We start from the raw sequence: 144,179 nt of genomic DNA, 5'->3' as shown, positions 1-144,179 counted from the left end.
AGATCTCAGAGTGCCTCTCCAGCCTGTGAGGTCTCCTTATATACAAGTGCTCCCAAGCGATTGTGGGATAAGCCCCCTGGTGGTTAGACATGGTAATTACAGGTTTACATACATAACAACACTGTTCCCCAAAGTCAATAGTGTAACTATTTACAATGTGAGTCAATCTAGGGCCTTCCTTTCCCTGGTTGATCAATTCGGTGCAAATGCTGGTGCTGGTGAGTCATTTGTTGGGCCTTCGCTGGGCTGCTGCGCAGCTGGCCTTGCTGGATTACTGGGGGTGATGGGCTCTGCTTCGTGGTCAACCACGGGGTTGGTTGCCACTTGTGTGTGTGTTGGAGGGTCAAAAAAGGTAGAGTCTATTGTGGGTTGTTGTGGATAGTCCGTAAATCTGAGTTTGGTTTGGTCCAAGTGTTTTCTGCAGGTGAGTCATTTGCGAGTTTGACCACAAACACCCTACTCCCCTCTTTGGCCAAAACAGCAGCAGCAGCCAAGTTCATGGCACCGTGGGTGGCTCTGCTGCACAGGAGGGCAGGAAAAAGAATGGGAGAGCTATAGTGATAGGAGATTCGATTGCAAGGGGAATAGATAGGCGTTTCTGCGGCTGCAACCGAGACTCCAGGATGGTATGTTGCCTCCCTGGTGCAAGGGTCAAGGATGTCTCGGAGCGAGTGCAGGACATTCTGAAAAGGGAGGGTGAACAGCCAGTTATCTTGGGCATATAGGTACCAAAGATATAGATAAAAAATGGGATGAGGTCCTACATGACAAATTTAAGGAGCTAGGAGCTAAATTAAAACGTAGGACCTCAAAAGTAGTAATCTCGGGATTGCTACCAGTGCCACGTGCTAGTCAGAGTAGGAATCGCAGGATAGCTCAGATGAATATGTGGCTTGAGGAGTGGTGCAAAAGGGAGGGATTCAAATTCCTGGGACATTGGAACCGGTTCTGGGGGAGGTGGGACCAGTACAAACCGGACGGTCTGCACCTGGGCAGGACCAGAACCAATGTCCTAGGGGGAGTGTTTGCTAGTGCTGTTGGGGAGGAGTTAAACAAACATGGCAGGGGGATGGGAACCTATGCAGGGAGACAGAGGGAAATAAAATGGAGGCAGAAGCAAAAGATAGAAAGGAGAATAGTAAAAGTGGAGGGCAGAGAAACCCAAGGCAAAAAACAAAAAGGGTCACAAAACAGCAAAATTCTAAAGGGGCAAAGTGTGTTAAAAAGACAAGCCTGAAGGCTCTGTGCCTCAATGCGAGGAGTATTCGGAATAAGGTGAACGAATTAACTGCGCAGACAGCAGTTAACGGATATGATGTAATTGGCATCATGGAGACATGGCTCTAGGGTGACCAAGGCTGGGAACTCAACATCCAGGGGTAGTCAACATTTAGGAAGGTTAGGCAGAGAAGAAAAGGAGACAAGATGGCATTGCTGGTTAAAGAGGAAATTAATGCAATAGTAAGGAGGGACATTAGCCTGGATGATGTGGAATCGGTATGGGTGGAGCTGTGGAATACCAAAGGGCAGAAAACGTCAGTGGGAGTTATGTACAGACCACCAAACAGTAGTAGTGAGGTTGGGGACAGCATCAAACAAGAAATAAGGGATCCATGTAATAAAGGTACAGCAGTTATCATGGGCGACTTTAATCTACATATTGATTGGGCTAACCAAACTGGTTAGGATTTCCTGGAGTGTGTTAGGGTTGGTTTTCTAGACCAACTAGAGAGCTGGCCATCCTAGACTGGGTGATGTGTAATGAGAAGGGACCAATTAGCAATCTTGTTGTGCGAGGCCCCTTGGGGAAGAGTGACCATAATATGGTAGAATTCTTTATTAAGATAGAGAGTGACACTTTTAATTCGGAAACTAGGGTCCTGAACATAAGGAAAGGTAACTTCGACGGTATGAGGGGTGAATTGGCTAGAATAGACTGGCAAAGGATACTTAAAGGGTTGACGGTGGATAAGCAATGGCAAACATTTAAAGATCACATGGATGAACTTCAGCAATTGTACATCCCTGTCTGGAGTAACCGTGGCTAACAACGGAAATTAAGCATAGTGTTAAAACCAAGCAAGAGGCATATAAATTGGCTAGAAAAAGCAACAAACCTGAGAACTGGGAGAAATTTAGAATTCAACAGAGGAGGACTAAGGGTTTAATTAAGAGGGGGAAAATAGAGTACGAGAGGAAACCTAGAAACATAGAAACAAAGAAAATAGGTGCAGGAGTAGGCCATTCGGCCCTTCGAGCCTTCACCGCCATTCAATGAGTTCATGGCTGAACATGCAACTTAGACCTCTAGAGGAGAAGAGGGATGGCGGGGGGTGCCTGGAACAGGAGGGGGGCTGGGAGGACAGGAGGAGGGGGGGGCGGCAGGAGAAGAGGGATGGGGAGGGAGCTTGCAGGGAACATAAAAACTGACTGCAAAAGCTTCTATAAATATGTGAAGAGAAAAAGATTAGTCAAGACAAACGTAGGTCCCTTGCAGTCAGATTCAGGTGAATTTATAATGGGGAACAAAGAAATGGCAGACCAATTGAACAGATACTTTGGTTCTGTCTTCACAAAGGAAGACAGAAATAACCTTCCGAATGTACTATGGGACAGTTTGTCTAGTGAGAAGGAGGAACTGAAGGATATCCTTATTAGGCAGGAAATTGTGTTAGGAAAATTGATGGGATTGAAGGCCTATAAATCCCCAGGGCCTGATGGTGTGCATCCCAGAGTACTTAAGGAAGTGGCCCTAGAAATAGTGGATGCATTGGTGATCATTTTCCAACAGTCTATTGACTCTGGATCAGTTCCTATGGACTGGAGGATAGCTAATGTAACACCACTTTTGAAAAAAGGAGGGAGAGAGAAAACGGGCAATTATACACTGGTTAGCTTGACATCAGTAGTGGGGAAAATGTTGGAATCAATCATTAAGGATGAAATAGCAGCACATTTGGGAAGCAGTGATAGGATCGGTCCAAGTCAGCATGGATTTATGAAAGGGAAATCATGCTGACAAATCTTCTGGAAATTTTTGAGGATGTAACTAGCAGAGTGGACAAGGGAGAACCAGTAGATGTGGTGTATTTGGACTTTCAAAACGCTTTTGACAAGGTCCCGCACAAGAGATTGGTGGGCAAAATCAAAACGCATGGAATTAGGGATAATGTACTGATGTGGATAGAGAACTGGTTGGCAGACAGGAAGCAGAGAGTCGGGATAAACGGGTCCCTTTCAGAATGGCAGGCAGTGACTAGTGGAGTGCTGCAGGGCTCAGTGCTGGGACCCCAGCTCTTTATAATATACATTAACGATTTAGATGAAGGAATTGAGGGTAATATCTCCAAGCTTGCAGACGACACTAAACTAGGTGGCGGTGTGAGCTGTGAGGAGGACGCTAAGAGGCTGGAGGGTGACTTGGACAGGTTAGGTGAGTGGGCAAATGTATGGCAGATGCAGTATAATGTGGATAAATGTGAGGTTATCCATTTTGAGGGCAAAAACACGAAGGCAGAATATTATCTGAATGGCGGCAGATTAGGAAAAGGGGAGGTGCAACGAGACCTGGGTGTCATGGTTCATCGGTCATTGAAAGTTGGCACGCAGGTACAGCAGCAGTGAAGAAGGCCTATGGTATGTTGGCCTTCATAGCTAGGGGATTTGTGTATAGGAGCAGGAAGGTCTTACTGCAGTTGTACAGGGCCTTAGTGAAGCCTCACCTGGAATATTGTGTTCAGTTTTGGTCTCCAAATCTGAGGAAGGACGTTCTTGCTATTGAGGGAGTGCAGCGAAGGTTCACCAGACTGATTCCAGGGATGGCTGGACTGACATATGAGGAGAGACTGGATCAACTGGGCCTTTATTCACTGGTGTTTAGAAGGATGAGAAGGGATCTCATAGAAACGTATAAGATTCTGACGGGACTGGACAGGTTAGATGCGGGAAGAATGTTCCCGATGTTGGGGAAGTCTAGAACCAGGGCACATAGTTTTAGGATAAGGGATAGGCCATTTAGGACTGAGATGAGGAGAAACTTCTTCACTCAGAGAGTTGTTAACCTGTGGAATTCCCTGCCGCAGAGAGTTGTTGATGCCAGTTCATTGGATATATTCAAGAGGGAGTTAGATATGGCCCTTACGGCTAAGGGGATCAAGGGGTATGGAGAGAAAGCAGGAAAGGGGTACTGAGGGAATGATCAGCCATGATCTTATTGAATGGCGGTGCAGGCTCAAAGGGCCAAATGGCCTACTCCTGCACCTATTTTCGATGTTTCTATGTTTCTAAAACAGTGCCAACAATACACTTGGGGCCTTGTCCATAGTTCAACACAAATACAGAATGATTTACTTCAATTTCTCATGACACATTTGCGCGATCATGATATGTATTCTGTTGTAGCTGCCTGCTCTGTCCCTGTTTGTGTAGATCATGGTGGACTAACGAGAGCCACGTCTTAAATGCCCCTTTCATGAGCAATTCAGCAAGAGAGACCCCGCTGAGCGAGTGGGGTCTTGTGTGGTAACTAAGCAGGACTCGGGATGTGCGAGCCTGCAGTGAGCCTTCAGTTACCCTTTTCAAGCTCTGATTGATTGTTTGAACTGCTTGTTCTGCCTGACCATTGGACGTTAGCTTAAACGGGGCAGACGTGACATGTTTGGCTCCATTGCGGGTCATGAATTCCTTGAACTCGGCACTGGTAAAGCACGGCCCATTGTCACTTACAAGGACATCAGGCAGGCCGTGCGTGGCAAACATGGTTTGTAGGCTTTCAATGGTGCCAACATTATCTCACATTCAATCCACTTGGAGTACGCATCTACAACCACTAAAAACATTTTTCCCAAGAATGGACCTGCATAGTCAACATGAACCCTAGACCACGGTTTGGAGGGCCAAGACCATAAACTTAGTGGCGCCTCCCTGGGTACATTGCTTAACTGGGAACACATATTACATTTGTGCACACAGGACTCTAAGTCTGCATCGATACCGGGCAACCACACATGGGATCTGGCTATCGCTTTCATCATTACAATGCCTGGGTGGGTACTGTGGAGATCACTAATGAAAGTGCCCCTACCCTTTTTTGGCACAACTACCCCATAGGAGGCAGTCTGCCTGTATAGACATTTCATCTTTGCATCACTGGTACGGCTTTATTTCTTCCTGCATCTCTAACGGGACACCTGACCAACTACCGTGGAGCACACAGTTTTTTACTCAGGACAGTAAGGGGTCCTGGCTTGTCCAGTTTATAATCTGTCGGGCGGTAACAGGTGATTGCTCACTCTCGAATGCTTCCATTACTGTAACTAGATCTGCAGGCTGTGCCATCTCCACCTCTGTGGTGGGCAATGGTAGCCTACTGAGAGCATCGGCACAGTTTTCTGTGCCTGGCCTGTGGCGGACTGCGTAGTTGTATGCAGACAACGTGAGCGCCCATCTCTGGATGTGAGCCGATGCATTTGTGTTTATCCCCTTATTTTCAGAAAAGAGGATATAAGCGGCTTATGATCGGTTTCCAATTCAAATTTGAACCCGAACAGATATTGATGCATTTTCTTTACCCCGTAAACACATGCCAACGTTTCTTTTTCGATCATACTGAATCTTGGCCTTAAACAGACTTCTGGATGCATAAGCAACTGGTTGCAATTTCCCAAATTCATTAGCTTGTTGCAATACACACCCGACTCCGTACGACGACGCATCACATGCTAGTACCAAACGTTTACATGGATCATACAACACAAGCAATATGTTTGAACATAACAGCTTCCTAGTTTTCTCAAAGGTATTTTCTTGCCTTTTACCCCATAACCATTCATCTCCTTTACGCAGTAAAGAGTGCAGGCATTGTAACAATGTGCTAAGACCCGGTAAGGAGTTACCAAAGTAGTTCAGGAGTCCTAGAAACGACCGCAGCTCCGTCACATTCTGTGCTCTTGGTGCATTTTTGATTGTTCCCGTCTTCGAATCGGTGGGCCTGATGCCATCCACCGCAATTCTTCTCCCCAGGAACTCCACTTCAGGTGCCAGAAAAACGCACTTCGAGCGTTTTAGCCTGAGCCCCACACGATTAAGCCGACTAAGAACCTCCTCCAGGTTCTGCAGGTGCTCGACGGTGTCCCGACCAGTAACCAAGATGTCGTCCTGGAAGACCACGGTGCGCTGGATCAAATTCAGCCAGCTTTCCACGTTCCTCTGGAATATCGCCGCGGCCAATTGAATCCCAAATGGGCATCTGTTGTAAACAAAAAGACCTTTGTGCGTGTTGATGCAGGTGAGGCCTTTCGAAGATTCCTCCAGCTCCTGCGTCATGTAGGCCGAGGTCAAGTCCAGCTTCGTGATCATTTTCCCTCCCGCCAGCGTTGCAAATAGGTTGTCTGCCTTTGGTAGCGGGTATTGATCCTGCAGCGAGAAATGATTGATAGTTACTTTGTAATCACCACAGATTCTGACGGTGCCGTCTCCCTTGAGGACTGGAACAATCGGACTGGCCCACTCATTGAATTCGATCGGCGAAATGATGCTCTCTCATTGCAGCCTGTCCAGCTCGATCTCTATCCTCTCTCTCATTATGTAAGGTACCCCTCTCGCCTTGTGATGGATGGGTCGCGCTCCTGGAATCAAATGGATCTGCACTTTTGCTCCTTGGAACTTCCCGATGCCTGGTTCGAACAGCGCAGGGAACTTACTTAGGACCTAGACACATGAGGTGTCATCGACGGACGAAAGCGCTCGGACGTTGTCCAAATTCCAGCGTATCTTTCCCAGCCAACTCCTGCCGAACAGTGTGGGGCCATCGCCCGGTACCGCTCAGTGTGGTAAATCGTGCACCGCTCAATCGTAGGAGACCTTTACGGTAGCACTGCCAATTACGGGAATCAGTTCCTTTGTGTACGTTCTAAGTTTGGTACGAATGGGAGTCAGGACTGGCCTTGAAGCCTTTTTGCACCACAACTTATCGAAAGTCTTTTTACTCATTATGGACTAGCTTGCGCTTGTGTCCAGCTCCATGGACACCGGGAGTCCATTTAATTCAACCTTCAGAATATCGGGGCCACTTTGTGCTAAATGTGTGCACCCCATATACCATTCCCTCCTCGGTCTGAGGCTCTGGTTCATCATGATCCACCGTGGATCTGTTCTCCTCTACAACATGGTGGTTTGCAGGATTAGCAGGATTTGCAGCTCGCCTGCACATATAATGGAGGTGTCCCATTATTCCACAGCCCTTGCAAACGTATCCTTTGAAGCGGCATGAATGGAATCGATGATCACCCCCTCAACGCCAACAACGTGTTAATTGACTTGTAGTCACCACCCTTGATGGCGGACTCTGAGTCATCTGTGGACGTGCAGCTACAGGCGTGTAAGTCCTGCCATGTGCATTTCGATTCGAAAACAACGTTACTTTGTTCACAGTATTTGCAGCCGCACTCGTGTGCTGGGAAATTTGTTTGGTATTGCCACTGGTGGAGATAAATGCCTGGGCTATCGCTATGGCTTTACTCAAGGTTGGGGTCTCTACAGTCAAAAGTTTGCGAAGTATTACTTCATGGCCAATGCCAAGTACAAAGAAGTCCCTGAGCGTATGCTCCAAGTGTCCTTCAACTTCGCAATGTCCTGCAAGGCGCCTTAGCTCGCCACTTCCTGGTCTTCAGACCTTTTGTACGTGTAGATACCTCGCCATCAGAATGCTTTCCTCCGGGTTTAGATGCTCCCGGACCAGTGTGCATAACTCATCGTACGACTTGTCTGTGGGTTTTTCTGGAACGAGCAGGTTTTTCATGAGGCCATACGTTGGTGCCCCGCAAACGGTGAGGAGGATCGCCCTTCGTTTGGCAGCGTTCCCTTCTCCTTCCAGCTCGTTGGCCACGAAGTACTGGTCAAGTCGCTCCACGAAGGTTTCCCAATCATCTGCCTCTGAAAATTTCTCCAGGATGCCCACAGTTCTCGGCATTGTTGCGTTGGGGTTCGTCATGTGTATCTTGTCGCCAGTAGTAATGTCTTGAATAAAGAGTCAGACTAGATACTGTAAGCTCAAAGTAAGTGTGACTGTGGTCCTTTATTACAGATCTCAGAGTGCCTCTATAGCCTGTGAGGCCTCCTTATATACAGGTGCTCCTAAGGGATTGTGGGATCCGTTGGGACTCCAGGTGATATCATCATCATCATCACCACAGGCAGTCCCTCGGAATCGAGGAAGATTTGCTTCCATTCCCAAAGTGAGTTCTCTGGTGGCTGAACAGTCCAATACGAGAGCCACAGACTCTGTCACAGTTGGGACAGACATTCGTCGAGGGAAGGGGTGGGTGGGGCTGGTTTGTTGCGCGCTCCTTCCGCTGTCTGCGCCTGACCTCTTCACGCTCTTTGCGTTGAGACTCGAAGAACTCAACGCCCTCCCGCATGCACTTTCTCCACCTCAGGTGGTCTTCGGCTAGGGTCTCCCAGGTGGTTAGACATGGTAATTACAGGTTTACAGACATAAAGAGAGGAGATGGAATAAAATAAGATTTAATGATTACATGACATCAAGTTTGGGATTTAAAAGCCTGTGAATTGTGAGGAGGAAGGAAAAACTGAGGGAATTAAGGAAAGCCAGTGAAAAATGGCATGATGAGCCTTATTCAACACAGGGAGAATGCAAAAGTGAAATGATTGTGTTAGACTGGATTTGGATCTGAAGTGGGACAAGAGAGCAAAGTTCAGAGGTACAATAACAGTAGTCTGATAAAATGGAGAAAGGCAAGAAATAGAGAGTGTGCTACAGGATAACCTATCAGACAGAAAGCTTCACTAAAGGAAATGTGCAAAATTGACTTTGTGTTATTGCACCTCCCTTCCTCATGGGAAAATGCCGAGACTCCTCTCAGCACTTCCCGTAGCCACAGAACTAACTTTAAATCCAGAAATCCTGTGCCCAGAAACCACCTTCTCAGCAATTGATTATTTTGAGTTCAAATAATTTAAATACTTCAAAGTTAGAGAGTTGGTCAGAGCTTGGTCAAAGAGGAGGGTTTTCAGGAAGGTCATAAAGGTTGTGAGAGAGCTGGAGAGGCAGAGATGTTTTGGGGTGGTATGGTGTGATTTGTTGAAGGCACAGCCAGCATGGTGGGGCAAAGGGATGCCAGAGTCGGAGGAACGGAGTTCCAGGGATTGGGATGCAATTAGATCACCCCCTAATCTTCGATACTCAAAGGAACACAAGCTTAGTCGGTGGAACCTGTCCTCATAATTTAACCCTTTTGGCCCCAGTGCACATGCTTGCCACATATGACCCATTGCAATGTGATGCTGTTTTGTAGCCCGCATTATTCATACCCATTGTCTCTTACTTATCCTATCCATATGCTTTACCCAATTCATTAATTTAATTTGACAGTGATATGTTTTCTGTTGGTATATATCACACTCCCATTATACAAGGAGCAAGTTACAGTTTATTTCTGACTAATTACATTGCATAATGTTGTTTATAGAAGAGTGTCTGATTGCTCAGTGGAATGTTATAGCTTGATTTGTCTTGTAATTAATATCTGCTAAAATTTATCTTGTGTCAGCCCACGTTATCTATTCTGGCAACTGGCAGTTAGTATAATAAGGTTAACAATAAGTATTTACAAAATCAATTATTTTATTAGCTATTAAAAAGAGCAAACCAAAGAATCATATTTGCCAAGACTAAACTTTAATTGAATTGAACAGGAGTTGGAACAATCTGCTTCCCTTTGACAGTAACCAGCACATTGAGATTTAATTAAACGAGGGATGATCTTGTTAAATTCCTTCTATCTAAGCAGGCTGGTTACCCTTAATCACTTCTAACCTCATTAGAACTGTTTTGTCTTCTCTCTTTATATTCTTAATAGTATATTTATTGTACAGTTTACTGCAATCAAGCGTATGTTAAGTGTGCCATATATCAAAAGGCATTTTTTTTCTATTCATTTATACAGAGTTGAGAGAATCATTATATTTACTACACAGGAGGAGGCCACTTATTCCATGCCTCTGCCTATTCTAATTCAATTTCCCCACTCAGCTTGGGGTTGAACAGGACAGCCTGAACATGGATCTGGGCAGAGGGAATGGAATCTAGGCAAAGGTGCAGACTCTTTGGCTGCAGGTGAATAAGATGGCTTTGCTATTCCCAGTGTTTGAGCAGATAAATTACAGGCTTATCCACAACAGCCCATTTGATTAACACCCCATCCACCACCTTAAGCATTCACTCCCTCCATCACCGACGTACCGTGGCTGCAGTATGCACCATCTCCAAGAGGCTTCTCCGGCTGCACCTCCCAAACCCACGACCTCTATAGATTGACAGACTTGGAGCGCCTTTCACGACCACCGGACATCTCAAAGCACTTTACAGCCAATAAAGTACTTTTGGAGTGTAGTCACTGTTGTAATGTAGACGGACAAGGGCAGCAGGCGCATGGGAACACCACCACCTCCACGTTCCCCTCCAAGTCACACACCATCCTGACTTGAAAGCATATCGCCGTTCCTTCATCGTCACTGGGTCAAAATCCTGGAACTCCCTCCCTAACAACATGTGAGAGTACCTTCGTCACACGATTCAAGAAGGCGGCTCACCACCATCGTTTCAAGAGCAATTAGGGATGGACAATAAATGCTGGCCTTGACAGCGACGTCCACATCCCATGAACGAATAAAAAAATAAGTTGAACGGTGCCGAGGTTGTTGTGGAGTCGAGGGTGGTGATAGAATCCCCCAAAGTACAATCTGATCTGATTCAAAGTTTTGGCTTTCTTACAAAGATTTTGTATCATGTCATGGCTCTGAATTTTAGATCATTGAGGTATTAAGAATAGGCATTGTAGAGGAAAAAAATTAATCAAAGGGAACCTAATGAAGAAAAATTAAAACCATAAGCAAGGCTGAAAGAAAAAAAAAATAAAGATACGTGCTATGAAACACAGGGAAAATGTTAAACTAGAACTCTCATAAAGATAAATCACCTTATCACAGAAAAAAACCAGACAGTTGGGAAAAATACACTCCAAGGCTAGGTCACATGGGGTGGTGAGAGATTACGGGAATTAAAGGGTGATTGAGGACATCTCAGCTGGTTGAGAGAAGAACAGCCAGGAGGGGAAGAGTTCACAGGCATGAAAATGATGTAGTACGTAACTAATCAGATAAAGGGTGCACAAGGGAGGCAATGAAGCTTGCTGTCAGTATAATTGTAGTAACCAATGTAATCATAGTAGTTAGGCGAAAATTTGTGACGCAGCAGGGAAACAACAAATGGAAAGCTTCCGAGCAGAACTTCATGATTTTGTATGTATTTTAACTGTATAAAAACAGTAACCCGACGATTGTTCGAAGAGAATGGCTGGTTTGGGTCACCGATTTACTGAACTCGTGTAGAAGCTGTTTCTCCCTTGATTGATCGAGCAAATAAACAACTCTTTTCTCCATATACAGACTTGTGTCGAGTGTTATTTAAATACTCCACAACAGGCTTCAAGAAATCAAGTTCTTTTTGTTTTGTTTCAATTGTTTACAACCGTGAATGGAACTGACAAAAGTGGATTCAAAGAAATTCTTTGTGGGATCCTCCAATGGCTACAATCGTAAAGACAGTCCATATCTAAATCTTACAGTCTAGTTTTGATTTTAGGTCTTGTAAGTTACTGCAGCTTGTACTACTTCTACAACAGACTTGGATTTATATAGCGCCTTTCACGACCACCGGACGTCTAAAAGCACTTTGCAGCCAATGAGGTACTTTTGGAATGTAGTCACTGTTGTAATGTAGAAGGACAAGGGCAGCAGGTGCATGGGAACACCACCACCTCAAAAAAATTGGACGGTAGGTCATTAGATATGGTGACCAAATGCTTGGTCAAAAAAGTGGGTTTTAAGAAGGTCTTAAAGGAGGAGAGGATTGTGGAGAGACAGAAGGGTTTAGGGAATTCCAGAGCATGGGGCCCAGGATGCTGAAGGCATGGCCACCAGTGGTCGGCGTAATGTATGCACCTGTAAAGATGCTCACAGGTTTGTAGAGCTGTAGCCTAGTCATAAACCAGCTGGTGGCCGCTATGTTGTGGTACTGGCTGGTCACTTTGACCCCTCCCCCTGCGTTTGTCACCAAGATACAGAAGAAGCTGGTGGGCTTCTTCTGGAACAACAGGAAGCACTGGGTCTCTGCTGCGGTCTTGAGTCTCCCGCTTGAGGAGGGCGGTCAGTCGTTGGTGTGCGTCAGAACCCAGCTAGTGACTTTCCGTCTTCAGACCCTGCAGAGATACCTTTACGTCGAGCCCCCTCCTAGGTGGTGTGCGCTGGCGACGTATTTCTTCCACCAGCAGTACAGCCTCAATTACGACACGCAGCTCCTGTTTGTGAGCATGGGGGACATCAGAACCGCCGTGCAGGGGCTGCCTGTGTTTTACCAGGAACTCATCAGGGTCTGGAACAAAGTCGCCACCAAGCGCAGCTCTCCATCGGCTGGAGTGGCGGCTGTCCTGCAGGAGCTGCTGCTCAGGAATCTGTACCTCCACGACCGCGGTTTTAGGTGGCAGGTGGACGAGAGGGCTGTGGCTGGCGAGGTGACCAGGGTAGGGACCTGCTCGATGGCGGAGGAGCGGGCTGGATGGCGCGCAGCCAATGCTAAAAACAGCACTGGGCTCTGACTCCGTTAGGTGTATTGAGGAGGCTCAAGCACGTGGGAGATCCCGTCCAAACTGACCCCCGTCTGGATGGAATTCCTCATCGGCGCCAAGCCCCGAAACTTCCCTCGGGAGCCAGCCCCTCACAACGTGAGCCTCCTCGGGGAAATCACTTCCGTGCCTTTCAGTTCTGCGCGGAGGGGTTTCCTGTATGGGCTGCTCCTGCACACTCTCCAACTTGGCATCCTCGTCTGCCGTCCGGACATGCCATGGTGTTCCATCTTGCCATCCAGAGGAGGCGGGAGTCCCCAATGGAGTGCACTCTACGCGGGAGTCATCCCTTATTTATTGGGGACTTGGCCTGGAGGGTGTGCACGGGGCAGTCCTGTGCAATAAGGTTTTAAGTCAGTTCACAGACTCCCAGGCCGCCTGCAATTTCTGCAGTTTGGAAGAGTCCGTGTTCCATATTTATATTAAATGTACGAGGTTGCAGCCCCTCTTCCAATATTTGAAGGGCTGCTCCTCAAATTCTGGTTGCACTTCAGTCCCACGCTCCTGATCTTTGGGCACCTGGTGCGGAGGGGAGCGGGCAGGTCGGAGGGCCTCCTTGTAGGACTGCTTGTGGGCCTGGCCAAGGTGGCCATTAACAGGTCCAGGCAGCAGGTGGTCGAGGGGGTCGTTCAGCCCAACTGCCTGCCTCTCTTCCACGGTTATGTTCGTGCCAGGGTGTGCCTGGAGATGGAGCGTGCGGTGTCCACCGGTACGCTCGCGGCCTTCTGCGAGAGGTGGACACCGGAAGGACTGGAGTGCATCGTCACCCCCGGCAACCAAATGTTAATTTGATTTAAGTTTCCATTAAAGTTTATTTGAAAATTTGTGGGTTCTAGTGCCCTTGCCAAAAGGGGGCGCTTGATTTTATGTTCCACTTAAAATAGTTGTAGAGCTTTAGCCTTTCAGTTCTGCACAGAGGGGATTCCTGTATGGGCTGCTCTTGCACATCCTCCATTTTGCCATCCTCATCTGCCATCCGGACACGCCATGGTGCACCATCTTGCCATCCAGAGGAGGCGGGGGTCCTAAATGGAGGGCTCTCTATGCGGGAATCCTCCCTTTATTTATTGGGGACTTGGCCTGGAGGGTGTTACACAGGCCAGTCCTTGGCAACAAGTTTTTGTCGGTTCAGGGACTCCCAGACCGCCTGTGGTCTGGAGGAGTCCGTGTTCCATGTTTGAGGTTGCAGCCTCTCTTCCATTATTTGAAGGGGCTGCTCCTCGATTTTTGGCTGCATTTCAGTCCCAACTCCTGATCTTTAGGCACCCGGTGCAGAGGGGAGCGGGTAGGTCGGAGGTCCACCTCGTAGGACTGCTCCTGGGCCTGGCCAAGGTGGCCATCAACCGGTCCAGGCAGCGAGTGGTCGAGAGGGTCTTTCCACCTGACTGCCTGCCTCTCTTCCGCGGTTACATCCGAGCCAGGGTGTCCCTGGAGATGGAACACACGGTGTCTACCGGTACGCTCACAGCCTTCCGCGAGAGGGACTGGAGTTCATCATCACCCCCGGGAACATGATTTTAATTTGATTTCTTAAGGTGCCCTATAACGTTTATTTGTTAGTTTGCGGGTTTTAGTTGTTGTGCCCCTTTACCAAAGGGGGCACTTGGCTTAAAGTTATAATTTTAAAAAGTCGTAGAGCTTTTGCATTGTGAGTGGCTTAACCAGTCACATGATGTTCGCAAGACTCAATAAAACCCCAGTCAGTTGGGTCTAGGTCATCCACAATGAGATATGCAGTTGTGAACCTAGTGGATGAACTGGTAATGTGTAGTGCAATTGTTAAACCTTTGTTAATAAACCAATTAGTTCTTAATAGCATTTTTAAGCAAAGAACCCATGACGTAAATACATTATAGTGAGCAAAAGGAAGGTGGGGGTACATAAGAAGCCAGAGTCAGAGGAGCGGAAAGTTTGGGGGAGGTTGTAGGGCTCCAGGAAGATACAGAGATAGGGAGGGCCATGGGCATGAAGGTAGTTTGCTGATCCCAGCACCTCTTTGCTGAAAACAGAAATGAGATAGGGATCTGGCTCCTGATTGCTGTCCAGCGAGGCTTTTTGGAAAGGTTTGCTTGTCTGGGCAGAATCAGACTTGCCGTTAATAATGCCACAGTCTCTGACACTCAAGGTCCAGGCTCACACATGAAGAATGGCTAATAGGATGAATACCAGAGAGTGATTGATGCATATGTCTGAGTACGTCTTTGAGAAGTGCCTTGGGCAATTTTTCTATGTTAAAGGTGCTATAAGACTGCAGAAGTCAATCACTTCGAAGGAAGATCAGGGAGAAAACTGGCAAAAACAAAGTTTCTCTATTCAATTCTCAATGGATTGGTGGAATGGAGAGGGACAGTTTTCTTGACCTTTGCCCAAGGAATTCCTAGTTTCCCAGAGGCAAAGATTTGGCATCTTTGGCATGTTGCTGCCTCTGTTTTCACCTCAGAGGGGCGGTAATGGGCGGGCGAACAGCTTCCAGCGTCCTGCCGGGACATTCAGTGCGGAGTTTGCAGGGGCACGGAGCAGTACCGCCCAGGAGCCCCTGGTTGCAACACCGGCTCGAAATCTGAAACTCGCTCGATCCGTAGCACCCCGCAGCGCCCCCTAGTGGGACCGTTTGTGAAAGTTGATGGTCCGAGCTGTACCGGCCGCAGTGTGGGAAGGAATGTCCACCTGAGGTAAGTGTGATTGTTTTTTATTGTTTTATTTTTGCGATTCATGTGGATGTGACGTCAGAAAAGTATTGGGAAAGTTTTGTGTGTTTTTTTTTCAGGATTTTTTTCGCGGAAGCCTCTCTTAGAGCGCTCCGAGGCCGGCTGTTTAGCTTGGGATTTTCATTTGCTCAGCTGGCCTAGCGCCCAAAGACAGATGTGTAATGCCTCCCTTAGTGCCCCACACTCAGGGCCCAGCTGGTGAATTTTGTGGCTGGAGACGCAAACCATTTCCCGGCACAAAATTTACCACCCCGTCTGGATTAATGTCGCAACAGAGGCGTGACCGAATTTCCAACCCCATGTCTCTGCTCTTTTTACCCTGCCCCAGGATTTCTGGGCCTTTACTGGGGACTGGAGATTGGCCTGCAGCGCCAGTAGGGTGCAGGGGCACTCAAAGAACACAGTTGAAGGGTTCACAGGGGTCCTGAGGGCAGCCTTTAAGTTGAGCGAACTTTTTATTAATTCCTACAACTCCAGGAACCTCTGGTGCCCATGGAGACCGGCAACCAGAAGGTCCTGATCTCCGAGGCTCAGCACGCAGCTGCAGGACTTCTGTTGGCTCAAGATCCTGCCATGGGCCCGACCAGCGCCAGGGGCTGCCCCCAGGCCATGGGATACCCAGTACTCCGTTTTCGGAAAAATATTGGAGCCATGGAAATGATGTACCATCAATTCACTAGGATGATACCAGAGAAGATGTAGCTATGACGATGAGACTTGAAAAGCTAGGGCTGCATTCAGAAAGACTTGCATATACATAGCACCTGGCCAGGACACCAGGCATAAATTTCCTGCTCTTTGTCAAAATAGTGCCTTGGGATCTTTTGCATCCACCTGAGGGAGCGGACAGGGCCTTGTTTTAATATCTCATTTGAAATACAACACCTCTGACAGTGCAGCACACCCTCAGTTCTGCACTGGAGTATCAGCCTAGATTTTTATGCTCAAGTCTCTGGCTTGGGGTTTGAACCCACAACCTTTTAACTCAGGGGTGAGTGTGCTACCCACTGAGCCAGGACTAATACATACTCACTAAAACAGAGAAAGTTGAGGGAGATCTAATACAAGTGTTCAAATTGTGACTGGGTTTGAAAGGGCAAATAGTGGTAGATTATTTCTACTGGTTGGCAGATTGGTAATGAGGGTGCATAAATTTAGGATTACAATCTACTACTTTTAATTTAAAGTTGCTTAACTCAAATTGTCTGCTATAAAATTAGTGCAAAATTACCTTTGAATTATCAGGAATAGATTATAGGACTTGAATCATAATGGGGAGGTTAGAATTTTTTTATCACATAAAAGGTTAATATAATATAATGCTTGGAGTGTCTGCCATGGCTCAGTTGGTCAGCCTTCTGAGTCAGAAGATTGTGGGTTCAAGTCTCCCTCCAGAGACTTGAGCTCAAAAATTTAGGCTGACACTCCAGTGCTGAAGGAATGCTGCACTGTCGGAGATGCCATTTTCAAAATAACATTAAACTGAGGCCCCGTCTGCTCTATCAGGTGGACATAAAATATCCCACAGCACTATTTCTGAAGAATAGTATAATTACAACAGGGAACAGAATTTTTCCCTCAAACATAACCAAAACAGATTATCTGGTTCTATCACATTGCTGTTTGTGGGAGCTTGCTTGTGTGCAAATTGGCTGCTGCGTTTCCTACATTACAACAGTGACTACACTTCAAATAGTATTTCATTGGCTGTAAAGCGCTTTGGGATAGACATAGAAACATAGAAACATAGAAAATAGATGCAGGAGTAGGCCATTCGGCCATTCGAGCCTGCACCGCCATTCAATGAGTTCATGGCTGAACATGCAACTTCAGTACCCCATTCCTGCTTTCTCGCCATACCCCTTGATCCCCCTAGTAGTAAGGACTTAATCTAACTCCTTTTTGAATATATTTAGTGAATTGGCCTCAACAACTTTCTGTGGTAGAGAATTCCACAGGTTCACCACTCTCTGGGTGAAGAAGTTTCTCCTCATCTCGGTCCTAAATGGCTTACCCCTTATCCTTAGACTGTGACCCCTGGTTCTGGACTTCCCCAACATTGGGAACATTATTCCTGCATCTAACCTGTCTAAACCCATCAGATTTTAAACGTTTCTATGAGGTCCCCTCTCATTCTTCTGAACTCCAGTGAATACAAGCCCAGTTGATCCAGTCTTTCTTGATAGGTCAGTCCCGCCATCCCAGGAATCAGTCTGGTGAACCTTCACTGCACTCCCTCAATAGCAAGAATGTCCTTCCTCAGGTTAGGAGACCAAAACTGTACACAATACTCCAGGTGTGGCCTCACCAAGGCCCTGTACAACTGTAGCAACACCTCCCTGCCAGTGTACTCAAATCCCCTTGCTTTGAAGGCCAACATGCCATTTGCTTTCTTAACCGCCTGCTGTACCTGCATGCCAACCTTCAATGACTGATGTATCATGAAACCCAGTCTCGTTGCACCTCCCCTTTTCCTAATCTGTCACCATTCAGATAATAGTCTGTCTCTCTGTTTTTACCACCAAAGTGGATAACCGTACATTTATTCACATTATACTTCATCTGCCATGCATTTGCCCACTCACCTAACCTATCCAAATCGCTCTGCAGCCTCATAGCATCCTCCTCGCAGCTCACACTGCCACCCAACTTAGTGTCATCCGCAAATTTGGAGATACTACATTTAATCCCCTCATCTAAATCATTAATGTACAGTGTAAACAGCTGGGGCCCCAGCACAGAACCTTGCGGAACCCCACTAGTCACTGCCTGCTTTTCTGAAAAGTCCCCATTTACTCCTACTCTTTGCTTCCTGTCTGACAACCAGTTCTCAATCCATGTCAGCACACTACCTCCAATCCCATGTGCTTTAACTTTGCGTATTAATCTCTTGTGTGGGACCTTGTCAAAAGCCTTCTGAAAGTCCAAATATACCACATCAACTGGTTCTCCCTTGTCCACTCTACTGGAACCATCCTCAAAAAATTCCAGAAGATTTGTCAAGCATGATTTCCCTTTCACAAATCCATGCTGAATTGGACCTATCATGTCACCTCTTTCCAAATGCGCTGCTATGACATCCTTAATAATTGATTCCATCATTTTACCCACTACCGATGTCAGGCTGACCGGTCTATAATTCCCTGTTTTCGCTCTCCCTCCTTTTTTAAAAAGTGGGGTTACATTGGCTACCCTCCACTCCATAGGAACTGATCCAGAGTCAATAGAAAGTAGGAAAATGACTGTCAATGCATCCGCTATTTCCAAGGCCACCTCCTTCAGTACTCTGGGATGCAGTCCATCGGGCCCTGGGGATTTATCGGCCTTCAATCCCATCAATTTCCCCAACACAATTTCCCGACTAATAAGGATTTCCCTCAGTTCCTCCTCCTTACTAGACCCTCTGACGCCTTTTATATCCGGAAGGTTGTTTGTGTCCTCCTTAGTGAATACCGAACCAAAGTACTTGTTCAATTGGTCCGCCATTTCTTTGTTCCCCGTTATGACTTCCCCTGATTCTGACTGCAGGGGACCTACGTTTGTCTTTACTAACCTTTTTCTCTTTACATATCTATAGAAACTTTTGCAATCCGTCTTAATGTTCCCTGCAAGCTTCTTCTCGTACTCCATTTTCCCTGCCCTAATCAAACCCTTTGTCCTCCTCAGCTGAGTTCTAAATTTCTCCCAGTCCCCGGGTTCGCTGCTATTTCTGGCCAATTTATATGCCACTTCCTTGGCTTTAATACTATCCCTGAATTCCCTTGATAGCCACGGTTGAGCCACCTTCCCTTTTTTATTTTTACGCCAGACAGGGATGTACAATTGTTGTAGTTTATCCATGAGGTCTCTAAATGAATGCCATTGCCTATCCACAGTCAACCCCTTAAGTATCATTCGCCAATCTATCCTAGCCAATTCACGCCTCATACCTTCAAAGTTAGCCTTCTTTAAGTTCTGGACCATGGTCTCTGAATTAACTGTTTCATTTTCCATCCTAATGCAGAATTCCACCATATTATGGTCACTCTTCCCCAAGGTGCCTCGCACAACGAGATTGCTAATTAATCCTCTCTCATTACACAACACCCAGTCTAAGATGGCCTCCCCCCTCGTTGGTTCCTCGACATATTGGTCTAGAAAACCATCCCTTATGCACTCCAGGAAATCCTCCTCCACCGTATTGCTTCTAGTTTGGTTAGCCCAATCTATGTGCATATTAATGTCACCCATTATAACTGCTGCACCTTTATTGCATGCACCCCTAATTTCCTGTTTGATGCCCTCCCCAACATCACTACTACTGTTTGGAGGTCTGTACACAACTCCCACTAACGTTTTTTGCCCTTTGGTGTTCTGCAGCTCTACCCATATAGATTCCACATCATCCAAGCTAATGTCCTTCCTAACTAATACATTAATCTCCTCCTAAACCAACAATGCTACCCCACCTCCTTTTCCTTTTATTCTATCCTTCCTGAATGTTGAATACCCCTGGATGTTGAGTTCCCAGCCCTGATCATCCTGGAGCCACGTCTCTGTAATCCCAATCACATCATATTTGTTAACATCTATTTGCACAGTTAATTCATCCACCTTATTACGGATACTCCTTGCATTAAGACACAAAGCCTTCAGGCTTGTTTTTTTAACACCCTTTGTCCTTTTAGAATTTTGCTGTACAGTGGCCCTTTTTGTTCTTTGCCTTGGGTTTCTCTGCCCTCCACTTTTCCTCATCTCCTTTCTGTCTTTTGCTTTTGTCTCCTTTTTGTTTCCCTCTGTCTCCCTGCATTGGTTCCCATCCCCCTGCCATATTAGTTTAACTCCTCCCCAACAGCACTAGCAAACACTCCCCCTAGGACATTGGTTCCAGTCCTGCCCAGGTGCAGACCGTCCGGTTTGTACTGGTCCCACCTCCCCCAGAACCGGTTCCAATGCCCCAGGAATTTGAATCCCTCCCTGCTGCACCACTGCTCAAGCCACGTATTCATCTGCGCTATCCTGCGATTCCTACTCTGACTATCATGTGGCACCGGTAGCAATCCCGAGATTACTACTTCTGAGGTCCTACTTTTTGACTTAGCTCCTAGCTCCTTAAATTCGTTTCGTAGGACCTCATCCCTTTTTTTACCTATGTCGTTGGTACCAATGTGCACCACGACAACTGGCTGTTCTCCCTCCCTTTTTAGAATGTCCTGCAGCCGCTCCGAGACATCCTTGACCCTTGCACCAGGGAGGCAACATACCATCCTGGAGTCTCGGTTGCGGCCGCAGAAACGCCTATCTATTCCCCTTACAATTGAATCCCCTATCACTATCGCTCCCCCACTCTTTTTCCTGCCCTCCTGTGCAACAGAGCCAGCCACGAACTTGGCTGCTGCTGCCCTCCCCTGATGAGTCATCCCCCCAACAGTACCCAAAGCAGTGTATCTGTTTTGCAGGGGGATGACCACAGGGGACCCCTGCACTACCTTCCTTGCACTGCTCTTCCTGCTGGTCTTCCATTCCCTAGCTGGCTGTGGACCCTTTCCCTGCGGTAAGACCAACTCGCTACACGTGCTACTCACGTCATTCTCAGCATCGTGGATGCTCCAGAGTGAATCCACCCTCAGCTCCAACTTCGCAACGCGGTCCGTCAGGAGCTGGAGGCGGATACACTTCCCGCACACGTAGTCGTCAGGAACACTGGTGTCGTCCCTGAGTTCCCACATGGTACAGGAGGAGCATAACACGTGACCGAGCTGTCCTGTCATGACTTAACCCTTAGATAAGCAACAACAATGCTAAAGTTTACTCACTGTTATAGAAGAGAAAAAAGAAAAACTACTCACCAATCACCAGCCAATCACTTACCCCCTTGGCTGTGACGTCACCTTTCTGTTTCTTTCTACTTCTTTTTTGCCTTCTCCCTGTAGCTGCACAAGTACGCCTCTCGCCGACCCCGGAACTCACGTCTCTCCACGCACCTCCTCGATGCTGCTCCCGACTGCCACTGACGCTGGGCCCCGGACTCCCTGCTGTGCCTTTTATAGGCCTCTCCACGCACCTCCTTGATGCTGCTCCCGACTGCCGCCGACGCTGGGCCCCGGACTCCCTGCTGTGCCTTTTATAGGCCTCACCAATGGACCTCCTCGACGCTGCTCCTGACTGCCGCCGACACTGGGCCCCGGACTCCCTGCTGTGCCTTTTATAGGCCTCACCAATGGACCTCCTCGACGCTGCTCCGGACTGCCGCCGACGCTCAGTGGTCGTGAAAGTCGCTATACAAATGCAAGCCTTTCTATAATATGGAACACATTACCACAAGTGGCTATTGAAGAAAATTCAATCACAACATTTAAGAGGGAATTAGATAAACACTTGAAGAAGAAAAATATTATAGAGAGCAGGGAACAAGAAGGGAAATGAGACTGGAGTAGATAGCTCTGATGTTGAGCTCGTAGTAATACAGGTACAAGGAAAATGGGGACAGTTCCCAGAATTAGGTTCTGTGTCCCCGATTCAGATAACTCATCCCCATATAGAATCTTTGTTTTTTTAAAAGCAAATATACAGGAACCCTGGTGGGGGGCAGCGGGGGGGGGGGGGGGCGGGGGGGGGGGCGGAGATTCATGGCCCAATTCACATCCGATTTGAGCTCAGAAACGGATCCCAAGAACTGGTTGAATGGGGTCGACTATAGTGGCCCCGCCTTCCCACAATGCCGCTCGGCGGAGAAAAGGCCCCATTGACCACTTGGGCTGCACTGCACTCTGAGGGATTGAGTCAGCTGATCAACAGGGACTGGCCAGATGATGGAACCTTTAAAAGGCCTGGGAGAAGCCGAGGGCACGGTGAGAGCCGATGGGTCAGTACGGTGCATCGCGCTTTTTAAAAAATGATTGAGGCAAGCTCTAAATTCTCCCACCGGGAGGAAATTTCTGAAACCTTCTAAGATGGGGGCGGGGGGGGGGAGGGCGCGGGGAGGAGGGTGGAGGGGGATACGGAAAATCTCAAAATCTCAGTCTGTTTGAAACAGATTTAAAATTGAGAAATTAAAAATTAGGATATGTGGAGACGAGTCTCGATGATAGAGCATTACTGCCAGAACACATGCAAGATTAGGTGTAAAGTGAAAATGGCGTTGTCTCCAATGTTCTCGCCAAGCTGTGCTGCCGCACAGTGGTCTGGAGGTCCTGCGCTCACTGAACTTTCAGTGGACATAATCGTGCCTGCGTGAAAATTTGAATGCGCCATGCAGCCAATTAAAGGGATCACGCACAAAAAAATTACAGGGAACATTGTTTGTCTCTATGCATTTTCCACTAACAGAAGCAACACAGTCATCCTGCGGGTTTTCTTGAAAGGTTTTCTGGCTACTGTGCAGTGCTCCCATCTTGTGTGTCTGCTGGATTCGGTTTAGAGAATATGGTCACCCGAGTATCAGGGGCCGAAATAGCCTTTGACTTGGCTTAAAATTCTATGATTTTGTGAGCTTGGAGAATTAACTGCTGACAAAACTTCAAGGTAAGCATGAATTGTGATCAGTTATGCATTTGATACTTGGAACTGTTGGTGGAACAACACTACCGGAAAGCACAATAAATGCAAATTCTGTTGAATCATTGGAAAAGGAAGTGGTCGGCTTCCTGATTGAGTAGGGAGTGGAGGGATATGGGTTTGACTGTTGGGTGGAGTGATGTTAAAATAGGCTGTTTACATTTTTTTAAGTCCAGAATCTACATCTTTACATGTGGAAAAAGCTGAGTTTTTGTCGCTGCTGTCTTTCTCCTGTTCTGACAGCGTGAGGTAATTTATTACATTGAGAAACCTGCATGAAGGCCTAAGGCCCATACATACTACAGAACACCAGCAAGGTTGAAAATAGTAGGACAAAAGGTGATGTGAATTGTGAAGTAGCGATTAGATGACACCTCATTTATTTAAAGTGATTGCATCAAGTCGGTGCAGGTTATGTATAACACAGATTTTACAGCAGCTCATTATAATATCTCAACCGCATCAGAAAAGAATTATGTGGTACTGAAGTATGCAAGGGACATTTTACAGTGCTGAAAGTGTAAATTTAATCCTTTGATGTTTTATGTGCTCCATCATAGGCTGGGGTTCCTTTCTCCAGAAGAGAGTAGGTGGAGGGGTGAGCTGAGAGAGATCTTTACGATTACAGAGTAACAATTTGTATGAACCGCTTCTGCGCATGCGTCCTCCCAACCCCGTCGGGTGAAATTTGAGCAGTGGCGGGAGGGTGGGAGAGAGAGGGAGCCTGGTGGGGGGGCGGGGGTGGGGAGAGAGAATCTTGGGGGGGGGGGGGTGGAGAGAGAGCCCGGGGGCGGGGCTAGAAAGAGAGTGAGCCTTGGAGGGCGGGGGGAGAGAGAGAGAGGGAGTGTCTTAGGGGTCGGGGGTAGGGGAGATAGAGAGCCTTGGGGAGTGGAAGAGTGAGAGAGCCTTGGGGACTGGGAGAGAGAGAGAGCCTTGGGGAAGGCAGGGAGAGAGCCTTGGGGAGGTCAGAGAGAGAGTGACTTGGGGACTGGGAGAGAGAGAGAGCCTTGGGGAGTGGGAGAGAGCCTTGGGGAGTGGAAGAGTGAGAGAGCCTTGGGGACTGGGAGAGAGAGAGCCTTGGGGAGTGGGAGAGAGAGAGAGAGCCTTGGGGAGTGGGAGAGAGCCTTGGGGAGTGGAAGAGTGAGAGAGCCTTGGGGGGAGGGGAAGAGCGAGAGAGCCTTGGGGACTGGGAGAGAGAGAGAGCCTTGGGGAGTGGAGAGAGCCTTGGGGAGGGCAGAGAGAGAATGCCTTGGGCGGGGGGGGGGGGAGAGAGAGAGAGAAATGGGGTGGGATGGGGGGGAGAAAGAGAGAGAGCCTTGGGGAGTGGGAGAGAGATGGGGGGGAGGGGTCGATAGAGAGCCTTGAGGAGTGGGAGAGAGAGAGAGAGAACGCCTGGGGGGGGGGGGGATAAAGTGCCTGGGGGGGAGGGGAGAGTGAGAGAGCCTTGGGGGAGGTGAGGGTGATAAAGAGAGTGAGCCTTGGGAGGAGAAGAGAGCCTTGGGGAGTGGGAGAGGGAGAGAGAGAGAGAAAAAATCCTTGCGGGGGGGGAGGAGAGAGGGAGAGCACCTTGAGGTGGGGGGCAGAGAGAGAGAGAGCCTTGAGGGGGGAAGAGAATGAGAGAGAACCTGGGGGGGGCGGCGATGAGAGAGAGAGAGCCTTGGGGAGTGGTAGAGAGAGAGAGCCTTGGGGAGTGGGAGAGAGAGAGAGCCTTGGGGAGTGGGAGAGAGAGAGAGCCTTGGGGAGTGGGAGAGAGAGAGAGCCTTGGGGAGTGGGAGAGAGAGAGAGCCTTGGGGAGTGGGAGAGAGCCTTGGAGAGGGCAGAGAGAGAGTGCCTTGTGGCGGCTGAGGGGGGGGGCAGAGAGAGAGAGATGGTGTGGGGTGCGGGGGATCGGAGGGGAGAGAGGGAACTCAGGGAAGACGGACCACGTTCTTCCAACCCCCTTTACACCCACACCCGATTTCCCGGAATGCTCGGTGCATGTGTTACAAGGGACATCGTTGGAGTGGATGAAATCCAGAAATCACGACACTGTCACTATTCACCTCATACCTAATAAACCTGTTAACAATCCGCACACAATGCTGCATCTATGGTGGGGGCAGGGGTGGTGGTAAGATCATGCACTTGCGCTGGAGTAAGGGACTTTGGCTGGGGGAGGGATGCACTTGTGCTGGGGTAAGGGACTTTAGCCGGGGGATGTGTCCTTGCTGACTTCTGAAGTCAAAATGGATCATGTTACAATGTGCAAAGTTAGGCTGGGCGGTTCCATTTACACATTCCAGAGAAACTTCAGGGTGTGGCTTATCCTCCAAGGGGACCAATCAGCAATAGATCATGTGATGAGAGTCAATCAGAGAAACAGCTGCCATTCAGTTAGTACAAATAGTTGTATCCTTAAGATTATGATGGAGTTCAATAGGGTAGACATAGAGAAGATGTTTCTGTTTGCAGGGAAGTCCTAAACTAGGGATCATAAGATAGTCACTAATAAATCCAATAGGGAATTCAGGAGAAACTTCTTCACCCAGAGAGTGGTGAGAATGTGGAACTTGCTACCACATGGATTGGCTGAGGCGAATAGTATAAGCTGCATTTAAGTGGAAGCGAGATAAGTACATGAGGGAGACAGGAATAGAAGGATACATTGATAGGGTGTGATGAAGTGGGAGGAGACTCGTGGAACATAAACAACAATAACTTGCATTTATATAGCGCGCTTAACGTACAAATAGTTGTATCCGAAGGCGCTTCACAGGCGTATTATGAGATTTTAAAAATTGACACAGAGTCACATGAGAGATTAGCGCAGGTCAAAGAGGTATATTTTAAGGAGCACCTTGAAGGAGGAAAGAAAGGTAGAGAGGCGGAGAGATTTAGGCAGGGAATTCCAGAGCTTGGGGCCTCGGCAACAGAAGGCACGGCCACCAATGGTTGAGCGATTATAATCAGGGATGCTCAAGAGGGCAGAATTAGAGGAGCGCAGAGATCTCGGGGGGTTGTGGAGCTGGAGGTGATTACAGAGATAGAGAGGGGCGAGGCCATGGAGGGATTTGAAAATAAGGATGAGAATTTTGAAATTGAGTCGTTGCTTAACCAGGAGCCAATGTAGGTCAGCAAGCATCATCATCATAGGCAGTCCCTCGGAATCGAGGAAGACTTGCTTCCACTCTAAAAAATGAGTCCTTAGGTGGCTGAACAGCCCAATACGAGAACCACAGTTCCTGTCACAGGTGGGACAGATAGTCGTTGGGGGAAGGGGTGGGTGGGACTGGTTTGTCGCATGCTCCTTCCGCTGCCTGCGCTTGATTTCTGCATGCTCTCGGCGATGAGACTCGAGGTACTCAGCGCCCTCCCAGATGCACTTTCTCTAGGGCGGTCTTTGGCCAGTGACTCCCAGGTGTCAGTGGGGATGTTGCACTTTATCAGGGAGGCTTTGAGGGTGTCCTTGTAACGTTTCCTCTGCCCACCTTTGGCTCGCTTGCATGAAGGAGGTCCGAGTAGGGAGCTTGCTTTGGGGGCCTTGTGTCTGGCATGCGAACGATGTGGCCTGCCCAGCGGAGTTGATCAAGCGTGGTCAGTGCTTCAATGCTGGGGATGTTGGCGTCTGTCCTCCCAGGGGATTTGTAGAATCTTGCAGAGACATCTTTGGTGGTATTTCTCCAGCGACTTGAGATGTCTACTGTACATGGTCCATGTCTCTGAGCCATACAGGAGGGCGGGTATTACTACAGCCCTGTAGACCATGAGCTTGGTGGCGGCTTTGAGGGACTGGTCTTCAAACACTCTTTTCCTCAGGCGGCCGAAGGCTGCACTGGCGCACTGGAGGCGGTGTTGAATCTCATCGTCAATGTCTGCTCTTGTTGATAAGAGGCTCCCGAGGTATGGGAAATGGTCCACGGTGTCCAGGGCCACGCCATGGATCTCGATGACTGCGGGGGAGGAGTGTTGTGCGGCAAGGACAAGGCTGGTGGAGGACTTTGTCTTACGAATGTTTAGCGTAAGGCCCATGCTTTCGTATGCCTTAGTAAATACGTTGACTATGACTTGGAGTTCAGCTTCTGTATGGGCGCAGATGCAGGCATCGTCCGCGTACTGTAGCTCGACGACAGACCTTGGGGTGGTCTTGGACCTAACTCAGAGCCCAGCGGAGAGCTGTGAAGAAATAATGAATTGTACAATTAAAACAGAGAAAGCCCTATCATTTAAAAAAAATGTCCCAATCCAGGAATTTGAGCTCAATCTAGGCTGTCATTTCACTGCAACACAGAGGTGCTGGCCTTCGGATAAGACATTAAACTCTCTCAGGTGGACATAAAAGATGCTATGAGACTGTTTGAAGAAGGGGAATTCTCCCAGTGTCCTGGCCAACATTTATCCCTCAACCAATATCACCAAATCAGTTCATCTGGTTATTTATTTCATTACTGTTTGTGGGACCTTGCTGCGTGTAAATTGGCTGCCACCTTTCCTACATTACAACAATGACTACACTTCAAAAAAAGTATTTCATTGGCTGTAAAGCACTTTGGAATGTCCTGGGGTTGTGAAAGGCGCTATAGAAATTCAAGTCTTTCTTTTCTCTTTTACAAAAAAATCTTCCAAAACAGCAATGCACAGGTTTAAGTTGGGACAATTGAACATTTCTGTCCACAGTAATATATGGCAATCCATTAATATTTTTATAATGTTTTGTACAGTTCACAACATTACACAAGCCTTCAGGATTTCATCTATACAATCATCTAATCTGCCTATATTATTATACATCTGTGTGACCCCATGTGTACTTTGTGTTCCTTTAACTGTTGTTGCATCATGCATTACCTTCTTTCATGTTCTTATTTTTAATTATTCAATAACGGGATGTGGGCGTCACTGGCAAGGCCAGCATTTATTGCCCATCCCCAATTGCCCTTGAGAAGGTGGTATTGAGTCGCCTTCTTGAACCGCTGCAGCCCGTGTGGTGAAAGTACTCCCACAGTGCTGTTAGGTAGCGAGTTCCAGGATTTTGATATGCGACGATGAAGGAACAGCGATATATTTCCAAGTCAGGATGGTGTGTGACTTGGAGGGGAACTTGAAGGTAGTGTTATTCCAATGCGCCTGCTGCCCTTGTCCTTCCAGGCGGTAGAGGTCGCGGGTTTGGGAGGTGCTGTCAAAGAGGCCTTAGCGAGTTGCTGCAGTGCATCTTCTAGATGGGACACAATGCAGACACGGTATGTCAGTGGTGGAGGGAGTGAATGTTTAAGGTGGTGGATGGGGTGCCAATCAAGCAAGCTGCTTTTCCTGGATGGTTCATGGGTCAATGGTTTCAAATTTTGCTGGAATATAAATATTAAATATACAAGTCCTTTATTTTTTTTGGGGGGGAGGGGAGGGAAGAAGGGAGGACAAGTGCCTGTCAGTTAAAGAGATTATCAGTTATTGTCTTTACTATAATACTATAATCACAATTCTACCACTTGTAGCATGTATGGCATTAAATAATTTACAAACAACACTGCCTAATTTTTAAATGTAAAATAAATGAAAACTGATAAAGCTGTTCTGACTGCAATGCTGTTTGGTTTCAATTGTAACTCAGGAGGTCGCAAGCATGCATTATCACCTCCCCACAACAGCCTGATTTCCGTTTCCATGGCAGCAGATGCAAGCAGCTCATTCGCGAGTCTGTTAACGTATCGGGAGCCCAGTGAACACAAAAGCCAGTGGGGTCTGGCTAATTGAGGGGGCACTGCGTTAAAATACCTTAATTAAAATAGTCTTTAGAAAAACGGCAGGAATGTGGACCTGTTGCATAATTTCATTGCAAAATAACACATTTGCGGTGCAGTGCGGAGGTGCGGTCTTTCGGATGAAGGAACAGCGATATATTTCCAAGTCAGGATGGTGTGTGACTTGGAGGGGAATTTGGAGGGGGTGTTATTCAGTTAAACCGAGGCCACGTCTGCTCTCTCATGTGGATGTAAAAGATCCCATGGCACTATTTCGAAGAAGAGCTGGGGAGTTATCCCTGGTGTCCTGGCCAATATTTATCCCTCAATCAACATAACAAAGAAACAGATTATCTGGTCATTATCACATTGCTGTTTGTGGGAGCTTGCTTGTGCGCAAATTGGCTGCCGCGTTTCCCACATTACAACAGTGACTACACTCCAAAAGTACTTCATTGACTGTAAAGCGCTTTGAGACGTCCGGTGGTCGTTGAAGACGCTATATAAATGCAAGTCTTTCCTTTTTTAAACTTGTGACATTCAATTCCTTCAGAGCAGGAACTATATTTTTTTCCCCCACAACAGATCTAAGCCAATATTTTTTTATATACGAGGTGGTTTGGAGGAGCAGGAGGAAGTGTATTCTTTCAATCAGTTCAATTATTGAGTTTGATTTTTTTTTTAAACCATTTGAAACATTATTTTATTGACACTGTACAGGAAAACATACAAATAAACACCACTTGCACATATTCCCAAAATGTATTGCTCCTTTACAATAGTATATTGCAACATTCCCTGAAATTATTTACACAGCTCGCAGGTTCTATACAGTACTTCACAAAATCCTGAGACAGTCTTGCCGTCAGTGACAAACTGCATTTGAGTACTCAGAATTCCATTTGATTGTGCATTATAATTGTACATTAGACCAGTGGACAGCTGACGTGACAAGACACGGGATTCAACCGTTATTTCAATCCATTGTAAGTGTAGAAAGCACCAAAATTTAACGTATATTTTCAACCTTCAGGAGGTAGCATTGTGCTAATATATTCATGAGGCTGACAGCGGAATGATTCAGGCCTGCACTTGAGGTAGGAGACCTACCTAAATTTACACAAATAACCCCAAGTAGTTGTCACTAGCCTATTTTGTACCTGGGGAGAAAAAAAAATAAACTGTTCTTAGCAATAGTTTTGGTCAGGAGATAAAATGTGAGAAATGACATAGCAATAAATGAAAGGAGTTTGATATTTTGGATTTCAGGGTCAACCAGCAGATGATATAAAATGGTGTGATGGGGCAGCGCATTAGACCACGAAAGCTCAGCAACACAGTGAGGGACGAATGTAGGTTTTAAAACAGACTTCGTCCAGCTCCTGGGCTGAGCCATGAATCGAGAACTAGGAGCATAATTTCAGAATAAGGGGCTGCCCATTTAAAACGTAAATGAGGAATTTCGTCTCTCAGATAATCTTTGGAATTCTCTTTCCAGAGAGCTGTGGAGGCTGGGTCATTGAATGTATTTAAGGTGGAGATAGAGATTTTTGAACGATAAGGGAGTCGAGAGTTATGGGGAGTGGGCAGGGAAGTGGAGTTGAAGTCAAGATCAGATCAGCCATGATCTAATTGAATGGCGGAGTAGGCTCGAGGGGCCAAATGGCCTACTCCTGCTCCTATTTCTTATGTACTTATGAAGAGGAGATTGCAGTCACTCCCGGTGTGGCTGAGGGCGAGTCACGGAGTCGATTTTCAACTTCCCGCTCAGGGGTTGCGGATCAGCCCGTTGGTAGATTCGGCCCGATTCTCAATGAAAACCGGGTGGTTTCGTATAAACAGGTGGCCGGTCCACAACACCCTCACACTGAAAATCTAACCCACGGCCTCCACCACATCGTGGTGACTGGCTGCAGAGCAGATTAGCAGCAGTCCGAGGGCAAGGTGAATCTGAGCATAAGTGCCACGGCTGAGCAGACTGCAGACAGCGGGGATAATGTGCAAGAAACAAAATTCGCAAATAAAAATAAACCCAATGGTGTTCCATAAAGAAAGCTTCCCAGTGCCAACTTGCCTTAGTGGTCACACTCTAGCCTCTTGGTCTGAAGTTTATGGTTTCAAGCTCCACACAGAACTTTAGCACATAACCTAGGCTGACACTTGAGGACAGGGGTGAGGGAGTGCTGCACTATCAGAGGGGTTTTCTTTCCGATAAGATCGGAAGCCAAGGCCCATCTGCTTGTTCAGTTAGACATAAAAGCTCCTCTAGCACTATTGAAGACGACCAGGGGATCCTCCTGGTGTCCTGGCCAACATTTATCCCTCAACCATAACAGATTAACTGATCATTTACCTCATTGCTGATTGCGTGACCTGGCTGTGCGCAAAATGCGGCTGCTGCACTCGCCTACATAACAACAGTGTCTATACTTCAAAAAGTCATTCATTGGCCGTGAACTGCTGTGGGACATTCTGCAGCTGTGAAAGATGCTATATAAATGCAAGCTCTTTCTTTTCCAGAAGAATTCACCAGTTTGTTGTCCACGACTATAATAAATGTGTGTAAGTTAACGGTATACAGCTACAATCCCTTGGGCTGAACCCTAAGATTTTCAAACCTACACTGTCCATGTAGGAAAAGTTTTTGATTTGGAAAATAAAAGTCTTGTATTTATATAGCGCCTTTCACGACCACCGGACATCCCAAAGCGCTTTACAGCCAACAAAGTACTTTTGAAGTGTAGTTACTGTTGTAATGTAGGAATGTAGAATCAAGTCAAATTTAGTTTTGGGGGTAAAAACGGATTTTTATTGAATTAGTTAGTTCCAATTTGGTTTTATTTAAATTGTAAGAGTAGGTACACCTAAACTCTGAAATGAGACATTTATGCTGACACTATAAACACAGCACAGAGACTACAGTTCATGACCAATGATGATAAAGATTTGTAACTGTCCCTCCCACTCTTTTGTGTTATGGCTCTTTTTAAAAAAAAATACATTGACAACATTTAACGAGTGTTCTAACTAGTACAGCACAACACGTATAAAACCCACGACTGTTCATGCAATTGTTTGATACAAAGACAGGAACACATAGACCTGAATTGACACAAATGGGTAAATACAGAAGCATTGTCTACATGGTCAGTGCCACCTTTGGTTTGCATTGATTCACTCAGAATATTTGAGCTGCAGAACAATGAAAGACCCCAGCTACACTAGGCTAGGTGGACGTTTATCTGATGCAGTACAAGATGATAATTAGCATATGCTCCATCTAGGTATGGTAATGAGTTACAACTGTCTGCAGCTTTTGTGCAGAAAATGGACTGGCCTGACTTGGTTAGTGAAATTGGACAAACGTCACAAAAAGAGCCAAGTTTGAAAAGCACAATACTGCAGGACTTGATGAAACCACTTAAAAAGCAATCAGGATTCACCATCACATGATTTATGAGTTTTAGTAATTCAACATTCATGTTTCTTCCACTCGATGGTTTCAGATGTTTCAGAGTTATATTTCAGCATGAAAGAGACACTTTTATTGGGCTGAATTCAAACTGGTGGCCTGGTGACGGTATTGACAAAAGTGAACTGGGAAAAGTAAAAACTGAACTTTCCAAACTTTTGTTGTAAGTCAGTTCTTCTGCAGAGCAGGACACGGTTTCCCTTTTGCAAGATTTGATGGCGGGGGTTAGGCAGAGAATTGTAGATTCATACTGCAGCAATTGGTTCATAAATCCAAAATTTGGAGAAATGGTATTTCTCCGTTCTTTAATGTAGTCAAAGGCTTCTTCCAGTCGTAGTTGCTTGCTTCTCATTAGGTACGCCAAGCAGATTGTGGGTGACCGAGAAATGCCTGCTTCACAGTGGACCAGGACTTTCCCTCCTGTGTGTCTCACATGATCTGCAAAATAACATTAGCTCAATTTAACTTGTGGTTAATGTATATTGCAAAATATCAGATTTGCCAGTGCATTACAGTTAAAAGGATATCTTCGGCTAGGCTTGGTAATATATCACTACAGAATATTGCAAACTGCAAAGTATGAAAGATGCTTTATCCAAGAGGGGTAAATGCACCCACGTGGCAAAACTATATTCAATAGATCATTCTCCAATTTATCTCCTCCAATGGTTGAGCTGTTGACAGATGGTACTGTTACACAGCTGCTGGACAGCCTGCACCACTTCATCCAAGTGGCTATTCTACATGTGAGCCTGGACAACAAGTGTTGGTGGGCTATTCAATTATGGAGGGCATCGTGGCTAAGCCCAATCCTGTCTTCATGCAACATCAGGCATTGGCATGTCTGATTTTCTTACCCCCTCGCTCCAGTTCACGGGAACTGAGACCAATAACAGCACCCCTCCTGTCACCCTGGCTAAAATACATCAACTCCGCGGATACTGGGGATTGAACATGGGATGTTCCTCATCTGTGTGGTTCAATTCTACACAAGTCACTCACTTCACAATTGAATCGTTTTTTTTTTAAAAACGCTGTTGATGCTACTGATCAACTATAAGAATGTAATTGCACCAAAACTCAGAAACCCTTCCAACCCTTTATTCTGCCACCACAAACACTTTGTGGATACCATATGTGGTCCAATGCCCAAGAACTAAGGCTGTCTGACATTCAAATGATCAGCCACAATTGCAGCTAATCTGGTCATTTATTTACTTTACTCTTCTTGTGAACTTTGTGCTCATCAACATCTTGGTGCACAGGATCAGGAATGGAACACATTCCATTTTGAACACCTGGTGTCAGCACCAAGCATTTCAAAGTCAGGAGTAGCATAATTCAACATAGAATAAAGCTCCCTTTACTCTGCTCTACAATGCGCCTCTGCCCCTGCCTACGAAGAAGTCCTCCTACTGCTCCAGTGTGACAGTTTTCCCACTTCCTACCAGAAACCTGTAGCCTCTGAGTAATTGGTGCCAAACAAGAGCTAATTTTATGCCTTGGGCCCTCATCCATTAGAACTGGATTGAAGTCTGGTTAATTTGTAGCAAGACCAATTTTGGAAAGAAGGGAAATGGTTCATAAAATTGGAGTGTTCTACCTCAGAAGGGGGCAAATTGACTCTTATCACTATTGCTCCACACTATAATATCCCTAATTCTTTGGCTAATCGGTATAAGATGGGCACTTCCATTCTAGTCTCCTTGTTGAGAGCTTACTGTAAATAGATTTTTCTCCACACTCTAATAGGACAATTACTTTCAAAACACAACATCCCTGCATCTGTATGAAAAGGACCCTTTCAATCATCACTGTTCACAGGATAATCACCAATATTGGTAAAGAGCCTATACCAGCAGATACTTAAAACACACTTGTCTGATTTAATTGTGAAAGACAACATCTACACAACCGTTACATACCAATGAAGTCTATTGCTTCCTGGAAATGGGAACTCATGTCTGCTGTTGCACTATCTTCTACAGGGATGAATTTGTAGTGATATTTGCTTTTGAAGTACTCTGCACAGTTACGAGAAACATTCAGCAAAGCGGTGATGTGGAGATCATCTAGAAAGTCTGGTCTGGAGGCGTGGTAAGCACTACCCAAGTATAGAAAAGGCAGGATTTCAACAGGTTTTCCCTAAAAATTGAAAACAAACATGGTAAATAATATGAAAAAAGACTGAAAAAAAACATTTGCAGTGGAAAGCCACAATGGAATGGAATGTGGTGGCCCAAAAATAATGAACACAAGAATCGCAGGTGATGATTAAATGTCTTTATATTTAAAAGCAATTTCACTATCTCAGTATATAGAATTTCTTTTGTTGCCGTATATTTAACCTTTCCTTTCTAGGTCACACACCTAACTCATGGATTTCTAGACCATTGAGAATATCAGTCTGGAGCAATATATTGGAAGATGGAGTTCTCAGTCACATCCGATTATCTGTCCCTATGCAGAAAAGTAACTCAGGCCAGGTAACGGCAGGAATTTCTTTAAAGAATCTGCTTTCTAAAGTATAACACCACCAATGTGTTCTAACCTATATGTCACTTCACCATTCTAAGCCTACTTTTACTGTACATATTATTCTAAAGTGAATCCCGTATGGATTCAACTCCCGAATAAATGCTGAAACATAAATGTTGCTGGAACACATGAACATTGGCATGGGAAGTCACTGCTCCAACCAAATGGGTTTCATTTCAGTATGACCATGGAATCAGGAATGCAAACAGTAAACAGTCTCCAGAGGTTGCTTTAGGATCCCTGTCCTTCCATGCCTACTAATTAACTGAAAAGACAGTGCTGCTGTAAAGACAACACTGCTGTAAAGACAACAGCCACATCCGATCCTATTTTGTTAAGTGGCAGTTTTAGCTGTCTGGCCATTGCAGACAGTTATCATCGAGACTGTGATGACCAGTCCAGCTGGGCAGTGCCAAGCACAGTAAGAAGCATAATATAGATTGACATGATATTATTCATTTAGGATATTTAATATAGAAGTATTTTTTGGCCATAACATTTCAAGCATTTCACATTTATGCCATGTTTACACTTATTACAGTCATCCCCTGCTCTACCCACTTCACGCAGTACTTTATATGCAGCTCCTACTCGGAGGGTTGGGCATTTACACAACTGCAGATCTCAGATCTTGTAGATTTGAGAAGCACATGGTGGTACAGAATGTTTAAGACCCACAATGTTACTCAGAATGCTAGGTGCAATTGCAATTCCCTGCATATTCTCGGTCATGCCATCACAGCGAAGGACCAGCCAGAGGCCAGGTGCTTCCACACAGGAAGAAAGAAAAGACACAAAATAGAAATCTCCCTGGGCCATTACAACGCACTTCCTCGATGCTGATTATATACTGCAGCATTGTTGGAGCAAATCCCTGGGACATGCACTTAGGCCAAATCTAAAAAGGGCGAAGGGAGCGAAAATAAAAGGTGCTTTTACACTGATGAATGCCGTTGATTGTGTAGATACAGAGTACCCCCGCCATCAACAGTACTCTTGAAAATAAATGACTGGAGATTCAGAGAGGTCGGAGAGCCACATTTCATCTATCTCGTGAGCCGACATCAGATCTCTAGTTAAAACTAAAATCACAGAGCAGTTTCCCTCCCTTTTAGCTATGAAAATCGTTGGTCTCAAGCCAGAGAGTGGTACCGGAAAACAGATAAATGGGGACAGCAGTGCAAGGGGTCCATGTATGCCAATCCCCTGCCTGCACATTTATAAGATAAAAGCAGCAGTGGATAGTATCCTTAAAAAAAAATCATAAATCCAGGCATGGGCTTCAAAGGTGTGTGTTAGGCATCGTGTCGGACTGTTACAATCACTCGTTGCCTGCTCTGGAGATACTTTAGGGAGAACAAAAGCTGATTCTGGTGTCGGGTCCTGTCTGAAAACCAGTCAGGGGGTTGAGTGTGTGTACTCGTACAATGTGTGATGTCGCCTTGCTGGGGAATGGAAACTGCACGGGATTCACTGCATGAGCTTAACAGCACATAGGATTGGTGTCAAAAAAAATCTGACCTCAGAAATTAGCTGCCTGCTTTATTTAGGGCACTGTACAGAAATAGCCGAGAAATGTTTTATTAATTTTAGTTGATTATGATATTAAAATATGAATGTAATTCTAAACAAATCAGGAGGAAATAAAGCATAGCCATTACTTTTAATGTTAATCTTGTTGAGGGTCAGCTCTAATGTTCCCGTGAAGCTGCGCAGCCGCTAAGCTGCAGTCTGGAGGTCCCGCGCTGGCCACTCACTCGCCGGCTTTTACATGGAAGAAACCACGCTTGCGCAGTTTTGAATGGGCCGTGCAGCCAGTTAAAGGGACCGTGCACAAAAAAAAAGAGGGAACGTTGGTCAGCTCCACTGGTAATGACTCATTTATCATGTGACTCCACAACATCCAATCAGGAGACAGGAGTAACCAGATAAACATTAACTGGATTTGAATACTCATTTGATTGCAGTTTACATTTCCTGTACTTTGTCACACTCTCCAGATGCCTTTGATACATCAGATATGGTGCAATCTCCTGCAACCCTTTCAAGTCCCTCGACCATGCTCTCAAACAGATCCAGAAAAGGGGAACTGAAAATTTTTTATATGCGCCAATTTTATATTGGTGATGCTATTGATGGCAGATGTGCAGTACTTCCACTGTCAATAGCACTCTAATATAAATGGCCAGCCACTGGAGACTGACAGGCATTTTCATTGGCCTTGTGAGATGTAGTTCGATCTCCAGTTAAAGCTAAAAGTGCGAATCCAGGGTCCCTCATGTTTAGCCGCGGGACTCACTGATGTCTGGCCTTGGTTTGGCATCAGGAAGGAAGGTAAATGGGGAGTGTAATGTATGAAGGTTTCCATACGAGTACTGGGTTTGATATTAATTTGGATTGTATTCAAAATAATAATTGTTGCCAGTTTTGAGAGCGTGTGTTTTAATGCAAATCATTCATTAATTCAGATTGGTATTCAGTCTGATTTGTTTAAACTGAACTAATAAAACATCCACTTTCACCTCCAGTCAAAAAGGCAAAACATATTAACATAGATGACAGGAACATCACCTTTTATGCAAAGCAGAAGCAAAAGAGGGAAGACAAATGAAACAGAAAATCCCTTAAAATAACGCACGTTAAAAACCCCCAGGAAACAGGAACTGGGTTAATAAAAAAAAACACCTTCCCACATTACTGGTTTGCATGGTTTTTGATGCAAGAGCCACCAATCGTTAGAGTAGCACATTTGTGTGTGCCCAATTATGGTGGGTTGATGTCACGCAGTGATGACAATTACCAGCAGTGGCTTTAAGGAAACAACCCCGTCTGATGTTGTTTCCTCTTTTGTGGCACTTCTGAAAGGAAATGTACTCCAAAGTTAGTCTGTCCCTCGGCACAGGGCTCAGTGTTTATTCTTCAGCCACACACACCTGATCATAGACTGGTCTGCGGTTGCTGCAGGGCTTTTCGTTTTGGTTCATATGGCTTGCATCAGTTTCTTTAACCTCTTCCGCATTGGTGTAGCTCAAGCCAGGCTTCAGCTCTGTGCAACATTCGGGATACTGGGAGTGAAAGTCTTCATATCCTCCTGCAAACAAAGAACAAAGGAAAAAACCGTTTATGCTCTGCATGCTTCAACCTTGCTCAACAACAAGAAGGAACTTTTAGCCGTGGTCCCTCCTTTGTGCCTAAGAAAGAGTTGCATTAGTGCCAACTGTGGTTGAGTGGATAGCATACTCGCCTCTGAGTCAGAAGGTTGTGGGTTCAAATCCCACTCCAGGGATTTGAGCACATAAATCTAGGCTGATACTCCAGTGCAGCGCTGAGGGAGTGCTGCACTGTCGGAGGTGCTGTCTTTCAGATGAGACATTAAACTGAGGTCCCACCTTCTCTCTCAGGTTGATGTAAAAGATCCCGTGGCACTATTTCGAAGAGGAGCAGGGCAGTTAACCTCAGTGTCCTGGGGCCAATATTAACCCCTCAATCAACATAACAAAAACAGATTATCTGGTCATTATCACCTTGCTGCTTGTGGGAACTTGCTGCGCGCAAAGTGGCTGCCGCGTTTCCCACATTACAACAGTGATTACACTCCAAAAGTACTTTATAGCTGTAAAGTGCTTTGAGGCATCTGTAGGCCGTGAAAGGTGCTATATAAATGCAAATCTTTATTTATTTATATAGTGCTTTTCACAACCTCAAGACATCCCAAATTTCAATAAATTGAAAATGCTTTGCGGAATAGTATGGAGGAGGTGTGGAAGTTATTGCTTTTCTTTCCCTTCTTTAAATCCTTTCTGCTCAATGCAAAACCCCAAACAGGAAAGCAGACAAGTGATCTTGTAGAATGTAAGAAAAGGCTGTATGAGTATAAATGCGAGTGTAAGGAGGAGCCAGTGCAGACTAATGGTAACTGGTTATGGGAAGAATGATGCTAACTGAGGAAACAGGGACTATAAGCAAAGCACCGTCATTAGTACCTCAGGTCTTAGACTATTTTAATACAACAACAACATGCAATTACATCACATCTTTAATGTAGTAAAAAGTAAAACATCCCAAGGTGCTTCACAGGTGTGATTATCAAACAAGATTTGACACCAAGCCACATAAGGAGATAGAGGACACAACACCATTAATACAACAGCAAAAGCATTTAGTATCAAATTGAAAGAATTGACTGAAAGGTGTAAATTAATCTTCATACTTCAGTAGGAAACAAAACAAATTGTTTTGGTTTTTAAAAAGTCTAATGAAACATACAAGAACATGCTATGTAGATATTGGTGACAGGGCACTTTGAACCAGACTTAAGCTGGGCAGCAAAGTCTCACAGTAAATAAATAATCCGAACTAAATCCAAAGCCATCAACACTGCGATCTCTGTGGATTCCAGTGTCAACTGGCTTAACCGGCTGAAACATTTTGGCTGACACAGAATGTGACAAATTAGCCAAGTAATATGTCGTACTGAAATTGCCTATTACTAATGGAAGCTTCAGGCACTAAACCGTGACTCATGCCACTTGCCCAGTCAATTACTCAATGTCTTGTTTCATTTTTTTTTCCCTGTAACTACTCGTATTTCTCTCATCTTTTATTACCACATTTTGTTCATTTCTAAATAATATTGTTTTAAATCTAAACTAAATATTTTATGGTGGTGCAATATTCTGATTAATAACTGTGGGCGATAAGGAGGGTTTTATTGTCTACCTGTGAATGATTCAATTCTTACAAGCTTATGACTTTGCCTGCCCAAACAGAATGAACTGCCTTCAAATAAATTTCAAACTGATTGCTCACTGATGCTTACCAACAGCATTCGGTGGGGATATCAATTTCTGCGTTTTATGATACATGCTTAATTATCACTTCACGCCCAACTGCTCTGACACATCCAATATAAGATCATATTCCACCCCACGAATTTACATAGGGATATTGAAAGTCACATTTCCTATCCAATAATCTCCCTCATATTTCTGAAATGGCACTAGCTGCTCAGGTAGGTTTTCTTCTGAAAAGTCTAAATCTAAACAGAACAAACTCCCAACGAGGGTACCTATGGGAGGTCAGTTGACATCATTAGAAGGGAGTTGAATCAATATCTGTTAAGATGGAGGATTGAGAATTGTAGAGATATGAAGAGAACGGTTTGATTATTTGCCAGCAGGGGTAGGGGAAGGAACTTAATGTTCCTTTAAAATAAGGTTAATAAATGGGAGGAAATTAATCATACATGAGCTCTGGGTTGAGTGGGCTTCATGGGTCAGTTTTGTTGTTCTGGATTTTCGTACGCTATTTCCATATTTGTACCGTTGCTCAATCCCCATCCATTTCCATACCAAGTCTGGATATCCAAGTTTGTCAAAACAAAGTGTCATTTTACCACATAGAATGCCTCCAAACCCACAATGTGTATTTCCCCTCCCCCAGATTATTGATTCATACAGGGTAGATTTTCATCTTCACTACTTGGGTTATAAGTTAGAGGGAGGGGACCCCCTCAAATTGTAAAACTGGTCTCATTTTAACCAATATGGGAATAGTAAACTCAATTGTTTGTGGTAGAGATCAGTAACACAGGTGCAATATTTAAAACAAAACACAAAAGAATCCTTTTACAAAAGAAAAGATAATTGAATATTAAGGGAATCAAGGGAAGGGGCATAGTGTGGGAAGGTGGAGTTGAGGTCGAAGATCAGCGATGATCTTATTGAATGGCAAAGCAGGCTCAAGGGGCCGAATGGTCTACCCCTGCTCCTAATTCTTATGTTCTTATAATGTTGGTCTTTTTTGCCATGTGTGGCAAATTGGATCAATTTTGGGAATGGCGATTGGGTACTTGACAGAATATCCAGTTCCTTTGCTGGAAAGTGCTATTTTTTCATTGACGTTTATGTACATTGCCAAAGCCAACAAAATTGAATCACTGTTGTACTTTGTACCACACAAGCCTGGATTAACTCATCACCAAAAGACTGATGTGATATATATTATGCAACCTCAAATGGAAATTTCTTCAATGAACCAGGTATGCCTCTATAATAGACAAGATTGTTTTCACTAATATACAACTAACTATAGAGGCTAATAGGAGGCCTTCAGCCCAAGATGTCTTGTTGGTTCTTTGCCAGAGCAATCCAAAACTAACCCCTCTGCTCTGCTATCTTCTTCCAGTCCTGCATCTTCTCCATTAGCCTGAAGAAACAGGCAGTAAATAATATATAAATAATAAAGGCAGAAAAATGCTGGAAATGGACAGCAGGCCATCCAGTATATGAAAGGGAAGGATAGAATGATATTCTGGGTGTGACCTTCATGCGTCGACTAAGCTTAGGGTGTGACTTGCACAGTCACACCTGAAACATTTACCCAGGGATTTTTTTTTCAGCTTGTGACGAATTTTCAGTAAATGTCCAGCGTTTTCTGAGCTTATTTCCATCATTGGTGGGTGTAATTTTTTTTGACTCCAAGGAATTTCCAATTGGACACCCACACACAAAAATGATTACTCAGTGCTCAATTTGATATAATTTTAGCCAATTTTGCATCGCTCTAGTCCCAGATTCGTGAGGACGGGTCATTTGTACACCTTCAACAGGGTGTTCCAGGTTGTCTCGTTCCTCAAACTTACCACTCTAAAATGACGCTAAGAAATGTACGAACGCTTAACCCAGTTAGGCATGCGAGTGAACAACTCGACTAAACTAACCCGGAGAGGAATTTCAGACCAGTCCGCAGAATAACGTTATGCTGGAACTGTGAGATTTCAATGTTATACTAGGTTTTAATGGCCCGAGTTTAAATCGGGGTAAACTTTATTAAAGAAAGACTTGCATTTATATAGCGCCTTTCAGGACCACCGGACGTCTCAAAGCACTTTAGTGTCAGTACTTTTGGGGTGAAGGCACTGTTGTAATGTAGGAAACGATTAATAAACGTATTAATTTAAAAACAACAATTGATCAGCAGCATTCCATGAACTCTTAAAACTGCCAGGAGAAATTCTAACAATAATATTTGATACAATATTAATGAAATTGTTGAATTAAATATTTTTAAATGAATTGTTTATAACGCTACAAACATTACCCAAAAGACTGCAATCAGCATCGTTGCCTAGACGAATCTAGTGTGTTGGAGAAATCACAACAAAACCTCTACATAATCTCTAGCCTCAAACTGCAGAAAATCCTGGCACCTTTTTAAAAAAAAGACGTGGACGATTTGTATTTTTGAATCTCACCTTTGAGGAAGTAGATTTTGGCTGTAGTTGTGACAGCGGCGAGCGTGTTTAACACGTTGTGCGCGGTGCTGTCCTTGCTGAGCCGCGGACTGTGCGAAGTTCTCCCGTCCAGGATCACGACGGCCGACAGCCTGCCCTCCCTCAGGCGGGCCCTAGCTTTCTCGTCCGGGATGATGAACTGCAACGGGATCGGGCCACCCCTCGACCGGCGGACCACCACCGAGTTCAAGTTCACGCTGTGCGAACCTTGGACGTGGGAAGCGGCGAAGGCCAGGAACGGTCTGCAGTCGAGGATCAGATTTCTACCTGTCTGTTTCCGAATAAATTTCTTCAAGCGCTGGCTGTCGATTCCTGAAACGGTCATGATTAAATATAATTGTTTTTAAAATATATAATTTAACAAACTTTCCTTTCTCGTTTGAGTTCAGAGATTTAAATCCCCCTCCCCAGAAAACGAGAAAGATATTTATGCCACAAAACTCGCCAGCTCTTAGTGGCTTCGTGTTGTTACTAATCAAGGTTCTGGAAAGGGTGATCCCCCGTGATTGTATTTATAAAGAGGGGAACTGCCGGTGCGACGTAGATGACCATGTATGGATTGTGACGCCATGTGGCGTCCATATAAGGAACGCAACGTAGTGACGTCTCCATATTTGGACCTAAGGTCGACGCCTACCAGCCGCCTCCGCGCCCGAGCAAGCTCTTGCTACAAAAGGTTGGAGGAAGTGGTGAACTTACTCATTGGGAATTAGTCAAGGCGCAGAGATACTGCATCTCAGGAGGAGAGAGGGAGGAGGGAGAGAGGAGGAAGGGATGGGGAAGGGATACAATTGAAAATTGGGAAGAATGCATGTGTCAGATGTGTCTTGAGTGCTCTGCCTTCGAATCAGCTCATCTGCCACAGCACGACTAGGTGAAATGAAATAAAGCGGCAGTTATGACGAAGGCGTGAGTGTTAGCATCTCGTCCACACACTTAAAAAAATAATTAAAAAGTGCATCATCCCCACTGGAGGGGGAGGAAAAAAACCTCCTCACTTGGTGTTTGTATCATGCAATGTAAGTAGTGAGTGAGATGACCTCCAATGTGATCATATCATCCACCTCGTTTTATGCTTCTGCAAAGCATATATTTTTGAAAATATGGAATATAAAATAAAGTCAGCAAATGCTGGAGACATTCAGCAGCATTGGTGGAGAGAGAAACTCTGATGGTATCTGATCAGCTGAATGTTTCCATCATTTTCTGTTATTTCAGTTTTCCAGCATCCACAGTATCTTGCTTTTGAACACATATATTTATAAGCGCTCTACTCGGAACTCCTTCACGGCAAACGAGCCAAAGGTGGGCAGCAGAAATGTTACACCCTCAAAGCCTCCCTGATAATAGTGTAGCATCCCCACTGACACCTGGGAGTCCCTGGTCACAGACCCACCCTAAATGGGGGAAATGCATCCAAGAGGGCACTGAGCACTTCGAGTCTCGTCACCGAGAGCATGCAGAAATCAAGCGTAAGCAACGGAAAGAGCATGCGGCAGACCAGTCCCACCCTCCCTTTCCCTCAATGATTGTCTATCCCACCTGTGACAGAGACTGTGGTTCTCGTATTGGACTGTTCAACCATCTAAGAACTCATGTTAAGAGTGGAAACAAGTCTTCCTCGATTCTGAGGGACTGCCTATGATGATGATATATATGCTTTCATTCTCACATATATAGCAGATCCTCGTGGTGTTTTTAATAGTGAGTCGGAAGATTCTGGTTTCCTTTTGGTCCTGTTTTCGGTGGGAATGGGGTGGGCGGCAGTGTCAACAAAATTGCTGTTTGGTACTTACCGGCCCGTTACCGCCGAAGTTTGGCACACTGCGATTTTGGAGCAGTCCAGTGCTCCCACCCATTTGTGTCGGGAGTCGTTGGTCCCAGCTGGCAGAGGTCTGCAATCCTTCTCCTTCTGGCTGTTCACAGCGAGATATACAACATACAGGGAGCAGCCAGGGAGGGTGCTGGGCAGCAGACAACAGGCAACAAAAGGCTACAATAAGGTTGGAGTGCAGAAGAGAACTGATCCATTTTAATCAAGTAAGACGACCCACTGATGTGGGGAAGTGAGACTTGTTTATTTTGTATTATTATGAGATAAATTATACTGCTTGAATTCAGTGAGTCCCATTGTAACTGCTGATCTGTATGTTAACCTTACTGTGAAATATTGATTCATATCAGAGCAAATCTCACCGACTGTTCGGTCTGCCTTCATAGAGGTTCAAGAAACAGACACACGAAAGACACTAATATCCAGTTCAAGTCACAAAGGTGTACTATTGTTACATCTCTTGGTTACTCTATCATCTGAGCTGGTATCGGGCAACATGAGTCAACAGAAAAGTATGATGCTCAGACCGCGTGCAGGAGCAACGGAAGCCACCAGACCCGAGAAGGTATCTAAGGCAGACCCAAATTTATAATATCATCCTACTGAAGTAAACCACAAAGTTATAACATTAAGGCCAAGAAATAAAACTCTGGGCAATCGCAGCAAAATATCCAGGTGCTTACCACTCACCATTTATTGGGTCGACTAGGCCTGTATTCACTAGAGTTTAGAACAATGAGAGGGGTTCTCATTAAAACGTACAAAATTCTGATGGGGTTGGACAGACTGGATGCGGGGAGGATGTTTCCCCTGGCTGAGAAGTCTAGAACAAGGGGTCACAGTCTCAGGATATGGGGTAAGAAATTTAGGACTGAGATGAGGAGAAATTTCTTCACTCAGAGGGTGGTGTACCTGTGGAATTCTCTACCACAGAAGGCTGTAGAGGCCAAGTCACTGAAAATATTTAAGAAGGAGATAGATAGATTTCTAGACACAAAAGGCATCAAGGGGTATGGGCAGAAAGTGGGAATATGGTGTTGAGATAGAGGATCAGCCATGATCATATTACATAAGAACATAAGAAATAGGAGCAGGAATAGGCCATATGGCCCCTCGAGCCTGCGATGCCATTTAATACAATCATGGCTGATCTCATCATGGACTCAAGTCCACTTCCCTGCCTGCTCCCCATAACCCCTTAATCCCTTATCGGTTAAGAAACTGTCTATCTCTGTCTTAAATTTATTCAATGTCCCGGCTTCCACAGCTCTCTGAGGTAGCGAATTCCACAGATTTACAACTCTCTGAGAGAAGAAATTCCTCATCTCAGTTTTAAATGGGCGGTGCAGGCTCGAAGGGCCAAATGACCTAATACTGCTCCTATTTTCTATCTGTTAGGCATCAGAGTTGCCACAACAACAACAACTTGTATTTATATAGCACCTTTAATGTAACAAAACATCCCAAGAAGCTTCACTGGAGTATTATAAATAAAAATATTGACACGGAGCCATATAAGGAGAAGGGCAGATGACAAAAAGCTTGTTCAAAGAGGTAGGATTTAAGGAGCGTCTTAAAGGAGGAAAGAGAGATGGAGAAGTTTATGGAGGGAATTTCAGAGCAATACACTAATAACCCTACACTAACTACCATACTGCACCACACTGCATACCATGAAAGCAATGTGCACTGCAATTAAAGATTATTGAAATAGAAAACTGGCCTCGTTAAAAGGACATGGCAAAAGTTTGCATGATTGCCTGGGTTTCAGCACAACCTTTCCTGGTAACTAATTACCCAGTAACCAAAACAGAGGTACTGGGCCTACCCAAACCTCACCAGAGGGTGATGATTCCTCTTTAAACAAACATTAAACTTTTATTATCGCAGATAATACCTGAGAATTGGAATAAGAATGAATACCATTGGACGTGTCAGGATGGCTTTCATGTACTGTTGATAAAGCCACACCCACATCTTAAGTGCTCTTTCTCTTGCATTTGCTGATTCACCTGCCGTGCGTTTCCAGCATTGCCTGTTTAATCATTTATACGGCGTTGTGCCTCTGTGTCAGCCTTGTGCAGAAACTTGTTTTCAGGAAGCTTTGGGGTTTTGGAAACTCATTCAGAGCAAATGTATGACTAAAGCACGACTTGATAATGCCGCCTGATTCAGTAGGCCGGATTGTAGCATGACAGGCTGATGTCGCTCATTTCAAATAAGTTATAAGGGAAAAGTTTTGATAATTGTTACATGTAACTGATGAACATTTTAGAGTTGCGTGGAATTGCAGATTGAGTACTGCTCATCACATCAAATTCTCAAAGAGTAGTCAATCTGCTGGCGACATGTGTTACCACAGGACCAGCATCTAAATCACAGGAACTGTCATAGAAACATAGAAACATAGAAAACAGGTGCAGGAGTAGGCCATTCGGCCCTTCTAGCCTGCACCGCCATTCAATGAGTTCATGGCTGAACATGCAACTTCAGTACCCCATTCCTGCTTTCTCGTCATACCCCTTGATCCCCCTAGTAGTAAGGACTATATCTAACTCCTTTTTGAATATATTTAGTGAATTGGCCTCATCAACTTTCTGTGGTAGAGAATTCCACAGGTTCACCACTCTCTGGGTGAAGAAGTTTCTCCTCATCTCGGTCCTAAATGGCTTACTCCTTATCCTTAGACTGTGACCCCTGGTTCTGGACTTCCCCAACATTGGGAACATTCTTCCTGCATCTAACCTGTCTAAACCCATCAGAATTTTAAACGTTTCTATGAGGTCCCCTCTCATTCTTCTGAACTCCAGTGAATACAAGCCCAGTTGATCCAGTCTTTCTTGATAGGTCAGTCCCGCCATCCCGGGAATCAGTCTGGTGACCCTTTGCTGCACTCCCTCAATAGCAAGAATGTCCTTCCTCAGGTTAGGAGACCAAAACTGTACACAATACTCCAGGTACGGCCTCACCAAGGCCCTGTACAACTGTAGCAACACCTCCCTGCTCCTGTACTCAAATCCCCTCGCTATGAAGGCCAACATGCCATTTGCTTTCTTAACCGCCTGCTGTACCTGCATGCCAACCTTCAATGACTGATGTACCATGACACCCAGGTCTCGTTGCACCTCCCCTTTTCCTAATCTGTCACCATTCAGATAATAGTCTGTCTCTCTGTTTTTACCACCAAAGTGGATAACCTCACATTTATCCACATTATACTTCATCTGCCATGCATTTGCCCACTCACCTAACCTATCCAAGTCGCTCTGCAGCCTCATGGCATCCTCCTCGCAGCTCACACTGCCACCCAACTTAGTGTCATCCGCAAATTTGGAGATACTACATTTAATCCCCTCGTCTAAATCAGTAAACAGCTGGGGCCCCAGCACAGAACCTTGCGGTACCCCACTAGTCACTGCCTGCCATTCTGAAAAGTCCCCATTTACTCCTACTCTTTGCTTCCTGTCTGACAACCAGTTCTCAATCCATGTCAGCACACTACCCCCAATCCCATGTGCTTTAACTTTGCACATTAATCTCTTGTGTGGGACCTTGTCGAAAGCCTTCTGAAAATCCAAATATACCACATCAACTGGTTCTCCCTTGTCCACTCTACTGGAAACATCCTCAAAAAATTCCAGAAGATTTGTCAAGCATGATTTCCCTTTCACAAATCCATGCTGAATTGGACCTATCATGTCACCTCTTTCCAAATGCGGTGCTATGACATCCTTAATAATTGATTCCATCATTTTACCCACTACTGATGTCAGGCTGACCGGTCTATAATTCCCTGTTTTCTCTCTCCCTCCTTTTTTAAAAAGTGGGGTTACATTGGCTACCCTCCACTCGATAGGAACTGATCCAGAGTCAATGGAATGTTGGAAAATGACTGTCAATGCATCCGCTATTTCCAAGGCCACCTCCTTAAATACTCTGGGATGCAGTCCATCAGGCCCTGGGGATTTATCGGCCTTCAATCCAATCAATTTCCCCAACACAATTTCCCGACTAATAAGGATTTCCCTCAGTTCCTCCTCCTTACTAGACCCTCTGACCCCTTTTGTATCCGGAAGATTGTTTGTGTCCTCCTTAGTGAATACCGAACCAAAGTACTTGTTCAATTGGTCCGCCATTTCTTTGTTCCCCGTTATGACTTCCCCTGATTCTGACTGCAGGGGACCTACGTTTGTCTTTACTAACCTTTTTCTCTTTACATATCTATAGAAACTTTTGCAATCCGTCTTAATGTTCCCTGCAAGCTTCTTCTCGTACTCCATTTTCCCTGCCCTAATCAAACCCTTTGTCCTCCTCTGCTGAGTTCTAAATTTCTCCCAGTCCGTGCTGAGGCACAAGGGGGATCACTTTAGCAGATGCCAGTCCACGAAAATGATAAGATATCGCTATAAAGACAAGATGGTCTCCATATACAAGGAAGGATATACTTGCATTGGAGGCTGTTCAGAGAAGGTTCACTAGGTTGATTCCGGAGAGGAGGGGGTTGACTTATGAAGATAGGTTGAGTAGGTTGGGCCGATACACATTGGAGTTCAGAAGAATGAGAGGTGATCTTATTGAAACTTATAAGATATTGAGGGGGCTTGACAAGGTGGATACAGAGAGGATATTTCCACTCATAGGGGAAACTAAAACTAGTGGACATAGTCTTAGAATAAGGGGCCGTCCATTTAAAACTGGGATGAGGAGAAATTTCTTCTCGCAGAAGGTTGTAAATCTGTGGAATTCTCTGCCCCAGAGAGCTGTGGAGGCTGGATCATTAAATATATTTAAGGCGGAGATAGATTTTTGAGCGATAAGGGAGTATGGGGAGTGGGCAGGGAAGTGGAGCTGAGTCCACGATCAGATCAGCCATGATCTTATTGAATGGCGGAGCAGGCTCGAGGGACCAAATGGCCTACTTATGTCCTTATGTTCTTATGGTCCATTTTACGAGGTCCAACTGCTGGTGCAGGGTCTCGCCAGAAGGACGGGCTGCAGCTCACTGCACCCGATTGTGGCATTCCGAATTTTTTTGGCCTTTAATTTTAATTGGGCAATCAGTGCGGACGTCAGCGTATCCGATTCTAGGGTTATTAAAATTAATGTTCAGAATATCGGAAGCACCGAAGTGGGTGATTCTCGAACTCGTACTCCACACTTTGAGCGGAACCGTACTAAATGTACCCTTGGAGGTCAGACTCAGCAACGTTCTCAGATATATGACATTGCTTTATGATGATAGGATCAGTGGGAAATTTCAGACTCCACCATTAACCCTTAGGCTGCTGACATGTCCGGAGAAACTCCAGTCTCCTTGGCTACACAGTTTTTTTTTTAAAGTTCACAGCTCATACACGATGATGAGTGTCAGCCCTGCCTCGATTGGTAGCACACTCCCCTCTGAGTCAGAAGATTGTGGGTTTAAGTCCCACTCCAGAGACTTGAGCACAAAAATCTAGTCTGACACTCCAGTGCAGTGTTGTGGGAGTGCTGCACTGTCGGAGGTGCCGTCTTTCAGGTAAGACATTAAACTGAGGTTCTGTCTGCCCTCTCAGGTGGATGTAAAAAATCCCACGGTACTATTTTGAAGAAGAGAAGGGAGTTATCCCCGGTGCCTTGGCCAATATTTATCCCTCAATCAACATAACAAAAACAGATTATCTGGTGATTATCATATTGCTGTTTGTGGGAGCTTGCTGTGTGCAAATTGCCTGCCACATTTACCACATTACAACAGTGACTACACTCCAAAAGTACTTAATTGGCTGTAAAGTGCTGGAGACGTCCGGTGGTCGTGAAAGGCATTCTAGAAATTCAAGTCTTTCTTTTTGTTACGTATTAATGCTTGGGGGTCAGCAGACATCAGAGGGCGCCACGGTCAGAGGTCATCGGGCTGTACGCATGTGGCATGTGTGCTTGGTCACCTGTATATAAGCTGGGTGTCTTTGTCATGCTGGCACTCTTGGGCTGGAATAAAGATGGATCAGGTTGCACCTGAGTGAGTTCCCAGTAACCAGACTCTTGAGTCATTACAATTGGCGACGAGGTAATTTAAGAACCTTCGCATGCACAATGGGCACTGTTAGAATCCTGGAGAGATTCGTGGAGGGCGAAGATTGGGCGGATTTTGTCGACAGCCTGGATCAGTATTTTGTGGCCAACGGTATGGAGGCAGAGGTCTACGCAGTTAAGCGCAGGGCAGTTCTCCTCACCGTTTGTGGTCCGAAAATTTATGGCCTCGTGAAGAATCCTCTCTCGCCTATATGTCCGGCAAAAAAAGGGTACGAGGAATTGTATACGTTGGTGGGTAACCATCTGAAGCCAATAGAGAGGATCATATCACGCTACCGTTTCTACATGCATGTTCGTGCTGAGGGCCAGGATGTGTCAGGATTTGTCACCGACCTGCGACGTCTTGCTGAACTGTGTAAGTTCGGGAACATGCTGGAAGACATGCTGCCTGATGTCTTCATGATAGGCATCAGCCATGATGTGATCCTCAGGAAGCTGTTGGCTGCAGAGATACTGGATTTGAAAAAGGCCCTCGCGACTGCCCAGGCATGCATGATGACGGATGATAATTTGAGGCAGATATCATCGACGAGTCGGAGTTCCACGGCAAGTACTGTAAACAAGATAGCGTCGTCTTCGGGCTGAGCTGCTTACGTGAAACCTGCTGCTGCTCAGAGCCCGCCAACTGGTTCGATCCAGATTTCATCCTGTTGGCGTTGTGGGGGCAATCATCAGCCTCATCAGTGTCGGTTTAGACAATACCCATGCAATGGATGTTCGAAAGTGGAGCATCTTCACAGGATGCGTCCACAACAAAGCAAGCGTGGTGCGGCTCACCATGTGGTTGATGAGGACCAGTTCAGTGATGGCCCAGATACACAACCCGAGGAGGAAGTGAATGGACTGTATTCGTTCGTGAGCAAGAGCCAGCCGATAGTCGTTAATATGAAGCTGAATGGCGTGCCTGTATCAATGGAGCTGGACACGGGTGCGAGCCAGTCGATAATGAGCCAAAGGACATTCGACAAGCTGTGGGACACTAAGGCTGCGAAACCGAAGTTGAGTCCAGTCAATGCCAGGTTGCGTACTTACACTAAGGAACTCATACCGGTGCTCGGCAGTGCATCAATCGAGGTGTCATATGACGGTGTGTTCATGGGCTACCATTATGGATTGTCCCAGGTAATGGTCCAACGCTGTTCGGCAGGAATTGGCTCGAGAAAATCAAGCTGAACTGGAATGATCAAGATGTTGTCCTTGGTGGATGATACTTCGTGTGCTCAAGTATTGAAAAAGTTTCCTTCTTTGTTTGAACCGGGCATTGGTAATTTTACGGGAGCCAAGGTGCAGATTCACCAGGACTCCAATGCAAGGCCTGTCTATCACAAAGCTCGGTCTGTTCCATACATGATGAGGGAGAAGGTTGAAATTGAGCTTAACAGACTCCAGCGTGAAGGGATCATATCACCGGTCGAGTTTAACGAGTGGGTTAGTCCCATTGTTCCTGCGTTCAAGAGTGACAGCACTGTCAGGATTTGTGGAGACTACAAGGTTACGATTAACTGATTTTTGAAACAGGATCAGTATTTGTTACCGAAGGCTGATGACCTGTTGGTGGAAATTGGTGGAAAGTCATTCACGAAACTGGATCTGACATCAGCCTATATGACCCAGGAGCTTGTCGACACTTCAAAGAAACTCACCTGCATCAACACCCGTAAAGGACTGTTCGTCTACAACAGGTGTCCTTTTGGGATTCGTTCGGCTGCAGCCATATTTCAGAGGAATATGGAGAGTTTACTGAAGTCCGTTCCTAGAACTGTTGTGTTTCAAGATGACATTCTGGTCACAGATCGTGACACTGCTGAACATCTGAACAATCTTGAAGAAGTCCTACAGCGTCTGGACAAAGTGGGACTCAGGCTGAAATGCTCAATGTGTATTCATGGCACCTGAAGTCGAATTCCTCGGGAGGAAGTTTATGCTGATGGCATCAGGCCCATTGATTCGAAAACCAAGGCCATCAAAAATGCACCCAGGCCTCAGAATGTGACAGAGCTGCGTTCCGTGGGCTACTCAACTACTTTGGTAATTTCTTTCCCAGATTGAGCGCTTTACTAGAGCCACTGCATGTATTACTAAGAAAAGGCGACAACTCGGTCTGGGATGCGTCTGAAGATAGAGCCTTTGAGAATGCCAAGAATCTGCTCTGTTCAAACAAGTTGCTTGTTCATTATGATCCGCGTAAGCGTCTTGTATTGGCCTGTGATGCTTCATCATATGGGGTTGGCTGCGTACTCCAACAAGCAAATGAACTGGGCAAGCTACAACCTGTTGCGTATGCTTCAAGAAGTCTGTCTAAAGCTGAAAGAGCTTACAGTATGGTAGAGAAAGAAGCTTTGGCCTGTGTGTATGGGGTAAAAAAAATGCACCAGTACCTGTTTGATCTTCGTTTTGAACTAGAAACCAATCACAAGCCACTCATTTAATTGTTTGCAGAAAACAAAGGTATTAATACCAATGCATCGTCCTGCATTCAAAGATGGGCACTGACATTGTCTGCCTATGATTATGTCATCCGTCATAGACCTGGTACTGAGAATTGGGCTGATGCACTGAGTCCTTACCCACAACTAAGATGGAGACGCCTCAACCTGCAGATCTACTGTTAGTAATGGATGCTTTTGAGAGTGAAGGAACCCCTGTCACTGTTCAACAAGTTAGGATCTGGACCAGCCATGACCCTATTTTATTGGTTGTGAAATGGTGTGTACTCAGTGGTGATTGGTCTGCCATACCTATGGAGATGCGTGAGGAGACCAAACCTTACAACCGTCGCAAGGATGAACTGTCCATTCAGTCAGACTGTTTACTGTGGGGTAATTGTGTAATCATGCCTAAGAAAGGTAGAGAAAAATTTGTACGTGAACTTCATAGCACTCATCCTGGTATTGTCATGATGAAATCCATTGCTAGGTCTCATGTATGGTGGCCTGGAATTGACTCTGATCTGGAATCATGCGTGCATCAGTGGAATACTTGCATGCAGCTAAGTAAAGTACCAGCGGAATCTCCGCTGAGTCTTTGGTCATGGCCATCCAAACCATGGTCGAGGATCCACATTGATTTTGCGGGCCCGTCCCTAGGAAAGATATTTTTTGTCATAGTACATGCATATTCTAAGTGGATAGAGTGGTGTTATTATGTCATCCAGCACATCTACAGCTAGCATTGAGAGCCTTCGTATCATGTTTGCTACTCATGGTTTGCCTGACATTGTTGTGAGCAACAACGGATCTTGCTTCACAAGTCTTGAGTTCCAGGAGTTCATGAAACTCAACAGCATCAGACATGTGAGATCAGCTCCATTCAAGCCTGCTTCTAATGGTCAAGTAGAGCGTGCCATTCAAACGATCAAGCAAAGTATGAAACATGTAACTCAGGGATAACTGCAGAGATGGTTGTCATGTATATTGCTCAGTTACAGGTCAAGACCTCATACACTTACTGGGATTCCTCCTGCTGAACTACCGATGAAGAGAAATCTCAAAACCAGGCTTTCTCTTGTTTATCCTGATTTGAATGATCGTGTTGAAAACAGACGTCAAAGTCAGTAATGGTGTCAGGATCATGTTGCCGTGTCATGTGACATCTCTGTCAACATTCCGGTTAATGTACTGAACTATGGTCAAGGTCCAAAGTGGATCGCCGGCACTGTTGCTGCCAAGGAGGGTAACAGAGTGTTTATTGTCGTGTTCAAGAATGGGCAAACATGCAGGAAACACCTTGACCAAGTTAAACTGCGGCACACGGATGAACTGGAACCGAGTGAGGAAGATGCAGTCAGTGACCAACCAACCATTGTTCACTCATCAGAGGACTCTGCTGACATTACTGACTCTGAACCTTCAGTCTCTGATGTGGTCATGACCACTCCCATCAGATCGGCTACTCAGCCCTCAGTCTCAACGGACTCAGAACGCTCGCCCCGAGGCAAAGTTGAACTGAGATGATCAACTCGTGAGAGAAAAGCCCCAGATCGTCTTAATTTGTAAAAAGACTGTTGTTAAGATTTAAAAAGGGGGATGTTGTTATGTATTAATGCCTGGGAGTCACAAGGCACCAGAGGGCGCCGGTCGGAGGTCATCGGGCTGTACACATGTGGCATGTGTGCTTGGTCACCTGTATATAAGCTGGGTGTCTTTGTCACCCTGGCACTCTTGGGCTGGAATAAAGATGGATCAGGTTGCACCTGAGTGAGTTTACAGTAACCAGACTCTTGAGTCATTACACTTTTTATAACAATCCGTAATATTTCAGCATACAACAACAACTTGTGATACCAAAGCAGCTTTACAACCTCAGCCTCACAACCCCCTGAGATGTCTGAGCTCCTCAAATTCTGAGCATCCCTGATTATAACTGCTCAGCTATCGGTAGCCGTGTCTTCAGCTGCCTGGTCCCTAAGCTCTGGGGTGAGACCTGAACCCACAACCTTCTGACTCAGAGGGGAGTGTGCTACCAACTGAGCCAGGGCTTGACACTCATCATAGTGTATGAGCTGTAAACTTTAGAAACTGTGTAGCCCAAGGAAACTGGAGTTTCTCCGAACATGACAGCAGCCTAAGGGTTAATGGGGGAGTCTGAAATTTACCACTGATCCTATCAGCATAAAGCAATTTCATATATCCGAGAACGTTGCCGAGTTTGACCTCCAAGGGTACATTTGGCATGGTTCTGCTCGAGGTGTGGAGTACGGGTTGTATTTATATTCACAGGAGTGTTATAAGACAAAAACATTAAATAGACACCGAACCAGATAAAAATAAATTATGGCAGATGACCAAAAGCTTGGTCAAAGAGGTAGGTTTTAAGAGAGGTGGAGAGGTTAAGGGAGGGAGTTCCAGAGCTTGGGGCCTAGGTAGCTGAAGCACGGCCATCAATAGAGAGCAGAATTAGAAGAGCGCAGATATCTCGAGGGGTTGTGAGGCTGAGGTTGTAAAGTTGCTATGGTATCACAAGTAGCTTAGTTACTAAAATATTAATCCAAAATTGCACAAATTAACATCTAAAATGCAATATTAAATGCTTTCTTTCTATTCCCCCTGTTGTCCCTGTCCCTTTTCCCCCTATTTTTCTTACCTCTATTTTTATTATTAGGCTTTAAAATCTTTCACTTCCCCTGCTTCTTCCCGGCTCCAACCATCCATTTTAGAGGTCGAAATAAATTCTGAAAAATATATTTCTTTTTTATTATTTTGACATTCATTTTCTTTAGGCTGCTTTTCCAACCAACCAAAAGCTCAAAATTCTTAAGAATGATACTGTTGTAATATGGACTCCACTAGCTCAATCTTGCCCACGTAAAATTGCGCCAAAGAACTAAGGGGCTTTGCCAAACAAATGTGTTTATTGGAGGCGCCTGGACCCTGACAGCAGTTGGATGGTCCCATATGCCTGTTGTGCTAGAGGCAATAATTCCTCTTGGCCATGTCACCTGTGGCTCACTTGGTAGCACTCTTCCCTCTCAGTCAAAAGGACCTGGGTTCATGTCCCACTCCAGAGACTTGAGCAAGAAAACCAGGCTGACGCTCCCAGTGCTGCACTAAGCACTGTTGGAGGTGCTGTCCTTCAGATGATACGTTAAACCTCGTCTGCCCTCTCAGGTGCACAGAATATATCACATGGCACTATTTCAAAAAAGAGATTAGGAGTTATCAACGGTGTCCTGGCCAATATTTATCCCTCAACCAACACCATGAAAAAACAGATTATTTGGTCGTTATCACATTGTTGTTTGTGGGAGCTTGCTGTGCGCAAATTTGGCTGCCGTGTTTCCTACATTACAACAGTGACTATACTTCAAAAAGTACTTATTAGCTCTAAAGCGCTTTGGGACGTTCTGAGGTTGTGAAAGACGCTATATAAATGCAAGTCTTTCACAACCTCAAAACCAGGTCTACATGTGGCCTAACCAATGGTCCTAAAAGATCCTCAGGATGCTGCTTGGAGTTTGAGGGTTATACAACATGGAAATTATTATCTTTGCTTTTGGATTCTTTAGCAGCTGGAGGAGGGAAAGGAAAAGAGGGATGCCTGTGAATGTAGACATTCCAACCATTGCATCATAGAAATTACAGATGGAAGGAGGCCATTTAGCCTATTGTGCCTGTGTTGGTGCTAGCTCCTTAAATGGATCTATCTATTCTAATCATATTTGCCTGCCCATCCCCCCGTCTCTGCCGCTGTCTCAGCTCATCTGCTGCTGAAACCCTCATCCATGCCTTTGTTACCTCTAGACTCAACTATTGCAATGCTTTCCTGGCTCGCATCCCACCTTGCGCCCTCCATAAACTTGAGCTCATCCAAAACTCTGCTGCCCATGTCCTAACTCACACCAAGTCCCGTTCATCCATCACCGCTGTGCTCGCTGATCTTCATTGGCTCCCGGTCTGGCAACGCCTTGATTTTAAAGTTCCCATTGCTTGTGTCCAAATCCCTCCATGGCTTCACCACTCCCTATTCTCTGTAACCTCCTCCAGCCCTACAACCCTCCGAGATATCTGCACTCCTCCATTTGTGGCCTCTTGAGTATCCCCACTTTCAGACGCTTCACCATTGCTGGCTGTCCCTTCAGCTGCCTAGGCCCTAAGCTCTGAAATTCCCTCCCTAAATCTCTCCGCCTCTCTACCACGCTCTCCTCCTTTAAGATGCTCCTTAAAACCTACTTTTTTGACCAAGTTTTTGGCTACCTGTCCTAATATCTCATGTGGCTCGATGTCCGATTTTGTTCGATATTGCTCCTGTGAAGCGCCTTGGAACATTTTACTACGTCAAAGGAGCTATATAAATGCAGGATGTTGTTGTTGTTTGTTGTAGTTGAATGTCCTTCTTTTTCAAATAATTATCCATTTCCCTTTGATAGTTGTCTTAATCCATTGTGTGAAAAGATCTTCTAACCTCCCCCTCCTTTTTTCTTATAATCTTTCAGTTCCTCGATACTGATTCACTAACCAGTGGAAACAATCTGTCATCACTCAGCTTCTCAAAAACTTTCAGAATTTTGAAAATCTCAACAGATCCCATGAAACCTTCTCTGTTCCACTGAAGAATCGTCTTTCTTCTTAATTATAATCTTTCATTCTGGTATCTTTTTTGAAGGATTGTTAAAATATATCTGACTCTGCTTTCTGTCACCAAGATATCTCTCTATCCATAGAGTTACACTCCCTCATGTGTCTGAATTTTTGCAGCAATTCTTTTGCGTGGCACTTTATCAAACACCTTCTGAAAATCGATATATACCATCTACCGTGTTTCCTTTATTTGTAGATGAATAATTAAAATTGAATTATTCAAGCAGAACTTGTCCTCTATAAATCAGTGATGGCTCCCTCCACGCTCTTCTATTAACTCATTTGATCCGTATTATGGATTCAAGGGGGACGATTTTCACTTGGGAAAATCAGTGTTAACAGGGCATAAAAATGGGGTCATCATTAGCCTTACCGCCCCGTCAATCCCGCCGATCGTCAGCTGCTAGTTTCACTGAGGCCTACCACTGGGCGGCCAAAATGTCAGGCTGAAATAAGTGGCAGGCCTCTTTCCCACACAAGTTGGGGGTCCCAATGACATTATTAGAGCCCTAGTTGCAATTTTAAAGCGCACATGGGCGGAGCTTGCGACACGAACGCTCCGCCCATGTGTACTGGCGTTCCGATCAGGGAACAGCCAGAAAAATGTTAAAAATAGATTATTTGCGGAAGGAGCAGGAGCAGGCCCACTGAGGTTTCTGTCCTGTTTCAACCACTGACAGGCCTTGGATTATCGAGAGCTCACTGAGGAAACTGACTGCCATTACTCCCATCATTCATCAATATAGGCAGTCCCTCGAAATCCTTGTCTTACGGATGTTTAGTGTTAGGCCCATGCTTTCGTACGCCTCGGTGAAGGTGTTGATGATGGCTTGGAGTTCAGCCTCTGAATGTGCGCAGACGCAAGCGTCGTACGCATACTGTAGTTCGATGACAGAGGATGGGATGACCTTGGATCTAGCCTGGAGGCGGCGAAGGTTGAACAGGCTCCCATTGGTTCTATAGTTTAGTTCCACTCCAGCGGGGAGCTTGTTGAGCGAGAGATGAAGCATTGCAGCAAGGAAGATCGAAAAGAGCGTTGGTGCATTTCTCTTGTAGTTGTCGTGCGGTGAAGATCATGTCCATTGTACCTCTTATTGGACGGAATCTGCACTGTGACTCTGGGAGAAACTCTTCAGCCACAGGGAGAAGATGATTGAGGAGGATTCTTGCGATGACTTTCCCAATGGCCGACAGCAGGGAGATTCCTCTGTAGTTGCCGCAGTCGGACTTGTCACCTTTTTTGAAGATGATCACGATTACAGCATCTCTGAGATCTCCTGGCATGCTTTCCTCCTTCCAGATAAGAGAGATGAGGTCATTGTATTCATGCCAATAGTGCTTCACCGCCATACTTTAGTGCCTCGGTGGGGATTCCATCTGCTCCTGTTGCCTTGTTCTTGAGCTGACGAATGGCCTTTTCTACCTCGTGCATGGCTGTCATTGTTACTCCTTCTTCACCAGTACTTGGTCTCTCATCACTGTTATGCCCGCTAAATGGCTATAAAGAGGGTGTGACAGATTGGCAGGTCCTTGATAACTGATCACCAACCATTTTGCATACAAGTTTTAAGCAGCAATTTTGAAGGGCGGCAGAAGTGCCTGCTTGTTCTTTGTTAGATTCATGCAAATGAAGGCTAAGTGATGTCACTGTACCAGCACCCGCTCATATAAAGTATGTGTCTAGGGTTCCAAGGGCTGTGCTGTTTACAGGAAAGCTCTAAATAAAGATTAGTGGGAACACTTGAAAGTTATTTCTGCATTCTTTTTTGTTTTTTCCTCTTCCAGTTAGATTATTATTAGCCTATGGAGCAATTATTTTGGCTCTTGATCCCTACTACCCACCCATCATAACTTCTCAGACAACATTCTCCCCTGCTGTCACCCCAAAAAAGACTTACATTTATATAGCGCCTTTCACGACCATCAAATGTCCCAAAGTGCTTTACAGCCAATGAAGGACTTTTGGAGTGTAGCCACTGTTGTAATGTGGGAAACACGGCAGCTAACTTGAGCACAGCAAGCTCCCACTGTCACACCTAAAGAAAGAGAAGAGGAAGACGCATAACTTGTGAGCAGCCTTCACAAATAGTTTTCAGTCAAAGGAGTGAAAGAAAGAAAGACTTGCATTTATATAGTGCCTTTCACGACCGCCGGACATCCCAAAATGACTTACAGCGTAGTCACTGTTGTAATGTAGGAAACACGGCAGCCAATTTGCACATAGCAAGACCCCACAACTAATAATGTGATAATGACTAGATTATCTGTTTTAGTGACATTGATTGAGGGATAAATATTGGCCCAGGACACCGGCGATAACTTCCCTGCTCTTCTTCGAAATAGTACCATGGGATTTTTCACGTCCACCTGAGAGGGCAGACAGGGCCTCGGTTTAAAGTCTCATCCAAAAGACGGCCCCTCCGAGAGTGCAGTGCTCCCTCAGCGCTGCACTGGAGTGTCAGCCTAGATATTTGTGCTCAAGTCACTGGAGTGGGACTATGAACCCACAATCTTCTGACTCAGAGGCGAGGGTGCTACCCACTGAGCCACAGCTGACACTTAATAGAAGGGTTTAGCATATGCTTTGTTGAAAGAACAGGATGAGAGAAAACAGCAGGCAAAAGGTTGCATGAACCCTGAGCTGATGCCAGTTCTCCATCTTTCACACAACCTGTAGCCTCTCTACCCAGGTTCTAAAAATACACTGGCTTGCTTTTAACCTCTTAATTATGTACACAGTGTATATAACTCATTTTAGTCAGGAAAGAACAATTATTTGAACAAGTTTTACCACTGCTATCTAGATGTGCCGTGGTGGGAGTTCTGCTGTTTCACACTGTTTGATGTCTTTCAGAGAATTGTTAACAACTCCCTCATGCTGATAGCTCTGACTCATAAGTTGATAGTTGTGGATTTTCTTGTCATGTTAACACAATGGTCAGACTTACTTTGTGTTCTTTTTCAGATCACATAGCTTCTTACACACCACGTTCCATGTTTGCAGTGCTGTGGACAACGCAGTCACAATTGCCCGCTAATTGCACCAGGCTCTCAGATCCTCCTTCAACAGGACGGTTAATATCATCCCAAAACATCACCCACAAGTCCCTGCAGAGCCTCGTGGACGAAACTGGCTTTCTGAGGTGGTTGTTGAGACACTGTTGTTAGGGATCACACATTGGAACAGGTGTATTGCTGAATCTTTTGCCTTCAAAGCAGATACATTGCCTGCTTGTCTTGCCGAGTAGTGTGAGCTCATTATCACGGCTGAGCGCTCACTGTCCATTTTCTAATTATCCAGCGGAACAAATATATTGGGGGTAATTTTAGCCCCCAAGCACGGGTGGAGTTGGGTCTGGTGAGAAGGTATAATGTACAAAATTTCAAACCCGACTCCAACCCACCTCTAACCCGCCCACTTTCCATTTTAAGAGAGGAGGGTCATGGGTGACGGGCAACCAATCTGCTCTCAGGAGGCGGGCCGGTCAGTAAAAGCTTTTAAGGAGGCTGCGTGCCTCCATTTTAGCAGGCTTTTTATTTTTAACTAACGTCGGCCGGGTTTCTCTGGCCTTGGGAAACCCGACAGGTAAAAGGATGCAAGAAGAGCTGGATCTATGAGGCCAGTGCCTTTACAGCACTGCTGATGAGCCAAGAGGAGCCGGAATGCTTCCTCCAGTTATAACAAGCTAACCTGTAAACCACCCCCCCTCTGGGTGATCTCATCCCCCCCACCCCCCTCCCTTGACCACCATCTTGCCCTCCCCACGATCTCTTCCCCCCCTTCCCCTTCACTAGACCCAGCCCCTGACTGCGATCTCTACCTGCTCCTCCGCTGTCAATCAGGCTAGCTGTCTGGTGGGAAACCTGAACAAAAACGTTTAGAAGATGTCCTGCAGTTAAAAGGGCCATTCAGGAAACCCTGCTTCTGGGCTTCCTATCCATAACTCCTCCCGCTCCCAACCCCCACTCCGAACTCACAGCCCAGTAAATATCGGGGCCATTGTCCCTGAATGTTCCCGTTTACAACAACAACACCTTTAACATAGTAAAACGTCCCAATGAAGGTTATCAAACAGGAACTTGGCACCACAGCCCATACTGCATTAGTAACAGCAGCTCCCTCTTTTCCTGGAAGCGACACTAATTAATCATCCACAATGATTAGAACAAACCACAGCCAGTTATACTCAATCACTTTCAACAATTCCTTTGTACTGGAACCCTGGATTTATTCCTCTGCTAGGGGCTTTCCTTTACCTTCAAGTGTAAGTTTGGCTCAGTTCGTAGCACTCTCCTCTCAGAAGATTTTGGTCTCCATGCCCACTTTGGGTCTGGAGCACATAATCCAGGCTGACACTTCGGTGTAGTACTGAGAGAGTGCTGCATTGTGAGAGGTGCCAACTTTCAAATAAGACTTTAAATCTGTCTGTCTGTTCCATGGGACTATTCAAAGAAGGGTGGTGAGGGGAGCAGGGGGTCTCCCAGTGTTCTGGTTAATAACATCTCTCAACCCACATTACTAAAAGCAGGTTAACTGGTCATTTATTTCATTGCTGTTCGTGGAACCTTGCCGTGCACAAACTGGCTAACACATGTGCCCACATCATCATCATCATCATAGACAGTCCCACGAAACGAGGATGACTTGCTTCCACGCCAAAAAAGGATGAGTTCACAGGTGTTTCAATGAAGGACCTAATATTCCAGATCCCGAACTACATCCTGAAGGGTGGAAGATACCTGTGCGTGGATTTTTTTAACGTGTGGTGGCCGTTGCACACCAGCCACCACATGGGCTTGACAGAGCTAGGTCTTAGTCCAGTGGCAAGGATTAACCAAGAATACTGGAGACCAGCTCTGCTGCACGGACCTAGTGTGCACACATATCACAGTGTGGGCTGGCCCGTGCTACCCCTGGGCCCTTGCCTCTTCTGGGCCCCGAACTCACACCTCTCCTGGGCCCTGATCACGTCCCTCTACAGTCTCTCGCCATTCCTTCGCCCCAACATCGCCGCTCCTGCTGTATCTGCGCACCTGGACCTTGATGATGTCACATTTTGCTGCCATCGCCCTCCTGCACCAACTCGCGCTGCTACCTGAAGTAGTATGCCTCCACGCTGCTCCCGAGGCATGTGCCCACATTGACCCATCCACCTCCACGGAGGTGTGTGGGGTTGCTGACCCATCCACCTCCATGGCACGAACCTGGTATTGCAGTACTTCCAGGAACGGTGCTTGGGCTATAGGCCTTTTGGCTAAGAGCATTAGTGCAGGGTGATCCTTGATGTGTGCAAGGTGACCTCTGGCGTTTGTGATCTGACAAAGAATTGGAAAGATTGGCTACGAAAAATTACAAAAAAATTAAAATAAAAAAAAATGTGCCCACATAACAGCAATGACTACATTTAAAAAGTATTCCATTGAATGTGAACTACTTTGGGATGTGAAAGGCACTAGAGAAATTCTTCTTTGTTCAGCTCCTAATTGCCTATGCTCGACTCAAGCTGAGTGTACTCTGTATAAACGCTATGTGTTACAGTTCCAGTAAGTAAAAGGCACACTTAAGATGGATTTATAGAATCATAGAAAAATTACGACACAGAAGGAGGCCATTTGGCCCATCGTGTCCGTGCCAGTCGAAAAAGAGCTATCCAGCATAATCCCACGTTCCAGCACTCGGTCTGTAGCCCTGTAGGTTACGGCACTTCAGGTGCACATCTAAGTACCTTTTAAATGTGATGAGGGTTTCTGCCTCTACCACCCTTTCAGACAGCGAGTTCCAGACCCCCACCACCCTCTGGGTGAAGAAATGTTTCCTCATCTCCCTCTAATCCTTCTACCAACTACTTTAAATCTATGCCCCCTGGTTATTGACCCCTCTGCGAAGGTAAATAGGTTGTTCCTATCTACTCTCTCTAGGCCCCTCATCATTTTATACACCTCAATAAGGTCTCCCCTCAGTCTCCTCTGCTCCTGCCTCTTCTCTCACTAACTAGTGAAGAGCAGACAAAATCTATATAAAAAGGTTCCTTTGCTGCAGCGTAGTTTCCAACCACAATTTGAAAATCCTTACTACACACTCCGCCTTACTACCGCATTTCTGCTACCCAATCTCTTCTCCATTTTCACCTTTTTAATTACAGAGCACTCCTTCAGCAGCTGCTACCCCAGTGCTCAGGCATTCATATTCAGTGGAATGCACGAGGTTGCAGCCCCTGTTCCATTATATGAAGGGGCTGCTCCTGAAATTCTGGCTGCACTTCAGTCCCACTCTCCTGATCTTTGGGCACCCTGTGCGGAGGGGAGCGGGTAGGTCCGAAGGCCTCCTCGTAGGACTGCTCCTGGGCACGGCCAAGGGTGCCATCAGCCAGTCCAGGCAGCGGGCGGTCGAGGGGGTCGTTCAACCTGACTGCCTGCCTCTTTTCCACTCTTACATCCGGTCCAGGGTGTCCTTGGAGATGGAGCACGCGGTGTCCACCGGTACGCTCGCGGCCTTCCGCGAGAGGTGGGCACCGGAGGGACTGGAGTGCATCATCACGCCCGGCAACCAAATTTTAATTTGATTTTACGTTTTAAAGTTTAATTTGATTTAATTGCCGGTGCTTTTAGTGTCCCCCTTCCCTTTTATAGGGGGCACTGGGGAAAAATTGTGATTTTAGTGCCCAAAAAAAAACCAAAAAAAGAAAAACACAAAAGAAAATGGAGAAAAAAAAAGGGGCCTTGTAAATGTCTGGTGTGTCACCCAGGTCGGGTGGCACGGTTTAATGTTTTTTGTTTTGCAGATAAACTCCAAAAAGAGTTTCATATTCAGTGGTGTACACCTAATGCATGTTAATCACAGGCATTGTACATTCACCACTACAATTATTTTATAGCAAATTTGCTGGACTAATTTTAATTGTATTCATTTTTTTTGTGCAACCAACTTTTTTTTAAAGGGAAAGGAAAGTTTGGCCAAGTCCAGGAAATCAATACTTTCTCCCATAAATGTCCCTTATTGTTAGCATCGTACTTACTTCCCTAGATTAGACTTCACTAAATTAAATCGTGACACCAGGAACTTAATCTTGGCTACAGTACGTGGACGACTCTTGCGTCTGCGCACACTCAGAGGCCGAACTCCAAGCCATCATCAACACCTTCACCGAAGCTTACGAAAGCATGGGCCTTACGCTAAACATCTGTAAGACAAAGGTTCTCCACTGACCTGACCCCGCCACACAGTACGGCCCCCCCGGTCATCAAAATCCATGGCGTGACCTTGGACAACGTGGACCATTTTCTGGAGCCTACTATCAGCAAGGGCAGACATCGATGACGAGGTCCAACACCGCTTCCAGTATGCCAGCGCAACCTTCGGTCGCCTGAGGAATAGAGTGTTTGAAGGCTAGGAACTTAAATCTGGCACTAAGCTTATGGTCTACAGGGCAGTAGTGATACCCGCCCTCCTATATGGCTCAGAGACGTGGACCGTATACAGCAGACATCATAAAGCGCTGGAGAAGTACCACCAACGCTGTCTCTGCAAGATCCTGCAAATCCACTGGCAGGATAGACATACCAACATCAGTGTTCTCGCTCAGGCCAACATCCCCAGCATTGAAGCACTGACCACGCTCGACCAGCTCCATTGGGCAGGCCACATTGTCTGCATGCCCGACACGAGACTCCCTAAGCAAGCGCTCTACTCCTACATGGCAAGTGAGCCCCAGGTGGGCAGAGGTAAAGTTGCAAGGACACTGTTATGTATGTAAACATAAGACTTGCCACCAGGGGGGCGCACCTGTGGGAGATCCAAGGGTCACTTGCACACCCTGGGAAAGCAGGTATAAGAGGCATGCTGCCTTTGCACTCTGGAGTTACACTAGAGAGACCAAAGTCACAACAGTTTGAGCTTAAGATATACAGTCTTGTGGAGTTATTCTAAACATAACAATTGGCGACAAGTAACAGATCATGAACTTTCACGCGATTATGGCTGCCGTTGGTATTCTTGAGAGATTTGTTGAGGGTGATGATTGGGAAGCCTTCGTTGAGTGTCTTGACCAGTACTTCGTGGCCAATGAGCTGGAAAAGGCAGAAACCGCGACCAAGCGCAGGGCGATTCTCCTCATCGTTTGCGGGTCCACGATATATGGCCTCATCAAAAATCTGGTAGCACCGACGAAACCAACGGACAAGACATATGAAGAGTTGTGCACGCTGGTTCGGGAACACCTCAAGCCAAAGGAGAGCATCTTGATGGCCAGGTATCGCTTTTATATGCACCACCGCTCCAAGGGCCAGGACGTGGCGAGCTATGTCGCTGACCTGAGACGCCTTGTGGGACCGTGCATATTTGCTGGATTTTTGGGGGAAGTTGCGGAACTTTTTCGTGTGTGGAATCGGCCACGAGGTCAGACTTCACAAATTGCTGTCTGCCGAATCCCTAGATCTGAGCAAAGCCATCACAATAGTCCAGGCTTTTATGTCCACGATCGATAACACTAAACAGATATAATTGCAGCATCGGAACTCACCAGCAAGTACTGTGCCTAAAATAACGCCTTCAGCAGGCAGAACTGTACATGGCAGGGCCTACACACCCACAGAGGCCAGACCTAGGATGACTCGGAGTCCGAGACGGGGCGTGAATGCGAATCCATTTGCACCGCGTTGGCGCTGCGGGGGTATTCATCGAGCCCATCAATGTCGATTCAAGCACTACGTGTGCAAGGGCTGTGGAACAATGGGGCACCTCCAGCAAATGTGCAGATGTGCTGTGACTCACCACGTGCAGAGTCGGCAGAAGATGACCGATCTGACGCGGATCACGCTGAATGAGTAAGAGAGGCAACTCAACCCGAGGCTGAAGAGGAAGTGTATGGGGTACACACCTTCACCTCCAAAAGCCCTCCGATAATGTTAAAAGTCAAATTAAACGGCATTCCATGGAATTGGACACGGGGGTGAGTCAGTCAATTATGAGCCAGAAGGCTTCTGCTGAAATCGGTTCCGCGCACCGTGGTGTTCCAAGGTGACATCTTGATCACTGGCCGCAACACCACTGAACACTAGCACAACCTGGAAGAGGTTCTCAAGTGACTGGACAGAATGGGACTCAGGTTGAAACACTCCAAATGTGTTTTCCTGGTGCCAGAGGTCAAATTTCTGGGAAGAAAGATTGAGGCGGACAGCATCAGACCCATGGAATCCAAGGTGGAGGCCATCAAGAATGCACCCAGACAACAGAATGTGACAGAGCTGCGTTTGTTTCTGGGACTCCTCAACTATTTTGGTAACTTTCTACTGGGGTTGAGCACCTTGCTGGAACCATTGCATTTATTGCTATGCAAGGGTGATGACTGGGGTTGGGGTAAAGCTCAAGAGGCAGCCTTTAACAAGGCCATAAACCTGCTATGTTCCAACAAGTTACTTGTATTGTATGACCCGTGTAAATGTTTAGTACTAGCTTGTGAGGCATCTTCGTACAGGGTCGGTTGTGTGTTACAGCAAGCTAATGGATCAGGCAAACTGCAACCGGTTGCATATGCGTCCAGAAGCTTATCTAAGGCTGAAAGAGCCTACAGTATGGTTGAAAAAGAAGCATTAGCATGCATATACGGGGTTAAGAAAATGCATCAATACCTATTTGGGCTCCGGTTCGAGCTCGAAACCGGCCACAAACCGCTCATTTCGTTGATCTCAGAAAGCAAAGGTATTAACACCAATGCTGGGCACTAACGTTATCTGCATATGATTATGTAATGCGCCACAGACCAGGCATGGAGAAGTGTGCGGATGCCCTCAGTCGGCTACCATTGTCCACCACCGGGGTAGAAATGGCGTAACCCTCAGACTTGCTCCTTGTAATGGATGCTTTTGGAATGAGGGGTCACCCGTAACGGCTCGCCAGATCAGGACCTGGACTAGCCAGGACCCGGTGCTATCACGAGTAAAAAGCTGAGTCCTCAATGGGAGCTGGTCGGTGGTCCCAGGGGAATTGCAAGATGAAATTAAGCCATTCCACCGACGCAAGGACGAAATGTCCATCCATTCGGACTGCCTCCTATGGGGGAATCATGTAATTTTGCCAAAAAAAGGCGGGGAAACGTTTATACACGATCTTCACAGTACCCACCCAGGCATAGTCATGATGAAGGCTATCGCCAGGTCGCACGTTTGGTGGCCTGGCATTGACTTGGAATTGGAGTCATGCGTACACCAATGCAACACTTGCTCACAGTTGAGCAATGCACCAAGGGAGGCCCCACTGAGTCTATGGTCATGGCCCTCCAAACGGTGATTAAGAGTCCACATAGATTTCGCTGGCCCCTTTCTAGGAAAGATGTTCATAGTATCAGTGGACGCTTACTCTAAATGGATTGAATGTACAATAATATCGTCATGCACATCCACTGCCACCATTGAAAGCCTCCGGGCCATGTTCGCTATCCATGGTTTGCCCGACGTCCTTGTTAGTGCCAATGGACCATGCTTCACCAGCTCGGAATTCAAAAAGTTCATGACCCACAATGGCATCAAGCATGTCAGGTCTGTGCTCTTTAAGCCCGCATCCAATGGTCAAGCGGAACGGGCAGTCCAAACCATCAAGCAGAGCTTGAAACATGTGACGGACGGTTCCCTGCAGACCCGGCTATCTCGGATTCTGCTCAGCTACCACACGTGACCCCACTCGCTTACCGGGGTTCCTCCTGCAGAATTGCTAATGAAGAGAGCACTCAAACCCAGGATCTCCTTAGTCCAACCGGATCTCAATGATCATGTAGAAACCCGGCGTCACCGGCATAACATGTACCACGATCGTGTGGCTGTATCACGTGACATTGAAGTTAATGACCTTGTGTTTGTTCTTAATTATGGTCATGGTCCCAAATGGGTTGCTGGCACTATGTTAGCCAAGGAGGAGAATAGAGTACTTGTTGTCAAACTTTTGAACAGACAAACGTGCAGAAAGCACTGGATCAGACCAAACTGCGGTTCACTGACAACCAAGAACAGTTTGAAGGGGACATTATAGAAACATAGAAACATAGAAAATAGGTGCAGGAGTAGGCCATTCAGCCCTTCTAGCCTGCACCGCCATTCAATGAGTTCATGGCTGAACATTCAACTTCAGTACCCCATTCCTGCTTCCTCGCCATACCCCTTGATCCCCCTAGTAGTAAGGACCTCATCTAACTCCTTTTTGAATATATTTAGTGAATTGGCCTCAACAACTTTCTGTGGTAGAGAATTCCACAGGTTCACCACTGTCTGGGTGAAGAAGTTCCTCAGCATCTCGGTCCTAAATGGCTTACCCCTTAACGTTAGACTGTGACCTCTGGTTCTGGACTTCCCCAACATTGGGAACATTCTTCCTGCATCTAACCTGTCTAACCCCGTCAGAATTTTAAATGTTTCTATGAGGTCCCCTCTCATTCTTCTGAACTCCAGTGAATACAAGCCCAGTTGATCCAGTCTTTCTTGATAGGTCAGTCCCGCCATCCCGGGAATCAGTCTGGTGAACCTTCGCTGCACTCCCTCAATAGCAAGAATGTCCTTCCTCAGGTTAGGAGACCAAAACTGTACACAATACTCCAGGTGTGGCCTCACCAATGCCCTGTACAACTGTAGCAACACCTCCCTGCCCCTGTACTCAAATCCCCTCGCTATGAAGGCCAACATGCCATTTGCTTTCTTAACCGCCTGCTGCACCTGCATGCCAACCTTCAATGACTGATGTACCGTGACACCCAGGTCTCTTTGCACCTCCCCTTTTCCTAATCTGTCACCATTCAGATAATAGTCTGTCTCTCTGTTTTTACCACCAAAGTGGATAACCTCACATTTATCCACATTATACTTCATCTGCCATGCATTTGCCCACTCACCTAACCTATCCAAGTCGCTCTGCAGCCTCACAGCATCCTCCTCGCAGCTCACACTGCCACCCAACTTAGTGTCATCCGCAAATTTGGAGATACTACATTTAATCCCCTCATCTAAATCATTAATGTACAGTGTAAACAGCTGGGGCCCCAGCACAGAACCTTGTGGTACCTCACTAGTCACTGCCTGCCATTCTGAAAAGTACCCATTTACTCCTACTCTTTGCTTCCTGTCTGACAACCAGTTCTCAATCCATGTCAGCACACTACCCCCAATCCCATGTGCTCTAACTTTGCACATCAATCTCTTGTGTGGGACCTTGTCGAACGCCTTCTGAAAGTCCAAATATACCACATCAACTGGTTCTCCCTTGTCCACTCTACTGGAAACATCCTCAAAAAATTCCAGAAGTTTTGTCAAGCATGATTTCCCTTTCACAAATCCATGCTGACTTGGATCTATCATGTCACCTCTTTCCAAATGCACTGCTATGACATCCTTAATAATTGATTCCATCATTTTACCCACTACCGATGTCATTACCATTATTGATCCACCCACACACACCCAACCAGCAATTGACCTCGCGGTCAACCACGAGGATGAACCCACCATGCCCGATAGTCCGATCAGACCAGCCACACCGCAGTGCAGCAATGATCCGACTGACTCACCCATGCCAGGACTTCAACTCAGGCGATCAACCCGGGAACACAGAGCCCAGATCGCCTCAACTTGTAAATAACTTGTACATAAGACTTTGAGGGGGAATGATGTTATGTATGTAAACATTACCAATGTGTAAGACTTGTCACCAGGGGGCGCACCTGTGGGAGACCCAAGGGTCACCTGCACACCCTGGGCAAGCAGGTATAAAAGGCAGTCTACCTTGCTGCCTTCCCACTCTGGAGTTACAATAAAGAGACCAAGATTTGAGCTTAAGATATACAGTCTTGTGGAGTTATTCTAAACATAACAGACACGCTCAAAGCTTGCTTGATAAAGTGTAACATCCCCACCGGTACCTGGGAATCCCTGGCCCAAGACTGCCCAAAATGGAGGAAGAGCATCCGGAAGGGCACTGAACACCTCAAGTCTCGTCGCCGAGAGCATGCAGAAATCAAGCTCAAGCAGCGGAAGGAGCGTGCAGCAAACCAGACTCCCCACTCACCCTTTCCTTCAACCACTGTCTGCCCCACCTATGACAGAGACTGTAATTCCTGTATTGCACTGTACAGCCACCTGAGAACTCACTTTTAAAGTGGAAGCAAGTCTGCCTATGGCAAGTCTGTCTGCCGAAGGACTGCTATGATGATGATGATGATGAATCTGAGCAGACAAGATTTTTAATAAAAACATCTATAGATATTTTACCTTATAAAAATGTATGGACTGGTGTGTCAGAAGTAGGGGTACAGTAGCATAGTGGTTGTGTTACTGAAATAGTAACCCAGAGGCCTGGACTAATGATCCATTAGTACAAATCCTGGGGAATTTAAATTTAGTTAATTAAATAAATCTGGAATAAAAAGCTTGTATCAGTAATGGTGACCATGAAACTACCAGATTGTCGTTAAAACCCATCTGGTTCACTAATACCAATGAGGGAAGAAAATCTGCCTATATATGACTTGGACCCACAGCAACCCACTCAGTTGTACCAGACCACCTGGCATCGACCCAGGCACCAGCTTCGGTCACGACACCTTCACATTCCCCTCCAATCTCACACCATTCTGACTTGGAAGTATATCGCCGTTCCTTCATCGTCGCTGGATCAAAATCCTGGAACTCCCCCTCTAACAGCACTGCGGGAGTACCTTCACCACACGACTGCAGTGATTCAAGAAGGCGGCTCACCAACACCTTCCCAAGGGAAATTAGGGATGGGCAATAAATGCTGGCCTTGCCAGCAACGCCCACATCCCATGAACAATTCTTTAAAAGTAGTTCCTGGTGCCACTATTTAATTTAGGGATGCCTGCTGCAGAGAAGTGAGTCAGATGCTTTTTGGCAATGGAGCAAAACCACATTTGACAATCAGCTGTCTTTTTAAAAAATTTTTTTCATGGGATGTGAAGGTGGTGGTGCACCTGCTGCCCTTGTCCTTCTAGGTGATAGAGGTCGCGGGTTTGAGAGGCGCCGCCGAAGAAGCCTTGGCGAGTTGCTGTAGTGTGTCATGTGGATCGCAGACACTGCCACCACAGTACGCCGGTGGTGGAGGTAGTGAATGTGAAAGGTGTTGAATGGGGTATCAATCCAGCAGGTTGCCTTTTCCTGGTTGGTGTCGAGTTTCTTGAGTGCTGTTGGAGCTGCACTCGTCCAGGCAAGTGGAGAATATTCCAGCACACTCCTGACTTGTGCCTTGTAGATGGTGGAAAGGCTTTGGGGTGTCAGGAGGTGAGACACTCACCACAGAATACCCAGCCTCTGACCTGCTCTTGTTGCCACAGTATTTATTTGGCTGGTCCAGTTAAGTTTCTAGTCAATGGTGACCCCCAGGATGTTGATGGTGGGGGATTTGGCGATGGTAATGCCGTTGAATGTCAAGGGGTGGTGGTTAGACTCTTGCTTGTTGGAGATGGTCATTACCTGGCACTTGTGTGGCGCCGCTTATCTGCCGAAGCCTGAATGTTGTCCAGGTCTTGCTGTATGCGGGCATGGACTGCTTCATTATCTGAGGAGTTGCGAATGGCATTGAATGCTGTGCAATCATCAGCGAACATCCCCACTTCTGACCTTATGATGGGGGGAAGGTCATTGATGAAGCAGCTGAAGATGGTTGGGCCTAGTACAATGCCCTGAGGAACTTCTGCAGTGATGTCCTGAGGTTGTGATGATTGACCTCCAACCACCACATGTCTCTGCCATGTTTCGAGGTCTTCAACAGCTAATCATCAGTGAGCTTCTAGTACCTTAGGTCGGAAAGTTTCAAATTTCTCCATGATAGACATCATCGGTATAAAATCGTCAAATTAATTGTTGGCATGAGGGAACCCATTTTTGAAATTTAAAAAACAAATTGCAAAGTAAATACTGAGAATTGTTTTAATTAAACACATCAATATGAGCAATAAGGCAATAAGATGTTTTTGTGAGGAAGTGATTGTTTCCTGGATTTTACTTTGCCTTTTTGTTGTTTCAATTGGTAATCTTCCATCTTTTAATGAATACAACAAAAATGAGCACGAAGCAAAATGGGGAACTTGAGAATAAAAACATCTCTATTGCTAGAAAACAAAGGTAAGATACTACATCACTACTGGCAGTGCCCTTCTGTAGACTATCGTGTAATAACAGATTTAAGGTGATTGGCAAAAGAACCAGAGGCGACATGAGAAAAAACTTTTTAACGCAGCAAGTGATTAGGATTTGGAATGCACTACCTGATAGGGTGGTGGGTACCGATTCAATAGAAGCCTTCAAATGGGAATTGGATAAATACACGAAGGAGGAAAAATCGCAGGCATATGAGGAAAGAACTGGTGAGTGGAGAGGCGTGAGTTCTGGGGTCGGCGAGAGGCCTATAAAGGCCCAACGCAGCGGCAGTCGGGAGCAGCGTGTGGAGGTGCGTGGAGAGGCGTGAGTTCCGGGGTTGGCGAGAGGCCTATAAAGGCCCAACGCGGTGGCAGCCGGGAGCAGCGTCGGAGGTGCGTGGAGAGTCGTGAGTTCCGAGGTCGGCGAGAGGCCTATAAAGGCCCAACGCGGCGGCAGTCGGGAGCAGCGTCGAGGAGGTGCGTGGAGAGGCGTGAGTTCCGGGGTCGGCGAGAGGCGTATTTGTGCAGCTACGGGGAGAAGGCAAAAAAGAAGTAGAAAGAAACAGAAAGGTGATGTCACAGCCAAGGGGGTAAGTGATTGGCTGGTGATTGGTGAGTAGTTTTTCTTTTTTCTCTTTTATAACAGTGAGTAAAGTTTAGCATTGTTGTTGCTTATCTAAGGGTTAAGTCATGGCAGGACAGCTCGGTCACGTGTTATGCTCCTCCTGTACCATGTGGGAACTCAGGGACGACACCAGTGTTCCTGACGACTACGTGCGCGGGAAGTGTATCCGCCTCCAGCTCCTGACGGACCGCGTTGCGGAGTTGGAACTGAGGGTTGATTCACTTTTGAGCATCCACGATGCTGAGAATGACGTGAGTAGCACGTGTAGCGAGTTAGTCTTATCACAGGTGAATGGTCCACAGCCAGATAGGGAATGGAAGACCAGCAGGAAGAGCAGTGCAAGGAAGGTAGTGCAGGGGTCCCCTGTGGTCATCCCCCTGCAAAACAGATACACTGCTTTGGGTACTGTTGGGGGGGATGACTCATCAGGGGAGGGCAGCGGCAGCCAAGTTCATGGCACCATGGCTGGCTCTGTTGCACAGGAGGGCAGGAAAAAGAGTGGGAGAGCGATAGTGATAGGGGATTCAATTGTAAGGGGAATAGATAGGCGTTTCTGCGGCCGCAACCGAGACTCCAGGATGGTATGTTGCCTCCCTGGTGCAAGGGTCAAGGCTGTCTCGGAGCAGCTGCAGGACATTCTAAAAAGGGAGGGAGAACAGCCAGTTGTCGTGGTGCACATTGGTACCAACGACATAAGTAAAAAAAGGGATGAGGTCCTACGAAACGAATTTAAGGAGCTAGGAGCTAAATTAAAAAGTAGGACCTCAAAAGTAGTAATCTCAGGATTGCTACCAGTGCCACGTGCTAGTCAGAGTAGGAATCGCAGGATAGCGCAGATGAATACGTGGCTTGAGCAGTGGTGCAGCAGGGAGGGATTCAAATTCCTGGGGCATTGGAACCGGTTCTGGGGGAGGTAGGACCAGTACAAACCGGACGGTCTGCACCTGGGCAGGACCGGAACCAATGTCCTTGGGGGAGTGTTTGCTCGTGCTGTTGGGGAGGAGTTAAACTAATATGGCAGGGGGATGGGAACCAATGCAGAGAGACAGAGGGAAACAAAAAGGAGACAAAAGCAAAGGACAGAAAGGAGATGAGTAAAAGTGGAGGGCAGAGAAACCCAAGGCAAAGAACAAAAAGGGCCACTGTACAGCAAAATTCTAAAAGGACAAAGGGTGTTAAAAAAACAAGCCTGAAGGCTTTGTGTCTTAATGCAAGGAGTATCCGTAATAAGGTGGATGAATTAACTGTGCAAATAGATGTTAACAAATATGATGTGATTGGGATTACAGAGACGTGGCTCCAGGATGATCAGGGCTGGGAACTCAACATCCAGGGGTATTTAACATTCAGGAAGGATAGAATAAAAGGAAAAGGAGGTGGGGTAGCATTGCTGGTTAAGGAGGAGATTAATGCAATAGTTAGGAAGGACATTAGCTTGGATGATGTGGAATCTATATGGGTAGAGCTGCAGAACACCAAAGGGCAAAAAACGTTAGTGGGAGTTGTGTACAGACCTCCAAACAGTAGCAGTGATGTTGGGGAGGGCATCAAACAGGAAATTAGGGGTGCATGCAATAAAGGTGCAGCAGTTATCATGGGTGACTTTAATATGCATATAGATTGGGCTAACCAAACTGGAAGCAATACGGTGGAGGAGGATTTCCTGGAGTGCATAAGGGATGGTTTTCTCGACCAATATGTCGAGGAACCAACTAGGGGGGAGGCCATCTTAGACTGTAATGAGAGAGGATTAATTAGTAATCTCGTTGTGCGAGTTCCCTTGGGGAAGAGTGACCATAATATGGTGGAATTCTGCATTAGGATGGAGAATGAAACAGTTAATTCAGAGACCATGGTCCAGAACTTAAAGAAGGCTAACTTTGAAGGTATGAGGCATAAATTGGCTAGGATAGATTGGCGAATCATACTTAAGGGGTTGACTGTGGATGGGCAATGGAAGACATTTAGAGACCGCATGGATGAACTACAACAATTGGACATTCCTGTCTGGCGTAAAAATAAAAAAGGGAATGTGGCTCAACCGCGGCTATCTAGGGAAATCAGGGATAGTATTAAAGCCAAGGAAGTGGCATACAAATTGGCCAGAAATAGCAGCGAACCCGGGGACTGGGAGAAATTTAGAACTCAGCAGAGGAGGACAAAGGGTTTGATTAGGGCAGGGAAAATGGAGTACGAGAAGAAGTTTGCAGGGAACATTAAGACGGATTGCAAAAGTTTCTATAGATATGTAAAGAGAAAAAGGTTAGTAAAAACAAACTTAGGTCCCCTGCAGTCAGAATCAGGGGAAGTCATAACGGGGAACAAAGAAATGGCGGACCAATTGAACAAGTACTTTGGTTCGGTATTCACTAAGGAGGACACAAACAACCTTCCGGATATAAAAGGCGTCAGAGGGTCTAGTAAGGAGGAGGAACTGAGGGAAATCCTTATTAGGCGGGAAATTGTGTTGGGGAAATTGATGGGATTGAAGGCCGATAAATCCCCAGGGTCTGATGGACTGCATCCTAGAGTACTTAAGGAGGTGGCCTTGGAAATAGCGGATGCATTGACAGTCATTTTCCAACATTCCATTGACTCTGGATCAGTTCCTATCGAGTGGAGGGTAGCCAATGTAACCCCACTTTTTAAAAAAGGAGGGAGAGAGAAAACAGGGAATTATAGACCGGTCAGCCTGATATCGGTAGTGGGTAAAATGATGGAATCAATTATTAAGGATGTCATAGCAGCGCATTTGGAAAGAGGTGACATGATAGGTCCAAGTCAGCAAGGATTTGTGAAAGGGAAATCATGCTTGACAAATCTTCTGGAATTTTTTGAGGATGTTTCCAGTAGAGTGGACAAGAGAGAACGAGTTGATGTGGTGTATTTGGACTTTCAGAAGGCTTTCAACAAGGTCCCACACAAGAGATTAATGTGCAAAGTTAAAGCACATGGGATTGGGGGTAGTGTGCTGACATGGATTGAGAACTGGTTGTCAGACAGGAAGCAAAGAGTAGGAGTAAATGGGGACTTTTCAGAATGGCAGGCAGTGACTAGTGGGGTACCGCAAGGTTCTGTGCTGGGGCCCCAGCTGTTTACACTGTACATTAATGATTTAAACGAGGGGATTAAATGTAGTATCTTCAAATTTGCGGATGACACTAAGTTGGGTGGCAGTGTGAGCTGCGAGGAGGATGCTATGAGGCTGCAGAGCGACTTGGATAGGTTAGGTGAGTGGGCAAATGCATGGCAGATGAAATATAATGTGGATAAATGTGAGGTTATCCACGTTGGTGGTAAAAACAGTGAGACAGACTATTATCTGAATGGTGACAGATTAGGAAAAGGGGAGTTGCAACGAGACCTGGGTGTCATGGTACATCAGTCATTGAAGGTTGGCATGCAGGTTCAGCAGGTGGTTAAGAAAGCAAATGGCATGTTGGCCTTCATAGCAAGGGGATTTGAGTACAGGGGCAGGGAGGTGTTATTACAGTTGTACAGGGCCTTGGTGAGGCCACACCTGGAGTATTGTGTACAGTTTTGGTCTCCTAACCTGAGGAAGGACATTCTTGCTATTGAGGGAGTGCAGCGAAGGTTTACCAGACTGATTCCCGGGATGGCAGGACTGACCTATCAAGAAAGACTGGATCAACTGGGCTTGTATTCACTGAAGTTCAGAAGAATGAGAGGGGACCTGATAGAAACGTTTAAAATTCTGATGGGTTTAGACAGGTTAGATGCAGGAAGAATGTTCCCAATGTTGGGGAAGTCCAGAACCAGGGGTCACAGTCTAAGGATAAGGGGTAAGCCATTTAGGACCGAGATGAGGAGAAACTTCTTCACCCAGAGAATGGTGAACCTGTGGAATTCTCTACCACAGAAAGTTGTTGAGGCCAATTCACTAAATATATTCAAAAAGGAATTAGATGAAGTCCTTACTACTAGGGGGATCAAGGGGTTTGGCGAGAAAGCAGGAATGGGGTACTGAAGTTGCATGTTCAGCCATGAACTCATTGAATGGCGGTGCAGGCTCGAAGGGCCGAATGGCCTACTCCTGCACCTATTTTCTATGTTTCTATGTTTCTATGTTTCTATGAGTGGGACTATCTGATTATGTTGTATACAACATAATTGACAAACTGAGCCAGGAGAAAAGTAACTTAACATAACTGTGCTTTTTACAACCCAAAATGGAGTCCCAACCCGGCATGAACCAGCATGAGTACAGCAACTGTAAATAGTTCCCACAGGGTCCTAATGCCCATCCAGTGATCTGTAACAAACAAATAGATTATGAACACAACATATTTTCCCCCCTTTTTAAAACCACAGTCTATGTCCAGACAAAGTCATTGAGATAGCCAGGTCGTGTTCTGATATGCTGAGACCGGCATGGAGCTTGCAGTGTTTGATCGAGGTTATCGATTGGGAAACAGAACGGTGCCTCTGTTCCATCCTGCTGGCCTGTGACTTGGGATCAGTCTAAGCACGTTCCATCGAGTTCCATTATCGTGCTCGTAAGTGTGAGGGCTGAACTTTCGTCCAATCTGTTTTGGAGGTGAAAGTGAGGGTGCGAGCTTATGACTACAGTTTGGGTGCTTAACTCTGACCCAATCTCCATTCTTCAGTTGGGGCTTTTGAGCACGTCGTTTTGTGTCAATGTACGACTTCGCTTTTCATTGCCGTTCCAGAATCTGGGATGCGAGTGTCGCCGCAGACTCGATGGAGCGAATGACCTAATTCTGTGTCAGCTGTGGCTCAATGGGCAGCACACTCGCCTCTGAGTCAGAAGGGTGTGGGTTCAAGTCCCACTCCAGGGACTTGAGCACAAAATCTAGGTTGACACTACAGTGCAGTGCTGAGGGAATGCTGCATTGTCGGAGGCGCCATCTTTTGGGTGAGACGTTAAACCGAGGACCCGTCTGCTCTCTCAGGTGGATGTAAAAGACACCGTTACACTATTTAGAAGAAGAGCAGGGAAGTTACCCCGGAATTCTGGCCAAAATTTATCCCTCAATCAACATAACTAAAAAAAAAATTATCTGGTCATTATCACATTGTTTGTGGAAGCTTGCTTGTGCACAAATTGGCTTCCACGTTTCCCACATTACAACAGTGACGACACTCCAAAAAGTATTTCATTGGCTGTAAAATGCTTTGAGATGTTCGGTGGTCATGAAAGGCGCTATATAAATCCAAATCTTTCTTTCTTTTATTATTCTATGATTTTATGATAATTAATTTATGGATTATTATTTTATAATGTACATTGGACAAAGAATTCCTTAAGGATTAGCTAGTGATTGTATATGGTCTGTGTAAGGAATGGGTTTGATGGGTTGAATAGCCTTTCATTACTCTGTTCTTACTTTTATTCTTATAGTGTCACAGATTGTTATTTCTCTTGTGTAAGTGTAAATATGTCACAAGCCTACAGGATGTTCAGTGCCTGTGCCTAGCTGACCATAAATAATAGAAATCCCCACAGAGGGAGCAGTGTGCGGCGGCCCGGCCCAATCGTCACAGTCCCGGCCTGCAAGACCATCAGCAGGCCGAGGCCATTAGAGGAAGCAGTGTGCAGCGGCATACCACTGCAGGGAGTAGCGAGTGCTGCTGCAGGAGGGCAACGGCTGACTGCGGTGCGGACAGATACAGCAGGAGTGGCGAGGTCGGGGCGAAGGAGCGCGCGAGATTGTAGAGGGATGTGATCAGGGCCCAGGAGAGGCAGGAGTTCGGGGCCCAGAAGAGGCGAGGGCCCAGGGGCAGCACGGGCCAGCCCACACTGCGATATGTGTGCGCATTAGGTCCGTGCAGCAGAGCTGGTCTCCAGTCGTCTTGGTTAATCCTTGCCACTGGACCTAGCTCTGTCAAACCTGTGTCGTGGCTGGTGTGCAACAGCCACCCCACGTTAAAAACGTCCACGCACAGGCGTCTTCCACTTCAGGATGTAGTTTGGGATCCGGAATATTAGATCCTTCATCGAAACACCTGTGAACTTATCCCTTTTCGGCATGGAAGCAAGCCATCCTCGTTTCGAGGGACTGCCTATGATGATATAATTTAATTATAATTAGCAGGGAGCAACTTTAAGTCTGTAATTAAAGTTATCAACTGACATTTATAAGTTATTCTCATGGTGTCTTTCACTGGCTCCACCAATTTGTGTCTTATCGAAAAAAAAATTGGGTAAACCAGTGAGAAAAAGAACAATGGTAGGCAAGGTGGTGATGTATGAACCTACGAACAATGATGGACAAGAAAAGACCCACTTGTCCATCCAGTCTGTCCCACACAACTGCAATGCCTTGTGCATCACAATATATACACTCCCTACCCCACTCGAAAGCCATGTGATTTTCTGGGAGAGGCCAAAAAATAGATTTTTTAAAAGCCCAGGCAAATTTGGGAAAAATTAAACTGGGAAATCTGTAGAACATTGTGGCACCATCACACGTTGCCAAGGAATGATGGAGAGCGGATTTGACTCCTCTCGTCTTTGGGTTTGTGATCTCTGTGCTTTAGGACAAAGCATTTCTGAACAGAGGCTAGGCATTTCCCCATAGCCAGGGTAGTGAATTTGAACAGAAGGAAGTGTTGCTTTTCAGTGTAAGCATGCTGGCATTATTTGTTTATTGCCAGCCAGCATGAATCTCCAGCCAAGAGATCAGATAAACAACTGGCTCCCACACCTTGTCAGTGTTGCTTTCGAGTTGGCTGTATGTCGTGCCTGGGGGCATTTAGGACAAATGGACCTTCAATATTCCCTCTCTGTAGAGAAGCGCAGGGCACTTTCTTGAAAAAACTTGCTCTCATTTATTCCTATGTTTAACTTGATCTTCAGCATGCAGAGTTTGGCTGCAGCACTCGAACATTTAGCACTACAGTGTAACCTGCAGCCTTCATATCTCTTAGAGAAAAATCAATCCCACAAAGATTTTACATGGCCGACTAAAGTTAATACTAAAGTCTTGTCTTGTTTATCTTGATACATGTTTTTAGTTTGCCCGTTTATTCTAACAGACGCCTATATTTGACCTTGAACGCCCACTTTGGTTCAGGCTAACTTTTGGGTACTTTCCAAGGAAGGCACAGCCCTTCACAATCAGTGGAAAAATGAAATTGACGGGAGTCTGTTTCGCACTAACAGTACAAACCGCAGGTAGCACAGATCAATTCAGCTCAGAGGATGACAAAGAACGATAAAACTGTCTTTTCCTGCCACAGGAAGCAGGAAATCCGCAGCAGAATTTACTTATGGTTGAGTAGAATGTACATGCATCCAGCTCACCTACAATTTCTCTCATGTGAGAGCAGTGATTTGCTTATACAGATACTGCACTGTCATCTCGTTTATGGTTTAGGTATATTCAAAGCACGCCAGTTGCACATTTACATTTAAGATAAATGTCGTTGCCTCACTGAGAAGGTTCTCGACAGGATCTGACCCAGGCAACGCTAAGTCCAGCCAAGTCGGAAAATTTGGCTGAAATGCTACCCTGCTACACGAGTGAAAGAAAGCTTATGCTCTGGTACAAACTTGCATAAATTGCAACATGGTGTAATGTATTTGCTTCATGACAGACGCACCAACGTCCATGTTCTCGCCCAGGCCAACATTCCCAGCATCGAAGCACTGATCACACTCGACCAGCTCCGTTGGGCAGGCCACATTGTCCGCATGCCAGACACAAGACTCCCAAAGCAAGCACACTACTCGAAACTCCTCCATACAAGCGAGCCCCAGGGGGCAGAGGAAACGTTTCAAGGACACCCTCAAAGCCTCCTTAATAAAGTGCAACATAAAGTGAGAATACAAGCTTTATATCGACAATAGGGTCTAGAACTGTTAGTATTCAGGCATAGCATTTACAGGACCGAGGAACAGGTCTGCCTGTGCAGCCATTCTATCAATACTGCCTTTGGACTGGATTTGCTAAAAAGCCTGTGGTTTTTTTTTTTCTTGGTTGTCAGTTTGTCATGGGGATGTGCAGCCAGACTTTCTTAATATTCCTGTCTGAGTCCCACACCAATTTGACCATAACCTTCACTCTTATGAGCACACTCTGCCATCATGGGTGATTAATTCACTGTTCAGCGCAGGAAGAGTTTCCAGCTTGAAGTATCTATTAAACTGTATGCTTTGACATCCAGTTCATTATTTGGTGTTGCTTATTTTGTAAACCAAAAGTAGCTTGGCTGGAAAAAGATGTTGGCAGTTATTAATTTTTAAATGGGGGTGTATCGATTTTGTTATGCAAGCATGCAAACTTGTGCTCTAAGTACAATTGCCTACTTGAGAACAATGGAAATATAAGAAAATAATTTAGCTTGTGAAGTTGCAAAGTACTCGATCCAAGACCCCCTCTGAGGATCCCATAAGCACCCGCTCTTTATTAACAATATTTTCCCTCTCTAGTTTCTCCATTCATCTCGTAAAGGAGCTGACTCTTGCTGGGGTAGGTCTCCATTGGCATTATTTGCCCTTTGGCAGCTTCCCACATTTTTATACGAATATTCCACCATGGCAGACCTCAGATTCAAGCCAAGTCCTGTCCTTACTTTCCAGCAGAAGGATAGATACAATCAGAAGCAAGAAACCTTGCTGATTTTGTTTTTCCCTACAGTTCAGGTCCACATGAGGCAGCACACTTGCCAACTGAACCACTGAGAGAGTTTCATCGCAACAATTCTACACATCCAAGAAGTAAGCATTTCTTTTGATATACTGATATGTAAGGAGAGTTTAGAATAAAAACATTGCAGCTAGATTAAGGAGCGGTCATATCTGTACGGTTTGCTTAGGAGCTTGACGTTAACCAGGATTGCACCAAAGTGTTGATAGCCTGTTCAGGATTTACAGATATGTCAAAGCTAACAGTAACTGATGGAAGCTGAAATGTAAAGCTCTTCTCAAAAGGAAAATTCATCTTGGCATTTAAAACAAAGGTCTGGATTTTCGGCTTTTAATGATTTCGGGCGGTAATGGCGACGGGGCAGTAAAGTTTGCATCCGGGAACAGTTTGCGCTTCAGTAAATAAAATTAGGCAGCTGGGCCCTGAGTCGGGGCGCAGCGCTAAGGGAAGCCTTGTACAACCCTCTTGGGCACGAGCATGGGAAACTCCCGAGCTAAAGAGCCGGGCCGGGAGCACTCCGAGAGAGGCCTGGGGAGAAACCACCCCCCCCTAAAAAAAAATCTAAAAAACATTCCCAAAACATTGCCCACACCACCACAACATAAATCACAAAACAAATTAAAAGAAAAAACAACCACACTTACCTTAGGACGGCATTACTTACCTCTCTGCAGTCGGTATCGTTGGACCACCCGATTTCCCAGGTGTTCACTGCGGGGCGCACGACGGGGCGTACGGGTCGGACTGAAGTCAAAACTCGTGCCAGTGCCGCAACCCGGGGCGTTGCACACCGGGGACAGCTCTTCCGGGCGGTGCTGCTCCCCGCTGCTGCTAAACCGAACCTGAGGATCGCTGCGGGGTGCTGGAGGCTGACCGCCCGCCCAGAACACCTCACCTCCGCCATTGCCGCCGCTCCGGGGTGAAAAACGGAGTGCAGAAGACGTGAAAATCCGGCCCTTCAAATGTTTCAAAAATTACACGTAACGTTTGCCATGTTGTGACTAGTGTTGCATAGTTATCAGTTTCATTTTCAGTCTGCCTGACTTCGCATGCATCAGTACATGCTATTTTACCCAGGATTGGGAAGCCCACTTCATTTCAAGCACATCTATTGACAGCACCACAAGGCAGCAGAGCTTAAAATATAGCCCAGAAGTTGATAAAATTCACCAGTTCAGCTTGGCTCTCTTCCTTAAATGGAGGCAAATATTTTATGAGGATGGTAGTTCTGCTGAGGGAAAGTGGCATTTAGTGGAAGGCCTGGAGATGCTTCACTGATCTGGGAAATTATTATTTTACCTTTAGGGTAGATTTAAATGATTTACTTTCTTCAGCATTGGTAACTAGCATTATCAGCTGGAGAAATAGGCAGCATTCTAAATACACTGGCTTAACATCATCTCCAATATCAGCCATGATCTTATTGAATGGCGGAGCAGGCTTGAAAAGTCGAATGACATACTCCTATTCCTATTTCTTATGTTATAATATAATATTTACCGTTTCAGCTGTGGCTCACTGGGTAACACTCTTGCCTCTGAGGTTGTGGGTTCAAGTTCCCACTCCAAGGAATCGAGCACAAAAATCTAGGCTGACACGACACTGTCGGAGATGCCGCCTTTCAGATGTGACGTTAAACCGAGGCCCCGTCTGCTCTCTTAGGTGGGCATTATTTCAAAGAAGAGCAGGGGAATTATCCCTGGTATCCTGGTAAATATTTATCCCTCAATCAACATCACTAAAAAACTGATTATCTGGCCATTATCATATTGCTGTTTCTGGAAGCTTGCTGTGTGCAAATTGGCTGCTGCGATTCCTATATTACACTTCAAAAAGTACTTCATTGGCTGTAAAGCATTTGGGACGTCCTGAGTTGGTGAAAGGTGCAATATAAATGCAAGTCTTTCTTTTAATAAAGGGGTTGCCTCTTCTTTATTGTCTTATATTGGTAAACACTTAAAAGGGATGAAACCAATTACACAACTAGATGAAAAGAAAAGTCGTGACACTGGAATTTCGCAATAAATGTAGAAAATGATAGAGATACCAAATGGACTGGTTTGTGAAAGAAGAAGCAAGCTATAGGTTTCAGATGGAATCTGTTATGTACGAATAAAGAGTCTGACTGGATACTGTGAGCTCAAAGTAAAGTGTGACCTTCGTCTTTTATTGCAGGTCTCCAGAGTGCCTCTCCAGCATGTGAGGCCTCCTTAAGTACCTGTGCTCCCAAGGGATTGTGGGATCCCTTGGGACTCCAGGAGATGAGCCCTCTGGTGGCTGTACAAGATATATACAAGTTTACATATATAACAACACTCCCCCACGCCCCCCCTCCCCCCAATGTCAACAGTGTAACTATTTACAAGGTGAGTCGATCTGGGGCCTTTCGTTCTCTGGTTGATCGTCTCGGTACAAATGCTGGTTTTGGTGAATCGTTTGTTGGGCCCTCGCTGAGCTGCTGTGCAGTTGGCTTTGCTGGGCTGCCTGGTGTGGTGAATCCTGCTGGGCTGCTGCGGGTGATGGGTTCTGCTTTGTGGCCAACCGCGGTGTCTGTTGCCACTGGTGTGTATGTTAGGGGGTCAAAGTTGGTTGCTCAGGATAGTCCGTGAATCTGAGTTTGATCTGGTCCAAGTGTTTCCGGTGAATGAGTCCATTTGAAAGTTTGACCTGAAACACCCTGCTCCCCTCTTTGGCCACAATGGTGTCGGGAAGCCACTTGGGACCTTGTCCATAATTCAATACAAATACAGGATCATTAATTTCAATTTCGCATGACACAATTGCGCTATCATGATATGCACTTTGTTGAAGCCGCCTGCTCTCTACCTGTTCATGTAGATCAGGGTGAACTAACGAGAGCCTTGTCTTAAGTGCCCTTTTCATGAGCAGTTCAGCAGGTGGAATCCCAGTGAATGAGTGGGGTCTCGTGCGGTAGCTAAGCAGGACTCGGGATAGGCGAGTCTGCAGTGATCCTTCAGTTACCCTCTTCAAACCCTGCTTAATGGTTTGCACTGCTCTCTCTGCCTGACCATTGGATGCTGGTTTGAACGGGGCAGATGTAACATATTTAATCCCGTTACGGGTCATGAACTCTTTGAACTCGGCACTGGTAAAACATGGCCCGTTGTCGCTCACAAGGACATCAGGTAGTCCGTGAGTGGCAAACGTGGCCCGCAGGCTTTCAGTGGTGGCAGCGGACGTGCTTGTCGACATTATCTCACATTCAATCCATTTGGAGTACGCATCTACAACCACAAGGAACATTTTACCCCAAAATAGGCCTGCATAGTCGACATGGACGCTGGACTATGGTTTGGAGGGCCAAGACCATAAACTTAGCGGAGCCTTCCTGGGTGCATAGCTTAACTGTGAGCATGTGTTACATCTGTGCACGCAGGACTCTAATCCGCATCGATACTGGGCCACCACACGTGGATCTGGCCATCGCTTTCATCATTACGATACCTGGGTGGGTACTGTGGAGGTCAATGATGAAAGTGTCTCTGCCCTTCTTGGGGACCACAACCCGATTGCCCCACAGAAGGCAGTCTGCCTGTATGGACATTTCATCTTTGCGCCGCTGGTACGGCTTTATCTCTTCCTACGTTTCCACTGGGACACTGGACCAGCTCCCGTGAAGCACCACAATTTTTTACTAGGGACAGTAAGGGGTCCTGGCTTGTCCAGGTTCTAATCTGTCAGGCTGTGACGGGCGATTACTCACTGTCGAATGCTTCCATAACCATGACTAAATCTGCGGGCTGTGCCATTTCCACCCCCGTGATGGGCAACAGCAGCCGACTGAGAGCATCGGCACAGTTTTCTGCGCCTGGCCTGTGGCAGATGGCATAGTTGTATGCGAACAATGTGAGCGCCCATCTCTGGATGCGGGTCGATGCATTAGTATTTATCCCCTTACTCTCGGAAAACAGGATATAAGTGGCTTATGGTCAGTTTCCAATTCACATTTTAGCCCAAATAGATATTGATGCATTTTCTTTACCCCATAGACACACGCTAACGCTTCTTTTTCAATCATGCTGTCAGCTCTCTCAGCCTTAGACAGACTTCTGGATGCATATGCAACTGGTTGCAATTTCCCAGATTCATTAGCTTGTTACAATACACACCCGACGCCATATGACGACACATCACATGCTCGTACCAAACGCTTACATGGATCATACAACACAAGCAATTTGTTTGAGCATAACAATTTTCTAGCTTTTACAAAGGCATTTTTTTCGCTTTTGCCCCAAACCCATTCATCTCCTTTACTCAGTAAGGCATGCAGTGGCTCTAACAGTGTGCTGAGACCCGGTAAGGTGTTACCAAAGTAGTTCAGGAGTCCTAGAAACGGCCGCAGCTCCGTCACGTTCTGTGGCCTCGGTGTGTTCTCGATTGCCTCAGTCTTCGAATACCGGTGGGCCTGATGCCGTCCGCCGCGATTCTTATCCCCAAGAACTCCACTTCAGGCGCCAGGAAAACGTACTTCGAGTGTTTTACCCTGAGCCCCTTGCGGTTGAGTCGACTAAGAACCTCCTCCAGGTTCTGCAGATGCTCGACTGTGTCCAGCACTGTAACCAAGATGTTATCCTGGAAGACCACCGTGCGCGGGACTGACTTCAATAAGCTTTGCATGTTTTTCTGGAATATCACCGCGGCTGATCGAATTCCAAATGGGTATCTGTTATTGTGGTGTCCTTACACCTTACTATAGAATCACACGAGGCATGTACTGCAGACAAAGTCACTACGTGACCTGAACCTTTATTCCCAGGACCAAGAAGTGCTGACCCTGCGTGGGACCTCCCTTTATATACCTGGATGACCAGGTGAGGAGTGTCTCCCACAAGTTCACCCCCTGTGGTCAAGATGTGCATTACTCAGGTGTATACAGTGTACAGTGTTGTTACATAAAGGTTACAGTTATGTGAAGGTTACAAACATGACATCACCTCCCCCCAACGTCTTTGGGTCAAAGATTGAGTCTTCCAGGCGGTCGACGCTCTCTCATGGAGCGCCGCAGTTGGGGCTCTGGTGGTTGGGCCTTGGCATGCGTTTCTGTCGCCTGAGGTGATTCCAGCCTGTCCGGGCTGGCCGCAGGGACTGTGCATGCTGGTGAACGTCCTTGTTGTTCGTTCACTGGCAGTGGTGTGAGTGACATCGCATGATCTTCCTCAGGTTCCTCAGTGTCCATGCTGAACCTTTTCTTTACTTGGTCCAGATGTTTGCGGCATATCTGCCCATTGTTAAGTCTGACCACTATGACCCTATTCCCCTCTTTGCCAATTACAGTACCCTCAAGCCACTTGGGTCCCAAAGCATGATTGAGAACAAATACCGGGTCATCGATTTCTATGCATCTCCCCACTGAGTTGCGATCATGGCACTCGATTTGGGACTGGCGCTTGCCCTCAACAATGTCTGACAGGGCTGGATGAATGAGAGACCGCCGCGTTTTAAGCATGCGTTTCATGAGTAGTTCCGTGGGTGGGACTCCCGTGAGCGAATACGGCCGGGACCTATAGGCCAGCAGGAGAGGCGCGATAAGCGCTACTGAAGGGAGGGTCCTAGAATCCGGAGCATGCCTTGTTTTATGATTTGAACCGCACATTCCGCCTGGCCATTGGAAGCCGGCTTGAACAGTGCTGTCCTGACGTGTTTGATACCATTACCCGACATAAACTCCTGGAATTCATAGCTAGTGAAACACGGGCCGTTGTCGCTAATTAGGATGTCCGGCAAGCCTTGGGTCGCGAAGACTGTACACAGACTCTCCACGGTGGTGGATGTCATGCACGAATTTAATATGATGCACTCAATCCATTTCGAATATGCATCAACAACAATCAGGAACATTTTTCCCATGAACGGGCCCGCGTAGTCTACGTGAATACGTGACCATGGCTTGGTGGGCCAGGACCACGGGCTGAGTGGGGCCTCCCTGGGGGCATTGCCCAGCTGAGCACACGTCGTGCACCTGCGAACCCAGTGTTCCAGGTCTGAGTCAATTCCCGGCCACCATATATGTGACCGGGCAATGGCCTTCATTAGCACGATGCCTGGGTGCTCGCTGTGGAGTTCCCTGATGAATGCTTCCCTTCCTTTCTGGGGCATGACTACCCGGCTGCCCCATAGCAGGCAGTCGGCTTGGATGGAGAGCTCGTCCATCCGTCTGTGAAACGGCCTGACCTCCTCGGGGCACGCTCCGTGTGCAGGCGCCCCATTCCCAGTCAGGTCACATTTCTTTATTACGGATAGGAGGGGATCTCTGTTGGCCCAGATTTTGATCTGGCGGGCTGTGATGGGGGAGCCTGCGGTGTCGAAAGCCTCGACGGCCATGACCATCTCCGCGCTTTGCTCCGCTGCCCCCTCGGTGGTCGCCAGTGGGAGCCTGCTGAGTGCGTCAGCGCAATTTTCGGTGCCTGGCCATTGCCGTATGGTGTAGTCATACGCAGCCAGCGTGAGGGCCCACTGCTGTATGCGAGCTGACGCATTGCCATTGACAGCCTTGTTGTCGGACAACAGGGATGTTAACGGCTTGTGGTCCGTTTCTAACTCAAACCTTCTGCTGAAAAGGTACTGGTGCATCTTTTTCACCCCGTAGACACATGCGAGTGCTTTCTTTTAAACCATCCCAAATCCCCGTTCTGCCTGGGAGAGCGACCTGGAGGCATAAGCCACAGGTTGGAGTTGGCCCTCATCATTACTCTGCTGCAACAAGCACCCAACCGCATAGGATGATGCATCACACGTTAAAACCAGTTTCTTACAGGGGTTGTACAAGGTCAACAGCTTGTTAGAACAAAGCAGGTTCCGCGCCCGATTGAAAGCCCGTTCTTGACAGTCCCCCCCAAACCATTCACAACCCTTATGCAGGAGCACGTGCAGCGGCTCCAACAATGTGCTTATGTTCGGCAGAAAGTTCCCGAAGTAGTTCAATAGTCCCAAAAAATGACCGCAACTCTGATGTGTTGCCGGGCCTGGGCGCACGACGGATCGCCTCCGTTTTGGATTTGGTAGGCCGGATCCCGTCTCCGGCAACCCTCCTGCCCAAAAACTCGACCTCTGGGGCCAAAAACACACACTTGGACTTCTTTAGTCGCAAGCCTACCCGGTCCAGTCGGCGTAGCACCTCCTCCAGGTTGTGGAGGTGTTCCTCGGTGTCTCGACCCGTGATTAGGATGTCATCTTGGAATACGATTGTTCCAGGGATGGATTTAAGCAAGCTTTCCATGTTCCTCTGGAAGCTAGCGGCCGCTGAATGAATGCCAAACGGACACCTGTTGTAAACGTATAGCCCCTTGTGCGTAGTGATGGTGGTCAGAAGCTTGCATTCTTCAGCCAGTTCCTGGGTCATGTAGGCCAAAGTGAGGTCCAACTTGGTGAACAGCTTGCCACCTGGCAGCGTGGCAAAAAGATCCTCCACTCTCGGAAGTGGGTATTGGTCCTGTAGTGACACTCGGTTGATGGTGGCTTTGTAGTCGCCACAAATCCTGACCGAGCCATCCGTTTTAAGGACAGGAATGATGGGGCTTGCCCAGTCACTGAATTCAACAGGCGAAATTATGCCCTCTCTTAGCAGCCTGTCCAACTCACTCTCAGTTCTCTCACGCATCACATACAGCACGGCTCTGGCTTTGTGATGCACTGGTCTGGCGTCCGGGGTGATGCGTATCACTACTTTGGTGTCCTTAAAAGTTCCGACACCTGGTTGAAAAAGTGGCTCAAATTTCTGTAGCACCTGTGAGCATGAACTTCACTCCACAGATGAAATGGTGTGCACATCCCCCCATTTCCAGTTCATCTCAGCTAACCAGCTCCTCTCCAAGAGTGCGGGACCATTCCCTGGGACAATCCAGAGTGGCAGCCGGTTCTTCGATCCATTGTGTGTGACCACCAAGTTTGCACTGCCTAGTACTGGGATGACCTCCCTGGTGTACGTCCGTAACTGCGTGTCAATACATTCCAGTTTGGGCCTGTTAGCTTTGAGTGGCCATAGTTTTTCAAATTGTTGGGCACTCATAAGTGACTGGCTGGCTCCCGTGTCCAGCTCCATGCGTACCGGGATGCCATTTAATAGAACTTTCATCATCATAGGTGGTGTTTTGGTATACGAGCTATGGACGTCTGCCACATGAACCCACTGGACTTCAGCATCCATAGCTTTGCCCCAAGCATCACCCTGCCTTGCAGACCTCTCATCTGGTTCCTCTGCCTCGTAAACTAGCCTCACTACGGGCTTTCTGCACATTCTGGCCAGATGTCCACTGAAGTTACAGTTTCTGCAGATTAATTGCTGAAACCTACAGGTTTTCGCAGCATGTCTGCCACCGCAACTCCAGCATGAGCTGAGATTGTTGTGAACAAAGGAACTGTTAACAGGCATTCCTCTCTGATTGTCTCTTTTATTGCTCCTGAGCACTCTGTTGCTGAGTGTCAATGGTCCCATCATGGGACGCATTATCCCTTGTGATGGCGTGAATTGCCGATCCCCCTGCCGTTGTCTCTGTTGCTGGCCCACCCTAGAGTCTGTTGCTGCCTGGGCGGTGTCGAATTGCCTTTGTCTGCCAGCGGGGTTCTGAATCTCATTTACAATGTTAACTCCCTGGTCCATCGCCACGTTGGAACCAAGGCTGCGTGCGTAAATTATCTTGGTCTCCTCTTCCCCTGTCATGAAGGTCGGAGCTATCAATGTTGCCCTTTCCAAAGTCAAGTCCTTGGTCTCAATAAGCTTCCTGAAAATCCTGGCATGACCAATGCCCTCAATTAAGAAATCCCTTAACATCTCCCCCCTGCAGGCATCTGTGAACTTACAGAGGCTGACCAAACGCCGAAGGTCTGCAACGAAGTCCGATATGCTTTGTCCCTCCCGACGCCGGTGTGTGTAGAACCGGTGCCGGGCCATGTGTATACTGCTCGCCGGTTTGAAGTGCTCGCCGATCAGAGTGCTGAGCTCTTCAAAAGACTTGTCCGCCGGCTTCTCGGGTGCAAGCAAGTCTTTCATCAGTGCATATGTCTTGGATCCACAGCTGGTCAGTAGATGCGCCCTCCGCTTGCCAGCCGCTTGATCTCCCAGCCAGTCTTTCGTGATAAAGCTCTGCTGGAGCCTCTCAACAAAATCGTCCCAGTCCTCACCAACACAGTACCGTTCATCTGTGCTACCAGTAGCCATCCTCATGGGTCATTGATTCTCGTTTCTCGTCGCCAAAAGTGGTGTCCTTGCACCTTACTATAGAATCACACGAGGCATGTACTGCAGACAAAGTCACTACGTGACCTGAACCTTTATTCCCAGGACCAAGAAATACTGACCCTGCGTGGGACCTCCCTTTATATACCTCGATGACCAGGTGAAGAGTGTCTCCCACAAGTTCAACCCCTGTGGTCAAGGTGTGCATTACTCAGGTGTATACAGTGTACAGTGTTGTTACATAAAGGTTACAGTTATGTGAAGGTTACAAATATGACAGTTGTAAATGAAGAGACCTTTGTGCATGTTGATGCAGGCGAGGCCCTTCAATGATTCCTCCAGTTCCTGCGTCATGTAGGCCGAGGTCAAGTCCAGCTTCGTGAACGTCTTTCCTCCCGTCAGCATAGCAAAAAGTTCGTCAGCTTTTGGAAGTGGGTATTGATCCTGCAGGGAGAAACGATTGATAATTACTTTGTAATCACCACAGATTCTGATGGTGCCATCTCCCTTGAGGACTGAAACAATCAGACTGGCCCACTCATTGAATTCGATTGGCGAAATGATGCCCTCTCTTTGCAGCTGGTCTAGCTCGATCTCTACCCTTTCTCTCATCATGTACGGTACTGCTCTCGCCTTGTGATGGATGGGTCGCGCCCCGGGAATTAGGTGGATCTGCACTTTTGCTCCTTGGAACTTTCCGATGCCTGGTTCGAACAGCGAAGGAAACTTGTTTAAGACCTGGGCACACGAATTGTCGTCAGTGGACAAGAATGCTTGGCTGTCATCCAGTTCCAGCGTATCTTTCCCAGCCAGCTCCTGCCTAGCAGCGTGGGACCATCGCCCGGTACCACCCAAAGTGGTAGCTTGTGCACCGCACCATTGTAGGAGACCTTTACGGTAGCACTGCCGATTACGGGAATCAGTTCCTTTGTGTATGTTCTCAGTTTCGTGCAAATGGGAGTCAAGACTGGCCTTGAGGCCTTGCTGCACCACAATTTTTCAAAAGTCTTTTTGCTTATAATGGACTGGCTCACACCCGTGTCCAGCTCCATTGACACCGGGAGTCCATTTAATTCAACCTTCAGCATTATCGGGGACACTTTGTGGTAAATGTGTGCACCCCATATACCTCTGCCTCCTCGGTCTGAGGCTCTAGTTCATCATGATCCGCCGTGGATCTGTCCTCCTCTGCAACATGGTGGTTTGCAGGATTAACAGGGTTTGCAGCTCGCCTGCACATACGTTGAAGGTGTCCCATTGTTCCACAGCCCTTACAAACGTACCCTTTGAAGCGGCATGAATGGAAACAATGATCAGCGCCAACAAGGTGTTAATGGCCTTGCATTCATCATCCTTGATGGTGGACTCTGAGACATCTGCGGACGTGCAGCTGCAGGTATGTGTGACCTGCCCTGTTCGTTGCGATTTGAAAACAACATCACTTTGTTCACAGTACTTGTAGCAGCACTCGTGTGTTGAGAGATTTGCTTAGTATTGTCACTGGTGACAATGAACACCTGGGTTATCGCTATGGTCTTACTCAAGGTTGGGGTCTCTACAGTCAAAAGTTTGCGAAGTATCACTTCATGGCCAATGCCAAGTACGAAAAAGTCTCTGAGCATGTGCTCCAAATGTCCTTCAAATTCGCAATGTCCTGCAAGGCGTCTTAGCTCTGCGACATAACTCGCCACTTCCTGGCCTTCAGACCTTTTGTAGGTGTAGAACCGGTACCTCGCCATCAGAACGCTTTCTTTCGGGTTCAGATGCTCTTGGACCAGTGTGCACAAATCATCGTATGATTTCTCTTTGGGTTTCGCTGGAGCAAGCAGATTTTTCATGGGGCCATATGTTGGTGCCCCGCAGACAGTAAGGAGAATCACCCTTCGTTTGGCAGCATTCACGTCTCCCAGCTCATTGGCCATGAAGTATCAGTCGAGTCGCTCCACGAAGGTTTCCCAATCATCTCCCTCCGAGAATTTCTCCAGGGTGCTCATTGTTCCCTGCATCGTTGGGTTCGTCATCTGTATCTCGTCGCCAGTTGTTATGTATGAATAAAGAGTCTGACTGGATACTGTGAGCTCAAAGTAAAGTGTGACAGTCTTTTATTGCAGGTCTCCAGAGTGCCTCTCCAGCCTGTGTACCTGTGCTCCCAAGGAATTGTGGGATCCCTTGGGACTCCTGGGGCTGAGCCCTCTAGTGGCTGTACAGAGTAAATACAAGTTTACATATATAACAGAATCCTTCATTGGGGAATCAGTACAGTGCTGTGGGAAAGGTAGTAACCGTAAATTATGCACGATGTATGTAAGCTGTGATCCAATTATCTACCCCTGCAGTATTGTAAACATGGATCTAAACAAGTCACTAATAACAAGGCGCCCGAGGTTGATCAGGAAACACTGAAAGATATTTAGAGTAGAGCCAATTATACTTCAGAAGATTTCTGATAAGAGAATACTTGAACTGAGAATAAAAGATTCTTTTTTTTTCTGTAACAGTCATCTTTACTAACCCATTGCAATCCATTAAGCTCCTTATTAAAGGAACACAAAGGCACAAGATAAAAGTTCACGGAGTTGGGGGTAATATATTAGCATGGATAGAGGATTGGCTAATGAACAGAAAACAGAGAGTCAGGATAAATGGTTCATTCTCTGGTTGGCAACCAGTAACTAGTGGGGTGCCACAGGGATCAGTGCTGGGACCCCAACTATTTACAATCTGTATTAATGACTTGGACGAAGGGACTGAGTGTAACGTAGCCAATTTTGCTGGCGATACAAAGGTGGGAGGAAAAGCAATGTGTGAGGAGTACACAAAAAATCTGCAAAAGGACATAGACAGGCTAAGTGAGTGGGCAAAAATTTGGCAGATGGAGTATAATGTTGGAAAGTGTGAGGTCATGCACTTTGGCAGAAAAAATCAAAAAGCAAGTTATTATTTAAATGGAGAAAGATTGCAAAGTGCTGTAGCACAGCAGGACCTGGGGGTACTTGTGCATGAAACACAAAAGGATAGTATGCAGGGACATCTGTTAATAAAAGATGATATCAGGGCAGTTGTGAGGGATGATATTGGTTCCAATGAACAAAATGTTGAATCATTGTGGGTGGAGATTAGAGATAGTAAGGGGAAAAAGTCACTGGTCGGCGTAGTTTATAGGCCCCCAAATAATAACTTCATGGTGGGGCGGGTAATAATCAAGGGAATTATGGAGGCATGTGAAAAAGGAACGGCAGTAGTCATGGGGGATTTTAACCTACATATCGATTGGTCAAATCAAATCGCACGGGGTAGCCTGGAGGAGGAATTCATAGAATGCATACGGGATTGTTTCTTAGAACAGTATGTAACAGAAACTACAAGGGAGCAAGCCATCTTAGATCTGGTCCTGTGTAATGAGACAGGAAAAATAAACGATCTCCTCGTAAAAAATCCTCTCGGAATGAGTGATCATAATATGGTTGAATTTATAATACAGATTGAGGATGAGGAAGTTGTGTCAGAAACGAGCGTACTATGCTTAAACAAAGGGGACTACAGTGGGATGAGGGCAGAGTTGGCTAAAGTAGACTGGAAACACAGACTAAACGGTGGCACAATTGAGGAACAGTGGAGGACTTTTAAGGAGCTCTTTCATAGTGCTCAACAAAAATATATTCCAGTGAAATAGAAGGGCGGCAAGAGAAGGGATAACCAGCTATGGATAAACAAGGAAATAAAGGAAAGTATCAAATCAAAGACCAATGTGTATAAAGTGGCCAAGGTTAGTGGGAAACTAGAGGATTGGGAATATTTTAAGCAACAGCAAAGAATGACTGAAAAAGCAATAAAGAAAGGGAAGATAGATTACGAAGGTAAACTTGCGCAAAACATAAAAACAGATAGTAAAAGCTTTTACAGATATATAAAATGGAAAAGAGTGACTAAAGTAAATGTTGGTCCCTTAGAAGATGAAAAGGGGGATTTAATAATGGGAAATGTGGAAATGGCTGAGACCTTAAACAATTATTTTGCTTCCGTCTTCACAGTGGAAGACACAAAAACCATGCCAAAATTTGCAGGCCACAGAAATGTGGGAAGGGAGGACCTTGAGACAATCACTATCACTAGGGGGGTAGTGCTGGACAGGCTAAAGGGATTGAAGGTAGACAAGTCCCCTGGTCCTGATGAAATGCATCCCAGGATATTAAAACAGATGGTGGAAGTTATAGCAGATGCATTCGTTATAATCTACCAAAATTCTCTGGACTCTGGGGAGGTACCAGCGGATTGGAAAGCAGCTAATGTAACGCCTCTGTTTAAAAAAGGGGGCAGGCAAAAGGCAGATAACTATAGGCCGGTTAGTTTAACATCTGTAGTGGGGAAAATGCTTGAAACTATCATTGAGGAAGAAATAGCGGGACATCTAGATAGGAATAGTGCAATCAAGCAGACACAGCATGGATTCATGAAGGGGAAATCATGTTTAACTAATTTACTGGAATTCTTTGAGGATATAACGAGCATGGTGGATAGAGGTGTACCGATGGATGTGGTGTATTTAGATTTCCAAAAGGCATTCGATAAGGTGCCACACAAAAGGTTACTGCAGAAGATAGAGGTATGTGGAGTCAGAGGAAATGTATTAGCATGGATAGAGAATTGGCTGGCTAACAAAAAGCAGAGAGTCGGGATAAATGGGTCCTTTTCCGGTTGGAAATCAGTGGTTAGTGGTGTGCCACAGGGATCAGTGCTGGGACCACAACTGTTTACAATATACATAGATGACCTAGAAGAGGGGACAGAGTATAGTGCAACAAAATTTGCAGATGACACTAAGATTAGTGGGAAAGCGGGTTGTGTAGAGGACTCAGAGAGGCTGCAAGGAGATTTGGATAGGTTAAGCAAATGGGCTAAGGTTTGGCAGATGGAATACAATGTCGGAAAGTGTGAGGTCATCCACCTTGGGAAAAAAAACAGTAAAAGGGAATATTATTTGAATGGGGAGAAATTACAACATGCAGAGGGACCTGGGGGTCCTTGTGGATGAATCCCAAAAGGTTAGTTTGCAGGTGCAGCAGGTAATCAGGAAGGCGAATGGAATGTTGGCCTTCATTGCGAGAGGGATGGAGTACAAAAGCAGGGAGGTCTTGCTGCAACTGTATAAGATATTGGTAAGGCCGCACCTGGAGTACTGCGTGCAGTTTTGGTCACCTTACTTAAGGAAGGATATACTGGCTTTGGAAGGGGTACAGAGACGATTCATTAGGCTGATTCCAGAAATGAGGGGGTTACCTTATGATGATAGATTGAGTAGACTGGGTCTTTACTTGTTGGAGTTCAGAAGGATGAGGGGTGATCTTATAGAAACATTTAAAATCATGAAAGGGATAGACAAGATAGAGAGGTTGTTTCCACTGGTAGGGGAGACTAGAACTAGGGGGCACAGCCTCAAAATACGGAGGAGCCAATTTAAAACCGAGTTGAGAAAGAATTTCTTCTCCCAGAGGGTTGTGAATCTGTGGAATTCTCTGCCCAAGGAAGCAGTTGAGGCTAGGTCATTGAATGTTTTCAAGTCAAAGATAGATAGATTTTTAACCAATAAGGGAATTAAGGGTTACGGGGAGAGGGCGGGTAAGTGGAGCTGAGTCCACGATCAGATCAGCCATGATCTTATTGAATGGCGGAGCAGGCTCGAGGGGCTAGATGGCCTACTCCTGTTCCTAATTCTTATGTTCTTATGTTCTTATGACAGAAAGTGATCAGGAAGGTCAATGGTATCTTGGCCTTTATTGCAAAGAGGTTGGAGTTTAAAAGCAGGGAAGTCTTGCTACAGCTATATAAGGTATTGGTGAGGCCATACCTGGAATACTACATGCAGTTTTGGTTTCCATATTTACGAAAGGATATACTTGCTTTGGAGTCAGTTCAGAGAAGGTTCACTAGGTTGATTCCGGGGATGAGGGGGTTGACCTATGAGGAAAGGTTGAGTAGGTTGGGCCTCTACTCATTGGAATGAGAGGTGATCTTATTGAAACGTATAACATTGACGGGGCTTGACAAGGTGGATGCAGAGAGGATGTTTCCACTGATGGGGGAGACTAGAACTAGAGGGCACAATCTTAGAATAAGGGGCCGCCCATTTAAAACAGAGATGAGGAGAAATTTCTTCTCTCGGAGGGTTGTAAATCTGTGGAATTCGCTGCCTGAGAGAGCTATGAAAGCTGGGACATTGAATAAATTTAAGACAGAAATAGACAGTTTCTTAAACGACAAGGGGATAAGGGTTATGGGGAGTGGAGCTGAGTCCATGATCAGATCTTATTGAATGGCAGAGCAGGCTCGAGGGGCCGTATGGCCTACTCCTGTTCCTATTTCTTATGTTCTTATGTTCATGGGCAAAGTGTTTGGCAACCCTATTTTTTTTGGACAAGGACAGCCATGTACAATTTTTATCATCAAAATGTCTAAGACAAATATTGTACAAAGAAGATTTAGCTCGCTGGCTGGTGGGTTTGCACAAATATCTTTGACGGAAAACAAAATGGAGAAATTTGGGCTGATCCACCTTGAAAAAAGGTGACCGAGAGAGGAGGGCCTACTGTAGGTATACAAGATAGTAAGTGACATGAGAAAGGTAAACATGGAACTCTACTTCAAATTAAATTATGACGATAGGATAGTAGAAAGAGTACTCAGTACATGGAATGGGCTTCTAAACAGGGTAGTGGAGTCAAAAAGCCTGAAATCATTTAAGAAACAGCTAGATGCTATCATTGGAGAACTGCTGACAGACTCCAAGACAGAAATTGATAGATTTTTGGATATTAAGGGAATCAAGGGATATGGGGATAGTGCAAGAAAGTGGAGTTGCGGTAGAAGATCAGCCATTATATTATTGAATGGCGGAGCAGGTTTGAGGGCCTCAAACCTACTCCTTATGTTCTTATGTAAGCTAGGCTGGGCTGTGTAATGTATTTGCGTCATGGGTTCTTTGCTTAAGAATTCATAACAACACATTGCTATTAAGAACTAGTTGGTTTATTTGCAAATGTTTAACAATCACACTACACATCAGTTCATCCACCAGGTTCACAACCAGCTGCTTCAGCGTGGATAAACACAACCGGTTGGGGTTTTATTGAGTCTTGTGAACATCACATGACTGGCTAAGCCACTTACAATTCAACGGCTCTGCAACTATTTTGTTGTTGAACATTAATACACGTGCCCCCGATTAAAGTGCGGGGGTGGGGGGAGCATTAAACAAATTAAACTTTGACAGTAACTTAAATCAGAGTAAAATTTGGTTGCCAGGGGTGATGATGCACTCCAGTCCCTCCGGCGCCCACCTCTCGCGGAAGGCCACGAGCGTACCGGTGGACAACACGTGCTCCATCTCCAGGGACACCCTGGCTCGGATGTAACCACGGAAGAAAGGCAGGCAGTTGGGCTGAACGACCCCCTCGACCGCCCACTGCCTGGACCGGTTGATGGCCCCCTTGGCCATGCCCAGGAGCAGTCCTACGAGGAGGTCTTCCGACCTGCCCGCTCCCCTCCGCACAGGGTGCCCAAAGATCAGGAGCGTGGGACTGAAGTGCAACCAGAATTTGAGGAGCAGCCCCTTCAAATAATGGAAGAGGGGCTGCAACCTCGCACACTCTACATACACACGGAACACGGACTCCTCTAGACCGCAGAAATTACAGGCAACCTGGGAGCTCGTGAACTGACTCGTAAAAATCAATTGCACGGGACTGCTCCGAGCAACACCCTCCAGGCCAAGTCCCCAATAAATAAAGGGAGGACTCCCACATAGAGAGAACTCCACTGGGGACCTCCGCCTCCTCTGGACGGCAAGATGGTGCGCCATGGCGTGTCCGGACGGCAGACGAGGATGGCAAAGTGGAGAGTATGCAAGAACAGCCCGTACAGGAATCCCCTCGGCGCAGAACTCAACGGCTCCACAAACCTGTGAGCATGCTCACAGATGCATACATTATAGGCTGAATACCATTCTCATCTGTATTTGTGTTCCGATCTTGTGCTCATACAAATGATTACATGGCTGACTCTCAGCAAACTTCCAGGGTCAATGCACCTGGGTACATTTTTCTAGTTTTTGGTTTGGTCTCTGGATGACATATTGTGCTCAGAGGAGAGTGGAGAGGAATCCCAGTTGAGCCACTCCTGACCCATTCCGTAACATTGACCATGGACAACTCATTGGACAGGCCATCCAATCTTCCTGGTCGAGCGAAGCAATATGACAGTTAAGCCCCAATTTTTCAACATCTAAACAACTGGAGATGTGCACTGAAAGTCAATGCCACCTAGAGCAAATAAGAACAAAAGAAATAGGAGCAGTGGTGGGCCATTCGGCCCCTCGAACCTGCTCCGCCTTCCAGTACGATCATGGCTGATCTTCGACCTCAATTCCACTTTCCCACCGAATCTCCATATCCCTTCATTCCTTTAGTGTCCATAAAAGTAGTTTTCAGACATCTGGAGAAGTGCCAAGGTAAGTGGGCACTTCTTTGAATTTTCGCTGCCTCCTTCTCCATGTCAGGTGTGCCAATTAGATTTTGGACTGCTGTTCCCCTCAGGGACATTGGATGAGGAGAAAGAGGCCTATGAGAGGGCGCAAAGGAATTTTACTGGAATGGTACCAGGGGCGAGGGACTTCAATTACGTAGAAAGACGAGAGAAGCTGGATTGTTCTTCTTAGCACACAGAAGGTTAAGGGGAGATTTAATAGAGGTGTTCAAAATCAGGAAGGGTTTTGATAGAGTAAATAAGAAGAAACTGTTTCCACTAGCTGACGGGTCAGTAACCAAGCAATACAGATTTAAGATAATTGGCAAAAGAACCAAAGGTGAGAGGAGGAGAATTATTTTTACGCAGCAAATTATTATGATCTGGAACACACTACCTGAGATTGTAATGGAAGCAGATTCAATGGGAACTTTCAAAAGGGAATTGGATAAATACTTGCAGGGAAGAAAATTGCAGGGCTATGGGGAAAGAGCAGGGGAGTGGGTCTAATTGGACTGCTCTTTCCCCTAGCAAGCAACAGTTGAGCCCCAATTTTGCAATACCTAAATAACTGGGGATGTGCGTGCCTGTAGTGCATGTTACGTTTAGAATAACTCCACAAGACTGTATATCTTAACATAGAAACATAGAAAATAGGTGCAGGAGTAGACCATTCAGCCCTTCGAGCCTACACCACCATTCAATAAGATCATGGCTGATCATTCACCTCAGTACCCCTTTCCTGCCTTCTCCCCATACTCCTTGTTCCCTTTAGCCATAAGGGCCGTATCCAACTCCCTCTTGAATATATAAAGCTCAAACTGTTGTGACTTTGGTCTCTTTATTGTAACTCCAGAGTGAGGAAGCAGCATGCTAGACTGCCTTTTATACCTGTTAACCAGGGTGTGCAGGTGACCCTTGGGTCTCCCACAGGTGCGCCCCTGGTGGCAAGTCTTACACATTGGTAATGTTTACATACGTAACATCATTCGCCCCCCAAAGTCTTATGTACAAGTTATTTACAAGTTGAGGGGATCCGGGGCTCTGCGTTCCTGGGTTGATCGCCTGAGTTGAAGTCCTGGCCTGGGTGAGTTGGTTGGATCATTGCTGCACTGCAGCGCGGCTGGTCTGATCGGACTGTCGGGCATGGTGGGTTCATCCTCGTGGATGATTGCTGGTTGGGTGTGTGTTGGTGGATCAATGATGGTAATGTCCTCTTCAAACTGTTCTTGGTTGTCAGTGAACCGCAGTTTGATCTGATCCATGTACTTTCTGCACATTTGTCCGTTCAAAAGTTTGACAACAAACACTCTATTCCCCTCCTTGGCTAACACAGTGCCAGCAACCCATTTGGGACCATGACCGTAATTAAGAACAAACACAGGGTCATTAACTTCAATGTCACGTGATACAGCCGCGCGATCGTGGTACATGTTATGCCGGTGACGCTGGGTTTCTACATGATCATTGAGATCCAGGTGGACTAAGGAGAGCCTGGTTTTGAGTGCTCTCTTCACTAGCAATTCTGCAGGGGGAACCCCGGTAAGCGAGTGGGGTCGCGTGTGGTAGCTGAGCAGAATCCGAGATAGCCGGGTCTGCAGGGAACCGTCCGTCACGTGTTTCAAGCTCTACTTGATGGTTTGGACTGCCTGTTCCATTTGACCATTGGATGCGGGCTTAAAGGGCGCAGATCTGACCTGCTTGATGCCATTGCGGGTCATGAACTTGTTGAATTCCGAGCTGGTGAAGCATGGTCCACTGTCACTAACAAGGACGTCGGGCAAACCATGGGTGACGAACGTGGCCCGGAGGCTTTCAATGGTAGCAGTGGACATTCATGACGAAATTATTGTACATTCAATCCATTGAGAGTAAGCGTCCGCTGCTACTAGGAACATCTTTCCTAAAAAGGGGCCAGCGAAATCTACGTGGACCCTTGATCACCGTTTGGAGGGCCATGACCACAGACTCAGTGGGGCCTCCCTTGGTGCATTGCTCAATTGTAAGCAAGTGTTGCATTGGTATATGCATGATTCCAATTCCAAGTCAATGCCGGGCCACCAAATGTGTGACCTGGTGATGGCCTTCATCATGACTATGCCTGGGTGGGTAGAAACATAGAAACGTAGAAAATAGGTGCAGGAGAAGGCCATTCAGCCCTTCGAGCCTGCACTGCCATTCAATATGATCATGGCTGATCATGCAATTTCAGTACCCCACCCCTGCCTTCTCTCCCTACCCCCTGATCGCCTTGGCCGTAAGGGCCATATCTAACTCCCTCTTGAATATATCCAACGAACTGAACTCAACAACTTCTGTGGCAGAGAATTCCACAGGTTCGCCACTCTCTGGGTGAAAAGGTTTCTCCTCATCTCGGTCCTATATGGCTTACTCCTTATCTTTAGACTGTGATCCCTGGTTCTGGACTTCCCCAACATCGGGAACATTCTTCCTGCATCTAACCTGTCCAGTCCCGTCAGAATTTTATATGTTTCTATGAGATCCCCTCTCATTCTTCTAAATTCCAATGAGTATAAGCCTAGCCAATCCAGTCTTTCTTCATATGTCAGTCCTGCCATCCCGGGATTTAGTCTGGTGAACCTTCGCTGCACTCCCTCAATAGCAAGCATGTCCTTCCTCAGATTAGGAGACCAAAACTGCACACAATACTCAAGTTGTGGTCTCACCAAGGCCCTGTACAACTGCAGTAAGAACTCCCTGCTCCTATACTCAAATCCTCTCGCTATGAAGGCCAGCATGCCATTTGCTTTCTTTACTGATCCAGAGTCCATGGAATGTTGGAAAATTACCACCAATGCATCCACTATTTCGAGGGCCACTTCCTTAAGTACTCTGGGATGCAGACTATCAGGCCCCGGGGATTTATCGGCCTTCATTCCCATCAGTTTCCCTAACACCATTTCCGGACAAATAAGGATTTCCCTCAGTTTCTCCTTCCCGTTAGACCCTCAGTCCCCTAGTATTTTCGGCAGGTTATTCGTGTCTTTCTTAGTGAAGACAGAACCAAAGTATTTGTTCAATTGGTCTGCCATTTCCTTGTTCCCCATTATGAATTCACCTGATTCTGACTGCAAGAGACCTACATTAGTCTTCACTAAGCTTTTTCTCTTCACATATCTATGGAAGCTTTTGCAGTCAGTTTTTATGGTCCCAGCAAGCTTACTCTCATACTCTATTTCCCTCCTCCGAATTAAACCCTTAGTCCTCCTCTGCTGAATTCTAAATTTCTCCTAGTCCTCAGGTTTGCTGCTTTTTCTGGCCAATTTATATGCCTCTTCCTTGGATTTAACACTATCCCTAATTTCCCTTGTTAGCCACGGTTGAGCCACCTTTCCTGGTTTATTTTTGCGCCAGACAGGGATATACAGTAGTTGTAATTCATCCATGTGTTCTTTAAATGTCTGCCATTGCCTATCCACCATCAACCCTTTAAGTATCATTCGCCAGTCTATCCTAGCCAAATCACGCCTCATACCTTCGATGTTTCCTTTCTTTAAGTTCAGGACCCTAGTCTCTGAATTAACTGTGTCGCTCTCCATCTTAATGAAGAATTCCACCATATTATGGTCACTCTTCCCAAGGGGCCAGGCATGACCAGATTGCTAATTAATCCTCTCTCGTTACACAAGTCTAGGATGGCCTGCTCTCTAGTTGGTTCCTCGACATATTGGTCTAGAAAACCATCCCTTATACATTCTAGGAAATCCTCCTCCACAGTATTGCTACCAGTTTGGTTAGCCCAATCAATATGTAGGTTAAAGTCACCCATGATAACTGCTGTACCCTTATTGCACGCGTCCCTAATTTCCTGTTTGATGTCATCCCCAATCTCCCTACTACTGTTTGATGGTCTGTACACAACTCCCACTAACGTTTTCTGTTTGGTGTTTCGCAGCTCCACCCATATAGATTCCACATCATCCAAGCTAATGTCCTTCCTTACTATTGCGATAACCTTCTCTTTAACCATTAATGCTACCCCACCTCCTTTTCATTCCTTTCTATCCTTCCTGAATATTGAATACCCCTGGATGTTGAGTTCCCAGCCTTGGTTACCCTAGAGCCATGTCTCCGTAATCCCAATTACATCATATCCGTTAACAGCTATCTGCGCAGTTAATTGTCCACCTTATTACAAATGCTCCTCACATTGAGATTCAGAGCCTTCAGGCTTGTTTTTTTAACACTCTTTGTCCTTTTAGAATTATGTTGTAATGTGGCCCTTTTTGATTTTTGCTCTTGATTTCTCTGCCCTCTTTCTAACTTTTGCTTCTGTCTCCTTTTTATTTCCCTCTGCCTCCCTGCATAGGTTCCCATCCCCTGCCATATTAGTTTAACCCCTCCCCAACAGCACTAGAAAACACTCTCCCTTGGACATTGGTTCCAGTCCTGCCCAGGTGCAGACCATCCGGTTTGTATTGGTCCCGCCTCCCCCAGAACCGGTTCCAATGCCCCAGGAATTTGAATCCCTCCTCCTTGCACCATTCCTCAAGCCACGTATTCATCTGAACTATCCTGCAATTCCTACTCTGACTAGTAGGAATTGCAGGATAGTTCAGATGAATACTGTTGTGTGCTTACACACAACTGTAAATTCACACAAGGCACATTCTGCAGACAAGGTCACTCTGTGACCCTAACCTTTATTCACAGGATCAAGAAGTGATGACCCTGCGTGGGACGTCCCTTTATATACCTGGATGACCAGGTGAGGAGTGTCTCCCACAAGTTCACCCCCTGTGGTCAAGGTGTGCATTTCTTAGGTGTATACAGTATGCAGTGTTGTTACATGAAGGTTACAGTTACATGAAGGTTACATACATGACATCACTTCCCCCCAACGTCTTATGGGGTCAAAGATTAAGTCTTTCGGCTGCTCGATGCTCTCTCGTGGAGCGCCACAGTTGGGCTCTGTTTGTTGAGCATTGGCATGCATCTTTGTCACCCGTGGTGATTCCGGCTCATCCGGGCTGGCCGCAGGGACTGTGCATGTGCTGAAGGTTCTTGTTGCTCGTTCACTGGCAGTGGTGTGGGCAGCATCTCATGATGTTCCTCAGGTTCCTCAGTGGCCATGCTGGACCTTTTCTTTTCTTGGTCTAGATGCTTGCGGCATATCTGTCCATTGTTAAGTCTGACCCCTATGACCCTATTCCCCTCTTTACCAATTACAGTACCCTCAAGCCACTTGGGCCCCAAAGCCTGATTAAGAACAAATACAGGGTCATCAATTTCTATACATCTCCCCTTTGAGTTACGGTCATGGTACTCATTTTGGGACTGGCACTTGCTCTCAACAATGTCTGACAGGACTGGATGAATGAGGGATAGCCGAGTTTTAAGTGTACATTTCATGAGTAGTTCCGCGGGTGGGGCTCCCGTGAGCGAATGAGGCCGGAACCTATAGGCCAGCAGGAGGCGCGATAGGTGGCATTGAAGGGAGGGTCCTTGAATCCGGAGCATGCCTTGTTTTATGATTTGGACTGCACGTTCCACCTGGCCATTGGAAGCTGGCTTGAATGGTGCTGTCCTGACATGTTTGATGCCATTACCTGACATGAACTCCCGGAATTCATAGCTAGTGAAGCATGGGCCATTGTCGCTAACCAGGATGTCCGGCAAGCCGTGGGTCGCAAAGACCGCATGCAGACTCTCCACAGTGGTGGATGTCGTGCACGAATTCAATATGATGCACTCGATCCATTTCGAGTACGCATCAACAACAATGAGGAACATCTTTCCCATGAGCAGGCCCGCATAGTCTACGTGAATACGTGACCATGGCTTGGTGGGCCAGGGCCACGGGCTGAGTGGGGCCTCCCTGGGGGCATTACCCAGCTGGGCACACGTCGTGCACCTGCGAACACAGTGTTCCAGGTCTGAATCAATTCCCGGCCACCATACATGTGACCAGGCAATGACCTTCATTAGCACAATGCCTGGGTGCTCGCTGTGGAGTTCTCTGATGAATGCTTCCCTTCCCTTCTGGGGCATGACTACCCGGCTGCCCCATAGTCGGCTTGGATGGAGAGCTCCTCCATCCGTCTGTGAAACAGTCTGACCTCCTCAGGGCATGCTCCGTGTGCGGGTGCCTAATTCCCAGTCAGGACACATTTCTTAATCAAGAATAGGAGGGGATCTCTGTTGGTCCAGATTGTGATCTGGCGGGCTGTGATGGGGGAGCCTGTGCTGTCAAAAGCATCAACAGCCATGACCATCTCAGCGCTTTGCTCTGCTGCCCCCTCAATGGTGGCCAGTGGAAGCCTCCTGAGTGCATCAGTGCAATTTTCGGTGCCTGGCCGTTGCCGTATGGTATAGTCATACGCAGCCAGCGTGAGAACTCATCGCTGTATGTGAGCTGACGCATTTGCATTGACAGCTTTGCTGTCGGACAACAGGGATATTAACGGCTTGTGGTCCGTTTCTAACTCGAACCTTCTGCCAAAAAGGTACTGGTGCATTTTTTTCACCCCGTAGACACATGCGAGTGCTTCCTTTTCAACCATCCCATATCCCCTTTCTGCTTAGGAGAGTGACCTGGAGGCATAAACCACAGGTTGGAGTTGGTCCTCATCATTACTCTGCTGCAACACGCACCCAACCCCATAGGATGATGCATCACGTATCAAAACCAATTTCTTACAGTGGTTGTACAGGGTCAACAGCTTATTCGAACAAAGCAGGTTCCGCGCTCGATTGAAAGCCCGTTCCTGACAGTCCCCCCAAAACCAATCACAACACTTACGCAGGAGCACGTGTAGCGGCTTCAACAATGTACTTAAGTTCAGCAGAAAGTTCCTGAAATAGTTCAAAAGTCCCAGAAATGAACGCAACTCCGACGTGTTGTCGGGCCTGGGCGCACGACGAATCTCCTCCGTTTTGGATTCGGTAGGCCGGATCCCGTCTGTGGCAACCCTCCTGTCTAAAAAGTTGACCTCTGGGGCCAAAACCACACACTTGAACTTCTTTAGTCGCAGGCCTACCCGGTCCAGTCGGCGTAGCACCTCCTCCAGGTTGTGGAGGTGTTCCTCAGTGTCTCGACCCGTGATAAGGATGTCGTCCTGAAATACGATTGTTCCAGGGATGGATTTAAGCAAGCTTTCCATGTTTCTTTGAAAGATAGCGGCTGCTGAACGAATGCCAAACGGACAACTGTTGTAGACAAACAGCCCCTTGTGCGTGGTGATGGTGGTCAGTAGCTTGGATTCTTCGGTCAGTTCCTGGGTCATGTAGGCTGATGTAAGGTCCAACTTGGTGAACAGCTTGCCGCCTGCCAGCGTGGCAAAAAGATCCTCTGCTCTGGGAAGTGGGTATTGGTCTTGTAGTGACACTCGGTTGATAGTGGCCTTGTAGTCGCCACAGATGCTGACTGAGCCATCCGTTTTTAGGTCAGGGACGATGGGGCTTTCCCAGTCGCTGAATTCAACGTGCAAAATTATGCCCTCTCTTAGCAACCTGTCCAACTCACTCTCAATTTTCTCCCGCATCACATACGACACAGCTCTGGCTTTATGGTGCACTGGTCTGGCGTTCGGGGTGATGCGTATCACTACTTTGGTACCTTTGAAAGTCCTGATACCAGGTTGAAATAGTGACTCGAATTTCTGTAGGACCTGTGAGCATGAACTTCGCTCCACAGATGAAATGGCATGCACATCCCCCCATTTCCAGTTCATCTCGGCTAGCCAGCTCCTCGCCAAAGGCGCGGGACCATTTCCCGGGACAATCCAGAGTGGCAGCCGGTTCTCTGATCCATTATGTGTGACCTCCAACATTGCACTGCCTAGCACTGGAATAATCTCTTTGGTGAACGTCCGTAATTGCATGTCAATGCGTTCTAGTTTGGGTCTGCTAGCTCTGAGTGGCCATAGTTTCTCGAATTGTTGGACACTCATAGGTGACTGGCTGGCCCCTGTGTCCAGCTCCATGCGCACCGGGATGCCGTTTAATAGTACTTTCATCATCATAGGTGGTATTTTTGTATATGATTTGTGGTTGTTTGCCACCTGAACCCGCTGAACTTCAGCATCCATTGCTGTGTCCCAAGCATAACCCTGCCTTGCAGACCCCTCTTGTGGTTCATCTGCCTCGTAAATTAGTCTCGCTGCGGGCTTCCTGCACATTCCGGCTAAATGTCCACTGAAGTTACAATTTCTGCAGATGAATTGTTGAAACCTGCAGGTTTTTGCAGCATGTCTGTCCCCGCACCTCCAGCATGAGCTGAGATTGTTGTGAACAAAAGAGCTGTTACCAGGCGTTCCTCTCTGATTGTCTCTTTGATTACTCTTGAGCACTCTGTTCGTGGGTGTCAATGGCCCCATCCCGGGACGTATTGTCCCTTGTGATGGTGTAAATGTCCGTTCAACCTACCATTGTCTCTGTTGAGGACCCACTCTAGAGTCTGTTACTGCCTGGTTGGTGTCGAATTGCCCTTGCCTGCCTGCGGGGTTCTGAGTCGCGTTTACAATGTTAACTCCCTACTCCATTACCACATTGGAAGCAGAGTTGTGCGCGTATATTATCTTGGTTTCCTCCTCCCCCACCACGAAGGTTTAAGCCATCAAAGCTGCTGCTTCCAAGGTCAAGTCCTTGGTCTCAATTAGCTTTCTAAAAATACCGGCATGACCAATGCCCTCAATGAAGAAATCCCGTAACATCTCCCCCCTGCAGGCATCTGGGAACTTACAGAGGCCGGCCAAGCGCCGAAGGTCCGCAACGAAGTCCGGTATGCTCTGCCCTTCCCGACATCGGTGCGTATAGAATCGGTGTCGGGCCATGTGTATACTGCTCGCCGGTTTGAGGTGCTCACCGATCAGTTTGCTGAGCTCCTCAAAGATTTTGAATGCCGGCTTCTCGGGTGCGGGCAGGTCTTTCATCAGCGTGTACGTCTTAGGTTCACAGCTGGTCAGTAGATGCGCCCTTCGCTTGTCAACCGCTGCGTCTCCCAGCCAGTCCTTCGTGACAAAGCTCTGCTGGAGCCTCTCAATGAAATCGTCCCAGTCCTCACCAACACAGTACCGTTCCTCTGTACTACCAGTGGCCATTCTCGTGAGTCGTTGATTCCCGTTTCTCGTCGCCAAATGTCATGTCCTTACACACTACTGTAAATTCACACGAGGCACATTCTGCAGACAAGGTCACTCTGTGACCCTAACCTTTATTCACAGGACCAAGAAGTGATGATCCTGTGTGGGACCTCCCTTTATATACCTGGATGACCAGGTTAGGAGTGTCTCCCACAAGTTCATCCCCTGTGGTCAAGGTGTGATTTCTTAGGTGTATACAGTATTCAATGTTGTTGCATGAAGGTTACACTTACATGAAGGTTACATACATGACAAATACATGGCTTGAGTGCTACTAGTGGCACTGGTAGCAATCCAGAGATTACTACTTTGAGGTCCTACTTTTAATTTAACTCCTAGCTCCCTAAATTCAGTTTGTAGGACCTCACCTAATTTTTTTACCTATATCGTTGGTACCTATATGCACCACAACAGCTGGCTGTTCCCCCTCCCCCTCCAGAATGCGCTGCAGCCGCTCCAAGACATCCTTGACCCTTGCACTAGGGAGGCAACATACCATTGTGTGAAGGTCACGTATAAACGTTTCCCGGTTTTTGTTTGGCAAAATTACACGATTCCCCCATAGGAGGCAGTCCGAATGGATGGACATTCCGTCCTTACGTCGGTGGAAGGGCTTAATTTTATCTTGCATTTCCCCTGGGACTGCCGACCAGCTCCCACTGAGGACACAGCTTTTTACTCGTGATAGCACCAGGTCCTGGCTAGTCCAGGTCCTGTTGTGGCGAGCCGTGACAGGTGACCCTTGCTCTCAAAAGCATCCATTTCAAGGAGCAAGTCTGCAGGTTGCGCCATTTCCACCCCGGTGGTGGGCAATGGTAGCCGACTGAGGGCATCCGCACACTTCTCCGTGCCTGGTCTGTGGTGGATTACATAATCATACGCAGATAACGTTAGTGCCCATCTTTGAATGCGGGACGAAGCATTGGTGTTAATACCTTTGCTTTCTGAGATCGACGAAATGAGCGGCTTGTGATCGGTTTCGAGCTCGAACCGGAGCCCAAATAGGTATTGGTGTATTTTCTTAACCCCGTATATGCATGCTAATGCTTCTTTTTCAACCATATTGTAGGCTCTTTCAGCCTTAGATAAGCTTCTGGTCGCACATGCAACCAGTTGCAGTTTGCCTGACCCATTGGCTTGCTGTAATACACAACCGCGCCGTACGAAGATGCATCACAAGCTAGTACTAAACGTTTACATGGGTCATACAATACAATAATTTGTTGGAACATAGCAAGTTTCTGGCCTTGTTAAAGGCTGTCTCTTGAGCATTATGCCAAACCAGTCGGCACCCTTACGTAGCAATAAATGCAATGGTTCCAGCAAAGTGCTCAACCCTGGTAGAAAGTTACCAAAATAGTTGAGGAGTCCCAGGAACGAACGCAACTCCTTCACATTCTGTGGGCTGGGTGCATTCTTGATGGCCTCTGCCTTGGGAGTCCGTGGGTCTGATGCTGTCCGCCGCAATCTTTCTCCCCAGAAATTCGACCTTTGGCGCCAGGAAAACACACTTGGAATGTTTCGACCTGAGTCCCACTCTGTCCAGTCACTTGAGAACCTCTTCCAGGTTGTGCAAGTGTTGGGTGGTATTGCGGCCAGTGATCACGATGTCGTCTTGGAACACCACGGTGCGCGGAACCGATTTCAGCAGACTCTCCATGTTCCTCTAGAAGATGGCCGCCGCTGAACGAATCCCAAAGGGGCATTTGTGGTATATGAACAGTCCTTTGTGCAGGTTGATGCATGTCAATTTTTTCGAAGGTTCAGCCAGCTCCTGTGTCATGTAAGCAGAGGTTAGATCCAGCTTGATGAACGACTTCCCCCCTGCTAGCGTTGCAAACAGGTCATCCGCTTTGGGTAGTGGGTACTGGTCCTGTAACGAGACTCGGTTGATCGTTACCTTGTAGTCCCCGCAGATTCTGACCGTTCCATCGCTCTTCAACACCGGAACAATTGGACTGGCCCTCTCGTTCAAATCGACTAGCGATATGATCCCCTCTCATTGAAGTCTGTCCAGCTCGATCTCGACTTTCTCTAGCATCATGTATGGAACCGCTCAGGCCTTGTGATGAACGGGTCGTGCATCAGAGACTATATGGATCTACACTTTGGCGCCTGTGAAGTTGCCGATGCCTAGCTCGAATAACGACAGGAATTTATTTAGCACTTGGGCGCACGAGGCATCATCCACCAAAGACAGTGCTTTGATGTCGTCCCAGTTCCATCGGATCTTTCCTAGCCAGCATCTGCTGAACAGCATTGGGCCATCGCCTGGTACAATCCACAGTGGTAAATCATGCACAGCTCCATCGTACGATACCTTCACTGCCGCACTGCCAACGACTGGTATGAGCTCTTTGGTGTATGTGCGCAGCTTGGTGTGGATTGGACTTAGTTTTGGCCTTTGTGCCTTGTTGCCCCAGTTTCTCAAAAGCCTTCTGGCTCATAATTGACTGACTCGCCCCCATGTCCAATTCCATGGAAACTGGAATGCCATTTAATTTGACTTTTAACATTATCGGAGGGCTTTTGGTGGTGAAGGTGTGTACCCCATACAATTCCTCTTCAGCCTCGGGTTGAGTTGCCTCTCTTAGTCGTTCAGCGTGATCTGTGCCGGATCGGTCAAATTCTGCCGACTCTGCCACATGGTGAATCGCAGCATGTCTGCACATTCACTGGAGGTGCCCCATTGTTCCACAGCCCTTGCACACGTAGTGCTTGAATCGACATTGATGGGCTCGATGATTACCCCCACAGCGCCAACACGGTGCTAATAGATTCGCATTCACGCCCCACGGCGGACTCTGAGTCATCATAGGTCTGGCCTCTGTGGGCGTGTAGGCCCTGCCATGTACAGTTCTGCCTGCTGAAGGCATTATTTTATGCACAGTACTTGCCGGTGAGTTCCGATGCTGCAATGATATCTGTTTAGTGTTACCGTTCGTGGACATAAAAGCCTGGGCTATCGTGATATCCTTGCTCAGAACTAGGGATTCGGCAGACAGCAGTTTGCGAAGAATGACTTCGTGGCCGATTCCAAGCACGAAAAAGTCCCACAACACTTCCCCAAAAATCCAGTAAATACGCAGGGTCCCACAAGGTGTCTTAGGTCGGCGACATAGCTCGCCACGTCCTGGCCCTCAGAGCGGTGGTGCATATAAATGCGATACCTGGCCATTAAGATGCTCTCCTTTGGCTTGAGGTGTTCCCGATCCAGCGTGCACAACTCTTCATATGTCTTCTCCGTTGGTTTCGTTGGTGCTAGCAAGATTTTTGATGAGGCCATATATCGTGGACCCACAAACGGTGAGGAGAATTGCCCTGCACTTGATCGCAGTTTCTGCCTTTTCCAGCTCGTTGGCCACGAAGTACTGGTCAAGACACTCAACGAAGGCTTCCCAATCATCACCCTCAACAAATCTCTCAAGAATACCAACGGCAGCCATGACTGCGTGAAAGTTCGTGTTCTGTTACTCGTCGCCAATTGTTACATTTAGAATAACTCCACAAGACTGTATATTTTAAGCTCAAACTGTTGTGACCTTGGTCTCCTTAGTGTAACTCCAGAGTGAGGAGGCTGCATGGGAGACTGCCTTTTATATCTGCTTGCCCACGGTGTGCAGATGACTCTTGGGTCTCCCCGGTGGCAAGTCTTACACATTGGTAATGTTTACATACATAACAGTGCGGGAGTGGGCTGTGTCAATTTTGGGATATAAGGCCGGGGCCCTACCATTTACCTGGGCTTCTTGCACATGGAAAAGAGCTAAGCCTGCGAGTTAACTGGCTGCCATTCACAAGATTGGGCAAGCCGGCTTGGGTTATGGGGATGCTCATTCTTAAACGGGAATCACTTTTTCGGTGTATCAATGCTACATTGCAGCGTCATAACGATGACTAGAAGGAGCATCATGGACAAAACTGCCCCCTTCAATGATGAAGCCTTACAAGCCCAGCTGCAGGAGGTGTGGCAATGCAGGGGTGGCTTTGTATGGAGCAAAGGGCCATTCTCTAGTAAAGCTGCACTGAAGGTCAACGCCACCTTGTTTCTACAGTACAGCATTTACTGGCTGATCTGGCAAACCTGGCCCCCCCCCCCCCCCCCCCGCCGCAATGATCTGGAAGGATCTGGTGGCATTGAAACCTAATGCAGCTTGACCTTCACAACAACAGAAGCAGTCATCTTAGTCCTTGACATGATAGGTGACGTGGGAGATGGCAGCACTCTGTCACTGCATCTACAGTGAAGCAGAGAAAACAAAGAGAGGGCTATATCTGACATGTCCAGTTCAGAGTGGTGTGGGCTGTAAACCCTGGTCTTGGGGAGCCTTTGTACCATCAAGAGTTGCCCCATCATGAAATGGCCCCCTTCATCGTGACCGTGCATGAAAATCGCAGTTGAGAAAGCCAGGCCCATCCTCTCAACCTTCCCAGATGGCAGGGCACTTGCACGTGAAGTAGAAATGTTGTACAACTAAAATGAGCACCGTGCAAATGGTCGGTACTGGACAATGAAACAAAATAAAAACACATATGCCCACCCCTGTAAATGTTAGTAGCTAAAGAAAAAAGTAATGACTTTGTAAAGCAGCCAAAATGACATCATAGCAGCTTTAAGAAAGTGGACTGACCAGGCTTCACCAGCTGCATCCAATGTTTATGAGCATGGCTATTGTTGTAGAGGAAGCTATCATTGTGAAATTCAGCATGGGATCAGAAATGACAAATTTAAGTATTTTAAAAGAGAGCTTTGCTGAACTGGCTCAAGTCACACCTCATAAAATGGGATGTGCAATGAATTGGGCACGCAAATGCACGGTAGTTGAATTGATGACCTTCGCCGCAGAATGCAAGGCCTCACCAGTGTTCCAGGGTCTCACAGAATTTACCTTTCAGAGACGAGTGCATAATCTAAAAAGGGGGAACAAAATGAGGAAATTGTAAACTGAAGAGAGAGGGAAGTTCGCTTCAAAGTCAGTTTGGCCCGAACGTAAGGACTTTTAAACCGAGTTGTTTCTCCAGTACAGAGTTTTTTTTCCAGTTGATGTGTTCTTAGCTGGTTTGCATTCTGTTGATTTGTTGGGTGATCTGATCATGGATCTGGCTTGTATCAGCACATTGTTCTCCTATTTAAAACACAGAGCATGAATGTACGTGCATGCCTCAATGTGCCAAGGGGAGGGGGAAATATTATTTAATAGAAGCATGTGATGGGATAAGGTGTCACAGACATCTCAACTTTAACAACATTAGCATTTTCCCCAACAAATAATCTAATGGGCAGTGGGCCAAGATTGTCACTTTGATTGTGGTGGGTAGCTATGGGCTGTTTGTCTTTTTTTTTCATTATTTCCTGGGATGTGGGCATCGCTGACAAGGCCAGTATTTCTTGCCCACCCCTAATTGTCCTTGAGAAGGTGGTGGTGAGCTGCCTTCTTAAACCGCTGTAGTATTATTGTTTTTCGTAGCAGTTGTGTACAACCGAGCGGCTTGCTAGGCCATTTCAGAGGGAAGTTAAGAGTCAACCACATTGCTGTGGGTCTGGAGTCACATATAGGCCAGACCAGGTAAGGCCAGCAGATTTCCTTCTCTCATTGTCATTAATGAACCAGATGGATTTTATGACAATCTGGAAGTTTTATGGTCACCTTACTGGTGCTAGCTTTTTATTCCAGATTTATTTAATTAACTGAATTTAAATTCCCCAGCTGCCGTGGTGAGATTTGAACTCATGCTTCTGGATTATTAGTCCAGGCTTCTGAATTACTAGTCCAGTAAGCTAACCACTATGGTGTTTATTGCAATAGAATTTTTTTGTATGCTTTAAAAAGAACTCCAGAAAAGAAATCCAACCACAGAATGCCAATGAGTCATCCTGCAGACTCATTAGAACTTCTCTGGTACCTGGGCTTGAATCCAATCGATGGAAGTTTTCTCCACACACCTGTTGGCTGTGAGTGTTCTACGTGGAATGAATTTGGGCAGAAACTTCTCAACTCTTAGTGAGAAGTTTCAACCCATAGTTTAAAACTGCCCATTATTTGCATGGAGTTGATCATCTTATTTTGTGAAGAAAAAGGGTGGCTGCATTCAAAATGATGTAGGACCATTTTGTAGTCGGAGACATTCTTCAAAGACTGGAGCTGAAGCACGAGGTTGAGGCAGATTTTACCTGAGACTGTCTGATGCTGACAGAGGGAGACCGACGGGAAGGACGCGAATGTTCCATTTAATTCTCCAGAATTGTTGTTCTTTAATTTAAAGAGCACAACATTCACCAAGAGGAGAAAAAAAGTAAGACAGAAACTCAGGAAATTAATGGAATTTGTATTGTTGATCAGCTACTTCACCTTCTCAACAATTTGTTTTCAACCTAGGCCCTACATACTTCGATAGCTTGGCTGATGTTTTAGCATGAACATTTAGCTAACTGTGGAGGGGATGGTAATCATAAAATGTTTCAAATCTTTTCTTGGACAAATGCTCTCTGCCAGAGGCATTACTCTTCAAAATTAAACATTTCTGCTTTCCATCGTTGTCACATCACAGCAATGCGTGGCCTGAAATGAATCCAGAGTCAGAGTCAGATGTGCCTTCTAACACAAGTCTTACTGTAAAATAAAAAGGGTTACACGACTGCTGTGCATTACAAAGGTAGAAACAGGAATTACCTGTATTTACATTTATGTAATACCTTGTCACGCCATACCATCTCAAAGCGGGCCATACAGTGAATAATTGATGGAGTGTAGTGTCTATTATGTACTAGGTAAATACAGCAGACTATCTGCATCTGTATCATCCCATGAACAGCAATCAGATGAATAACTGGTTAAAACTGGGGGGGGCGTTTGAGTGGAGTGAGGACATTGGTTGAGGGAGATTGTTTCCCACTGCATTCCTACATCGCACACATTTTGGCACTGATATGGTTGATAATGCCAAATTAAATGTTATTTAAGATGTTTTCTACCTTGATCTGACTGAATGGACAGGTCATCTTTGCGACGGTTGTAAGGTTTGGTCTCATCACACATCTCCATAGGTATTGCAGACCAATCACCACTGAGGACACAACGTTTCACAACCGATAAAATAGGGTCATGGCTGGTCCAGATCCTAACTTATTGAGCAGTGACAGGAGTTCCTTCACTCTCAAAAGCATCCATTACTAACAGCAGGTTGAGGCATCTCCATATCAAGTGTGGGCAAAGACAGACGACTTAGTGCATTGGCACAATTCTCAATACCAGATCTATGACGAATAACAAAATCATAGGCAGACAATGTCAACGACCACCTCTGAATACGGGACGATGCATTGGTATTAATATCTTTGTTTTCTGAAAACAATGAAATGAGTGGCTTGTGATCTGTTTCGAGTTCAAAACGAAAACTAAACAGGTACTGATGCATCTTTTTGACCACATACTCACAGGCCAAAGCTTCTTTTCCTACCATGCTGTAAGCTCTTTCCGCTTTTGACAAACTTCTCGAAACATACACAACAGGTTGTAGCTTATCCGACTCATTTGCTTGTTGGAGTACACAACCAACCCCATATGATGAAGCATCACAGGCCAATACAAGACGCTTACACGGATCATATTGAACAAGCAACTTGTTTGAACAGAGCAGATTCTTAGCTTTCTCAAAGGCTCTATCTTGAAACACACCCCAGACCCAGTTGTCGCCTTTTCTGAGTAGCAGTTGGTTTATTCCAGCTTGTGCAATTCCATGTGAAAGTCAGAGTGTGTAACAGTATAATCGACTGCAGTGACTATACAGACATCAATACTCAAACCCTGGAAACTGAAACGAGATCCGTACTCGCTCATTGTTCTGATCAACTGGGACAATCTGTGGGACAAGGACTCGATGGAAACTCTTGTCCCAGCAGTTACTAGTGCCCTCTGACCTTGCCAATCCCTGGGTCCTTGTCAAGGACCGGCTCCCAGGTCAGGTGGCTCAGGTACTGCCAGCAATAGCCCTCCGATTGTGTCAGAGAAATTTCTTGTTCCAGTCTTCCTGGTTCACCTGATGGCATTGCCGCCATTCTGGACCATCTCGCAGATCCTGAAGAAGGTCACAGTCTAAGGATAAGGGGTAAGCCATTTAGGACTGAGATGAGGAGAAACTTCTTCACCCAGAGAGTGGTGAACCTGTGGAATTCTCTACCACAGAAAGTTGTTGAGGCCAATTCACTAAATATATTCAAAAAGGAGTTATATGTAGTCCTTACTACTAGGGGGATCAAGAGGTATGGCGAGAAAGCAGGAATGGGGTACTGAAGTTGCATGTTCAGCCATGAACTCATTGAATGGTGGTGCAGGCTCGAAGGGCCGAATGGCCTACTCCTGCACCTATTTTCTATGTTTCTATGTTTTTTTAATAAAGAGTAAGAAATTACTGAAGTAATTGAGTAGCCCAAGGAATGAACGCAACTCCGTCACATTCTGAGGCCTGGGTGCATTTTTGATGGCCTTGGTTTTTGAATCAGTAGGTCTGATGCTGTCAGCAGCAATCTTCCTCCCCAGGAATTCAACTTCAGGTGCCATGAAGACACACTTCGAACGTTTCAGCCTGAGTCCCACTTTGTCCAGACGATGTAAGACTTCTTCAAGATTGTTCAGATGTTCAACAGTGTCACGACCTGTGACCAGAATATCATTTTGAAACACGACAGTTCTAGGAACGGACTTCAGTAAACTCTCTATATTCCTCTGAAATATGGCTGCAGCCGAACGAATTCCAAAGGGACACCTATTGCAGGCAAACAGTCCTTTATGGATGTTGATGCAGGTGAGTTTCTTCGAAGTGCCGACAACCTCCTGTGTCATATAGGCCGACATCAGATCTAGTTTAGTGAACGATTTTCCACCAGCTAGCATGGCGAACAGGTCATCACCCTTCAGTAACGGATACTGATCCTGTTTCAAAAATCGGTTAATCATAACCTTGTAGCCTCAACAAATCTTGACAGTGCCAATCACTCATCAATACAGGAACAATAGGACTGGCCCACTCGTTAAACTCGACCGGTGATATGACCCCTTCACACTGGAGTCTGTCAAGCTCAATTTCAACCTTCTCCTTCATCATGTAAGGAGCAGGCCGAGCTTTATGATAGACAGGCCTTGCATCAGAATCCAGGTGAATCTGCACCTTGGCTCCAGTAAAATTACAAATGCCCGGTTCAAACAAAGAAGGAAACTTCTTCAACACTTGAGCACACGAAGTGTCATCCACCGAGAATAACGCTTTGATATCATTTGATTTGCTCAAGCCAGTTCCTGCCAAACAGCGTTGGACCATTACCTGGGACAATCCATAATGGTAGATCTTGAACCACATCATTATATGACACCTTGACTACTGCACTGCCAATCACCGGTATGAGTTCCTTAGTGTAGGTACGCAACTTGGCATTGACTGGACTCAGCTTAGGCTTCACAGCCTCAGTGTCCCACAGCTTGTCAAATGTCCTTTGGCTCATTATCGACTGACTCACACCCGTGTCCAGCTCCATTGATACAGGTACGCCATTCAGCCTCACATTAACAATTATCGGCTGGCTCTTTGCCAAGAACGAATACACACCATACACTTCCTCCTCGGGTTGTGTATCTGGGCCAGCACTAGACTGGTCATCATCAACAATATGATGAGCAGCAGCGCGCTTGCTCAGTTGTGGGTACATTCTCTGAAGATGCCCCACTTTCGAACAGCCATTATAGGAGTAGTGGTTAAACTGACACTGATGAGGCCAATGATTTCTCTCACAGGGTGAAATCGAATGCGTACCAGTTGGCGGACTCTGAGCAGCTTCAGGTTTCACATAAGCAGTCGAGTAGGCCCTATCATAAGCAGCTCTGCCAGACCGACACAATTTTGCTAACAGTACCTTGCCATGGAGCTCCGACTCTTCGATGATATCTGCCTCAAATTATCATTAGTCGTCAAGCATGCCTGGGCAGTCGCGATGGCCTTTCTCAAGTCCAGCTTCTCTTCGGTCAATAACTTCCGGAGAATCACATCATGGTTGATGCCTATCACGAAGAAATCTCGCAACATATCTTCCAACATGTTCCCGAACTTACACGGCTCAGCAAGACGTTGTAGGTCGGCAATGAATCCTGACACATCCTGACCCTCAGCACGAATATGTGTGTAGAAGCGATAGCGTGAGATGATGATCCCCTCTTTTGGCTTAAGATGGTCACACACCAAAGCACACAAATCCTCGTATTCTTTGTCCGTTGGACATAAAGGCGAGAGAAGATTCTTTATGAGGCCGTAAATTTTTGGACCACAAACGGTGAGGAAAACCACCCTGCGTCAAACTGCGTCAGCCTCTCCCTCCATTTTGTTGGTCACAAAATACTGATCCAGGCGGTCGATAAAATCCGCCCAATCCTTGCCCTCCACAAATCTCTCCAGAATTCCAATAGTGCCCATTGTATATGCGAAGGTTTTTAAGTTACCTCGTTGCCAAATGTAATGACTCAAGAGTCTTGTTACTGTAAACTGCCTCAGCTGTAAACCTGATCCAACTTTATTCACGCCCAAAGTACCCGTGTGACATACTGCCCGCGCTTATATACCAGTGACCACGCACATGCAATGACCTCAGACAGTGGTGCCCTCAGGTGCCTGGTGACCCCAAGCAACAATTCTTGATAGAAATATTAACAACCAATGTGTTCGCACCATAAGAGCTGGAACATATGGCTGAGTCCTTCCTATTCCTGTAGACTTTTCGTAGCACTCGTTACACAACCCCCACTGAGATCAACTAACTCAGCACAGGCCTAAGAATCAAACCTGGGGTCTTACTGGTCTCTATTAGGTAGCAAAAACAAAAACAAATACAGCAACGCTACATGGCTCAGAAATTTAAGCCAAGTGATCCGATAATGTGATGGGTGAAGCATCTTGGGACATTTCACTACTATAAAGGCGATATATAAATACACGTTGTTGTTGTTGCTGGATGTTGCTGGAACCCTGGTTGATCGATTTCATTCAAACTTCCGTACACAAGTCACACCAGAACTACTCCCGCCCCAGTGTGAATTCCGATGACAACGCAACACTTGGTTCAGCAGTACATGGGGTAGAGCGAGGAAAATTAAGTGCAATTTCTAGTCCTTCCTGTCCCAATCCTTGGACATGGCACCCAATAGTTAGGTTAAAAAAAAAACTGATGAACTTACTCTCAGATATGGTATGTGAGTGAGGTCGACTGCAGTGGCCGGTATATGCGAGTGCAGTAGCATGCACTGACAGCCTAAGCAAACGACACAAGTTGCAATGTTTCCAACCACGAACACCACCAAACATTCCGCCAGTGAGGACGTGGGCTGCAGTATGAAGGAGGCAGTGACACCATGAGCAGGGGTGGCAGGGGAGTTACTTACTGCGAAATCTACCATCATTTTTATTTTAGCTTTGTTCTAGAAACAGGAAAGGTGTCTTTGCCACTTTTAAACGAATGCTAAGGGTGAAAGATGGGCCAAGATAAGATTGAGTTAGAAAAAAAGACGTTTGCACACAAGAGAGAGGATAGTTGTGAGGCTGTTTTTCCACAAGTACTCGTCAGCTTTACACATCGGTACTGTGTGTACATATACAGCTGTGTGGGAGGCTGAAAGCCAAATCCATTCATCTGGAACTAAAGACACCAAGATAACCGCACCACTACTTAACCTTTTGAAAGCCCTTGTGTTAAATGAAGATGAATCCCTTTTAAAAAGAATAGATCTGAAACTAGCAATGGTCCAGATGTCTGCATACACATGGCTGGTTGCACATTTGGAAAGCTCCCTTATTTTCTAACATCAATAACCTAGTCAAACTGAATTTTCACAGAAGGGAACAGCTTGATAACTGTGCGTTTTTATTTGCTTCAGAAATATATTACTTGTACCCTGGGTGGCTAAATATTCAATCAGCCTATGTCTTTGGTAAGTTATTTTATGATGCAAAAGGCTAATGAAAGATCCTGTTGCTCTACCCTTGCTTGTTAGTTAATGTAGTATTCCGATTATAATACACCACATACAAAGAAAAATTCAAAGATTTTATGCAGTATTTTCTTATGTCATATTATTGTCTGATATAAATATAAGTTGTTGTTGATAGGCAATCCTTCTCTCACATCTAACCTCCAACCTCTCGCTTTCATTCTATTGCATCTTTTATGACCTTTCTATTTTACTCATACTGTTATAGTCATTGGGGGAGAAATTCGTTTGGTTAGCGCCACCCGTTAACACCCCAGAGTGGCACTAACGAGGTGAAGCACCTCCCGCCCGAGCGCCGCGCTGTCAGCGCCTGCCGCGAACTTCAGTGAAGGTTTAGCAGCGGCGCTGACAGTTTGCGCTGCGCTCGCTAGCCCCACCCACTTGGTGATGTCACTGAGCGTGCAACGCCCCCGGTCTTGACTGTTTTCGCCTGCCGTAGCGCTTGCTGCTACTTCCGACAGGGAAAGCAAACATCACAGAGAAGCTGCCGAGGGGAAGCAGGTGGGCAGTTGAAATAAATTTTTTTTTCCCATTAATGCATCTCTCCTAGATGCTGGACACTGTTGTTTAGCCGCCTTGGCTTTTCGTTAACTTTTCGGGTGGTCCAGCTGACCTCCCCTTTAGGCGCTGGGATGCTCGTTTCCTAGCACCAGATCTTCAGCAGCGCTCCCGCGATAGCGCCCCAGGAATCAGGGTTAGCGTCCTAAGAGGGGTGTGAAACGCTTCCCTTAGCACCCCACTCCCCTCGGGGCGCTAAAAGTGAATATCCTGGTTGGAGGCGGTAAACATCGCCCGGTGCTAAAGTTAGCGACCAGGAGGTGTCACCACCTAAACCGGGCTATACTGAATTTTTAGCCCTATGTTCCTCTGAATGCAAATTTCTTGTTCCGATGAACTCTAGAGGAGGGTTGTCAACTCTGGTTGGACCTATTCCTGGAGGTGTCATCACATGACTTCCTGCCTTCAACCGCCCCGCCCCCACATTCCCGCCATTGGTCACCCAACATGGCCATATTCATGGCCCCGTCTTACCATGCCAATTGGAAGTTAATACACACTTCATTAACCCATTGGCTGATTCTTGACTGTCAAACAGCCATGTCCAATATTTTCATAACTAGTAAACAAGTGTTCAAAGAAATGTTTTTTAAAAACATGATTTTTTTTAATGCCCCGATGATATTTCTCCTGGTTTTGTTCGCAGCAGTGTCCTGGAGAATAGTCTTTAATTCCTGGAGAGTTCTGGAGTGTTTGCAACCCCACTCTAGACAGACTGACCAACACTTGCTGGAAGCTGCTCAATAAACAGCCATATAAATATTTTATTTTTATTTTTTGGAGGCCAAGGTAACTCCTAGTTGTAACACTCTTCCTCTGGTGCTGTCTGACAGCTCCGACAGCCAGATAGCCAGATAACTCGTGCACAGGAAGATTACGAAAGGGAGCCCCAATTATGCTGCTCAATAGGATCGCCTCAAAGCAGCCAAAATACTTGGAACACTCTTACCCATGAAGGTGTTTGAAAGAAAAAACAGCTAAGTACGCAGAGAATTGAATTAATAAACTTCCCAGTGGCCTTACCTTCAAAATAAGGAATTCTCAGGCCACACTGTACCCAAACAGTGCTTTGAATTTTCATGGCACTTTGTTTCATGACGGCAGCTTGCACACAATCTGCAACCATGCTGGAAAAATAAATCGGGTCACAGGCTTAGGTGAGGTCACAACTATGGTTGTATCTTAACTGCCCTCTGAGTGGCCTAGCAAGCCTCTCAGTTATAGCAAACCATTGTAAACAACGGACTGCAGCAGTTTAAGAAGAAGGCACATCACCAATTTCTCAGGTCAACTAGGGATGGACGATAAATGCTGATCTAGCCAGCAATGACCACATTAAAAAAATCATTCTCAGGATGTGAGCATAGCTGGCATGGTCGACATTTATTGCCCATCCCTAATTGCCCTTAAAAAGGTGGTGGTGAGCCAACTTCTTGAACCAATACCACCCATATGGTGAGGGTACTCCCAGAGTGCTGTTAGGAAGTTTCAGGATTTTGACCCAGCGACGATAAAGGAACGTTGATATATGTCCAAGTCTGCATGGTGTGTGACTTGGACTGGACCGTGGAGGTGGTGGTGCTCCCATGCGCCTGCTGCCCTTGTCTGGTTAAAGAGGAAATTAATACAATAGTAAGGAGGGACATTAGCCTGGATGATGTGGACTCGGTATGGGTGGAGCTGCGGAATACCAAAGGGCAGAAAACGCTAGTGGGAGTTGTGTACAGACCACCAAACAGTAGTAGTGAGGTTGGGGACAGCATCAAACAAGAAATAAGGGATGTGTGCAATAATGGTACAGCAGTTATCATGGGCGACATTAATCTACATATAGATTGGGCTAACCAAACTGGTAGCAATGCGTGGAGGAGGATTTCCTGGAGTGTATTCGGGATGGTTTTCTAGACCAATATGTCGAGGAACCAACTAGAGAGCTGGCCATCCTAGACTGGGTGATGTGTAATGAGAAGGGACTAATTAGCAATCTTGTTGTGCGAGGCCCCTTGGGGAAGAGTGACCATAATATGGTAGAATTCTTTATTAAGATAGAGAGTGACATAGTTAATTCGGAAACTAAAGGGAAGGTAACTTCGACGGTATGAGGCGTGAATTGGCTAGAATAGACTGGCAAAGGATACTTAAAGGATTGACGGTGGGTAAGCAATGGAAAAAATTTAAGGATCACATGGATGAGCTTCAGCAATTGTACATCCCTGTCTGGAGTAAAAATAAAACGGGGAAGGTGGCTCAACCATGGCTAACAAGGGAAATTAAGGATAGTGTTAAAACCAAGGAAGAGGCATATAAATTGGCTAGAAAAAGTAACAAACCTGAGGACTGGGAGAAATTTAGAATTCAACAGAGGAGGACTAAGGGTTTAATTAAGAGGGGGAAAATAGAGTACGAGAGGAAGCTTGCAGGGAACATAAAAACTGACTGCAAAAGCTTCTATAAATATGTGAAGAGAAAAAGATTAGTGAAGACAAATGTAGGTCCCTTGCAGTCGGATTCAGGTGAATTTATAACGGGGAACAAAGAAATGGCAGAACAATTGAACAAATAATTTGGTTCTGTCTTCACGAAGGAAGACACAAATAACCTTCCGAATGTACTAGGGGACAGTGGGTCTAGTGAGAAGGTGGAACTGAAGGATATCATTATTAGGTGGGAAATTGTGTTAGGGAAATTGATGAGATCGAAGGCCGATAAATCCCTGGGGCCTGATAGTCTGCATCCCAGAGTACTTAAGGAAGTGGCCCTAGAAATAGTGGATGCATTGGTGATCATTTTCCAACAGTCTATCGACTCTGGATCAGTTCCTATGGACTGGAGGGTAGTTAATGTAACACCACGTTTTTAAAAAGGAGCGAGAGAGAAAATGGGTAATTATACACCGGTTAGCCTGACATCAGTAGTGGGGAAAATGTTGGAATCAATCATTAAGGATGAAATAGCAGCGAATTTGGAAAGCAGTGACAGGATCAGTCCACTTCAGCATGGATTTATGAAAGGGAAATCATGCTTGACAAATCTTCTGGAATTTTTTGAGGATGTAACTAGCAGAGTGGTCAAGCGAGAACCAGTGGATGTGATGTATTTGGACTTTCAAAAGGCTTTTGACAAGGTCCCGCACAAGAGATTGGTGTGCAAAATTAAAGCGCATGGTGTTGGGGGTAATGTACTGACGTGGATAGAGAACTGGTTGGCAGACAGGAAGCAGAGTCAGGATAATCGGGTCCTTTTCAGAATGGCGGGCAGTGACTAGTGGAGTGCCGCAGGGTTCAGTACTGGGACCCCAGTTCTTTACAATATACATTAACGATTTGGTTGCAGGAATTGAGTGTAATATCTCCAAGTTTGCAGAAGACACTAAACTGGGTGGCGGTGTGAGCTGTGAAGAGGACGCTAAGAGGCTGCAGGGTGACTTGGACAGGTTAGGTGAGTTGGCAAATGCATGGCAGATGCAGTATAATGTGGATAAATGTGAGGTTATCCATTTTGGGGACAAAAACACGAAGGCAGAATATTATCTGAATGGCGGCAGATTAGGAAAAGGGGAGGTGCAACGAGACCTGGGTGTCATGGTTCATCAGTCACTGAAGGTTGGCATGCAGGTACAGCAGGCAGTGAAGCAGGCAAATGGTATGTTGGCCTTCATAGCTAGGGGATTTGAGTAGAGGAGCAGGGAGGTCTTACTGCAGTTGTACAGGGCCTTAGTGAGGCCTCACCTGGAATATTCTGTTCAGTTTTGGTCTCCTAATCTGAGGAAGGACGTTCTTGCTATTGAGGGAGTGCAGTGAAGGTTCATCAGACTAATTCCAGGGATGGCTGGAGTGTCATATGAGGAGAGGCTGGATCAACTGGGCCTTTATTCACTGGAGTTTAGAAGGATGAGAGGGGATCTCATAGAAACGTATAAGATTCTGACGGGACTGGACAGGTTAGATGCGGGAAGAATGTTCCCAATGTTGGGGAAGTCCAGAACCAGGGGACATAGTCTTAGGATAAGGGGTAGCCAATTTAGAACTGAGATGAGGAGAAACTTCTTCACTCAGCGAGTTGTTAATCTGTGGAATTCACTGCCGTAGAGAGTTGTTGATGCCATTGGATTCGCTGGATATATTCAAGAGGGAATTAGATATGGCCCTTACGGCTAAGGGGATCAAGGGGTATGGAGAGAAAGCAGGAAAGGGGTACTGAGGGAATGATCAGCCATGATCTTATTAAATGGCGGTGCAGGCTCGAAGGGCCAATTGGCCTACTCCTGCACCTATTTTCGAAGTTTTTATGTTTCTATGTCCCTCTAGATGGAGAGGTCACGGGTTTGGGAGGTGTTGTCGAAGAAGCCTTGGCAACTTGCTGTAGTGCATCCTGTGGATGGTACACACAGCAGCCATTGTGCGCCGCTGATGGAGGGAGTGAATGATTAAGGTAGTGGATGAGGTGCCGATCGAGCAGATTGCTTTGTCCTGGATGGTGTCGAGCTCCTTGATTGTTGTTGCAGCTGCACTCATCCAGGCCTCCTGACTTGTGCCTTAAAGGTGTTGGAGAGGCTTTAGCAAGTCAGAAAGTGAGCCATTCACTTCAGAATACAAATATGGAAGCAGTCGGTCTAGATGATGGAGAGGATATGGGGTCAGAAGCTCAGCTCAGTGTCAAATAGGATGTCAAAGTTACGACCAGTCTGGTACAGCCTGAGACAGTGGCCAAAGAGGGGGATGACATCAGTGACTCGCGAACAGAATTTGTGACAGGGCCGAAGACAATGGCTTTGGTCTTCCCAATGTTTAATTGGTTGAAATTTCTGCTCATGCAAAACTGGCTGTGAGACAGGCAGCCGGAAAACATAGAGGCAGTTGAAGGGTCGAGAGAAGTGGTGGTGAGGTAGAACTGGGTGCCTTCAGCGTATATGAGGAACCTGATGTGTTTTCAGATGATGTCGCCGAGGGGCAGCATGTAGATTGGAAATAAGATGAGGCCAAGGAGGACTCCGTATGTAACGGTGCAGGAGCGGGAAGAGAAGCCATTGCAGGACATTCGCTGGCTATAACTGCATAGATAAGAATGGAACCAGGCGAGGGCAGTCCCACTATGCTGGACAATGGAGGAGGATGGTATAGTCAACCGTGTCAAAGGTTACAGACAGGTCGAGAAGGATGAGGAGGGATAGTGCACCACAGTCACAGTCACAAAGGATGTCATTTGTGAGTTCAATTAGGGCCGTTTCAGTGCTGCGGCAGAGGCGCAAACCAGGTTGTAGAGGTTCAAACATGGAGTTACGGGAATGATGGGCACGGATTTGTGAGCCAACTATACATTCAAAGACTTTGGAGAGGAATGGGTGAGTTGAAGATGGGGGCAGTAGTTTGTTTGCAAGGACAGAGGGGTCAAGGGTGTTAATTTTAAGGAGGTGGATGATGACGCCAGGTTTCAAATGGAGGGGAAGAGTCAGTACCAGAGGAGAGGGAAACTGATCCCAATATCAGCTAGCATGGGAGCCAGGAAGAGAAGTTGGGTGGTCAGCAGTTTAGTTGGAGAGACAAGAAGGTGCATCCCATGGACAGAGGGAGCTCAGAGAGGGCATGAGGGGATAAAGGAGAGAAACTAGAGAGAGATGTAAGTTCAGGACTAGGGCAGGGGAAAACCTTCGGGGAAGATTGGATTGGTGAGTGTTATGTATTGATGTGTGTATCGTCCTGGTACCTTAATTGTATAATAAGCACAACGATACACCACAGAGGGCGCTGTATTGGGAAACCTGAAAGTACCTGCAAGAGGCAGTATTTAAGGCTGACCACCACGCCTGGGAGTCACTCTGAGGCTGTTCAATAAAGGACGAAGGTCACAGCAGTTAGATTTACACCAGACCGTGTGGAGTCAGTGATTTGTGTGCTACATACACCACATTGGCGACAAGGAAGCGGACGAACTCCACGTAATCATGGCTACTCTGGGCTCACTAAAGGATTTTACCGTGGGCAATGATTGGGAGGCCTTTACGGAAAGGCTCGAGTACTACTTCACAGCAAACGACCTGACGGAGGACACGGACGCAATGAGAGATAAGCGTAAGGCGATATTGCTTTCCAGTTGTGGAGATGAGGTTTACTGTCTCGTCAGGGATTTGCTGGCACCCGGGAGCGCCAGGGACAAGTCATATGAGGAGCTCATCACACACATTCGTGACCAGTTGAAACCGAAGGAGAGCATCCTCACGGCCAGATACAAATTTTACCATCACTGCAGACCTGAGGGCCAGGATATCACCAAATATGCTGCGGACCTCAGGAGACTCGCGGCGCCGTGTGATTTTGGCGCACACCTTGACGAGGCGTTGCGGGACGTTTTCGTTATGGGGATTGGCATCGAGGGCCTCCTTCACAAGCTGCTAGCCACGGAACCCACAGTCACTCTGACAAAGGCCATCACCATCAGCCGGGCACATATGATCGCGACCTGCAGCACCAAGCAAATAATCCACACAGTCTCGAACCCGGCAGGCACTGTCTACTGCTCACCACGGACAAAACTGCAGAATGTGGCTCTGCCCAGGGCAGACAGCATGGACCTTGGGGTCCTGGAACTCAGAGTCGGCTGAGGGGGGCCAATCAAGCAGCACCATGCTGGCGTTGTGGAGGAAGCCATGGGGCTCACCGGTGCAGGTTTGCGGAGTATACGTGCAATACCTGCCACGTTAAAGGCCACCTTCAGCGTATGTGTAAAAGAAATCGGACTCACCGTGTGGCTGAGGAGATGGGGGATGATCCACCATCCAGCGAGGAGCAGGCAGAAGAAGATGAGGTGCTTGGACTGTATACGTGCACCGACGATTCGCCCCCAGTGATAATGGAAGTAAAAATCAACAGAGTCCCTGTGAGTATGGAAGTGGACACGGGCTCGGGTCCGTCGTTAATGAGTCGGAGAACTTTTGATAAACTGTGGATTAACCCAGCTGCACGACCCAAGCTGGTCCCGGTCACGGCGAAGCTGCGTACCTACACCAGGGAACTAATACCTGTTCTTGGCAGAGCGATGGTGCAGGCATCCCACGGGGACGAGACGCACGGTTTACCTTTATGGATCGTTGCAGGCGATGGGCCGACACTCCTCGGCCGGAGGTGGATGGGGACGGTCCGTGGAGCTGGGAAGACTTCACCACTCCACAGGCTGCTGCTCCCCGGGGTGCTGCCGTGCCCCGGGTCCCCAGAGAGCAGTGCCGACCGAGCTGGAGCTGCAGCCTCAGTCCACCCACAGGCAAGTCCCAGGCCCGGACCTCACACAGAGATCCTGCAGCCTTAATCCCCACAGGCAAGTCCCAGGCCCGGACCTCACACAGAGATCCTGCAGCCTTAATCCCCACAGGCAAGCCCCAGGCCCGGACCTCACACAGAGATCCTGCAGCCTCAATCCACCACGGGCAAGCCCCAGGCCCGGACCTCACACAGAGATCCTGCAGCCTCAGCCCCCACAGGTAAGCAGCCCTGCAGAGAGGGGCCTAGTGTGTGAGGGGGGGGGCGCTGCGGGCGGGGTGTGAGGGATCCAGGATGGCCGGCGGATCGGAGGGGCCCACGCAGAGGGAGAGTTGGGCGGCGGCAGCAGTTGGAGGTCGGCGGCCACGACGGCCGCAGGGGAGGCGGCTACGGTGGCCGCCGGAGAAGCGATGACGACGGCCGCAGGAGAGGCGGCAAGTCAGGTGGCAGCGGAGGGGAGCGGAGGCTGCAGTGGTGGAGGGCATCCGGAGCAGCGGAGAGCAAGATGGCGGCGGCCTCGTGTTCAGAGCAGCAGAGCATCAAAGATGGCGGCGCCCAAGGAGAAGCCTCATGGAATCCTGCTGCATCAAAGATGGCGCCTTAAAAAGGAAATGCACCCAGGAGTCTTAAAAGGGCCTTACCACGTGGTGGTCCCCACAAAGGACTTCTGTAAGGCAAGAGCGAGTCTAAAATGAGCTATGTTAATGTGAGATGGCGGATTTATAATAAGAATTAATATTTTAATGCTGAATGGTCACTGTGTTTGGGTAAAATAATGGATATGAAGTCCAATTAATGATAAGAGCTAATAAGGAAATCAGGGATCCCTTACCAGTCAATAACTATTTAATGTAACTGCTCAGTGTACCCGCAACCCGTTGATGCACATCTGTACCAGATAACATGTACCATACTAATGCACTCTCTATGCCTACCTGCCTTCCGTTGGACAAACAAGGTCGAGATCCCCGGCAATGGCTTCGGGACTGGGGGGGGGATGTGAGATGTTATGTATCGATGTGTGTATCGCCCTGAGTCCTGGTGGGGGAAAGTGAGATGTTATGTATTGATGTGTGTATCGTCCTGGTACCTTAAATGTATAATAAGCACAATGGTACACCACAGAGGGCGCTGTGGTGGGAAACCTGAAAGTACCTGTAAGAGGCACTCTAAAAGGCTGACCACCACACCTGGGAGTCACTCTGAGGCTGTTCAATAAAGGACGAAGGTCACAGCAGTTAGATTAACACCAGACCGTGTGGAGTCAGTGATTTGTGTGCTGCATACACCACAGTGGGTGAGGGGAAAGGAGGGACGTGGCAGAGGAAGAACAGATGGTCTCAATCTTAGCGAAGAAGAAGCCCATGAGCTCCTCATGCTTGTTGTTGGAGGTGTGGCTGAAGGTTTCAGGGGAGAGGGGTCTTTCTTCATATCCCATCTTAACCTTTCAAACGTTTTGTTGCGTCACCTCTAGATTTTCAAATCTTCAATTGATCTTTTTGTGTTATTAGCCTTATGTTTGTCAAAAGCCTTCCTTTTACGTCTCATTTTAATTTTGGTTTCCCTATTCACCAGGGAAGTTCAGGTTTTCCAGCACCACCTTTATTTCTTGCGGGTATATATCTCGTTTTTATTCTAATCATCTCCTGTTTGAAAGTTTCCCATTGTGTGCACATTGTTCTATTTGCCAATGTTTCTTCTCTATTTATCTGGGCTTGTTCCCTTTTCATTGAACATTGAAATGTTTTTCTCTTTTCCAGTCAGGTCTCTTAATACTTGACTGTTCCTTCTCCTTTTCAATTGCTATATCGAAACTAATTATGTTATGTTTGGAGTTTCCTAGATGTCCTCCTACCCATACATTACATACTTCCCTTATTTAATTATCCAGAACTAGATCGAGTACTGCCTCCTTCCTTATTGGACTAAAAACATACTGAAATAGAAAGCTGAACTGAACATAGTGTGCCCACATTTGGTTTCACTCCAACCTTTCCCCTGTGTAGCCAGCACATCTCCTACAATGGCTTCTCCTCCCTCCCTTAGATGGTCACCTTGGGAGTGCCTCAAGGTTCCAGCCTAGGCCTCCTATCTTTGTCTACAGGTGTCCCCTCAGCAACATTATCCACAGGCATGGAATCAGTTTCCTTCTGTATTATGACCATATCCAGCACTCTGTCTTAACCATCCTCAACTCCATAACCACCAATTAACTATTTGACTGCTTGTCCGAGACATCAAGTTGTGCATGAGTCAGAACTTTCTCCAACTTAAGATTGTCAAGGCAGAAGGAAACCAGAGTTGGAAGTGCAGAGGGTGTTTGTTGGCACACAAGTACTGAAGGAAGTTTCGGGGGTGGGAAGGAGCAAGACATGTAGGAATTTAGAGATGAGAATGGGGATTTTAAATTAATTTTTATTGTGGAACAGGCAACCAACAGAGCTATGGTGAGGACAGGGTTAATAGGGGAGCAGAAATGACTCTGAGACCGGCTTGAGGACAGGATGAGCAGCATGGTTTTGGCCTTTTTGGGTTTTATGGTGGGTGGAGACTGAGAGACAGGACAACGTTGAAGAACTCGAGCCAGGAGGTGACAAAGGATTGGGTGAGGGTTTCATCAGCGACTAGAGGGGTATTGCGAGATGATGTGGCAGAAGAAACATAGAAAATAGGAGCAGTAGTAGGTCATTCGGCCTCCCCGAGTCTGCACCGACATTCAACATGATCATGGCTGATCCTCTATCTCAACACCATATTCCCGCTTTTTCCCCATACTCCTTGATGCCTTTTGTTTCTAGAAATCTATCTATCTTCCTCTTAAATATACTCAGTGACTTGGGCTCCACAGCCTTTTGTGGTAGAGAATTCCACAGGTTCACCACCCATTGAGTGAAAAAATTTCTCCTCATCTCGGTCCTAAATTTCCTACCCCATATCCTGAGACTGTATCCTGCAAGTGGAAATAAGCAGTGTTTCTGATGTACGGGATATGGTTTGAAATTCAACTCGGAGTTGACACTCAGGCTTGAGGGGAGCAGCAGGGAAGGGGATGGTTTTGAGTGGGCTCGAGTGCAATTTTTTTGATGGGAGCAGAACATGTCTTGCAAAATGAGTCACGTGGTGCTGGATCCAGTGGGGATGCTGGGGCTCCCCCTCTCGCTCGGCCCATTTTGTAAGGTGCACCTGAAAAATTAATTTTTTCCCAAGCGGTCCAGGTCACGACCTAAGCCTGGACCCCCCAGGTAGGTACCACTTCTGTGGACCTGTGTGACTGCTCTGTTTGGCACTCTGGCCTGCTTCTGCTCCGCCAGCCCAAGACGAGGGAACTCTGGGCATGGAGGCCCACAACCCCAGCCATGGCCCCTGCTATGCCACTGGTCTTGTTTGAGGTGAGCAAAGCCTCAATCTATTACAAGGGCTCCACAGAAACATGGTAGGAATGGCTGCTGCCAGAGTCACGGCAGGGAGTGCACCAGAAAAGTCCTGGCTTTTCGGCCCCCTTCTCTTTACAACATTCCCATTCTTCTAATTTCCCAGCTGCACAGTTCTTGGAGATAGCATCAGTTTATTTCATGCAGTAACTAAAGAGAAGGCTTGTGGGTTGGTGATACCCAGTTAGGAATACATTCGCTGATCAGCTGTTTATAGGCATGAGTCATTTCTGGCAAATATTCACAGAGAACCAGAAGTGCAGGAGGAGGGGCTGTAATGTCAGAATCGTCAGACAAAGCCTTTGCTTTTGTTCATTGTTATAAATCTCTCCTCTATTTTCTCCACCTTCCCAAGGAGTTCTTCTATCCTGGAAAGGATTGAATGTATATCCTCAGGACCATCCAGATAAATGAAGTTCTCTGAACCTGGATCTGAATAATCAAAACTCAGGTTGTCCTGCTGAAAAATGTACAAAGGAGTGAATATTGACAACATTGTCAGCCAATGAGTTACACTATGTTAGCCAATGAGTTGCGCTATGTCAGTCAATGACTTGTACTATGCCAGTCAATGAATTGCACTATGCCAGCCAATGAGTTGCACTGTTAGCCAATGAGCTGTGCTCTGTCAGTGAATGAGTTACGCTATGTCAGTGAATGAGTTACGCTATGTCAGTGAATAAGTTACGCTATGTCAGTGAATGAGTTATGCTATGTCAGCCAACAAGTTGCGCTATGTTAGCCAATGATTTGAGTTATGTCAGCCAATGAGCTGTGTTATGTTAGCCAATGAGTTACGCTATGTTAGCCAATGAGTTGCGCTATGCCAGCCAATGAGTTGTGCTATGTTAGCCAATAAGTTGAGTTATGTCAGCCAATGAGCTGTGTTATGTTAGCCAATGAGTTGCGCTGTGCCAGCCAATGAGTTGTGCTATGTTAGCCAATGAGCAGTGCTATGTCAGTGAATGAGTTACGCTATGTCAGTGAATAAGTTACGCTATGTCAGTGAATGAGTTGCGCTATGCCAGCCAATGAGTTGTGCTATGTTAGCCAATGAGCAGTGCTATGTCAGTGAATGAGTTACGCTATGTCAGTGAATGAGTTATGCTATGTTAGCCAATGAATTGCGCTATGCTAGCCAATGAGTTGAGCTATGTCAGCCAACGAGTTGCGCTATGTTAGCCAATGAGTTGCGCTATGTCAGCCAATGACTTGCACTATGTCAGCCAAAGAGTTGGAAGCAGGACAGGACTTATGGAAAACAGCATTTAGGGTTAGGGTTAGGGTTTTACAGCAAACAGAGTCTATTTGTTTAAGAGTTTCCCGATAAAAGCAGGGTGATTCCTCCAGCAGGATAGTTACAGAATACAAATTATTTGCATAAAATCAAACCCAGTCACTTGCTGCAGTGTGGTCTCCAAGTATGATTGACAGGGGAATTTCTTAATCATTTCCATTCTGGCCAGGACTTGTGGTGTCACTATAGGCAGCTTTTATTCAATTTGTTGAGGAGGGTCAATGAGGGTAGTGCATTTGATGTAGTGTAAATAGATTTTAGCAAGGCATTTGATAAGGTCCCACATGGCAGACTGATCATGAAAGTAAAAGCCCATGGGATCCAGGGCAAATTGGCAAGTTGGATCCAAAATTGGCTCAGAGGCAGGAAGCAAAAGGTAATAGTTCATGGGTGTTTTTGTGACTGGAAGCCTGTTTCCAGTGGGGTTCCACAGGGCTCAGTACTAGTTCCCTTGCTTTGTATCAATGATTTAGACTTGAAAGTAGGGTGTATGATTAAGAAGTTTGCAAATGATTCTAAAATCGGCTGTGTGGTCGATAATGAAGAAGAAAGCTATAGACTGCAGGAAGATATCAATGAACTGGTCAGGTGGGCAGAACAGTGTCAAATGAAATTCAATCCATAGAAGTGTGAATTAATGCATTTGGGGAGGGCTAACAAGGAAAGGGAATACACATTAAATGGTAGGATACTGAGAAGTGTAGAGGAACAAAGGGACCTTGGAGTGCAGGTCCACAGATCCCTGAAGGTAGCAGGCCAGGTAGATAAGGTAGTTAAGAAGACATACGGAATACTTCCCTTTATTAGCCGAGGCATAGAATACAAGAGCAGGGAGGTTATGCTTGAACTGTATAAAACACGAGTTAGGCCACAGCTAAAGTACTATGTGCAGTTCTGGTCACCACATTATAGGAAAGTTGTGATTGCACTAGAGAGGGTACAGAGGAGATATACCAGGATGTTGCCTGGATTGGAGAAATTTAGCTATGAGGAAAGATTGGATAGGCTGGGTTTGTTTTCTTTGGAACAGAGGAGGCTGAGTGGAAACCTTATTGAGGTGTATAAAATGATGAGGGGCCAAGGTAGAGTGGATAGGAAGGATCTGTTTCCCTTAGCAGAGTGGCCAACAACCAGGGGGCACAGATTTAAAGTAATTGGTAGGAGGTTTAGAGGGGATTCGAGGGGAAATTTCTTCACCCGGTATGTGGTGGAGGTCTGAAACTCACTGCCTGAAAGAGTGGTAGAGCCAGAAACCCTCACCACATTAAAAAAGTGCTTGGATGTGTACCTGAAGTGCCGTAACCTACAGGGCTACGGACCAAGAGCTGGAAAGTGGGGTTAGGCTGGATAGCTCTGTCTGCGGGCACGGACACGATGGGGCTGAAGTGGTCTCCTTCTGTGCTGTAAATTTCTATGATTCTATGAATCTGACTAGGAAATGATAGAACATAAGAACATAAGAACATAAGAATTAGGAACAGGAGTGGGCCCCTCGAGCCTGCTCCGCCATTCAAAAAGATTATGGCTGATCTCGCCATTGACTCAGCTCCACTTACCCGCCCGCTCCCCGTGACCCTTAATTCCCTTATTGGTTAAAAATCAATCTATCTGTGATTTGAATACATTCAATGAGCTCGCCTCAACTGCTTCCCTGGGCAGAGAATTCCACAGATTCACAATCCTCTGGGAGAAGAAATTCCTTCTCAACTCGGTTTTAAATTGGCTCCCCCGTATTTTGAGGCTGTGCCCCCTAGTTCTAGTCTCCCCGACCAGTGGAAACAACCTCTCTGCCTCTATCTTGTCCATCCATTTCATTATTTTAAGTGTTTCCATAAGATCACCCCTCAACCTTCTGAACTCCAACGAGTAAAGACCCAGTCTACTCAATCAATCATCATAAGGTAACCCCCTCATCTCCGGAATCAGCCTAGTGAATCGTCTCTGTACCCCCTCCAAAGCTAGTATATCCTTCCTTAAGAAAGGTGACCAAAACTGCACGCAGTACTCCAGGTGCGGCCTCACCAATACCCTGTACAGTTGCAGCAGGACCTCCCTGCTTTTGTACTCCATCCCTCTCGCAATGAAGGCCAACATTCCATTTGCCTTCCTGATTACCTGCTTCACCTGCAAACTATCCTTTTGGGATTCATGCACAAGGAGGAGTCCGTGTTCCATGTTTTTATTGAGTGCACGAGGTTGCAGCCCCTGTTCCATTATTTGAAGGGGCTGCTCCTGAAATTCTGGCTGCACTTCAGTCCCACTCTCCTGATCTTTGGGCACCCTGTGCGGAGGGGAGCGGGTAGGTCCGAAGGCCTCCTCGTAGGACTGCTCCTGGGCACGGCCAAGGGTGCCATCAGCCGGTCCAGGCAGCGGGCGGTCGAGGGGGTCGTTCAACCTGACTGCCTGCCTCTCTTCCGCTCTTACATCCGGTCCAGGGTGTCCTTGGAGATGGAGCACGCGGTGTCCACCGGTATATTCGCGGCCTTCCGCGAGAGGTGGGCACCGGAGGGACTGGAGTGCATCATCACGCCCGGCAACCAAATTTTAATTTGATTTTACGTTTTTAAGTTTAATTTGTTTTAATTGCCGGTGCTTTTAGTGTCCCCCTTCCCTTTTATAGGGGGCACTGGGGAAAATTGTGATTTTAGTGCCCAAAAAAAAAAAACCAAAAAAAGAAAAACACAAAAAAAAAAGGGGGGAAAAAAAAGGGCCTTGTAAATGTCTGGAGTGTCACCCAGGTCGGGTGGCACCGTTTAATGTTTTATGTTTTCGCAGGTAAACTCAAAAAAGAGTTTCATGCACAAGGAACCAATCGTGGAGCAGTGGAGGCGTGTCCTGCACAGTAGGAGCTGAGCTGCAGAGAGGAGAGCAGCCATCAACCTGTGCTCCTGCCTGGAGAGCCCTGAGACCAGCCCAGGAAAAGAAGGAAGGAAGGGGCTTTACCACAACTTTCACCCAGAGGGAGAGGAGGAAAAAGCAGAAAACTTTGTACATCTTTTTACCATTCTGCAAAGAGTTGGAGAGAGGGGGAAAAACCAACAACAAACATCCAGTGTGGAAGGAGGGAGACTCTACACTTCTACAGGTGGGTGTGGGTGCATTTCCCAAACAGACTTTGTTGTATCGGTGGGGGGAGGAAAGAAGACCACTGAGGGCCGGAACATCGCGGGGGGTGTGTGTGTGTGTGGTAGTGTGTGTGGGGGCCTTGCTTACAACTAGGCCCCCCCCCCACAATTGAACCCCCACAATTGAACCCCCCCCCCAATTGCCTAGCCTGGGATAGCTGGAGCTACCAGGCTGAAGATTTTTCTCATTTACCCTATTAACATCGTTAGGAGTGTGTGCCTGGTGGCTCTAGCTGCCCCAGGTGAAGACGTCTTCTACCCCCACCTGAAGACCCACCCCAAGGACTGTGTTTTTTTGTGTTTTGCCATCTGGGGAGTGCACCCACCCACAGCTGCGAGGGGAGACCTGCCCTCGCAGTTCCCCCCCCCCCTTCCCACCCCCCTCTCTCTTTCTCTGTTACTCTGTTTCTCCCCTCTCTCTCTGAGGCCCCTTTCTCCTAATTTAAAAAAAAAAACAATTAAGACACTGAGCAGAGGGAACAAGGCCCCTCCCCAATCATTAACAAGGGGAGAGGTGTGCCTCTTTCAGAGCTCCCTCTGCTCAAACACCAACGAGGCTAATAAAGACCATTAAGGCCTGTGACTTTGGGGTGGGTGTAGCCCTTAAAGGGACCCCGTGATGGCGACCCCATCCACGCCGGTGGCAGGGCCAGCGAAGACATATGCGCAGGTGGCAACCGCTTCCACGGCACCTCCTGCGCCACCCGCTGCCCTGCCACCTTTTACATTAATAACGAAGAAACACGGGGTCAAGAGCTACACTCACCCCACAATGAGCATCGAGGAGTGCGTGCGGGCGATGGCTGGGGTAGTCGGCCCCTCGGCCATTGTCGCAGCCTCCAAGATGTCTGGGAAGGCTGTGTTCTTCCTGGGGTCGGAGCGAGCGGTGTCCCTGGCCCTCGAAAGGGGGCTCACGGTGGGCGGGACGTTCCTGCCGGTGGATCCTCTCGAGGCCACCGCGCAGAGGGTCATCGTGTCGAACGTCCCGCCCTTTGTTCCCGCTGGTCTCCTCCTCCCTCACCTACAACTGGGGGAGGTAAGGTCAGGGATCAACCCCATACCGCTCGGCCTCAGGGAGAACAGCCTGCGCCACGTGTTCTCCTTCCGCCGCCAGCTCTTTGTCCGGCTGGCGCGGGAGGACACGACGGAGGGAAATTTTAATGTGGTGCACGAGGGGACTGCCTACCGCGTCTTCTGGACGTCGGACGGCGTGCGGTGCCATGCCTGCAGGGAGGTGGGGCACGTTCGCAAGAACTGCCCCGCCTCCAAGGCCGCCAAACCACCGAAGGCGGCCAAGGCTGGCGCCGCCGCCACCCCTCCCCCTAGTTGCGTCCGCGTGCCGGGAGCCGTAGGTGCGCGGGCATCGTCGGAGGCCTTTGTTTTCAGGGCCTCCGGCGGGGGGGAGGGACAGCGTCCGACCGGAAAGAAGGCGCGGAAGAAGGCAAAACATCCAGAGGTGGGTCCCCTCAGTGCGCCAGACAATTTGACCACCGCGCTCAGCCCAACCCAGTCACCGGCGAGCGCGGGGTGCCCCGAGCCCGTGCCTGAGCCCTTGACCAATACCACAGAGGGGCTCGGGCGCGGGCAAGAAAAGGAAAAGGGGGGGGTGGTGCGGGAGGCCTCGGCAGACATGGAGGTCTCCCTGCCTCAGCGCACCTCCAGCAACAAAAGGAGGCGCCGCTCCGTTGAGGCGGAGGGGGAACAACATCCCTCCGCGGAGGAGTCGGTGCCCGCCGCGTGTCACGCGTCCCCCACCAGCGCCCCCAAGCTGCGCCGTAGGCGAGAGGAGTCTGTCCCCAGGGAGGGTGAGACAGTTGAGGCTGCCCAGCCTCAGCCTCCCGGGGATGGCGTGGGGGATCTGCCCGTCGTGGGGGGCGTGGGGACCGCGGAGGAAAGCATTGCCGCCGGGCCGGGCGTCCCGGGGACTGAGGCGGGCGGGGCCGAAAAGGCCGAACCTGAGCCCGCCCAGCCAATACCCAACTTCCCCCGGGATTTGCTCGACCCGGCAGAGAATGAAACAACTGATTTTAATGAAACTGTAGATGCTGGGCCGGGGGGTGGCAGCGGGGAGGGGGAGGAACACCCACCCTCGCCCCTTGCTTTGGAGCTGGAGCACTTGGGGAGCCTGGGGATTTCCTATGGCCGGGTCTCTCCTTGTTCCCCGGTTCCTGGGGCGGAGGGGGAACCCCTTCCGCTGTCATTTCCCGACCCAGCACCATTTTTAAAAGAGCCCAGTGGGGACTCCTCTGCCGACGATCCTGGGGGTGGAATCGGGGCAGAGCCAGGGCCGGTTGGAGCGGCCGGTTCATTTGCCGTGCCTTGTGCGGTCGATGGGCCGGCTGCTGGCGGCCACCTCCCGGAGGAGGACGGGGACTCGGTGGGGGACGCGGGAGAAGAACTAGAGACCACCGCCAGCGAGGCGGTGGATCTGCTCGCGGCCGCCGCCGAGACCATCCTCATTCCTGCAAAGGAACTCCGGGACTCCGACTGGCCCTGGAAAAATGGTCCGAGCCAGAGCTGACCAAGGCGTCCGTCCGCGCCGCCATTAAAACCTTGGCCGCGGGCGGGCCCTTGACAAAGGCGCAACACCTTGAGCTGCGCGAGCTCGAGGGACTCCTCGCTGGGCTGCGGAGGGAGCGGAGTTCAACAAAAGACTCCGCTCCCTCCCCCACAATAGGTTAAGGTAGAGGTTGCACTATGCTTTTGCCATGAAGATAACCATAGCCAGCCTCAACATCAACGGCGGCAGAGGGGCACGCCGTAGATTTGACAATTTTTCGCTCCTGCGGGAGGGGAAATATGCGGTGTGCTTCCTGCAAGAAACCCACACCGTTCCGGGAGACGAAGCCACGTGGCTCCTGGAATGGCAAGGAGAGGTCCGCATGAGCCACCTCACCGCCATTTCTAGTGGGGTGGCCATCTTGCTGGGCCCGCATTTTCAGCCGGAGATCTTGGGGGTCGAGGAGCCAGTGCCAGGCCGCTTGCTGCACGTAACGGTTCGCCTGGGGGACGTGCCGCTCCATCTCGTGAACGTGTACGCCCCTCAGCCCGGCCCGCAGCAAACGTGCTTCTTTGAAGAGGTGTCCGCTCTTCTTGGCTCCGTCGACGTCGGCGACTGCATTGTCCTCGGGGGGGATTTTAACTGCACCCTCGAGGCGAGGGACCGCTCCGGTGCCCCGCAGTGCATGACGGCGATGGAGAAGTTGAGGGACCTGGTCGGGTCCTTCGACTTGGTGGACGTCTGGCGAAATCTCCACCCCGACTCCAGCGCCTTTACTTGGGTGAGGCCTGGAGTAGGATGGTCTAGAGTCGACCGCCTTTACGTGTCTCGGGCGTACGTTTCCTGCGTCCTGGCGGCCTCCATGCGGCCGGTGCCGTGTTCGGACCACCACCTGGTGTGGGCGGAGCTCGCTTCGCTCCGCGCGAGGACGGGGTCCGCGTACTGGCACTTTAACAACCGGCTGCTGGAGGACGTGCGGTTCCAGGACTCGTTCCATCGATTCTGGTCCGACTGGAGAAGGAAGCAGGGGGGCTTCCCCTCCTTGAGGCTATGGTGGGACGTGGGCAAGGCTCACGTCCGCGTCTTCTGTCAAGAGTACGCGAGGGGGTCGACCAAGAGGCGGGCGGCCAGGGTCGGGCGCCTAGAAAAAGAGGTGCTCGACCTGGAAGCCCGTCTCGGTCAAGTCGTCCAGGACCCGGCCCTGCGGACGGTGTACGAAGCGAAGAGGGCCGCGCTGAAGGACCTGCAGCACGTCGGGTCCCGAGGCGCGTTCGTGAGGTCGCGGATCCGGTTCCTGCGGGATCTGGACCGCTGCTCCCCCTTCTTCTACTCGCTGGAAAAAAGGCAGAGTGTCCGTAAGCAGCTCTTGACGCTGCTGGCCGACGACGGCTCTCTTGTCTCGGATCCGGAGGGCGTCAACAACAGGGCCCGTGAATATTACGGGGCTCTGTTCTCTCCGGATCCGTCCAGCGAGGAAGCGCGTAGAGTTTTGTGGGAGGACCTGCCGAAGGTCAGCCCGGAGGGCGCCGAAAATCTGGAAGCTCCGCTAAGCCTGGCGGAGCTGACCGGTGCCCTCGCCCGGCTCTCGAGGGGAAAATCCCCGGGGCTGGACGGGCTGACCGTGGAGTTCCACAGGGCGTTCTGGGACGTCCTGGGGGGCGACTACGCGCGGGTCCTGGGGGAAAGTCTGGCGACCGGGGAGATGCCCCTCTCTTGGCGCAGGGCAGTCATCGTCCTGCTGCCTAAGAAGGGCGATCTCCGCCTCCTTAAGAACTGGCGCCCGGTCTCCCTCCTCAGCACGGACTACAAAATCTTCGCCAGGGCGATGTCTGCTCGCCTTGGTGCCGTGCTGGACCACATGATCCACCCCGACCAGTCCTACACGGTCCCGGGCCGGACAATCCACGATAACATCCATCTGGTCCGGGACCTCATCCATTGTTCCCAGGAGGCTGGTCTGTCGGTCGCCTTCCTATCCCTCGACCAAGAGAAGGCGTTCGACAGGGTGGATCACGACTATCTGCTCGGAACTCTGCGCGCTTTCGGGTTCGGGACGCATTTCGTCGCCCGGATCCGACTTTTGTACGCCGCCGCGGAGTGTCTGATTAAGGTTAACGGGTCCTTGACGGCGCCCCTTCGCTTTAGGAGAGGGGTGCGCCAGGGATGCCCCATGTCCGGCCAGTTATACGCCGTTTGCGTGGAGCCTTTCCTGCGCCTCTTGCGGACGAGGTTGACGGGACTGGCTCTGCAAGGGCCGGGCGTGGAGGTCGTCCTCTCGGCTTACGCCGATGACGTGCTCCTCGCGGTAGAGGATCCCGCTGACCTGCGGAGGATGCATGAGTGCCAGGAGATTTACTCGGCCGCGTCCTCCGCCAGGATCAACTGGGAGAAATGTTCCGGACTCCTGGTGGGTCAGTGGCGGGTGGACTCCCTGCCGGAGGAGCTCAGGCCTTTTGCCTGGAGCACGACCCATCTCCTTTATCTGGGAGTCTACCTTAGCCCCGACGAGGGAGCCTGGCCGGCGAACTGGCAGGAGCTGGAGGCCAAGGTCGCCGCTCGCCTAGGGTGCTGGACAGGACTGCTCCGAGTGCTGTCCTACAGGGGTCGAGCGCTAGTCATAAACCAGCTGGTGGCCGCAATGTTGTGGTACCGGCTGGTCACTTTGACCCCTCCCCCTGCGTTTGTCGCCAAGATACAGAAGAAGCTGGTGGACTTCTTCTGGAACAACAGGAAGCACTGGGTCTCTGCCGCGGTCTTGAGTCTCCCGCTTGAGGAGGGCGGTCAGTCGTTGGTGTGCGTCAGCGCCCAGCTCGCGACTTTCCGTCTTCAGACCCTGCAGAGATACCTTTACGTCGAGCCCCCTCCTAGGTGGTGTGCTCTGGCGAGGTATTTCTTCCGCCAGCAGCGCGACCTCAATTATGACACGCAGCTCCTGTTTGTGAACTTGGGGGGTGCCAGGACCGCCCTCCGGGAGCTGCCTGTCTTTTACAGGGAACTCATCAGGGTCTGGAACAAAGTCTCCACCAAGCGCAGCTCTCCGCCGGCTGGAGTGGCGGCCGTCCTGCAGGAGCCGCTGCTCGGGAATCCGTACCTCCACGGCAGAGGTTTCATGTGGCGGTCGGAAGAGAGGGCTGTGGCTGGTGAGGTGACCAGGGTCAGGGACCTGCTCGATGGCGGAGGAGCGGGCTGGATGGCGCCAGACACGCTGGCGCGGCGCCTAAACTCTGCCAACGTCCGCCACGCGGCCGATGCCATCGAGTCGCTAAAAACAGCTCTGGGCCCTGACTCCGTTAGGTGCATCGAGGAGGCTCAAGCACGTGGGGAGATCCCGTCCGAACTGACCCCCGTCCGGACGGAATTCCTCATCGGCGCCAAACCCCGGAACCTCCCTCGGGGGCCGGCGCCTCACAACTTGAGCCGCCTCGGGGAAATCCCCTCCGTGCCTTTCAGTTCCGTGCGGAGGGGTTTCCTGTACGGGCTGCTCCTGCACACCCTCAACTTTGCCATCCTCGCCGGCCGTCCGGACACGCCATGGCGTACCATCTTGCCGTCCGGAGGAGGCGGGGGTCCCCGATGGAGGGCACTCTACGCAGGGGTCCTCCCACTATTCATCGGGGACTTGGCCTGGAGGGTGGTGCACGGAGCAGTGCCGTGCAACAAATTTTTAAGCCGGTTCACGGACTCCCAGGCCGCCTGCAATTTCTGCGGTCTGGAGGAGTCCGTGTTCCATGTTTTTATTGAGTGCACGAGGTTGCAGCCCCTGTTCCATTATTTGAAGGGGCTGCTCCTGAAATTCTGGCTGCACTTCAGTCCCACTCTCCTGATCTTTGGGCACCCTGTGCGGAGGGGAGCGGGTAGGTCCGAAGGCCTCCTCGTAGGACTGCTCCTGGGCACGGCCAAGGGTGCCATCAGCCGGTCCAGGCAGCGGGCGGTCGAGGGGGTCGTTCAACCTGACTGCCTGCCTCTCTTCCGCTCTTACATCCGGTCCAGGGTGTCCTTGGAGATGGAGCACGCGGTGTCCACCGGTACGCTCGCGGCCTTCCGCGAGAGGTGGGCACCGGAGGGACTGGAGTGCATCATCACGCCCGGCAACCAAATTTTAATTTGATTTTACGTTTTAAAGTTTAATTTGTTTTAATTGCCGGTGTTTTTAGTGTCCCCTTCCCTTTTATACGGGGCACTGGGGAAAATTGTGATTTTAGTGCCCAAAAAAAAAAAAAACCACAACAAAAAAAACCCAAAAAAAGGAAAAAAAGGGCCTTGTATATGTCTGGTGTGTCACCCAGGTCGGGTGGCACAGTTTAATGTTTATGTTTTGCAGGTAGACTCTAAAAGAGTTTCATGCACAAGGAACCAATCGTGGAGGAATGGAGGCGTGTCCTGCTCAGTTGGAGCTGTGAGCAGTGAGAGGAGCAGCTACCAACTTTAGCTCCTGCCTGGAAGGCCCTGAGACCAGCCCAGGAAGAGAAGGAAGGAAGGGGCTTCACCACCAACTTTTACCCAGAGGGAGAGGAGGAGAAAAGAAAACTTTTTAACAACTTTACCATTTCTGCAAGGAGTTGGAGAGAGGGGGAAAAGACCAACAACATCCAGTGTGGAAGGAGGGAGACTCTACCATTCTACAGGTGGGTGTTGGTGCAGTCCCAAAAAGACTTTGTTATATCGGTGGGGGGAGGAAAGAAGACCACTGAGGGCCGGAACATCGCGGGGGGTGTGTGTGTGTGTGGAAGTGTGTGTGGGGGCCTTGCTTACAACTAGGCCCCACACACAATTGAACCCCCCCCCCCCCAATTGCCTAGCCTGGGATAGCTAGAGCTACCAGGCTCAAGAATTTCTCCTAATCACCTAATTAAACATCGTTGGGAGTGTGTGCCTGGTTGGCTCTAGCTGCCCCAGGTGAAGACATCTTCTCCCCTCACCTGAAGACCATCCCAAAGACTGTGTTTGTGTTTTTGCCATCTGGGGATTGCACCCACCCACAGCTGCGAGGGGAGACCTGCCCTCGCAGCCCCCCCCTTCCCAGCCCCCTCTCTCTTTCTCTGTTACTCTGTTTCTCCCCTCTCTCTCTGAGGCCCCTTTCTCCTAATTTTTAAAAAAGATAAAACAATTAAGACAACTGAGCAGAGGGAGCAAGGCCCCTCCCCAATTGCCAACTAGGGGAGAGGTGTGCCTCATTAACAGCTCCTCTGCTCGGTCAAATCAAATGAGGCCAATCAAGACCATTAAGGCCTGTGACTTTGGGGTGGGTGTAGCCCTTAAAGGGACCCCGTGATGGCGACCCCATCCACGCCGGCGGCGGGGCCAGCGAGGACATATGCGCAGGCGGTGTCCACATCCACGGCACCTCCTGCGCCACCCGCTGCCCTGCCACCTTTTACACTTATTACTAAAAAAACACGGGGTCAAGAGCTACACTCACCCCACAATGACCATCGAGGAGTGCGTGCGGGCGATGGCTGGGGTAGTCGGCCCCTCGGCCATTGTCGCAGCCTCCAAGATGTCTGGGAAGGCCGTGTTCTTCCTGGGGTCGGAGCGGGCGGTGTCCCTGGCCTTTGAAAAGGGGCTCACGGTGGGCGGGACGTTCCTGCCGGTGGACCCTCTCGAGGCCACCGCGCAGAGGGTCATCGTGTCAAACGTCCCGCCCTTTGTTTCCGCTGAGCTCCTCCTCCCTCACCTACACCAACTGGGGGAGGTAAGGTCGGGGATCAACCCCATACCGCTCGGCCTCAGGGAGAACAGCCTGCGCCACGTGTTCTCCTTCCGCCGCCAGCTCTTTGTCCGGCTGGCGCGGGAGGACATGACGGAAGGGCACTTTAATGTGGTGCACGAGGGGACTGCCTACCG

The 144,179-nt window shown here is 47.4% G+C and overlaps 1 protein-coding gene across 2 annotated transcripts; it reads right to left on the bottom strand.

Annotated features, from left to right (window-relative positions):
* Window positions 1-29,333: 29,333 nt before the first annotated feature.
* Window positions 29,334-128,038, bottom strand: dusp5 (dual specificity phosphatase 5). Of its 2 annotated transcripts, XM_070876531.1 has the most exons (6): window positions 127,471-128,038; window positions 121,756-121,859; window positions 41,925-42,275; window positions 37,603-37,760; window positions 34,057-34,276; window positions 29,334-32,569 (listed from the first exon to the last, which is right to left on the bottom strand). In XM_070876531.1, the coding sequence occupies exons 2-6, from the start codon at window positions 121,856-121,858 to the stop codon at window positions 32,184-32,186; spliced, it is 1,218 nt and encodes a 405-aa protein (XP_070732632.1). In that variant the 5' UTR covers window position 121,859; window positions 127,471-128,038; the 3' UTR covers window positions 29,334-32,183. The 2 variants fall into 2 exon arrangements, with proteins under 2 accessions (XP_070732632.1, XP_070732633.1); XM_070876532.1 differs by lacking the exons at window positions 121,756-121,859; window positions 127,471-128,038 and having other exon boundaries at window positions 41,925-42,436.
* Window positions 128,039-144,179: the final 16,141 nt, after the last annotated feature.

Source organism: Pristiophorus japonicus, chromosome 3 (assembly GCF_044704955.1).
Source record: "Pristiophorus japonicus isolate sPriJap1 chromosome 3, sPriJap1.hap1, whole genome shotgun sequence".
NCBI lineage: Eukaryota > Metazoa > Chordata > Chondrichthyes > Pristiophoridae > Pristiophorus > Pristiophorus japonicus.
The sequence above is the reverse complement of the archived record's forward strand: the minus strand, read 5'-3'. Positions and strand labels throughout refer to the sequence as shown.

Excerpts from the sequence above, each read along its gene's own strand:
- dusp5 (XM_070876531.1), bottom strand. The coding sequence starts at position 121,858 with ATGGTTGCAGATTGTGTGCAAGCTGCCGTCATGAAACAAAGTGCCATG. Across the intron at positions 37,761-41,924 it reads CAAAATCTACTTCCTCAAAG|GAGGATATGAAGACTTTCAC; the intron begins GTGAGATTCAAA and ends CTTTGTTTGCAG. Across the intron at positions 34,277-37,602 it reads GCAGACCAGTCTATGATCAG|GGAAAACCTGTTGAAATCCT; the intron begins GTGTGTGTGGCT and ends TTCAATTTTTAG.